Source organism: Myotis daubentonii, chromosome 4, assembly GCF_963259705.1.
Source record: "Myotis daubentonii chromosome 4, mMyoDau2.1, whole genome shotgun sequence".
Taxonomy (NCBI): domain Eukaryota; kingdom Metazoa; phylum Chordata; class Mammalia; order Chiroptera; family Vespertilionidae; genus Myotis; species Myotis daubentonii.
Window position 1 is genome coordinate 21,027,606 of NC_081843.1, and position 144,179 is coordinate 21,171,784.

At 42.5% G+C, this 144,179-nt stretch overlaps 1 protein-coding gene across 1 annotated transcript; it reads right to left on the bottom strand.

Annotated features, from left to right (window-relative positions):
• Window positions 1–15,924: 15,924 nt before the first annotated feature.
• Window positions 15,925–88,576, bottom strand: GRIN2A (glutamate ionotropic receptor NMDA type subunit 2A). Its single transcript, XM_059691954.1, has 7 exons — window positions 88,429–88,576; window positions 83,192–83,317; window positions 79,520–79,749; window positions 71,313–71,473; window positions 52,683–52,870; window positions 26,719–26,957; window positions 15,925–20,990 (listed from the first exon to the last, which is right to left on the bottom strand). The coding sequence occupies exons 1-7, from the start codon at window positions 88,559–88,561 to the stop codon at window positions 19,200–19,202; spliced, it is 2,868 nt and encodes a 955-aa protein (XP_059547937.1). The 5' UTR covers window positions 88,562–88,576; the 3' UTR covers window positions 15,925–19,199.
• Window positions 88,577–144,179: the final 55,603 nt, after the last annotated feature.

Here is a 144,179-nt window from a genome sequence, read left to right on the forward strand (position 1 = left end):
GCAATTGGGCCCCAAATACCCACTCTCCAAGAACATGGGAGGGATGTTATTGCTAATAAGAGCATGTGGCAGGGGGAGACCTTTGAGTCTGAATCAACTAGAAATATGGTATGAATCATCTGTGGGCACCAAAAAGACATACTATCTTGGGCTGTTCCCCCAGTAAAAGGGGACACATATCCTTCTCTCAGAAGACACCTGGAATATGATGCATGCAGTCCTGCACATCAGACATTTAAGGAATTGACAGAGCCCACCCTGACTTGATGGTGTCTGGGATACTGACAGGGAAACGTAAAACATTGTCTGAGCATTTATTTCACATCAAGAATTTGCTAGGCTCTTTACACACATAGCCTCTAATTCTTCTCCTGCCATAAGGAGAAGAATATGTTAACCTGTTGACAGGAGGATGGCAGCTCAGATATTCAAGTGACCTGTTGAAGGTGGTGTAACTCATAAGAGAAAGGAGAAATTTTGATTTGGGTCAGCCTGACCCAAATGGCCCTGCTTTTCCCACTATACTGCACTGTCTCTCAAGACGGAAGAGAAAGAGCTGATACAATGGGAAAATATTTAACCTTGAAAATAAAGACTTGGTGGAACTCGATGGTTACTTTCTGATAGTTGCCTCAAATTTCTCATTGGTAAAATTAATAATAGTACCTACCTCATAGGGTTATTTTAGGTACCTATGAAGGACATAATGTGAGTAAAACACTCAGTCCTATGTCTGATGCATAGTCCATAAAAAAATGTTTTATATCATCATCATCATTGTCGTCGTCGTCATCGTCACCATTGTTGTTGTTGAAAGGAAATCGAATTTATTCTAGGTGAGTCCAGAAGACAAGATGAGGACAAATGGGTAGAATTGATAGAGAATTTGTTTTGTCTCAATGGCGCTAGGGGTAGAGCTGACCCATAGTGCAAAGAACAGCCTCAGGAAGGGGTGAGCTCTTCATCACTGGAGCTGCCCAAATCTAGGCTAGACAACCACTTCTGAAAACGACATACGAAGGGCCTGCTCATCAAATTGAGTTATACAACCTCCAGTGGCCCTTTAAACTGAAAATCTGATTCTACCTCCTCCACCTGTTCTAAAGTGCCAATTTTTGTTGTGACATGGAGTAAATCTAGGGCACCTGTTCCAAAAATAGCCGCAGGGTAAGGCAGGAGGAGGAGCTGGGGTTGGTGTACGTCACCTTCCCTTTGACTCACTCCTCTTGTATGTCACAAGGCCAGAGAGGAGCAGGGAACTGACGAGAGTTCTTCTGACCCATCCTTTGACTTGGTCAGGTCCCACCGCTCCATCTGGCTCTGGTAGACCCAGCTTTGTGGCTGCCCCAAAGGGAGATGCACCCTAACTCTGGCAAAGCCATCACTCCAGGCACACTTGGCCCTTTCTCTTTAGGGCGCTGATTTAGAATTTCAAGAAATCATCACTATTGAAAGGAGGCTGGGCTTCTGCTCTTAAAAGCATAAGGCAAATTCATACTGGAGACCTCTGGAGGCCCTCTGTGAAGGATGAATTGATATGAAGCAAAATGAAAGCTCCTTTAAGACAGGGAATATATTTTATTCATCTTTGTGTGTCTCATAGTTTAATACAGGGCCTTGTACATAATGCTGGTACATGCTCAATAAATATAGGAGGTAAAGAGCAAATATCTGAATGATGGAATCTAATTATTTGACAAATATGGATCTACTCTCTTTCAATTCAGCTTGGTATTTACAGTATAGGGGGAATTTGATACAATGTTAGTGGGTGGCTATAGGTTCAAGAGATATATCTAGGCTAGGAATAGTTTCAAAATTTTGAGCAGTACAATTGATACTTACATTTCTATGGCCAGGGCTTAGATGGATGAAACATCTACCCACATGCAACAAAATATAAGAAACAGAAAAATAGCTGAACCACCTAAGATAAATAAGGTCAGCATGCTAGGTCCCCTCCTATAGTCAGCATTTTCTCTCCCTTTCTCTCTCTCCAGCAGTCCTAGGGAGGAGGGACCGAGCGGTGAGAAACTGAGGTCTCCTGCTCACAGTCATGTGAGTGAGCTTGGAGGAAATCCTCCAGGCCCTGTTAAATTTTCAGATGATTGAAGCCCTAGTTGCCACCTTGACTGCAACTCATGAGAGACCCTGAGTCAAAACCACCAGCTAAGCTTCTTTCAAATTCCTCACCTACTTGAATGTAGCATGTGTTAATTGTTTTGGGACAATTCGTTTTGTAGCAATAGATAACTAATGCAATTTTCATTCCCATTTTTGGTTCTAAATTCTGTATTAGTGAGGGTCCAATCAGATAAGAATCACTGGGAATAGATAGATAGATAGATTTATTACATGGATTTGACCTCATGTAATTGTGGGAGCTGATAAAACAGCATCTGTAAGGCTGTTGACTTCATGTCTAATGCTGAAGATTGGAGTCCACAGCAAGATCAGCAGGAAGGAAAGATTGATGTAAAGGGAATGAGAAGATCAAGGGCACCGTGGAACCCATGAGAATGAGGCTGGAACTTCTGATGAGGGATTGAAACCTGTGTCAATTCTCACTGCCTTCAACCAGACGAAATGATGTCCTGCTGGAGAAGCTGGCACCCTCTGCCATGGAGCCCAACACCCCCTGGTTTCAGAGCTGGAGAAGCTGAAAGGAGACCCAAGGAGAGGTGGAGCAGTTGACCCCACCCCAATGAGTGGGCCAGCAGGTAAATAGCAACATGTATATGCTACCCTGACCTTCCAAGCATAGAAACAATTGACTGCTTTCTCCCTCCAAAGCTCCCCCATATCTCTTGTGGTCCACCTTAAGCAGGAAGTTGACACAGCACAAACCCAGCATATTCTCTCAGGTGTTCTTATTTACATCCATGGTTTTAATTATAATCTCTGTCTTGGTGACTTCCAAATTATCTTTTTAAAAATATATATATATTATTGATTTTTTTACAGAGAGATTACAAAGGTTTACTTTTGCTGGATCAGCATCTGAGTGCAAGGAAGGAGTGGGAGGTGAGGTTAGAGAATCAGTGACAGCAAGAACAGACCAAAAAATCCTTGTCAGGCATGTCAAATATTTTGATCTTTACTGTAGGCAATGGGGAGCCATTAAAAGACTCTCAGTTGGGGATATCATGATCCAAATTTTACTTTAGCACAATGACTGGGGCAGGTATATGGAGAAAGAAAGGTCAGTCAATATCGGCTGTAGGGAGACATATCACTAGACTGTTAAAATAATCCATGTGGGAGGAGATGAGAGATGGCAATCCAGCAGTGGGGATGGAAAGCAGGAGGCACGTAGGAGGATTCAGACAGGGAAATTCACCAAAACTGGGGGAGGGAAGGAGAGAGAGGAGTCAAAAAGACTGAGGATTTTGGCCTGGTGGGTGGAAGCCTATGATGCTCTCCTCTGAGGTAGGAAAGAAGAGATGCAAGTGCTGGTAGCAGGGGGAGAAGGGTACATTTTGTTTTGAATATGTTGAGTTTGGAGTGCCTTCAAGATATGCAAGAAGCAGCTGAAAATGAGTTTCTGTGTTATTATTTTTACTTACCTTATCTTTGATGAATAAATGGGAGCTTGATGATCCTGAGCTTTATTTTTTATTGCCAAATATCAAAAATGCCCCAAATCAGTGAAATGCTTTCAAGGTCTGAAGGCAATACCAATACTCACATGTCCTCCGCTGCAGCTTTTGATGGAAGGTGAGTTGAGTTGTTAAGATGATGGGAGAGGATTCAGGAAGGTGTCAAATGTGGTTTAATCTATCATAGAGGATTATTATAAAGCCTCTTGTGAATATTGATTGCACTGAAATAGCTCCCTTGTCACCATATTTATTGTTCTGCTGGTGTTTGTACATCTTGAAGTCAGTCAAATATTCTATGGGTCCATGAGCCAGAATACACCCCGACTTCTCTGTATTCCTCTGAGCATGCTATAGGGGCCACAGATAATCACCTTCTTCAGCCACAGCATTTTAACTTTCCAGGTAGGAGTCCATGGGGTTGTTCTTCATTGTGCTCAGTGATGGGGGCAGAGAGTGGGATCCAGGTGCTGGTTAATAGGGGATAACCTTCTCTTCCTTCTTTTTATTGCTGCATATTCTTGTTCCTTGGATTCTGTTTTCATTAAAGGCCCCAAACAATCAAACTTAACAAAAGCAGTGAGCAAGGCTCATGCCACCAGGTCCTGGGGCCCAAGCCTCTGAAAGGATGACCAGAGTTTCTTATCTGCTTAGGAAGAAATGCAGGAGGAGGAGGCTGTCAGTTGGAACACAGGGCTGCCTGCAGTGCTGCTGAGTTAGGTAGGGCTGCTCTTTCTTTCTCAGAGACAGATTGAGAGGGAAGCAAGAGAAGGAGAAAACTTCTGAGACACCCTGGCATGTCAGCGGTGGGTGGGAAAGGGAAGAGAGTCGGACACTTCCTCGAGAGAAGATAAAGACTTTCAAATGGAAAGTCACAGCACAGTCGGCTCCTGGCTTCTGCCAGCACGCAGGCCGAATAGAAGTTTTTGCTGAACCAAGTGCATCAGTCTTTGCATATGCAGCCTCAGAAATTTTAGCATTTTGGATATTCTGGAGGCAAAAATGTAGACCTAATAAAAAAAAAAATGTGGACCTAGATTCTACCTCCTGTTTTAGGAGAGTAGTGAAGGCTTTGCACCTACTAGTACTTCCATGCAACTTTCAGCACCACAGAGAGCTCAGGAAAATAGTCCTGGGCAACTTTCTGTTTCTTTAGGGAAAGGCCTAAACCATGATCTCTAATTCATGGACCATTCACATCCAGGGAAAGACAGCCTCTGTTCCCTGCAAACCTGGGGGCAGATGTCATGAACTTCCAGCCATTTCATAAGGCAGTTGTTTTTCTTTGACTACTAGAGGCCTGGTGCACAAAAATTTGTGCACTCGGGGTGGGGGGGAGGTAAGAGGTCCCTCAGCCTGGCCTGTGCCCTCTCGCAGTCTGGGACTCCTCGGGGGATGACCACCTGTTGACTTAGGCCTGCTCCCTGGGGGATTGGGCTTAAGCTGGCAATCAGACATCCCTCTGGCAGCCCAGCAGCCCTTGGGGGATGTCCACTTGCCAGCAGGGAGCAGACCTAAGCTGCAGTCAGACATCCTTAGCACTGCTGAGGAGGCGGGAGAGGCTCCCACCACCACCACTGTACTGGCAGCCATCAGCCTGGCTTGTGGCTGAGCAGAGCTCCCCTTGTGGGAGCTCACTGACCACCAGAGGGCAACTCCTGCATTGAGCGTCTGCCCCCTGGTGGTCAGTGTGTGTCATAGTGACCAGTTATTCTCAGTCTTTCTGCTGTTAGGGTCAGTTTGCATATTACCCTTTTACTATGTAGGATAGAGGCCTGGTGCACGGGTGGGGGCCGGCTGGTTTGCCCTGAAGGGTGTCCCGAATCAGGGTGGGGGTCCCGCTAGGGTGCCTGGCCAGCCTGGGTGAGGGACTGATGGCTGTTTGTAACTGGTCATACCCCCTTCAGGGTGGGGGTCCCCACTGGGGTGCCTGGCCAGTCTGGGTGAGGGGCTGAGGGCCGTTTTCAGGCTGGCAGGCAACTGAAGCTCCCAGCCTCTCCTTTTTTTCTTTTTTCTTTTATTCTGGGATTTATTTACCTTCTATAATTGAAATTTTGTTGCTGCTCCAGCTCCGAGGCCACAGCAGGCTGAAAGCAGGTATCTGGGGTTTGTTTAACTTTTATAATTGCAACTTTGTTGCTTAGAGTGGAGCTCAGAGCCCGGCCACAGCAGGGAGGAAGCTTGGCATCCTCCATCACTGGAGCAAGCAAGCCTCCTGCTCGCTTCAGCTGCATGGCTGCCATCTTGGTTTGCGGGTAATTTGCATATCTCACTGATTAGCCAATGGGAAGCGTAGCGGAGGTATGGTTAATTTAATTTCAATCTTTGTCTATTATTAGATAGGATACCCTGAGTACAACTTCTACATTTTGGAACTAAAAAAAGTGCAAACAGAGTTATCTTTTGTATTGTATGGTCAACCATGCCTCTGCACAAGCCTATGAAGAGGGAAGAGTTGGAGCTGAAAATTCTCATTTTACAGATATGCATGGGAAGACTATGAGAAGGATCAGAGATTTGGAGAGACTAGCCAAAGTTCACAAAGCTAGGATGTGGTCAAGAACCTAAGACGTTCTGGCTCCTCTTTCTGCTACATGTTTATTTAAAAATATGAATGGAACATTTACAGTGGATAAGGGATTAGGGACACAGAGGACATACCTGCCTTACTATATTGCAGTGGTTCTCAACCTTCTGGCCCTTTAAATAGAGTTCCTCATGTTGTGACCCAACCATAAAGTTATTTTCGTTGCTACTTCATAACTGTAATGTTGCTACTGTTATGAATTGTAATGTAAATACCTGATATGCAGGATGGTCTTAGGTGACCTCTGTGAAAGGGTCGTTCGACCGCCAAAGGGGTCATGACCCACAGGTTGAGAACTGCTGCTCTATTGGAACCTAGGTAACACTGAACATAGAACTAGAGATAAAAGATCAAGGGATGTGGATTCCAGCTGACCCACGCTCACCCTGACTCCTGCTTCACAAGGACCTGGGTCACTTCAACTCTCTGACTCTTGGTTTCCAAATATATAAAAGGGAGATTATAATCCCTGCCACATAGAAGTGTTCTAAAGATTTCTAAAGGGCTCTTTACAAAAATGGGTTAATTTAATGAACTTTGACAAATTTCGTCAGTGCTCATAGAAAAGAAGGTAATTGATCCCAATCGGTCCATTTCTAGCAGAAGACTACAGTCTTCTAAGAGAAACATTTTTTTTTTGTTTTATCCTCAGAATTATAGCAAATTTGACTGGTAAGTCAGAGGCTTTCTCTCCCATGAGACCATAACTGCCTGTGAATTAAATTTGCTTGGCTGTCTGGCTATCTGGCTTCAGCCAGCAGAATCTTGGGGGAGCAAGAAAAATAAGTAAATAAAGTGAACTATTCTGGATAGCCATGTCACTGGCAGAAGCAAATGTCTCAAGTCCCAGCTACAAATAGCTCCTAATTAGGAAATAATTATGCCCCCCAAATGGGGCTACATGGATGTAAAAGCATCTCACAAATTGCCGATTAGTTTCTTAGCAGCGATGGTATTTAGTGCCACTTCAGTTAATAGAAAATGTGTTGGAAATGGCCCATCTTTAGGAGAGGGAGAGAGAGAGAGAGAGAGAGAGAGAGAGAGAGAGAGAGAGAGAGAGAGAGAGAGAGAGAAGGCTGGGGATGAGAAAAGGCTCAAAAGACAGGGAATGAGGCAAGAGAAAAGGGAAAATGTATCCTTTTTTCTTGGAGAGTGTACTGTAATATGAGTTAGGGACATGAAGTTAGAATGGGAAGAATTTTTATTTTATTTCAATTGTAATGGAAAGGCATTGAAAGCTTGAGAGAAGTTGATGGATATGATCTAATTAACATCTTGAAAAGATGACTCTGGCTTCTGTCTGGAGAATGGACAGACATGAAGACAAGCGGAAAAGCTAGGTGGAGGGTTAGAAAGCTATTGCAGTACAGATGGGAGGTCCGGGGCTGGGGTGACAGTGGTGGATACAATGAGAAGCAGATGGATCCTGGATGAATTTTAAAGATCATCCATACTAATCTGGCCATTGGATTGGATGTGAGTGGGAAAGAGGAGTGAAGGATGACCAATAGGTTTTTGGCCTGAGAAAGCATGTCAGTTGTAGAACCATTTCCTGAGACAGAGAACTCTCTGGCTTCTGTGTATGTTGTAGGGTGGTCCAGAGCACTTTTTAAGACATTTTAGGTTTTGGATGTCTTTAACATCTCTAGGTGGAGTTACAAAATATTAATATGTATGTGAGCTCACATATATGAGAGTCCAGAGTTTACAAGGGAGGTTAGACCCAAATAAAGAAATTAGGGGATAGTCAGTGGCATTTAAAGTCAAAGGACTGGATGAGATATTGTAGATATAGTAGAGAGTGAGGTAAATCAAGAACAGATTCCAAAGGACTTCTTCTATCTGCCCATCCAGCCATGCACCCACCCATCAGCTAGCCACTCTTCCAACTAGCCATCCTTCTACCCTTCCACAAATGTTTAGTAAGTGCCCTCGCTGTGTCAGATGCTGGGTGGGGTGCTGGGATTCAAATGTGAAATATGACATGGCCCTTGCCTGGAAAAGCTCACATTCCAAGGAGAGATAGCACACATGAAAAATATAGTAAAACCTGCCAACGCCTGGATCAGCCCGCTGTTAACTCTGCTGCGGGGGAGAGCTTGGAAAAACTAAGAAGGGGTTTCTACTGACAATACATCTTGGAGGAGGACTAACTTTGAAGAGGAGGGAGGAGAAGACCAGCATTCCTGGAGGGAAGAAGAGCGTGAGTGAAGCGCGGGAAAATGAGAGCAGATGGTGTCTTTCTTTGCAGAAGAGCAGAAAGGCCTCTGACACGGCATAAGGCACATGGCAGACAGGGGCATGGCAGGGGCTGGAACGTCTCTGTGTGCTGGGCCATGGAACTTGAACTTGGCCTGTGGGTCATTGTTTTAAGCCAAAGGCTTTAAGTGAAGGAGGGGTGGAGTAAACATGGTCATATTTTGGTTTTAGAAATGTCCTTTGATCTGGGGGCTGTCAAATAAAAATTAAATCTGGCTTTAGTAAGGTGTGAAGTTGTTCAGAAAATTTACCTCCAGGGGGGAGAAAGGGGCTACAGCAATAAGGGAGGAGGACTATTGGAAAAGGGAGAATGCTCTGAACATAGATCTGCAAGCGGCTTAAGGGTTAGGCGAGAAGAGTTTTTCTTTTATAGGGAGGAACAAACAGATAGAAAGAATAGGGTGTGAGGAAGTGAGATGAATGGGAGTAGCATGATTGGACAACAGATCAGAGACGCTGAAGCCAGCCCATCCCCAGGAGGGGCTGTTAGGGAGAGGTTGTGTGCCTGCTCAGGCTGAAGGTGGGCCAGAGTCAGGGACCCAGGAGAAGGACAGAAGCTTAACCAAAGTTCAGTCAACAAACATTCTGTTTCCAATCATCAGTGGGGACAAGAAGCTCAGCAAATCCTTTGTGAGGCAAAGGAAGGGCATTTGAGAGGGGTCTATGTGTGGCCTTGGTAAACAAGAGGGACATCCATGAGTCATATCTAAGTCACATAAAGAAGGGTGGTTCTCTGCAGTACACGTTGTTTCCTGGAACACAAAAAGGAGAAGTCTTTAACCATCACTTTTCCCACAATTCACAGTGCTTGGCAAAGTTCACCATTATCCAGAGTCGAGACTGCAAGTGTGGGGCCTGCACAGGAAGTTGAGGCCCTGATAAGGGACATTAGTAAAGAATGCAGCTAAAATCCTGAAGCCAAACCATAGATTCTTCCCAATTCCACACTTCCCCCTATACCCCTCCAGTGCACAAAGGCAGGAAATCAAGCTACTTCCCCTTTGCAATAATAATAAGCCTGCCTGCAACATCAGTGATGCCCATCAGGGCAGCAACGATGACAACAAAGACCACAAATCCGTTTCTCATTTTCATATCAATCGGCAGAAATTATCTTTATTAGAAAAATGAAATTTTCCTGTATTTACATTTTTACACCATAGGACCGGGCACTTTCATTGCCTTGTGAGTTATTTACAGATCAGTTTGCACACACATTTCAAACCCCATTCCTTAAAACAGGTTGATAACACATTGAACAAAAATAAAAGACATAACTACAAGAAGACAACCATAGTACATATATACTTCCTCTATCGTAGAAAGGTGTTAAGCAAACGTGTAATTTAGTAGCTATGCTTGGAAATATTTAATACAGTTAGTAGCACTTCCTCATGCAGTGGATTAAAATATGACAGGTAGAAGCTGCTGTGATTGGTACATGAACATCTATTCCCAAATGGAAACCACTGAGTAGAGCACACAGCTTGCTTTGGGCTCCGCCATACAAGAGATCGAGCCAGCTCTGATGTGGGGTTTGGACTGTGTTTGAATGTGGCTGTGAATGGAAACCCTCTCTATGGAGCTCAATCCCATGCATGTTGGGTTAAAATAGACTCAGATATGGACCTTCGAAGGTGCACCATTCAATTTCTCTCTTGTGTGTAATGACCAGCTTCTGTCTCACCCAGTAAGTCTTCTAACATGAGTGAACGATGAATAGTTTACCCTCTGCTTCTGCGTAAAAGGACATTATTTGTTATTTTAGTGACCTACTTCTCATTCAAGCCACCAAATTAACTTACCAAATTCTTTCTGAATATTCAGCTTGAAATATAAATTAAACACGTAAACACATACGCACAAACATTCCTTCATGATAAACAACATTGAATTGTCCTGACTAAATCATTTGGCAAATAAATGCTTTCCACTTTGTTTTAGCAGGGGGATGAACAAGATTAAGATTCATAGTTAAAAATAACTGATAAATCTTTGGGGACTCTCGGGCTTGGAAGGTGTCTGAGCCACATCTGGCCATGTAACTAGTTATATCGAGGAGTTTATTAAATTTTCTATGAAAATCTTATTCTTCATCTTATCTCTTATTTGGAAAAAAAAGAGGCAATTGACATCCTTTGCCAAGAATTTGGGAAATATGAGCGTTACAAGTGCCATGTTCATCTTCCCCAAATGCATCAGAATTTGACCCCAAATAGTTGTCTGAAGCTTTCATTTCTAAACATTTCCTTCATGGTCATGGCCTCAGAGAAACCCAATACACTTACAATTTTAAAAAATAAAACAGGGCTAAAAGTCAATACTGTTCATTTATTTGAATCAGGTTAACTGAGAATAGAAACAATTCAATGCCTCAGATGGCTAATGTAAAAACCTTAATTGAATTCAAAGGGCTAAAATTGTTTTTCCATGGAAAAACTGACCAAATCTGGACCTTCTCTATTTGTTCAGCTATCAATAGTCTTTGATTTGAGCCCTTTACAAGCTTAAAACAGCAAAATGTCAGATCAATGAGAAGTATTTAAAATGCCAAAGACAAACTTTTGTTTGCCAGAGAACAATTAATCTTATTAATTTAAAAGGCAGCTGTGGTATTGGTTACATGTCATGTTAATATCCTTTTGAAGGCTCATCTTAAATCCTTTCCAAAGGTGTGAGGGAGAATTAAATGGAAGAGGTTATGACTCAGGGTTATGGCTAATGAGGAATGTTCTGGAACTGCAACAATGCAAAGACATTGTTTCATGGATAAGGTGCATAAGAGGGATTTATGAGTGATAACCTCTTGCTTGTTTCTGCATACTGCTGACATCTTATTTGAGGAATGTAATCTGAGAAATGATTCCATTTTAAACAATTTGGTCTCTGCTCCCTGGAGAGCTGTGTGCTTTGAAATACGGCCCCGGTGAAGATATATCACTGGCCAAATTGTTCTTTTGAGCGTTCTGGATTCTACACAGCTCAACATCCCTAGGAGGATATGGTCTTGCACTGTAGACCAAACTGCAGGACCTCCAAATAGCTATTAAATTATATAATAACCTTTCTGTCCTGAGACTTTTTACTGCCAGTTTGAAACAGCTAGAGAATTTCTCAGGGATGAGGACAAGGGTGGTTACGTGAGGTTAATTGACCATCCTGAGGGATTGGTTCACAGAACCTTCTAGAAAAATATTCCTTCAGATCTCAGCTCAGTTTTCTCATCTATAAAATGGACCTGGTATGCTGCCCCTCACAGTAAATGTAAGTGCCAGGAGAGACAAGTGTGGTTGAAAACGTGGGAGGGGGCGTGCAAAAAAAGAATGAATGGGCTCAGTGTCATTGCCTACATGATACATTAAACACTACATCATTCGGGACTCCTAGAATGCCTAGTGAAAATATCCAAAGTCAACACTCTGTAAAGAGACAAACTGAACAAGCGTTCGCTAATTCAATAGTTATCGTGATGTCAGTTACTAGGAAAGTAACTTTAAGATTTTTGGGGGGGGAATAACAGACCAAGAAGGAAAAACAGTCTTACTAGTTGGCCTTCAGTCATTCTGACCACCAAGCTCTTAATCATTTATGCAAAACTCTATTTGCTATTCTCTGTCACACCTCAAACCTTATTCTGTCTGCTTGGTGAAAATAACCAAACATCTAGAGGAAACAGAAGGGCCAGTCCACTTGTAAATAATATGGCCTTTTTGAAAATGTGTCAAAATATTTAGTTATGAGAGCTTTAATGGGGCCACAAGGCAACGTGTGTGCGTGTGCACGTGCATATGTGTGTGTGTCCACACACGTGAAAGAATACTATTTGCATATGTTTAACGGAATTAGCCCTGATGTCTATTGAGAAAAAAAAAAAAAAGGAAGGGGATATTTAAGATTAGGCACATGCTAAGTAGAGAAAATAACTCTCCAGGAACCAGAAAAGTAAATGCTAAGCACAAGCATATAAGGGAGAGACACAAATGGCATTCAAGTCTCAGAAGGGACTGAGAACAGATCTGAGATCCCCAGGAGTTCTCAATGCACCCCAAACCAGGTGATGAGGGGTGGACACTGACTAACTTCCTCGCCACAGAGGCTGAAACTCAAGAGAGAGCTGTGGGGACCTCTGAACAGCATATCTCTCTTTCTGACTTCTATTCTGACCTCTCTGGAGGAGATCAGGCACTTCAAGAATATGCCGGACATTAGGGATTTATTAGCAAGCTTTTGTTACTGATGAGGCTGAGATTGCCCTGAGCCTTGGTTTCCTTATCTGTAAAGTGGGAGCAACCAGACTTCACCCTAAGGTTATTTTGAGAATCGCATCCTAGGATATGCCTGGAATATTGTCTGTACTCAACGTGGATATGTTTTAATATTTTCAAATTCAACTTCTGACTCAAGGCATGTACTTGGGATAAGCAAAGAAGCTAACATTCCAGTAATGCAAGAATAGGATGGACAGAGAAAAAAAGTAAGCTCCATATCCGCCCACCATCTTCCTGAAATTTCCTTGCCCCATTTTCTCTTGAGGGCACCTGGTGTGTTCTCTTCACCAGCCAAAACAGTAGGCACTTGGGACTCAACAAGGAATTCTCCCTACTCCCTTCCCTGATACATTTATACCCTGAACTATCAAAAATATTTTTCACAAGTCAAAAACAAAACCAGAGAAGAAAGCTTTCAGGAAATAGTCTTTTTTACATCATGATCTATTTTTTAATCCTTTGAGATTTTTTCCCCAACCTTTCCTTGAAGCACATGACAGAAAGCAGAGCTGGAAGGAGGCATGATTTGGCAAGGGCTTGAGCGCCGAGTGGAATCAGATCTAAGCCTGTCTGTGCAAAATGTGGAAGGGCAAGTCTATTCACCTGGTTAGATGCCCTTAGGTTTCCATCTTTGAAGATTAAAGTAATCAAGGCATCCCCAGGAGCACAAACTGTATCCTCCAAAGTTACTTACAGATCTCTGGGAGGGCTTCATTGTTTGTTTGATCATGGAATCAGATACATTTTGATTTCCTGGCAAGAATTTTTTTTACCATTTCTAGTTTCTACATCTACTCTGTGTTTGCATTTCATGGGTCCTTGGCTATCTTTTGTATTAAGAAACTGAATTTCTAGACCATAAGCTACTATTAGAAAAGACAATTTTCTTTTCCTTTGTGGCTCCTCAATCCCAAATTGGCCTTAAAGAGAGATTAGACACTCAGTCAAGTGCTATCAGCTGATCAGTGTCAGTCAAGTGCTATCAGCTGATTAGTGTCCTTTGCTCATCCTTGGCTCACAAGAAAGAGAACTCTATCATCTCAGCGATCACTGCCAGCTCTCATCTTTGGTTTGAGGTTTTAAACTATATCCTTCATTGACTCTTCCCAGGGGATAAGTCCCTGAAACAAGATATTCTCTTTTCCAGGACTCTGAGGCAGGGAGTGCTGGGGAGCTTGAAGGAAAACTAAAATTCAAAGAGGGATGTTGGGTCTGCATAAGGCAAGAGGCAAAGAAAGATGGGTCAGTTCTATAAGGTTCTCTGGCTCTTATCCCACAGGTACCCAGGAGAGCCCTCAAGAGAAACCTAGACATGAGTCAACTGGTCAAGAGGACCAAGATGGGAACTGGGCCATGAAGCCTTGGGTCCTAGACCTGGCTCCGATACTGTCAACTTGACAATCCTACAGATTACTGTCTCCTTGGGAACTTCATTTCCTCTTAGTTTTCTCACCTCCCATCCCCTTGCCTCAAATCTTGGTGACTTCTTTCAGTTATGTTTGTCTAAGGCCCTTCTGGGCAGGCACCTTTAGCTGATACTCTTCTGGCCACAGAAAGAGTTCAGGTGGGGGAAGAGAATAAGGAATTCAACAGAAAAAAAATGCCCTCTGATGACTTTACAGAAATCACATTCATGTCTTTATCAGCATTGTCTTCAGAAGCAAATGTGAGCAGAATATACTCCATGCCCCTAACTCTAGATACATTTTTTAAGAAGGGGTCAAGAACACCAGCATCCAAATCCCACTTGGCTCTGCCACCCCCCTAGAACTGAGATTTTTTTAAAAAAATAGTGCCCTGTCTACATAAACATGATCCCATCAATAACCAGAATGGGTTTTCCATGTGTTAATACCATCACCACCATTTAATTGTTAACATAAACTTTACAGTATGTACAATTTTATTTGGATAATACACTTACGTGTGAATTATAGAAATCAAGCATGTATAGTATATACATGTGTACACAAGCATTTGTATTCACAAGATAAGTGCATTTGATCATCTCCGATCTCGATCAAGTGGCAAGCTGGCCTCATCTGGTACAAGTAGGTATGAACACAGTACAATGAAAAGGGGGAAAATGGGCACAGGGCAACTGCATATTGGGAGACCTTTTCAAGTATAAGCCCCACCTCACCTCTCATGAAGCACTTTCAACCCTGTTCACCAAAAGAAGATGGGGGTATCCCGAAATGTCTCATTTTGTCTCCAGTGAAAATAAACACTGCTTTTGGAATGGAAATTGTCTTTATCGAGAACCCCTAGCTCACAGTAACTATCAACCAATGAGTTTAGTTTCCACCTACTCAGTTTTGTTTTGTGTTTTTACCTTGAAGTCCAATTACGTCTACGATAGCCAAGGGTAATACAAACAGGCTCTCTCGCAGAGACAGCTCGTGTCCCCCTTCCAAGGCCTCATGCACAACAGCAACGCACAAAGAAACAGTACGGGATGTGCATCCAGTTAACAAACACATTCAGCTCTTCTGAAAGATATTTAGGTTTCTCCCATTAGTATTTATTTAGGTCTCAAACTGCAAGGGATTTCAGTGTGAGGTATTTATTTATATGACAACTGATTATTACAGCTGCACTTTTTAGGTTTAAAGAAGATAAATTTTTAATCACCATTTAATTAACACCAACTTTTTTTTTTCCCTTTTTCATTAGCAATTCTATTTGCAAAGAATTCAGGGCATTTGTCATTTCCTGAGGAGGATGCAGAATATTAAATACACATCAGCGGTAAGAAATGTGAAATAGAGTAAACAGTGTGCGACTGTATGGTGGCCGTGGATCTTTTTACTAATTAGCTGCCTTGGCTAGAGTCCCACTTAAGTGAAGCTATTTCATTTGTAAACAAGGTGTAATTTTCTTTTTTTTTTTCCTCCCTTGAAAAGAAGCGTGAATTGATTTGACTGATTTTGCTGCAATGGGTGAATTTCAATGCCTTCATCAGAAAAGCTACGTATGAAGTATGAAACCTTCTCGGGCACCCTCTGAAACAGGGTTCCGGAGGAAACCAAGTATACTGCATGAGACACTCGGTCATGGTGCTGGCCAATCCTGCGGTGAGATTTGCATAGGATGGAAGAGTGATGCAATGTGTAGGGAGATTATCATCTCACACCTCTCATGGAAGCCCCACTGGCAGAAAAACAGACCCATCAGGAACTTGCCTTCTCAGAGCATTGCTACAGGAACTTGCCTTCTCAGAGCATTGCTACGGGAAGTGACCTCACAACCCCAGTGTGTGAGGATAAGGAGCACGCTTTTCCAGATGTGCACATGTTTCCCAGAGCAGAACTCATGCCCTAGATTAGAAGACTCTCTTCCTAACACAGAATATTTTAAGTTGGTTACATGTGGGCAGGAGCATGAGCATTTGCGTGCAGGTGTACCAGTTGGCTCCTCTCAAGTGCAGAAAATCACGTAGAACTAATGAAACATCATTACGATGCCAGCTCTGACTGCAGTCAGGTGAAACTTGGGCACAAAGTTGGATTCAGAGATTCTGGCTCCTTGGCATCAACAAATCTAAGATCACAGAACCCTTGGGGATGAATGCCTAAGTTCAAGGCTTCCTATTTCATTCTTGTCACCTCCTAAATTGTAGGCATCATTTACAGTTGGGTGTTATATTCTGATATTCTTTTTCCAAAGAACTGACTGGATGTGGATTATCTCTGAATAGCTCCACAACATGGCCTGTCACTTAAAAATTGACCATCTGATCCATGGCAATTTTCTTATGCTTGGGATCATCCCAATTAAGAGTCAGTGCATTAGTGGAGGAGGAAAATTAGGTATTTATTATATACTATCCAATTCTGATTGTCTTTTAGAGAAACTATGGATATAAAAGGAGGCATATTTTTTTCCAGCACACTACAGTACTGTTGGTTCTTCCAAAAGCCACACTTTCAGTTTCTTATCCAGAGAAGCATGGGATTAATAGCAGAAATAATGCTGTTATTAAAAGGTTTTAGGGGCCAGGGAATCCTTCCACGTGTAATTTGCACTCCCCCTAGAGATCTCTATCACAGTGGCAGCCCCATGCGTTTTGAGGACACCGGAGGAAGACAAAGCCTCTTTGGATTGATGACATACCACTTTTCTGTATTCTGGGGAGACTTTTTAATTCATGTCATGCAAAGACGTGACAAATTTGTGGGGAAATCCTGGCTGGGGGAAGACAGGTCTGGAATGCAATGGAAGGGCAAAGGCAGAATGTTCTAAAAGACAATCAATGGTATACCTAAGATTAGAAACTGGGGTGACTATTCAAGGTCCTTCAGTATACATTCCTCCATTGTTGGGTCTAGGGGCAGCAAAGGTGCAACATCCATGAATAAAATACAGTGTTCAAGTGCATTTGTCATCAGTGTCTAGTCAGCCCTTTCTTCCTTTCTACCGCAAGGTTGATGGGACATCTTCTCACCCATTGCCTTCCTCAGCCTCTCTACCACTGACTGAAATTTATTGCAACCAGCTTTCATCATTCTGGGAATATTGTAAATCGGGTACACATCCCCAAAGATGGAGCCATTCAGTGAATTCTCAAGCTCCAGGAGAGTTATTTCTGGCACCTGCCCACTCACAGGAAAACACTACCTACAAAACAGAACATACCATGAAGAAAGGAAACAGGATAACTTTTCAACCTGCCACTCTGTTCCCTTTTCCAAGAACCCAAAGCAAAATGCAGGAGGAAACAACTGTTAAGCTAGTCTACGTTAGCTTAGGGTTTCTGCAGCATGTCGCCAAAGCAGACTGAATTACTCTGAAAAAACCCGATGGCTAGTTCTCCCAAATATTTCAGGGATATTAATGTATTTAAAATACATTAATTATTAGATTAAAACTGTATAAAATATTTACTCTTGTTTGTGGTCCTTATAATATTTAATATTTAAATATTAAAATTCTGGTCTGATAAAGTATCATAACATAACAACTGTCTTTATTCACGTAGGCACTTTGCATGTGCCAGGCACGGTGCTAAGAGCTTCCCAGGCATAAAGATTCCCCTTTCTCCTCCAATCCTGCTAGATAAGTATCATTTCATATCACACATGCACAGGTTTGAGATTAAGAATGAGATACTGGAGGGGACTCAGAAATGACAAATGCTTTGAGAAATTTTTCATCTGTCTCTGTTGGTGCCAATGAAACAGTTAGCCTCCGACAGGGTGAATATTTCAGAAGAGAGAACTCGCTTGTCCCACTGATGTTTCCCCACAATTTGGAGGATGCTCAGGGTAGATGCAGGAGTGTCTCTCATGTTTTGAAGGCTTCTGATTTGAGGAGGCTGGGGTGGAAATGAGTGTCCAACTAAATTCCATGACGGTAAGAAACATAAACCGAAAACCACACTAGCCTTCTGCAGACAGATGGCATTGTACATCTTACAGATCACAGCGTACATATGGCTGTTGGTGCCTGCCACCACATTAACAACCCTGGAAACAGCAACACACAGTTGATTAGAGCCACCATGGCTGTTTGGGGACTGAACGAGCTATGGTTACTCTGGAAGGAAAGGGATAACAGATACTATACAACCCTGAGTCATCACCAGAAGGGGGGAAATGCAAACTTACGTACACAGGAGTCTTCAGGATAAACTATAAGGGCCGCTGTGTCATAGACAGAAGATCCACACTTAGATATCGAAGACATAAATGTCTTAATTTATGCAGTCCTGAACAAGACCAGAAGCCAAGGATGAGAGCACGTCTGTGAAACACACAAATGGACATCCAAAGAGATTCTTACAGCTCTCTGCCTGAGGGCCCTTCTGGCCTTTTACTCCAGATGTGTCTTGGAAATGGACTCTAATGAAGGTAGTAGCAGAGTTAGCATGAAACGCACTGATTTGCTATTCTTTGGGGGAGCCTGGAGTTCTGGGTTTGGGCCTGGACTGTGATGGAAGGCATGACAAAAAAGCTGAAATGGTTACAAAGCCAAACTTCCTAATCTCTTGCACATGTCAATCTCGCTACAATGCAGATGCATTCTTAACTGTTTTATTTGGTCTGTGTCGGATTTACATGCATACCATATTGCTTATTCTGTATTAGAGAAACCATTAGGTGTTTATGATGAGAAAATTGCATGGTGGACTGGCTTAATGGAATTTGGAATATAGGAAATCACAACATCACTTCTGGCATCCAAGGCATCATTATTGCCAACATACCTAGTGGGCATGTCCAGGAGACTTGCCCTTTGATTTATTATTTTTGGTTAAGGACTCATCTATCTGGTATCTGCCATTCTCAGCACACACCTCACAAGATTCCTTGAGTGGAAGACTATGGCATGGAGCCATGTGCAAAAGAACCAACAACAACAACAAAAAATACCTTCCTAAATCCTCTTCCTCTTTGCAGGGCACTATTGGACATCCAACATTTTCCCTCCAGAATGTTGGCCATTACATATGTTTCCCTATTGATAAAACATTAATGGAAGGTTTTAAACATCAGATTCAATACTAGGCATTTTCTTGTACACACGTCTATTGCTGCAGGAATTCAAAACCCTGGGGGTAGAGTACGTATTATTCTTATTTGCAGCATAAGGCATAACATGCTCGGAAATATACACATCGTTGTGGCCTCTACTGTCCCTGGAACAGTACGATGCCGTTGACCTCAAGGAGGATCGAAGATAGCTGTCATTCATTGTCTGGGATGGCAACGAGTGTTTATAGGAGTCCGAGGGGCATCTCCCAATGACTAAGCGTTGGTCATCCCCATAGGAGTGGAGGAAAGGGTTATTGGAGGTGTGGTCTGGCAAGAGAGACTTGCTCCGCTTGCCCTCCTCCAGACCCTGGGGGAAGAGGGAGCTTTTGTTCCCCAAGAGTTTGCTGGAGGGGACACTGACAAGACTCCCGTACAAATTTCCCTCCAGAAGCCGTTCCCTGTCCTTGAGGCTTATGCTCCGAGAGGGCCTGCTAAGGTCTATCTCCCTAGGCTTGTCGAGGATGTTATCATAGGAATGCTGACGGCTAATCCTTAGCTTGTTCTTTTGGAACTGGAGGGCGTTGTTCTGTGCCCAGTCCTGCTGGTAGACCTCCTCCTGGGTGGCTGGATTCGCTGTCTCCTGAAGCATCTGGTCTTCATCAATGTCGTAGAGGTTCCCCATCCGTAGGCAGGCATCACACTTGAACGGTGACCTCATGGTGAAATGGCCTGAATAGGTGGGCAGGTTGGAAAGGCAGCTCCTGCAGTGTGTGGAGTTCTGCCTGTAGCGGTCGCTGCCCTCGCTGAGAGGGGAACTCTTGTCCTTCAAGGTGAAGTGCTTGGAGTAGAGCTTATACTGTTCATTGTTGGGAAGCCCATCTTCATTGTGCAGAGGGTTCCTGTTCATGGGCAGCGTGGAGTCCCCCTTGCGAAAGTTCTCACTGTGGTCCTGGTAGGCATCTGGGAAGTCCATGTTCTCGGGGAGGGCCATGTTTTCAACAAACTGGGGGGGATCTAGGTGGAAACTGGGCTCCTTCTCACCATCAATGGTGTAAATCTTGTCCCTGGGGGAGCTCGCTTTGGTTTTCAAGTATGAGCGCTCGACCTCGCTGCAGTCCTTGGGATACTTGGAGGCCATTGACCTTTTGAAGTTGTCCTTGGTCTTGTGGCTCTTATTGTTGTCAGGTTCCCTGTGACACGTGGCCCGACTCGAAGTCTCTGAAATGTCTGAGTGGGCCACCTCTTCTGGAAGGTACCTGGGGCTCTTTAGGGAGTGGGTCCTATTCTCCAATGTTCCCTCCTCCCTCTGGGAGACTGGGTTCTGGGTCATTGAATCTTGGCGTAGAGAGTCCATGGATTTCTTCCAAAGCTGCCGGGGCCTGGAGTTCCCTTTGGATTCTGTGCTCACGGCCACCTCCACCGTGTTAGGGTTAGATTCGTTGAGAGTCAGAGGGTGCTGACCCTGGAACACATAGTTATTGAGGTTGTCCTTGTGCCTGTTGGCCACAAATGTTTGGAGTTCATTCATGTTGTCCCCAAAAATGCTGTCTTTCCCCTGAAAGGACCTGTTGTCTGAATATATCAAGTTTCCCTTGTCTGAAACCATGTCCATGATCAGGGAACCTCTTTGGATAAGGTCGGCAGCTCTTTTGGGAGAATCCATTCTTGAGGAGTTCATGTTGGACATGTTTTTGGCTGACCGAAGGAATTTTAACATGTTGCTCTGTGAGCCGGTCAGGTTGAAGTCTGGAGACTTCTTTTTTTCTTCAATGTGCACTCCGTGAATGCAGCTGTAAATGCCCTGTGGGAAGTGACATAACACACCATCAGCAGCAGCAAGGAAAGGAAACCACTCCACACCTGAACTCTATCTGCAAAGGGGAGATATGGCCTTCTTGTAGGAGCCCTGGAGAAATAGCAAAATCCAATACGAAGCCTGATCATGTTTCTTAATGGATGAGACCAGTGGCAAAGTATCAGGCTTATCTTTTCTCTCTGGCTCAAGGTTATTAAACACTTTTGCAAATAGTCATATATGAAGCTTGAGAAAAGGCATCAATGAATCTTCATATAACTATGAGGGTCTCAGTGCCTCCAAATTGACATGTATTTAATCAATCCTGTCAACACCCAGATCACCAACTCATGCTTTTTATTAAAATTTCTCAGCATCATCTTTGGAGTTTGGATACCAGAGAATCAGCTATTGACAGACAAACTAAGTTGGCATTAAAGGACAACCTATTATTAATTCTTTTGGGGAATTACCCCTACCCACACACTGAAGTTATCAGTCAACTCATGAGACCCAGGTAGGTCAGTCAGAAAATCCTTTCTGATTCAGTATAGGCATGAAATCAATTAGTATGTGAGATGAATCAGATTTTTTAAAATTTTTTTAGGAATAGACATAGATGCAAGGATACAAGCAGCAGTCACAGGGGACTAGTCTTGCCACCACGTGGGGACATTATCCTGAGAGTGAAGCCACCATAGAAAAAAGTAGAACCCAGGGGATAGAGAAACATGAAATAGGCCAAACCTTTTGGGCCACTCTCTCAAACTTTTCTCTTACTTCACTCGATATAGTCTTTGTGTGTTTGTTTGTGTGTGAATTTGCTCAACATAGAGTTGGGTTTTAGCTGCGAGGGACAGTGGAGAGTCCTGATGATACAGTGTGCTGCATTTAAATCCATGTAGGGACTTATGGACTCCTGGGGAGCTCAAATATAGGCATGTCCATCTATATGTCTCTTGTTTTCCACTACACTTTCTTCCATTCTTAAAAATAGCTGTTTACTTCTTCTTAATAGTAACTCCAGGGAAGATTCGGTTCATGTGCAATAGTAGGCAAGATGGCATCGGTGACATTGTGTTTTGCGGTCCTCCCTGCCCCACTCCTGCTCCCAAAGTTTTGGCAGCCAGACCTAAAAGGAACAATCATATCAAGCCTGCAGGATTTGACCTGGTCCTCCCAAGACTGATGAGGAGCCAGCCTGAGAAGGGGTTTGTAAAAGCGAACACAGCAGCTGCTGCTGACTTTGGCATGGACTTGTGCAAAGTACACGTGATTAACTGTGGACTGTGATAATAGTGGCTCCATCAGTTCCCCATGGTGGGGACGAGTTTCACCCGCAGAGATGCTCAAGGAACTGTGACAGCCGCGAGCCTGCTGTACTTTTCTTGTAGTTTTCTGGAGACTGTCTCCACTCCAGCCTTCTAAGAGAGGTCAACAGAAAAGCCTACCTATGGTTGTGCGTTTGAGCATCTCTTTCTCTGACACTCAACCCTGGGCCGCGTGGCCCTGGCATCGCTCCCTTTCCCCACCTTCCTGTAGCCTTGTCTTTAGTCTCCTTTTCTGTGTCCTGTGTGGCTGGCTGTTCACCTGCCAGGAGCTTCTCTCTCCTCCTTATTATAAATTTTTGAGCTGCTCTGTTCCCCCTGATCTGTGCTTCCTGTGTCACCACTCCTCTCCTTTCACACCAGCATGAACATGCACTGCCCATTTTGTGGGAGCGCCAAAGAAAGGCCTGCTACCCTTTCCTACCAAAGGTTTATTCTCCAAAGCCACTGTGGCTTCCTGCTTAGGTGAGCAGCCAAGCCCCTCCTCGGGAGCCAAATCCCTGGGCTTGTGTTTCTTTCCTTCCTGCAGAGTTCTCTCTTTCTGTTCTCCTCTCTGTTATTCATAACCCTGGTTGCATTTCATGGGTTGTGGAAATAGGGTGCCCTCTTGAACCCACAGTGAGCTTCTGGTCCCAGGTTTGGATGAGCCGGAAGCCTTTTTCACTATTTCCAGCTGCCCCATCTGAGCTCATCGGGAAGGTGCCTGGGTTCCTTCTCCCGGGTCCTTGGCTTTGCTGTGTCCCCCATTCCTTACATCTCAGGAGACAACCAAGGCAGTTCTTTATGCTGGTGACAGTGATGAGAGGGAAAGCATTTCAGAGAGAAAGCAAACGTTAAGGGCATCCTGCAGACAAGAGGGCACAGTTTGGAAAGTTGTTGGAGACAAAGGCCACAGCTGTGGGAGAAGCTTGGTTCTGATGTTAAGTAAATGGTTTCTTTGAGCTCTGGCCTTCTCCCTGAGCAGCTCCACACGTGCACGTATCTCAGGTTTGTATTGGTTCAAATTATCGGAGCTCCCCAAGGGACAAGCCCATAAGGAGGGTTGCATGTGTGTGTCTGTGTGTCGCAATAACTTTATGTCTATTGTCTGGCTAATCAATATGCTAAAAAGAGAAATGGTGATGGAGAGACCTGGCTTGTGTGCAGAAACCCTGCCTTGGGGTAGAAGTGAATTTTAGATGAAAAGGTGTCTGACACTGACAAAAACAGGAGACCCAACCCTACACACACAGACAAAAGTTCCTCTCTCATGCTTATTTTTCTGGCATGAGAGATGAAGTGAGAAGACCTCTGTTGTTTTAAGGAAACGTAACCGAACAGGAGGGTCCCATTCTAACCTGTTGGGACTTGGTTTCTCCATTCATAGGACAGGTGTGATCAACTCAACCTCATAGGATATGGTGAGGATTAGAGACAATGGCCCAGGCTCTCATTTACACACGAGGCATAATTCATTGTGTCCTTGTAATCTTCTATTTGTAGGAAAGTAGGTTCTTTGCTTGGGAATTCCCCACTGCAGGTTTTATTTCACAGGAAATTATGGTGTGTACACACTGAAGACACTTTTGCTTCTGTGTGTGTTCTCTGCACTGTATGCAAGCATATATGTAAGGTGGCATGTGTGTGAATATACACATCAGACCAGTTTAAAAAATGTGTGCTGGCCCTTGACCAGAATAGAAAGTGCACTTGTTAGCAACCCAGAAGTCCTTCTAGGCGCAGCATTGGGGGCTAAGCCCATTCTGAGTTTCCCTAATAAATGAGAGAGAGATTTATTAGGTAAACTTGGAATGAGAAAAGTACATTAAGGATGAGATCTTTTTATTCACACGTACCAGGCTGTGCTTATTTTAAAAGACAAATCTCATCTGGGGAGAAGGAGGGAGGGCAGTTGCTGTTGGAGGGCTCCCTGCAACCGTTGGGGGCACGAGTGAGGATTGCTGGGAGTTTCAAGGGGGCACACAAGTCCCTTCAGTGCTCCTATGGGATGAGGGGTCTACTCTGGCTTAGGGAAGGGAGGCTGATATTCAAATTCCAGCTCTTCCAGCCCGTCAATGCACAACACAACAACAGCTGCTCCTGTGGGCTCAGTCTCATCTCCCCCCCCCCCCCCCCCCCCCGCCCCACCAACACTCCCATTCTTCAAGATGCTTGGAACAGGAGTGAGGGATTTAGTTCATTTCTTATAATAATGATCCTATCAACTTGGCTTCCTTAATGGTATCTCAGACATCTCAGACAAAGGAAATGCTCTTCCAAACACAAGCAGGATTTATAAGTAAATGCAACAGTATGCATTTGCCCATAATAATCCCAGAATCTTTGGATATGGAAAGCCTTTAGTAATTGGCAGAGAGAATTAGCTTAAAGTTGGCATACCTAGCTATATGCACGCACACTGTTATTTTTAAGCAATCTGTGTGTTTAGATGCCATCAAGCTAATTAAGAAATACGTATTTGCACCAAACTCAAGTTTACAGTGCCATTGAATGGAGAAAATAAATCCTCCTCACTAAGCTAATGTGTACCTTCTGAATCTCCGAGGTTTTTAAAATCACTAAATGCTAAGGATACAAAAATTCCTTTTTAAACAATGATTTAGCTTCCTCAATAAAGCTTAGCATATAAAATTAGATGTTTTTAAAAAATATTTTTCACCATGTTTCAAATCCAAATTCATTAAACACATGTGAAAAAAAATTCCAAGGACAGTAAATGGGAGAAATAGGGAGATAAATAGATTGAATGGGATGGATGGATAGATGGGTGGATGAATGGATGAACAGACAGATGAATGAACAGACGGATGAATGAATAGATGGATGAATGGATAGATGGATGGATGCATGGATGGATGGATGCATGGATGCATGGATGGATGAACGAATGGGTGGAGAAAGAGATGGACAGACAGATGATTGATACAAAATCTATAATAATAAAAGCATAATATGCTAATTAGACTGGACAGCTGAACGACCTTCCGTACATCTTTCTGGACAACCTTCCAGATGAAGCCAGGGCTGCGAGGGCCGAGGCAAGCCACCAAGGCTGTGAGGACCGAGCCCCTTGCATGAATTTCGTGCATTGGGCCTCTAGTAGACAGATAATGTTCTACTATGTTAGATGATGAATAAACAATATGTATGTATATGCTTTTATTATGATGCAAGTAAATTACTAGATTGTGTTGAATATGTAAACACATTATGTGAGCTGCATGCACATATATATTGTATAGTATGATTTGTATCAAATCTCTCGTGTTGCTTGTATTTGCTATTTGTTGGATGTGTAAGAGTGTGGGCTCTGGATGGTACACTATTTAGATTCAAACCATGGCTCCACCACAACTGTGTGTCCTTGGGTAATACCCCTAATCTCATAACTCTGAGTTCCCCCATCTGTAATCTGGAGCTAATTACATAGAGTTGGTTTGTAGGTTACATGAAATAGAGGGTATAAAGTTCTTATAAGGTGCCTGGAACATATATGTGCTTCACAAATATAAGCATTTTCCATGATGGTTATCATTACTGGTGAATTATGTCACATGTGCTTTTTATGGCAACACCCACATGCCATGTTATACAGAATAAAAGGAGATTTTCTTGTATTGCATGGGAACTCCCATCGCCTGTGTACTCTGTGCTGTAGTTTGTGTTGGGCTGAATGTGTATTTTGTCTTGTTTGATGTGTGTGCATTTTGTCATGGGTCTTCACGTCTGGCTTCATTGCAGACACTATTGCACTGCTCATGCTTTCCGTGTTTTGTTGGGGTGCATACACAAAGCGTGGCTGTGTGTGCAGATTACGTTTTGTCCTGCACGTTCTGTTGGAATGCATGCGCACACTGTCACACCCTGCCTAGGGATGCTAGTAGTGTGGCATAGCATGCCTGGGTGCTAATAATGGAGGCCACAGACTGCTTTGTTTGGCCCACATGATGTTTTTTGTGTTTTTTAATGGAATTAGTTACTAATATTTAAAACAGAAAGGTTTCACACAAAATCAGACCACTATTTTCTCTTTTACAAATAAGACCTGATAATATTCGCTCTGCATTCCCATCCTCCACTGAGGAGGACTGCCCCTTCAGGCATGGTGAGCATTATGCACAGTTTGTCACAGGTCCTGGGATCCTCCATTGTTCCCTCACCCAGACACCCAATTTCAGAAGCCATTTTTCACATCATTGGTGCTGCCTTTCTCATGCCCAGCCTGCTTCCCCCATTCACCCTTCTTTTCTGGCTAATATAGTCATCTGGGTTTGCAAACCATGGCTTATAAACGCCCAAGATTCAGATCCTTTCCTGCAAAAAGTCAAGACCCCCTGATTCTCTGGACGCCCGATGCTTCCCTGGACCTGCTACTGCAAAAGGAAGCGGCTGCCAGGGGTACTGACCCTGCTGATGGAGAAGAGCAGCCCCGGCCGGTCAGAGCAAACGCCCGTGAAACAGAAGCGCAGCTTCCAGTAGAAGAGGTGCTCCCAGATGAAGGTGATGAGGCTGAGGGCCATGGCGGCCGCCAGCATGTAGAACACGCCTGCCATGTTGTCGATGTCCAGCTGACTGCTCATCACCTCGTTCTTCTCGTGGTGGCAGATCCCTGTGAGCCACAGCGTCTCCAGCTCCTCCATCTCACCTGCACAGAAGATACGACCCACAGGCAGTGAGGAGCGGGGCATGCACTCTGGGGCAAGCATCTTTGGGTTTGGGATACACATCCATGATCTGTGGCTGTGTAACCTGAAGGCAAATTACTGAGCTTTCCTGGTCTGCATCACTCACTTGTTGAGTGAAGGTAATGATAATAATACCTACTTACTGTCTGTTGTAGGAAGATGAAATGAGATAATGTATAGTTTGGCATAGTCCCTTTTTTGCCTTTTTCTATGTTTTTTTTGTTTGTTTGTTCATGTCATTATCATTATGTTCTGCCCATCCTATTTTTCTCTATCTCAACCTCAAACACACCCGATTCTGGAGCAGGACATGGGCTAAACTGGCAGCCAGCTACAGTGGAAAGACCTGCAGTCCAGTTATGACTTCATCACTCACTAGCTGTGACTTCGGAGCTACAGTTATCCTGCCTGTGAAATGGGTATAATAACACTGACTATTTCCCACATTTGTGGTGAGGATCCAACTCACATATGTAAAATTACAAAATGTAGTGCCTGAATCACAGGAACTCATTAAATTGCAGCCTTCGTGGTACTGTTGTGAAGAAAATGCCCAGCGCAATGCCTGGCACACCATCATCTTCAAATATATTAGTTTCTTCTTCCCTCTTGCTTTATTTTATTTTATTTTTTTTAAATATTTTTTTATTGATTTTAGAGAGGAAGGGAGAAGGAGAGAGGGATAGAAGCATCAATAATGAGAGAGAATCATTGATCGGCTGCCACCTGCACGCCCCCTACTGGAGATCGGGCATGCAACCCAGGCATGTGCCCTTGACAGGAATCAAACACGGGATCCTTCAGTCCACAGGCTGACGCTCTATCCACTGAGCCAAACCAGCCAGGGCTTCCCTCTTCCTTTAAAAGAACATCCAGGATTGTTCCAAATGGTCACCCACAAACTATGCACTTAGGCCTCAAAGCATTGATTGAAAGGAAACACCCCAACTGGCTCTGAATGGCCCCTGGTAAATTAAACACCTCCCGCTCCAGTCAGCACTTAAAGAAGCAAGTGGGGTTTTCAAAGAAATAAGGTAATAAGCATGCTTAGCGTTATTTTGTCTCTCTCTTATGTGCATTTTATCCAGTTGCCATTTAGGAGGAAATTTTCTGATCTGAATGCCTAGCAATCATACTAACTGTCCAGCAATTCACTCAACTATGGCACTTAGACTAGGATTCAGCCTTTACACACTACCCTTCAAGGGCAGTGACAATCAAGGAGTCTGCACATAATGCTAAATGGAAGCTAGAAGTGCGTGCGTGCGCGCGCGAGCACGTGTGTGTGTGTGTGTGTGTGTGTGTGTGTGTGTGTGTGATCTCTAAGATACAAGAGACATGCAGAGCAAAACAAAGGAAATAGTCCACCTGATTACTGGATCCCTCTCGAAGAACTTAATCAAATGACTGTTTACATACTGCTCTACTGTTCCCTTTTTATGTTTCGGGGAATCAGTGTGTATTGCTGGTGGTTTGTTCTAGCTCTTGACTGATTCGATGGGACACAGAAAGCTACGTCGGCAGTTATTGTTTCTTGACCTTTTGAAGATGTTATGAGTTTTCCTCTGATCTAGACTGCAGCTGTTATTAGAAGCCAGCCCGTAATTACTTGCTATGTAATTTCTATTTTCTCTCTACTCACTTTTGAGAATTTCATTTTGTCTGTGGTGTGGAATCTGGGTGTGGGTTTGTTTTATTTGCTCTGCTTTTCAACCTGGTGACTCATAACTTTAATTCTGGAAAAATCTCACCCATTGCTGCTTGGTGTATTAACTCTCGCCATCCTATCTTTTTTAAAAAAATTAATAGACTTTCATTTTTAGAGTAGAAAGTACAGAGAGTTTCCACATACTCATAGCCCCCATTTCTCTCACTTTCCCTTATTAACTTCCGACATTGATAGTGGCATTTTTTTTTTTTACAATTTATGAACCAATCTTGATACATTACTATTAACTAAAGTCCACAGTTTACATTGCGGTTCACTCTTTGCTTTGTAGGTCTGTGGGTATTGCTGAGTACTTAATGCTAAGCACCCACCATTGCAGTAACATAGTGTATTTTCACTGCCCTAGAAGTCCCATGCTCCAACTATTCATCTCTCCCTCCCTCCATCCCAACCCCTGGCAATCACTGGTCTTTGTCTTTTCCAGAACATCATATGGATGGAACCATGTAGTATGTAGCTTTTTCAGACAAGCTTCTTTCACTGAACAGAACATACTTAGGTTCTTTCATGTATTTCAATGACTTGATAGCTTGCTTCTTTTTATTGCGGAATAATATTCCATCACATACATGTATAGTCTGTTTGTCCATTCACCTGCCGACGGACATCTTGGCTGCTCCTTGGTTTAACCAGTTATGAATACAGCTGCTATAAACATTCTGTGCAGGTTTTGTCTGTGGATGCAAGTTTTCAATGCATTTGGGTAAATACCTAGGAACATATCGCTAGATTGCACAGTGAGACTACTAGTATGTCTAGCTTTGTAGGAAACCGCCAAACTGCCTTGCGAAGTGGCCGTGGCATCATGCATTCCCACCAGCAGTGAATAGGGGTTGCTCTGCATCCTCACCCACGTTGATTAATGTTCTCTGCGTTTTGGATTTTAGCCATTCTAATAAGGTGTGCAGTGAGTGGTAACACAATTCTCTAATGGCACATGATAATCCTGGCTTTTTTCGCTTCTGACAATTTTGTTTAAACTATTCTGGACCCTCTCATCATATCCTCTAGGTTATTAACTTTGTTTTAATACTTCCCATTCCTTTATCTCTCTGTCCTGCCGTTAGATGATTTGCACACTTTCCAGTTCATTTATTCCTTCATTAGTAATACTTAGCTTTCTGTTTTAATTTTCATCTATTTTAATTGTGACATTCATCTGCCTTTTTTTAAAGTTCTGCCAGTTTTTTTTTTTAAATTTTGTTTTATTGCTTAAAGTATTACAAAGAGTAGTACATTGTCTCCTTTCCCCCCCTTAACCTTCCCCCAGCCTCCCCTACTCCCCAGTGTCTTGTGTCCATTGGTTATGCTTATATGCATGCATACAAGTCCTTCGGTTGATCTCTTACCACCACCCCCCCACCCCACCCCCCAGCACAATTCACCGTAGCTAAGCTGTGGAAACAGCCTAAGTGCCCATCAACAGATGAATGGATTAGAAAACTGTGGTACATCTGCCAGTTCTTTTGATTGTACTGTCCTACTCCTCTGTTATTTTTTAAAACTTTTATATTTAATAATTCAACCCTACAGTCTTTGGGTTGTTCTCTGCCCTGCCTCCTCCCCGCCCCCTTGGTTCTTGGGGTTCCCACCTTATTGGTTGTGTGTGCTGCCTCTCATGGTGGCTTACTTCCCTGTGACATTAGTAACTTTTGATTATGAGCTCATCTTCAGCAACCTGAGGGCTCCCAAGCATCCTGGGCTGTAGAAGTGCCCCCGCTGCGGGGTTCTGGGTTTGCTTCCATCACGGTCCCAGGGACTTGCAATGCACCAGCTTTAGTATGAAATTTGTTTACTGTAATTACCACACCATTTCAGTAGCATACATTTAGACCTCCATACTCATTTTGGTGTTAATTTCTCAGAGCTTCAAACAGATGGCAAGCCTTCTTGTACTTTCTTCACTTTGATGGACAGTTTTTTCTAATCTCCTTTTCACAGGTGCGTTGACTCGCTGGAGGTCTCAGCCTCACGCAGTGGTATCATTTTTTACTCCCTTGCATGATCCAGGGCCCCAAGTGGATGTTAAAGGCCGTCTTCCCTTAGATGCCGCACCTCAGCTGAAAAGTGCCATGGGAACATCTGAGTCCCCTCTGTTTCTGGCGCCTAAAGAATTCCCCTTCTTTTTCACTTTGTGCACTGTGGGAGTGTGGGAGGGTGTGAATGTGCGTATGTGCAATTGCATGTAATCCTGAGTTCTGTGTTTGTAGCATGAAAGGGTACATGGGCCTTGGGTCTTCCATTGTCCCACAACCATATACGCATGTACAACTTTTGTAATCAGGATTTAAACCACGTATGTATTCATGGAAGGAGAAAATAGGAAATGTGCCTCTTTAGAAGTTCTTCTCAAGGAAGGGCGCTGGTTACTCAGTGGTGCAGGCAAAGTGATGGGAAGGGCTATCCTGATTTCCAGTCCTCTCCTCCCAGCAGCCCCCGGTGCTTCCACAGAGCTGCAAACGTCATGGGAGACACTGTCATGTTATCTCATTATCCACTCAACGCCGCGAGTTACAGTATGGGTTCGTCTTGTCAAAAAACTCTGAGGCCATCCCCTCAAAAATACTGTGTGCCGCCGACTTCCCACATTTTGGAGTCTGTGGGGACACAAAAATGGGTCTTTACCCCATGTTCTGTCACATTCCCAGCACATCTTCCTTTTGCTGTTGTCGCAGAGACAGCCAGGCTTGTGTGCCTGTAACAGGGTCAGTCTGGGTATAAGACACATCATCTTGATTCCTTTCCGAATGTGAATATGAAGACTTTCCCTTGCCCTCTGCCCCCAAACCGCCTCTCTCTTTGAATAAGTCCACTGGGTAAACCAGACCCACATCCAGAGAGGAGAACAAAACGCAGTTCTCAATGCCAATTGCAGCCTGTTCCCATGACTTTCCAGTTATTCATTTCCTGCCTCACAGCCTTCTGCTACGCGTGTACTGAACTGCAGTTCAAATGTTTTATTTCGTTTTTAATTTACTCAAGTATATTGTAATCTCCTTGAGGGAGACGAGGGACCATGTGTTATGATTTTGGTGTTTCTCGTGGCCTGCAGCACATAGCAAGCGCTGAACCCGTATTTTCCGTTTGTTTCTTTCCTTACAACCCCAGGCTTAAATGGGGCAGCACTGCAAAACGCGCAGGTTTGTGGGGTGAGTGTTTCTGCCATATAAATAGAGAAAATGCAGAGCAAGAGGGAACGTGCAGTGGGCCCCAGCGTAAGAAGCTGGGCGTTTGCATGTCGTCGGCTGGCAAAGCGGCAAGTGCCATTTTTCCGAGGAGCAGCGCTGTGATGTTCATTCGGCTGTCAGTTGCTCCGTTACAAAGAGGCCGTGATCCCTGTCGACGTGATCTTGTAAACTGGAGCTGGTAAATGGGACAATTAAATGTCTTTCCTGCAGCAGACTCATTCTCGCTGCAAAGACAAAAGCTAAGAGCTCTCCTGGGAGGAGAGGAAGCCTGAGCAGCGTTGAGTTTGCAGCCAGGCCTGTATTGTCTTGCTCTCTGCACCTGAGAGCCCAGAGCTTTCTCTCCCTCTATTTATACCTCTAATGACAGACAGGAAGCTCATGCGCACTTGAAGATGCCTTTGTATCCATGGAAGTTACACCTGTTCAGAGGACCTTCCTATATCTATCTTCAGGGAAGAAGGCATTGCCAGCACGGGTCTCTCTGCCAGCCTCGGAGTTCTGTGGCATCTTAGGAAGGCTGTGTGTCAAACCAGGTGTCACAGCCCTCTCTCTCTCTCTTTCCTAAAGCTGCCAGTTAAAAGGCAGCGTGGTGGGGCTTCCAGAAGCAGGAGCCAGAGAGATGTAAAATCTAGAAGGGAACAGGTGAGGATTTCAGAGACAGCTCTGTGCGCACGTATGTCTGAGACTTGCTGCCATTGGCACTTTGGGTGATGCTGCAAGAGGCTGCATGAAACATACAGAATTGGTCAGACTGAATCCTGTGCAGAAAGGACACAGACAGCGGGCCCACCCACCAGCATGGACTCTCATATCATCCATCCACTCACTCACAAGGCAGAAGTCATGGCTTTCAGATTTGCAAAAATTAATGAATAAAAATGTAAGTAGACACCATCCAGCACATCATAGGAAAGAAGGTTTCAGGTAGAAAACACTGGAATGAGCTACAAATGGTAGTGCCCTTTCCCGAGGGTTTGGGGAGCGTGTTGAATCATCCTGTAAGGGCTACATAGTCACGGGGGGAGTATGAGAACCAGACCGCCTGCATTCAACTCCCACCTTCAACAGGTGCTACCCACTTGATCTTGAGCCAGATACTCCTCTTATATATCCATCCCCACACCCATGCATTTATCAACTTTTCAATTCTTTTTATTTAACAAAGTCACATAAATTATCTTCTCTTCCAGGCCCCCTATAGAATTTTCTGAAATTAAGCCACAAGCCCTCATACCAACTTAATGTGGCTGGTGCCATTATCACACCCATTTTACAGATGGGGCCAGAGAGGCAAAGGAACCTGCTCAGTCTCTCTGAGCACCAGATCTAACACCTACCAAACGTAGGACAACAGCATCTACCACGTGGGAGTTTAGTTGGAATTCAATGAGGGTGCACACGTGCAGTGCCTGGAACACACTTGTTACACAATTAGTATTGCTGATGATCACATTATTTCCTGCCTCAAGCCAGGGAGGCTGGGGCACTGGGTAGATCACATTCTCCTTCCCGTGCCCTCCCGTGGAGCCTATGAGTCCAAGGATGCATGTCCAGAGAGAAGGCGTAGGCCTCCAAGAAGAATCTATGTTCAATGGTAAGAGAAATCAGTTCCTTATTTAGCCCTCAGACTCATTCTCCCCACCTCCCCAGGGACTGCAGTTGCTTTTCAGATTAGATTTCAGCCTGTTCTTAAGACTGTCCGAGCACTAAGGGCATTGCTTCCGGAAAGGATTTACAGCATGCAATGTGACCAGCCTTCAGACTTGCTGAGCCTTTCTCCTCCAGGTCAGTGGTGAAAAGTCAGTTGTGAACCTACCCTTTAGGCTTCATGCAAGGCCTGAGAATTTGCTGCAGTACATCTTCTAAAATCAGCCCACACATGTACCCTTGCAGGCACACATCTACATATTTTCTTCCCTTGGTCTCTGGCCAAAGCACCTGACCCTAGGCAGTGATCACATGGAAAGAAATAGTATGTGGTTTGTAGAAGCTGGGTTTAATATTTTGTATCATTTCTGGTCAAGGCAACTAATGCTTTTTGGTGTATGGGCCGACACTCCAACTGATTGACGTCATTTAGTTTTGACATACTCCTTCCCACATTCATTCACTCACTCATTTTCATCCATCCATCCATCCATCCATCCATCCATCCATCCATCCATTCATCCATCCATTCATTAAATTACTTAAGCACTCAGCACGGAGTCAGCATCTCTGTATTTGTACACAGAGATGGATAACACAGTCTTTGGCCCCTACAAGCTCAGAGTCCTGAGAGACAGACCTGCAGACCAGTGCTTATGGCAAGATAAGATGATTGAATTTGCATAAGGCCATAGGCAGGAAAACAACGTGGAGTGTTTTGAGATCAGAGATTTGGGGGAAGGAAGAAGTGATCAAAGAAGGAGCCTGAAGGGCAGGAGCTCATTGCAAAGGACTCAGCTTTCATGCTAAGAAGTCTGGGGTATCCTGGGAACAGCGGGGCCATTGGATGAGACCAGCTGTGTGCTTGGTGGACCCAAGATTCTTCAACTGTTGTCCACGGAAGCCCAGTGTCTCCTCACATATAACAGAAGGCAGGCGGTTACAGGTAGGTGAGGGATGAAAGATTTGAACAATGGCGCTATAGTGTGGAGGAAGGTCACCAGGAAATGTTACCCCAGTAACACAACCACTAGTAGAGTCGGGTCATGGCCTCAGAGGCAGGCAGAATGTACAGATTAAACTCTCCTGCTTCCAAGATATGTAACAACTGTCAGTATCACCAGCACCATAACAATTTATTATGGATATACCAGCTGCGTAGTATCATGCTGAAAACTTGGCAATGGCTATATGTGGAGTTCATAGCTCAGAGGTCTCCATCTCCAGGAAGTCTTCCCTGAATACACAGGGATGTTGGTAAGAGACCACAGTTTCTCCTGAGGCATCAGGATATCTTGTCAATAGAAAATCCGTCACACTCAAGTATAATTGTCAATTGCTTCTATGTCCTCCCCATTGGGAGGTGAGTTTATTCAGGGTGAAGATCTTTCCTTGTTCTTCCTGAATCTCCAGTCCCTGGCACAGATCTTGGCACATAGTTGGTGGGTCCATAAAAGTGTGTTGACTGAAGTCTTGGCTGAGAGATGCAATCAGTTGGAGTGTTGTCCCATACACCGAAAAGGCTGTGGGTTTGATTCCTGGTCAGGACACATACCTAGATTGCAGGCTTAATCCCTAATCTGGGTGCGTAAGGGAGGCAACTGATTTATGTTTCTCTCTCATGCCAATATTTCTCTCTCTCTCTCTCTCTCTCTCTCTCTCTCTCTCTCTCTCTCTCTCTCTCCCTCTCTCTCAAAAATCAATAAAAAACACAAATAATCTTGTTGAGGATTTTTAAAAAAACTGTGATGCCCTAGCTGGTTTGGCTCAGTGGATAGAGGGTCAGACTGTGGACTGAAGGGTCCTGGGTTCGATTCCCAGTTAGGACAAATACCCTGTTTTCAAGCTCAATCCCCAGTAGGGGGCGTGCAGGAGGCAGCTGATCAATGATTCTCTCTAATCATTGATGTTTCTATCTCTCTCTCCCTCTCCCTTCCTCTCTGAAATTAATAATAAAAAAATAGAAAAAAAAGGTGTACTGACTGTAGATGAGGCTTTCCTTCTTGTTTAGCTGGTGATTCACTGCTCTGAGAATCAGCAAGAGACCAAGAGAGGAAAGAATCTGTGAAGTCACAGGCAAAGGGGTCAGGAATAGTCTCTGGAACCCGGAAATCAAGGCTGACCCAGGGGGCAAGCACGTTCTAAGCAAAAGTCCCAGCAACAGAGTCCCATGGTTCCCCACGGGGAACTGACTTCTATCCACAGCCAAGACGTCAGAGTGACGTTGCTGCTGATTCCATTAGGGTTTGCTGTGAACACCAAGAGGGGAACTGACCCCATTTCAATCCTGTTTCATGTCTTGTCCAGGGATTGGGCAATTGGAGTTTCTCAGAAGCCTGAATGGAATTGGAAATGGCAAAGGAACAATTTTCTTTGTAGAAAATCTGGGGCACCATCAGCAGCAGCCTCCCGTTCTCCCGGAGAACAAATTCAGCCACTGTGAGCTCTGAACTGCGGTTGGGAGTGAGGACAGCTTGGGGTCTGCAGGTTTGAGGCCAACCCTGTTTCTTGCCTAGTTGCCCTGGAAGGAAGCCACTGGTCAGATCTGGGATTTAATATGTGACCTTGAAACAGCGTAAGGTCAGCCAGACCATCTTATCACTGACCTTGGGACTTTAGTTTCGTTAATTCTAAACTCTTGGGTTTAAGTCAGATGACTTGGATCTGGAAATAATAACATCTGGAGCCTAGAATCTCTGTATCCATAATCTCTGAGGGTCACTGAACAACTTGCTAAGGAGAAAAAAAATACCTTTGGTGTGGGCTGGGGAGCTGGGGAGAGGAAGAATACAAGATTCTGGACACAAATAGAATAACTTTGGAAGATAAATCTCCCTTATTTAAATGTCAGAATATTCCATTTCTGTATAATGCTGAGAAGTCACAAAACCAGAATAAAAATAGGCTTAAATATATCCAGTTATATGCAGAGACAGGCTGTCTTTGGCATAAATGTTCCACCTTCCAGTTGAGGTCTCTGCTCTGTGGATGGAGCTCGAGCACCGTGGAATTCATTGCGGGTTGTCGCCATCTGGCTGGGATTTCAGAAGGCCACGTGATCAACCGTGCAAGCTGGAGTTGGGGAATTTTGTGCACACAGGTCCTCAACCTGTGTCTCTTAAAGAAGAAAAGGAAAAATTGGAGCAAGAATTGGGCAACTCCATCAGACATCAAACGATGTACGTGGTCACAATTTTCCATTCGAGGGTAGAATTGGTGAGAAATAATTATCTGGAGTTATGACTGTAGAACATTTTCAAGAAGTCCAGGAAATTCTGTGTTTAACAAGCACTTCTGGAGTCTGCTTAACTAATTTGTCTCTTACACATAGAGATGGTCAAGTTGGTATGACTTAAAAGGCATATGCATTTGTGAGCACAAATGAATTCACAGTAACTTTTTGACATTGCACATTTTCTCAATCAATAGTCCTCTAATTCCTATGACTCACTGTGTAAGAGCATGAGGGCTTTTTAATATCACAAAGGGATCCTTGTGTTTTAAAAGGCTATAGATGTAAGAAGGAAAAAAAAAGGATAGCAAAAATTCCACATCCCATGCCAAAAAATATCTTTCTCTCAGCAAGTAAAATGACATCACTGCCTTTTAGCTCCCTTTCTATTGAAGAGCTCTTAATAAGCTTCCTGAGACTGCAAGGTCCTTAAGCAGAGGAGCTCATCCCCGTTTCATCTGCATTCCCCTTGCCTAGGACAGTGCGTGCTAGTTTAATGGGTATTCAAGACTTGGTTGTGGCATGAAGGAGAAAGAAGAGAAAGCAGAAAGAAAAGCAAAGGGAAGAAAGAGGAAGAAGGGGAAAGAGAGAAAAGAAGAAGGGTGAAGAACAGAAGGGGAAAAATGGGGGGGAGGCAGTTTTTATCTGGCTCTCGTCCCCCTTTTCATAGGTCAGAAGTACCGGATGGCAGAGAGACCAGAGCCAGGGATGAATGGGAGAGCATATGGGGATAGGGGAGTAGTTACATACAGATTCCAACTCAGGTAAGTATGTAGGGCAGACACTATTGACTTTTTGCCCCATTCTACAAATGATGCAGCTGAAGTCAAGTGAGAGGAATCAAGGTCATGAATTAAGGAAGCTGGGGAAGAAATCTGCATCTGTAAACTATTGGCTATTTGGGGCCACTGTTCATTATGATTGTACAATGATATCCACCCACACAGCCACCGAGGAACACACCCAGAGCTCAGTTATGCAAGCCTGCTTTACCTCTCTCCCAGAAGATAGAAACAGGGCGCGCAGAAATAGAGGAGCCACATGCATTACCGGTGGGAATGTAAATTTGTTGTACTTCTGAAAACTATCTACTGGGAGTATCTACGGAAGCAGAGTATATGTGCACTTATGACCCAGCAATTTCATTTCTACGTGTATTCCCAAACAGCTAAGTGCCTACGTGCACAAAAATGTGCAGAGATTTTCAAAGCAGACAAAAACAAAGACTACCATAGTGTCCATCAAAGCAGATGTACAACTAAACTGTAATACTATGGAATACTATGCAGTAATGAAAAATAATGAGCTGTAGTTAACTCATTAATATGGACTAATGCCACAAAAGATACACATGACATGAATACACGTTATATAATTCTACCATTTATTTGAAATTCAAGAAGCAAAAGCTGTCCATGATCACGGAGAACAGAGTGGTGTTACCTTTTGGGGGGATGTTGGCTGGGAGGGGCCATGAGAGAGCTTTCTGGGGTGCTGGCCATGTTCCAGATCTGGATCTGGGTGGTAATTACACAGTGGTATAAAAATGAATTGCACATTGAGCTTTGTGCCAGAGAGTGATTGTACATTACAGTTGATAGAAAGCAAAAATAGAATAAGAGTGGCACACTAAAGGTGAAGGTATTCTTGCATTTTGGGAGTCAAGAGGGGGCATAATAAGAAGAGTGAACAGAAACAATATTTCTATCCAGAAAAAGAAATACCTTTTCTAGAAATATGAACTGTTTACAAAGAAAATAAAAAGAGTCTTAAAGGATAAAAAGGTATGTACTATGTTAATTTCATCCAAATTGTTGGAATTATTTTAAAATAATTTTTAAAGAATACATTTTTTACTTTTGTAATTTAAGCCAGAGGTCAGCAATCTTTTTCTGTAAAGGGCCAATTGGTAAACTTTTGCAGCTTTATGGACCAGATGGTGACTGTCACAACTGCTCAACTCTGCTCCTGCCGCACAAAGGAAGCCACAGGCATGCGGAGTGCACGGATGATGCGTCTGTGTTCCAACAAAGCATCATTCACAAAGCTGGCAGTGGGCCACAGTTAGCAGATCATTATTTAAGTAATCAGTACAGGAAACAAAATTATTTTTTAAGAAAAACATATATGTGAATAAGAATAAACCCCAATTTACGATCTTCGCCATTGTTATCACCTATGGTACACACTGGGTAGTCTCATACCATTCAAGTTGGTGAGGTTGGTGTCATTAGAATCCCCAATTGAAAGAGGAGGAAACTGGCCATTAAAAAGGGTAACTTCCCCAAGGTCATGGAGCAAGTAAAAATCACTTCTTGCAACCCAAAGCCTTTGTTCTTAGCGACACCCCTCATGCTACATTTATGACTTTTTGTGTGTGAAATAATACAAGTCTTAACAAATGACTAAGAAATAGGAAATTCTCATTAAAATGCATATGTAAAATAGTTAAATGGTCAAAAACTAGATGAAAAGACGGCTCAGATCTCCCCCCTCCTGTCTTTCTCTAGAATTCAAAGGAATTCAAACGAAGGCAACCCTGAGGTAGCACATCATACCTTCTATAATAGCAAAAAGAACCACAATGCCCAGCGCTGCTACATTGTTCTGAACTTGGTACAGTGACTCATTATTAATAGTAAATTTATTTGGCAACAGCCTTTTGGGGCAGTAATATGACTAGAAATCAAGATTCCTAGGGATAGTTGTAGCCATTTGCCTTTCAAACTCCACATTTAAGAATTTGTTACACAGAGAATTAATAAAAAAAAACAGGTAGGAAGATGTTCCTTCCATCATCTATAATAATAAAAGCATAATATGCTAATTAGACCGGATGTCCTTCCAGGACGAAGCCTCTGCTGCAGCTGCAGGATCAGGGCAGCAGCCTCAGCTGCGATGGAGGGATCCAGGCAGCCGTGACCGCGAAGGCCTACACTTGCACAAATTTCATGCATCGGGCCTCTAGTTATCTATATGAGCAAAAAATGTTTAACATTAAGAAAATAAAGTAATGAAATATTATTTAATAATGAATATGATATTTTATGCAAAAATTAATTATGAGGACCAGATTATGTAACATGAAAAAAGGTTTAAAATATACTGGCAAGTGGAATAGTGGAATATAAAAGTGTACATAACCAATAATTATTTAAAGAAACATGTCTGCAAGTAGCAAGGACCAGAAGGTAATTATATATTGAAAACAATTATGTTGCGGTAGTGGATTGGGATGCTTTTCTATGTATATTATACTGCTTTGCCAAGTCAAAGTGTTTTTAAAAATGTAGACTGAGAGGGAGTTGGGGCCACTGTTTATTCATCCTGTCACTCCTACGTGAGGTCCTATGACATCAATGTTTGATTTACCAGCAAGTCCTTCGTTATGTTGTATTTCAACTTTAATGGTTCTCTTGACATTTGGTGTTCCTGATTTGAGCCATTCACTGATTGTCAGGAATAAGTTTGGCACTGCAGTCTTATTCCAATCCTGGTGTCAGATTGATAGTAAACACTGCAACTGCAGATCTCAAGGGACCTATTGGAAAATTCCCTGAGAACTTACACAGATAAATACCCTTGGCGCTTCAACTCAGAGGGGCAGTCAATGACTCTCTGGAATATTTATAGATTTTATCTGATTCTTAAGTAAGTACTGTTTCATTATTATTCCAACTATATCTCGAGTTAAAATTAAGAGGGAGATAAACAAGTCTAATTTTCATGGTACCATCTAAGTCACAGCCCAATGGCAAAGCAGGTAGGCCCTTCACTTCTACTTTATGCTTAAGATGGACACTTTCTTCTGTTGAAAAACTTCATTTCCAAATAAGTAGTTTGTTCTGAAATACTTTCTAGGTCATAGGAGGTGTCCACTGCTGGGGCATCAAAAGTGTCATTAATCACCACCACTTTGGGTTTATATCATCAAAGCTGCTATTTTGTGTATAAATGAGGTTCGGGTGCATGGAAAAAAATTAGACTCAGGCAACCCATCACCAGGAATGATCTCAAGCCACACCTCCCTGGTGGTTTCCAATGGGTCCACATTCACATGTGTACGGGATCAGGAGAGCCATCGGGTCCAATCTGGTTTCATGGTGAATTTAATCAATAAAAGCAGTGGGTCATTGTCTGCCCAAATGTGGGTCTTTCCGTCTTGCCTGCTGTATTTTTGACAGTTATTACATGAAAATGAAACCTTTGGAAGCAACAAACACTTTCATGTCTATGTTGTGTCTTTCTGAATGAGGAAGCTTGCCATTCAAGCCTATGTGACGACTTCCGCCATTCACACCCCACACCGTATCTCCTATGCTCCTTATTGTGGCCACTGTGCACACGGACACCTCCAAGTTCCACACCATTTGGTCTCAGGTTTTCACAATCGCCAAGGGCTCTGGATATGGAAACCCAGATAGGAGCCCAGAGAGAAGGAGGACGAATGAGACACAGGGCCAACACCCAGTTTCATGGACTTCAAACGGGTGAACTTTTGGCCAGGGGCATATGTACGCAGTACTTGCCGATCAGAGAAGAAGATGCTCCTAAATGCTAAACATTGTTAATCTAAAGAGTGGTTCTTAAATCTTTTTTAAAATATATATTTTTATTGATTTCAGAGAGGAAGAGAAAGGGAGAGAGCAATAGAAACATCAATGATGAGAGAGAATCATTGATTGGCTGTCTCCTGCACACCTTCTACTAGAGATTGAGCCCAAAACCTGGGCATGTGCCCTTGACCAGAATCAAACCCAGGACCTTTCAGTCCACAGGCTGATGCTCTATCCATTGAGCCAAATCAGCCAGGGCCTTAAATCTTATTGTGTATTAAAATACCCCTGAGTAGATGTAAAAATGCCCCATGGGGATAAAATGTCAGTTTCTGTGTTGTCCACAGGCTCCCTAACTGAGTCTGATGGACACAGAAGTGACACAAGCATCTTTATAGGTAAGGTTACTGTTAAGGGCAACAGGAGTCTTTAGTTATTTTTATATCCCGCCACCTTGAGCTTTGAAGCTTCTCAGTTATTCTCTGTTGAACACAGATCTACAGGGAGAAGGAACGAATGAGCAAATGGCTTTGTCAATGGCACCCGGTCTTTGCTAACTTGATTACACGTGATTTACAGATTAGCCTAGCTCAGCCCAAAATGTGATTTCTGCCTTTGAAGTCTCAATTTGATTAAAACATGTTTAGCAAGAAACCATAACTTTCTGAAATGCCAGGGATTATGCAGCTCCGAGGAGCTCTGTGGGAAGCAAGCAGTTTGGGCGACCAAGTCGGGTCTTTGTGAACCTGGAGAGGCTGCCTGTGCTGGGGCCGAGCCTCTGACTCCTCTTAATTACATTCTGTCCTTGTTTCATTCCTTCTCATCTCTTGCTTCTGGGCCCGGAGTTTTCCCCTAACTGCCAGGGTTGAATGATTTCAAAAATTAGGTTGAGCCTGTTCCCACGGTGCCGGGGCCCGGGGCATGGACAAGTCTCCTTCTCCGTGGAAAAATGGAACGAAGTGTAGGTCACTGTCTCTCCCACCCTCAACCTTTGTCACCAAGTCATTTTTCCCAGCATCCTCTGCAGGGGACAGATGCTGTTCCTTCAGGGAAGGAGAAGGACACGGAATCTGGATTCTGACTGGTGTGTGTTTCAATCACAGCTTTGCCCCTTTCCAGATGAGAAAGCCTGCCTTAGGGATGTCGATGAGGGTGACAGCAGAGAAAGAAGCAATATTACATAATGATTAAAGCAAGGCCCTGGGGCCCCCTTGCCTAGGTTCCAATAGCAGAGCTGCCATGTACGAGTAGCTCGACACCTTCCTTAACCTACCCGTGACTCAGTTTCCTCACCTGTACACAGGGACTAATAATCATAACTAATGCCATTTAATCATTTTGAAGACTGAATGCAATTAATAAATATAAGGATGGAGACGATTTTATGACCCTGGTTATCCCTCCGTAAGCGTACCTATTATTATAAATGTCTGTAAGGATAACAATGATAATGGTGGCTGTTGAAAGATTTCCACTTAGAGAATGGGAAACTGTTTCTTCCCCCCTAAGGCAGTTCTCAGAGTCTCAGAACTGCCTTTCCCCAAACCCCCATCCTTATTTTGGCATTTATCTCTTTAAATGGTTGCAATCAGGTGTTGCTGAGTCATCTGAGGACACAAGGACCTATGTCACGAAAACTGCTAGCCGGGGACGCCAGCGGGAGACCAATTAGACATCTCCGAGTCCGGAGTGAGGCAGCCAGTGGTCTGTGCCTTGCTGTACCTCGGAGCCGAGATGGGCCAGTAGACATTCTCAGATGTCTTCAGTTTCATCTGCAACATGGCTCAGTGCTCAGCTGAACAAATCCAGCGTGCCCTGCCGATCCCCAGGCTGAACACTGCTGGACTGGCCACCTACCACACCTCTCTGCTCTCTCTTCCCCACCCCTTCCTTTCTTTGTGTCTTCATCTCTCCTCTTCTTTTCCCCCTATTACTCTCCCTTTCCCTTTCTTTGCTTTCATCTATTCTTTTCCCCTTCATCATTTTCCTCTCCTCCAGTTTCCTTTCTTACCTTTTATTTCTTCCCCTCATGTATCTGTGTCGCTCTTGCCCTCCCTACCCTCCTTGCTCTCCATTCTTCCCTTAGGCACCTTAATCTTTTCCCTTCCTTGCAATTTTAAGTCTTTTCTGCCCTCTTGTCTTTCTCCAGGCAGTCTAAGACCAGGAGTTATCACACTTTTTCTAACAAGGGACAGATAGTAAATATTTCGGGATTTGCAGGTCATAGAGTTTTTGTTGCAACAACTCAACTCTGCCATTGAAAGCAGCCACAAACAACACCTGAATGAATGGATGTGGCTGTGTTTCAATAAAACGTTATTTTCAAGAATGGGCAGTGGCTGGATTTGGGCCATGCCCATAGTTTGGGCCATAGTATGCCACTCCCTATGGAGAATACTCTTCCTCTTGTTTACCAACTTGACCTCAAACCACAAACTCAGTAATAATTTATGATCCACTCCAGTGCTAAAACCCAGGAAATATGTCATCTTGCTGGTTATAGCCATCCCAGAGGATTTGTATTAAAAAGTATACGAAGAAAAAGAGGAATATTAATACTACTGCACACAAATTAGACAATGGAGGAATCTGCCTCTGTCTTACGATAATTACAGGCCTAGAGGATTGGGAAGACTAATTGGACAGTGACTTCCTCCCGTCTCTCTCCCTAGAGACAGATAGCTAATGTCCTTCCTAAAGAAAACTGCTACTGTGGTACATCTACACAATGGAATACTATGCTGCTGTAAAAAGGAAGGAACTCTTACTATTTGCAACAGCATGGATGGAACTGGAGAGCATTATGCTAAGTGAAATAAGCCAGTCAATGAAGGAAAAATACCACATGATCTCACTCATTCATGGATAATAGAGACCATTATAAACTTTTGAACAATAATAGATACAGAGGCAGAGCTGCCTCAAACAGATTGTCAAACTGCAGCGGGAAGGCCGGGGAGGGTTGGGGGGCAGGAGGGAAGGGGGTAAGAGATCAACCGAAGGACTTGTATGCATGCATATAAGCAAAACCAATGGACATAAGACACTGGGGGATAGGGGAGGCTAGGGGACTGTCAAGGGCGGGGGGGAAAAAAGGACACATATGTAATACCCTTTGTAATACTTTAAGCAATAAGAAAAAAAAATTCAAAAAAAAAATAAAACCATGAAGAAAAAAAAAAGAAAACAGCATCCTCTTCATCAGAAAATGTATTTAATTGAAGAAATAAGCCCTGCAAAAGCATATCTGTAATGTCACCAAATCTATTCATTTGTTCATTCAACTAATTTTATTTGAGCACCTACTGTGTGTCAGGCCCACTAGTGAGCCCTGAGGGGAGAAAGAGGCAACAAAAATGGACATGACAGGGTGTGCCCTCGAGGACTTACAATGCAGTGTACTGCAACCGGCCAGGGTCATGGACAGATCAGCAATGAGTAGGCACCTAATGCGTGTCAAGCACTGGGTTAGTTTCTTTATGTTTGTTCACACACTAATCTTTAAACGACTCTCATTTAAAGATGAGAAAACGGGAACTCAGAAATTAATGTGCCCAAAGTCACACAGCTAGGAACTTATAGAACCTTCTTGCTTACCCCTTCACTTGCTTTGCTAAATGCCACAAGAATGCTACAAGTATGGAGCTAAAGGGCATCTAGGTCAGAGCTGTGGGCTCTAAGGAAGTCTTTCTGGAGGCCCTGAAGGATGGGCCAAATGTCAAATCAAGAAGCACAGTTAGGAGAAGAGGGAAGGAATTCCACTGAGAAAGGAATTCCATTTCTTAAAGGTGGTAGAATTTCAGACATGGTAGAGAGTTCATGGGAAAATATTTAGGAGTGAGTGGGCCTTCGCCAATTTCCGTACCCACACTACCAGGCCATTCCTAAGCCAGCCCTAAGAAGACGGGCCATAGAGGTTGCTCACAAATGTGTCCATCCGGAGAACAGAGGCACCGGCGCTCATCGCCACCCACGCTGCGGGGCATCCAGCTCTCCCAACCCCAAGCTCAGACGGCAGCTCAGAGATATTAAGCTGGGAAGCTGGACAACGGCAGGGCTGAGACTATTAGCGACCCATCCAGTGGCTCAGAGCAATTTATGAGAATGCTAATTAGATACACAAAGAGCTCCTGTAATCACACAAACGCTCTGTACCCTGGCTGGCAGCATGGGTCCCAGCCATCAAAAGCCAATCCTGACCGCTTCAGTGGAAGAACAGCCGACAAAGACAGGAACTAGGCATGTTGACTGACTGACTCCCCGGAAGCAGGGAGTGGGCTTCTCCACGGGCTCCACTCCACCACTCCCCACTCCCAGATATGAGCATCTCTATCCTGGAGGGGTGCTTCCCAAAGCTCTGGATTTGTGGGCAGCCTGGCTCCTTACTAATACAAGAGCAGAGTGTGTGGTCCCTTCTAATTTGTTATCAATCTGGATGAGACTTTAAAATGACTGCTTACACACTTTCAGTACAAAAGGGATAAGGGGAATGGATAGGTACCCAATGTACCTATCCAACTGAAATCATAGATGTGGTGTATTTCAACTATCTCATATAGATCTATCTTATGTGTCCCAATAAGCTATACCTGGGGTCACTAGCTAGGTTTAAAACTGGGAGAGTCCCACAAAATGGGTTGTTGGTCACCTATTTAACACAATATATTAATACAAGAGGTGCATATGTCATATCTTTCACATGTTTCACATTTGATATCAGTCACATATACCTAAATATGGTCTAAGTACAATGGGATATACCATATAAAAAATTTATACAAATATATGGTGATCACTGGCAATTAGGAAAATGCAAATCAAAACTACAATGAGATATCACCTCAAATCAAAACTACAATGAGACATCACACCTATGAGAGTGGCCATTATCAACAAGACAAGCAATAACAAGTGATGGAGAGGTTGTGGGAGAAAGGGAACCCTCGTCCACTGCTGGTGGGAATGTGGACTGGTATAACCACCATGGAGAGCAGTCTGGCAATTCCTCCAAAAATTGAGAATAGAGCTACCATATGACCCAGCAATTCCTCCCCTTGGAATAGACCCAAAAACCTCAAAATACATGTATTTGCAAAGATATACGCACCCCTATGTTCACTGCAGCATTATTCATGGTGGACAAGATATGGAAACAATCAAACTGTCCTGAAATAGAGGACTGGATAAGATGTGATACATATACACAATGGAATACTACTCAGCCATAAGAAAGGATGAACTAGTACCATTTGAAACAACATGGATGGACCTATGCTAAGTGAAATAAGTCAATCAGAAAAAGCTAAGAACCATATGATTTTACTCATATGTGAGATATAAAACTGAAACTCATGAACACAAACATCAGTGTGGTAGTTGCCAGAGAGAAGGGATTCGGGGGGAGAATGGGGTCCTAATATATGGTGACAGGAGAAAATTTGACTTTGGGTGGTGGGCACATGGTGCAATGTACAGATCTTGTAACATAGAAACCCACACCTGAAACCCATATGTTCATGTTGATCAATGTCACCCCAATCAATTTAATAAAAAATATATATAGGGTGAATACATATATTTAATTTTATTTGTTCAATACATTCAGACTAGTAATGTCTCAGACACAGACTAGTCATTCAATTTTGAGTTTAAAAATAAACCTACGGCCCTAACTGGTTTGGCTCAGTGGATAGAGCATCGGCTGGCGGACTGAAAGGTCCCAGGTTCAATTCCCATCAAGGGCATGTACCTTGGTTGCTGGCACATCCCCAGTAGGAGGTGTGCAGGAGGCAGCTGATTGATGTTTCTCTCCCACTGATGTTCTAACTCTCTAACCCTCTCCCCTCCTCTCTGTAAAAAATCAATGAAATATATATTTTTTTTAGAATAAACCTATGCTATAAAAATTTAGCAAAGTACAAAATGGAAGATTAAGTGTTTGTCAGTGCTAAAGCACACTCTTGAAACTAAGGTGATCTGGCTACTCATGACCAAGATTTCTCCCAGCAGCCTGGTTTAATGGAAAGATGATCAGAACTGAAGTCACATGAACTTGGTGCAATTTTTATGACAATCTAGACAGAGGGTTGTCCATAGACCAGCAGCATCAGCATCACCTGGGAGCTTGTTAGAAATGCAGAACCCCAGGCTCTCCTCCCCAGACCCACTGAAATCATAATTGCCAGGTGGTTTCCATTCACGCTCAAGTTTGAGAAGCTCTGCTGTAGCTCACTTAACCTAACTGAGCCTCATTTTCCTGGTCTGTAAAACAGAGATAATAAGATCAACTCTAGAATGTTGTATGAAGAGTTACTAAAACTATTTGTGATGTACTTAGCATAGAGCTGGACCATTGAGTGGGAGCTCAAAAACAATCATTATCTTCCTTTTTCTCAGCATTACTTGCTTCTGAGCAATATTATTATACAGTCTGTTCTCAATATCTTTTTCCTGGCTCTATACATCAAAAGGGCTTTAACCCCTCTTATCTTCCTTCTTTCTGTCTCTTCAAATCCAAGAATAACATAAAAAATTTACAAAATCCATGAGATTGGTGGGAACTATGAGATCACCTGTTCAACACCACCGCCCCCAAAGAAGAAATGCCATTTTTAGGTCCCAGATTTACTCATTATCTACGTTCTCACTCAAGTGTTACCTTTTAGGTGCCAGAGAGATACCAGGCACTCAACAGATATTTGCTCAGTGCTGAATGAGCCAATTCTATTCTTTATCTAAATCTCATTACACTTATTTTTTGTATGACCTTTTCAGTCCTTTCATTATTCCATTAAAAAAACCTAGTTTATCTCATATCTCACCTTGACTACTTTCTAACCTACCCAAGACACCTAAGAATATATATATATTACTTCATATACATGAATTATTGTAAATATGTTCATATTTTGAGATTAGAATTTTAAGTTTATATATTACCCACCAACTAGACTATAAGTTTATAAGTTCCTGGGAGAAAAGAAAAAAAGACTGTGACATTCCCTTCTTGAAACATTTGTGCCTAGAAAGGTATACTTCCTTTTGTTTTTAGATCCTCATTCACCCAAGGATATGTCCATTAATTTTAAAGAGCAGAAAGGAAAGAGAGAAAAACATCAATTGTGCTGATGTTTCTCTCATACATGCCCCAATGGGGGACTGGACCCAAAACCTACGTATATGGCCTGACCAGGAATTGAACCCATGACCCTTCAGTGCACAAGACAACACTCCAACCAACTAAGCCACACCTGCCAGGTGGAAGGTATATTTCTCAGTAAATGATAGATAGTCATGATCAAAGCTGAAAAGAACCCATGATTGTTATTAGTAAACTACTGAGAGCAAAGATCCCCACAGTGCATTCCACTATTTCAGAAAAGACACAATGATCATACAAGAAAAAGGAAGGTAAGAACTTGTTGGGATCCTGTGTATCTCTTAAGGCAGACCAGTGGCCTTTTTCCTAGGGAAATGCTTGGTGGGCTTCATGTAAGAAGTCCCCCCAGTAACCTAACACTCCTTCAAAGGTTATATTTATACAGCTCATTAAGAAAAAATTTTTAAAACATTTTTGAAATTCATTACACTCGTAATTGTCTGCCAAAGCTACTCTATAACAAGAGATAAACACTCCCTTCTAGAGGATGAATAATAATTAGGTACTGCTAGGCGCTGCTCTTTACAGGTCTAACTTCAGAGCATAATTAATCCTGTTGAAGCTGCATACGATAAGTGAAATATTTATGCAGCTGTGTTAATTTATGTATTTACTCCTAGAGAGGCATTCAGAATTGGACACGTGGCTTTCCGGGAAGATTATGCTAAGACGCCCCCTGGAGCAACGTCATTTCTCTCCAATGTCTTTGCCTCCAGATGGTCTCTGAAGATGAAGCTGAGGAGACACATTTCCCAACCCCGACAGTCTGACCAGGAAAGCAATGAGCCAGAACATATTTATAAGAATCTAGACACTGCTAGTACAGGGAACATGCCTCTGGCCTATCTGAATGCCTTTACTTTTTATTTTTTATTTTCCAAAAAGAGGACATTTTCTGTTGTTTCCATGATACCAATTGGACCATATTCTCACCAATACAACACTGAATAAGGTGTGTTGAATATTGGAATTGCGGATGGACAGTGATGATGAGAAGGAGGAAGAGGAGGAGGAGGAGGATGGTAATGGTGGTAATAATGGTGTTAATGGTGGTTATGATGACGGTGATGATAATGGTGTTGGTGATGCTGATTATGATGGTGACGGTGATGGTGATGTTGATGGTGACAATGATGACAGTGGTGGTGTTGGTGATGATGATGGTGATGGTGATAATAATAGTGTTGGTGATGATGATGGTAACAGTTACCATTTATTAAACCATTTCTATATTCAGGTGCTGTGCTAGCTAAGTTCTTTACGTGCATTGTCTCATTTCATCCTCACACCAACCTTATCAGGTAAATACTTTTATACTCATTCACAGATAAGGCTAAGAAAATCACCTCTTTCGCAGAAGTATTTATAAATGGGACAAAAGATTTAGTTCAGTTATGCATTCAATAACTCCTTCCTAAAGGTGTCTACAAATCTTAAGTGTCTAATTAGCCAATTTTGAAAGCCATCTTAGAGAATTAAATGTATCAGGAGTCGTACATAATTGACCCCCTTCTGGATTAGGGGCCCTTGAGGAGAGGGTTTTCCCCTTACTAGGTAGGGGGCTCATAAGTCCTCTGAGCTTCAGTTTTTCCTCTGTGAAATGGGTAAAAGCAATATTTCACTTCATAAGGTTGTTATCAATATTAAATTAAAGAACACATGTAATGCATCCCGTATGATAATTGACATATCTTAGTCCCTAAATATGTTGCTGTTTCATAGCAGATTCTGATGAGTGACAGCAATGGTGGGTAGGAGCAGAGTTAGAACTCATTATTTGACAGCTACCCTCCATATTTAAAAGTTTCCTGTCAAATGAAACACATCCCAACACTAATCATTCATCCATGTGCGTATTTATTCATGAAATCCTTCATTGGCCAGTTATCTGTCATGTTCAGAATTTTGTGTGCTTACTGTTATAAATAATACTCTTGTTTGTTGAGTAGTTCACTCCATGTAAGGTTGCTTAGGCAACCACAGCGGTAGAAGGAACCATCAGTCCTAATCTTTCATCCCTGTTTGTGTCTATATACCTTGTCCTATAACATCAAACTCCTCTCATAAAAGGTAGAGCATGCCTCCAATCCTTTGACCTTGGGCTTGGCCAGAAGTTGGTTAGTAGATATGAATGTGACAAGGCAGCCAGCTGAAATGTGCATGTGCAGTTTAGGTGTTCCTTTCTGTGCCTGACACAGCCAACACAAGAGCTTCTCCTAGGTGGCTGCTGACCTTTCAACCTGAGCCCCAGAATAGACACACGTGGAACACAGACCACACAGCTGACCAGGGACTTGCGGAGAGAGTACAGTCACCGGAGCCATCACAGCCTGCGGTGAGGCTCCTCCACTCCACCTGCACTCCCATGAGCACAATGAATGTGTATGCCTCTCGCAGCGGTTCTCAACCTGTGGGTCGCGACCCCTGAAAATACATCCTGCATATCAGATATTTACATTACGATTCATAACAGTAGCAAAATTACAGTTATGAAGTAGCAACGAAAATAATTTTATGGTTGGGGGTCACCACAACATGAGAAACTGTATTAAAGGGTCACGGCATTAGAAAGGTTGAGAACCGCTGGTAGGTTTCACAGCCGTAGCTGGCCCACACAGCCCAAAGCACTGTTACACAGCGGAGAACGTGGCTCACGATCTGAGGAAGGCACAAATGCTCCATAGGGAAGTAAGAGAATCAGATGTCTATTTAGGAGTTAAATATAAAACATATTTAGATTTCTTGATGGCACTGTGAGAATCGGGGTTCAATTCTGAAAGAAGAAAGGAGCTGCAAGGGATGATGTACTTGGTTCCAATTCACACCAACCCTATGCACTAACCTCTGCCCATTTCAATGTATTGGCCACAGGAGTCACCAGATTTTCCTGTCCCAGCTCTAGGCAGGCACAGCATATTCCGTAACCAGTCTGACCAGAGCCTCCCCTCGTTCTTGAATACAGCTGCTGCCCTGTGTCCTGTGTGTCTGTACCCTACTCACACTCACTCGTGTTTTCACTGTTAATCTGCCATCTCTGCTGGCTTTGTCTTTCCTATCTCAGTGCTGGCAGTTGAGAGGGGAACCAGCCTGCCATCTGAGCCACGGCAGAACTGTAAAAATGATGTCATGGCAAAGGTTATGGTGAGATCACCGACTAGGAAACAGAGGACAGACAGAAGGGAATGCTGCTAGAAAGAGTTGACCCAATTAGCTTCCATGAATGCCATAATCCCTAAGAGGGTGGAAACTTTTCTTTTTTTGCATGATAGAAAGTCAAGAAGTGAACTGTAATGAAAGCCCACGAGATTTCTGCTCACGATTCCTTTTCTAGAAATTGCTTCTGTTTCATTCCTTCCTTGGATAATAGCAAGAGCTGTTGTGTTGGTACAACATAACCCTGCCCTTTTTTTTTTCAGTCCTGATGGGCCCTTGACCCCAAATGCTCCAGGAATCCTTCCTCTGGGACTTGGAATTGAGAATTGAGAGGCTCGAGATTGGGACGTATTATGAGCTGGTTATATAATGTCACTGCTCCAGGGCAGACTTTCTCAGCTCCAGTCCTACTAACATCTGGGCTCAGATAATTCTGTGTTCTGAGATATGGGGGTGGGGATGTCTTGAGCATGGTAAGATGTTTGCCAGCATCCCTCATCCCTGACTTCTACCCTCTAGATGCCAGTGGCAAACAGGCTCCAGAGTCATGACAATCAAAAATGTCTCCAGACATAGCCAAGTGCTCCTGGGGGGTCAAAGTTGTCCCCCCTCTTGAAAACCACTGCTGGAGAGAGAAAGAGAAAGAGAGAGAGAGAGAGAGAGAGAGAGAGAGAGAGAGAGAGAGAGAGAACTTGTGAATTTGTGCCGTTGAGTCCCCAGGACTGCCCCAGTTGCTGTTCTTCCTCTAAATCTATGTGCTCAACTCTTTTCTAAATTCACTGAGATGGATACTTCTGCATCCCCCAAATAAATGTCTTTTAAAACCATGGCTATCTATAATTGGTTTCCATTATAAGCAACCCAAAGAACAGTGGTATCATGTGATAACCATTCAATAAATAATTTTAGTGTGCAAGTTCATCACATAAAAATCCATTGGAAAGCCAGTAAAGGGGGGGGAGGGGAACCAAAGTGCAAGGGCCTCAAGTCCCCCAAAGTAGGGGGTCACCCACAGTCTTACCATCACCCACAAACTGGAGCAGGGCCAGGTCTATCTGCCTCTTCCAAGGTGAGCCCTTCTGGAGGGCAATTCCATAACCAGTGGTAGCAAAGATGTACCCACTCCCGATGGTCACCAGCTTGCAGCCTTCATCCCGCCCAGCCTTGTAATTCAAGACCGCCGCATCGTAGATGAAAGCGTCCAGTTTCCTGCAATGACAAGAAACCAGGGAGTCATGGGAATGGCGGGGTACCATCTCAGGGCCCAGCTCCCAGCCCACTCCAGCATCACACACTTTCTTTCCCATGGGAGACGATAGCTCAGGGCCGCTCCATCCTCTCATCATAAAAGGATCTATTTTTAATGAAGAGATAAAAGCCAGAACTTTTTCTCCAAGTTACAAGAGGCAGCTAAATAAAGACGTGAAGAATCCTTATGCCCAAGTGAGTAAACAGTTGAGTTTGCTGGTTTAAGTGTTGCCCTTAGTACTCCCAACAGCGGAGGACAGCGGCCTATTTAGAAAGGCTGCGTCAGAATGAAGTAAACTATTAAGGGGCAGGACGATTCGGGAGTAGCAGGCAGGCAGGCAAGGGACTCAGTAAGAATAAGGTCTCTTCCTCCCAAAAGAAACATGCTTACTGTGTATTCATATTACAAAAATATGATGTAATAATATTTAGAAACCCAAATAATGTAGAAAATACTAACAATACAAGCACAATTAAAATTGCCCATAATTCCATAACTCAGAAGCAATCGTATTGATGAACAACCTTCCAAATTAAAAAAAAAAATTTTTTTGATTGAAAGAGAGAAAGAAAGAGAGGAAGAAAGAGAGGGAAAGAGAAACACTGATTTTTTGTTCCACTTATTTATGCATTTATTGGTTGATTCTTGTATATGCCCTGAATGGGGATCGAACCCACCTTGGTGTATTGGGACAATGCTCTAACCAACTGAGCTACCTGGCCCAGGCCCAATCTTCCAAACTTTTTGTGCATGTGCACACACATGCACAGAGGCACACACATGCACAGAGTCACACACATACACACATCTTTTTTAAAACAGGGTTGGTAACTTTTCTGAAAAGACAAGATAATAACTAGTTTAGGCTTTGTGGGCCATAGGGTCTCTGTTGCAACGACTCAACTCTGCCGTTGTGACATGTTATGGGCCGAGTTGTGTCCCCCTCCCCCCAAATTCATATGTTGAAGTCCTAACCCCCAGCACCTCACAATATGATCTTACTTGGAGATGGGGTCATTGCAGATGTTATTGTTAAGATGAGGTCATCCTGGAATAGGGAGGGCCCCTCCTCTATTATGACTGGTGCCCTCGTGGAAGGGGAGGTGTGGGCACAGACGCACAGGGAGACGCCCTGGGGAGGTGGGAGTGATGCTGCCACAGGGCCAGGAACCACCAGAGGCTGGGGGAGAGGCGGAGCAGCTCCTTCCCCGATGCCCTCAGAGAAGGCACGGCCCTGTCAACACCTTGACCTCGGACTTCCAGGCTCCAGGACTAGGAGACAAATAACCATGTTGTTTAACCCTCACCGTTTGTGGGATGTGTTATGGCAGCACTAGGAACTACGCGCAGCGTGGAAGCAGCCACAGATAATATATAAACGAATGGACTCAGCTCTGTTCCAGTAAAACAAGAGATTGGCCCATGGGCCATTGTTTGTCAACCCTTGTTTTAACCCCTCCCCCCCCCGCCCCAAATAGAATTTTACCAGGCAAACTATTTCACAAATTGTGTTCTCTTTTCATTTCACACCACACACAGTGAACATGTTTCATGTCAACAAATGTAGCACTTTCCTGGGATACATTTATTGTTATGGAGGTATGATGTATATAAAATAAAGTGCTAGATAAAAATTGACATATGCACTCATACTTGAAATCATCATGCAGATCAAGGTATAGGACATTTTCATCATCTCAGAAGTCCTCTATGCCCCTCCCAGTCATGTCCCCTCCAAAAGGCTAGCGCCATAATTCCCCTCCATGGCATGGCTGTAACTCATTCATTCCCTAGGTCTCTATTAGCTGGTGTGCATATTGTTTCCAAATTTTTAAGTTATTTAACGAGGCAGGAATGACCACCATTGAACATGGAGATGGATACTTAATTCTAAAGTAGGTAGGAAAATGAAATTGGAGATAACTCCCCTTCTTTGGCAACTTTTCAACATCACTGCCTTTCTTTCTTTAACAAGAAAACATAAAACAGTGAAGCAAAGAAAAATAAAAGTGGCAGGGAGAGGACGTAAAATGTTGCCTCCTTTCAGAGACAGCTGCTGAAGGATGCCCTATGGGAATGAAAGTATTTGGAAGGTTTATGGCTGCGTTCTTCGTTTTAATTTTTTGTTTCTGTAATGGTGAGAGTTGGAGTGAGCCTACAAGGCTTATCTCACCAACAGAAAGACCCTGAAGCTTGTATCCAAAGCTGCAGGATTGGAGACGTGGTTTTATACTCTGAGCGCATTAAAAGGGGATCAGAGCATCCAAGCAGAAGAGGAAGAAAGCTGGGCTTTGTCAATGGTGATGGTGATCCGGAGCTGACAACCCCCGAGGAAGCAGCCTCTCTGGAGAGCCGGCAAACTGAGACCCGGGGAAACAGGGGCTGGGGAGATTGCAAAGGTCGGTTTGTATGTGGTGGCTGTAGGGGTGTGAGGGGAGCAGTGGACGAGCAGGTAGAAGAGATCTGGGTTCTAGTCCAGCTTTGGCTGATGGCGCGTCCTCAGGAAAGTCACTTTCTTCTTTTGTGTGGCTGGTGGTCCTGCTGAGATGCCCATCGGCTCTGGGATTCTATCATTTCACAAGCCAGCAGTCACCTTCTGTCACTCTTCATAGGGCGGTTGAGACTGGATAACGTGTGTTTCCTGAAGACGTCAGTCATGGACGGCATTTGTCCTCTTGATGGAGAGGGTGCTTGCAACGCCCATACTTCACATATCAAGGTTTCCATGGAGATGCTGAGAACCTGGGTTTTAATAAGACATTCCAAGCCTCACCCAAATCTTTACTCTCAGTTCCTCCAAAAATAAACAGAAGCACACACCTATGCGTGCACAGGGGCATTCAAGTGTCAAGGCCATAAGCTGGTATTCATGGGGTGAAAGTTTTCCCCCTCCTATTAGCCCACCACACGCTGATGCATTTCTGGGGTGGAAATCTAAAACTGTACCCATCAACGAGACGTGTCCAACGGTGGTTTAAACCGTTAAGCACAGATTTCAGCAAATCAATACTGTATTTCATGACAAATCTTTTTCTTCAACTGAAAGAAACATATTCCCATTGTCAGAAAAGAAGTTAAAAATCGCTGACATCCTCAAGAGTGGGCTTTGTGGTCAAAGTCTTTGCGCACGGAGTGGACAGTATCTGACCTTTGTGGGCTGCTGGGAATAAGTGGTCATATAAATAAAGTGTGTGTGCAGTAACCGGCACATAGCAAATGCTCAGGACACACAGGTGCATCCAATCAAATTCAGATTTTACAAAGGCGCTCACAAGTTTTATGCTCTCTATGTGACAAATCCAGTCCTAAATATTTTATATCTCATTTACTCCTTCTCACTATGCACAGGTTTACGTCTATTGCCATCCCCACTGTGAGATGAGAAACTGAGTCATGGAGAAGTGACTCTTCACCACTGCCCAGCTTAGAAGTGTCAGAACAGCCTTTGGATTTACACAGTCTGATACCCAAGGCCACAGAATAATCACCATGACCACGTGATCCATATGACTTGTGACATTAACTAGGGCAGCTCTGTCTACTGCTTATGAAACTCAGACTGGGGGCTACAGCTACACATCAAGCCCAAGGATATGAAAAAGGAAGCCAGGATGAGATTAGAATAGAGTTTGAAAAGATTTGGTGGGTTGTTCGGCTTCATTGTGTCTCTTTCCCAGCACATGCGTAGTTGTGGATGGTCTGGAGTTATCCCCACAGAAGACGTGTCTGGCCCATTTGTTCGGGAGACGTTTAGGCGTGGATGGCCAAGGCTTCATGTTGAAGGTAAAGGTAAGGAAGAGGAAAAGGCTGCCTGAAATTGAAGCCAAATTTAGACCAGAAGCACCTGGGCGCTGGAGTTGGGATGCTGAGATGGCGATACATTAGGCTGCCATGTGGCTACTGGCAGCTCTGGGTTTGAAGCATCACAGAGATGAAAGGTTGGCGTGAAAGAGGCCTCAGAACCCAGAGTAGTCAGCTGGATGCTTGAGGACTCACAGGTGAGGAGCCCAGTGTGCTTCTCTGTTCCGAGTTTTCTCTTCCTGCTTTTCAAGAGGAAATCGCCTTTGTCCCCACCTTCCCAGCTCTTGCTGAGGTCACATAGCTGCCACCGGCTAAGTGCTTCTCCCACTGGGCGGAGGAGGCTCAAAGATCAGGACAGGGCCCCTAGCCAGCCAACTCCATCCAGCCAACTCTACTCCCTACAGAGGGCTGATCATTTCTTCAAACATTGGTGACAAATGAAACGACACCTGGGCTCCCCAGCACGAGGGCTGAAACAGAAGCGAATGAGTGCCATGCTGGTGTCGTGACATGCCCACCTCCCTGCCAGGCCTGATAGAGGCTGTGTGGGTGCTGTCACCCTCGCCTGTCACCGGCAGTCCTCAAGGGAAGCAAATGATTAACAATGACAGTGATTCAGAATGAGAGGGGGAAATAAAGCCTCCCTTCTGCAAATTTGCAAAGAACAAAGTAAGGACGACTGTCACATGTGCCCCTGCGACTTTAACCCAGCAGCTTCCTGCCAGGTTTTTCGACGGCTTTGGAGAGATGCTACAGCTCGCTGGAGCTTGTAGACAGGACCCTGCTACCTCAGTCAGCCTTTCTTGTACCTGCACGATGGCCTGAAAGTTCACTCCAGACCCAAGACTGTTTGTGGGCAAATCTGATTCCCCCAACACAAAGGGAGACCATGGCCCTTTTGAGAATGAGAGCTTGCCTTGTCATGTGACTTGACATTTCCTAATCAAAAGTTTCCGGTTTTAGCTCTTCATCTCCTCATGCATGTTTTCAGATGCTCTCGGGGGGGTCATATTTAGCATATTTAAAGGCTAATTATATAGCTAAAGCTAATTATCCATTCATTAACATTCAAGAAGCCTTGAACAAGACATTGACTTGTTCTGATGAATTAATGAAATCTGTGTGTGTGTGTGTGTGTGTGTGTGTGTGTGTGTGCTGGAGGTCTCAAGTATTACTGAAAGTTAAACATCTCTTTGATGATAACTGCATGTATTTTTTTAGGTCACCTCGAGCCCTTTCAGGAAGGAAACTCATCACCCAGCCATTTAGGCCAGTCATGTCTGGGCAAGTGTGGAACATGGATAGGGTTCAGATCCACCTCTGCCAGCTGTATGGGACCGCTTGGAGCTTCTTATCTGCAAGATGGGGAATAACAGCTCTCCCCCAGGGCTGGCTGTTGGATGGATGAAACAGAAATGAAGGTGTTCTGGAAACTACAGATCCTAATGCACAACCAGGAGCTGTAGTGGCAGTAATGGCTGCTTTGGGCAGGAAGCAATGGGGATGCAGACCCTCTTCAAGCACCCACACACGGTGCTACTCATGGGTGAAGGGTACTCGTGGGTCCAAGAATTGGTATACTGAGGCATGACTACTTTTGCAAGTACCTGCTCAGGCAAGAGCCACTCAACATGCACAGAAACTATACTGCCATCAGCAAAGGATGGTCTAAAACTGGCTTTAGGGAAGTGGCTTAGAATCAATCACATTTTGACTTTAAGTTTGTGAACACAAAATTTAATGCATTTTCAATAAAGAAGCATTTTTCAGAGCAAACTCCATTAAGCTAATTTAATTCCTAGATTGATGTCTTGCATAGCATAGTTAAATTGTTTCCATTTTTTTTGTAAACTATTTTCACTGTGATCAATTCTTTGCTGTTTAAATTTTATAAGGCTTTGATTCATTGATCAGCATTCGAACCATAACAAATTTTACTGATTTATAACTTCTGCTCTTCTGACGTTTCTTTTGTGGTTATTATTTCCACAAGTCCAGTGCATCTGGGTCAAATGGTGCAGAGATCCAAAACTGGCCAAGAAGACTGGAGTCATCTATGGATTCTTAGTCAATTACAAATTTCACCCTGTGTGCTTTCAGCTGTTGTGAGTTTAATTTGTGTTAATTATTTCTACCAGTAATAGTCACTGTGAATTGGATTTTAAAAAGACTGATGGCTAATATTTACTTTTTGACTGAGACAATGCCTAGCAATTTTGTAAACAGAGACAGAGAGAGGCAGAGATAGAGGGAGGAAGCAAGGGAGGGAGAGGGAGAGGGTGGGAATGATACAGATGGAGGTAAGCACCCAGTAAAACAAAGACAGGGAGAGAGAAAGAGAGATCGAAGGGAAAGAACAAGGAAGAGAGTGAGGAAAATACATAGTACGACTCAGAGAGGGAGAGAATAGGAGGGAGATGGACTGATGGGGATAGAATAAGAGACAAAGAGGGAGGGAAGGATGGAGCCACACAGGGTGAGGAGACAGAGAGGGAGAGGGAGAGAGGAGAAAGGAGAAAGGAGAGAGAGAGAGAGAGAGAGAGAGAGAGAGAGAGAGAGAGAGAGAGAGAGAGAAAACACACACTTGACCTATTGACTAAGGAGCTCAAAAATAAGAAAGAGTTAAAATGATAAGCCAATCTCCTGCTTTGTTTCTGTTAGATTTCACATTAGACCCACACTAACTATGTCCAAGGAGTTGGTAGAGTATGTAATCTAGTCTTTTTAATTTTGGGGAAGCCTTGCTAAAGGGCTTTCCAAATCCGAGGGCAAGTCCTCGGCTGGCATGTAGAGTCAGAGGAACAACACACAGGAAGGTGGGCAAGTCTGTGTACTTCTCTAAGCCTTGAATTCCCCATCTGACCAGAAGGAAAACAATCTCTCCCACATGATTGTACACCGGTTAAAGGGATTTGCCATGAATCTGCCACACATTTGCTATGAATATGCTGGGTGAATTATAAAGCACTATGCAAATGCTATGCTCTGCTCATGCTACAACTCGTGTTCTGTCTGACACAGAAAAAGTATTGATTCCTCCTGGAATGTAAACATTTTATAGAGCTCCTTAGAATATATTCCTCAAGAGTTGGGATCAGAGCTGACCATTTACTGCAAATCCCAAGGTGCACAGTAGACAATAAAGAATCCTAAAACTGTTTTCTTTGTTCAGACTTTTCTTAAATGTTTACCATGGGCCAGACAGTGCGCTCTTTGCTTGCATAACGCACCTAATCCATACAACGGACTCCTAACGTGGAGGAACCAAAATTAGCGCCATTTTATAAAAGGGAAATGGGGTTTAAGAGGTTCATTTGTCCAAGGTCCCAAAACTGGTCATTAGCAGGGAGAGAATTCGAATTTTGAGCATTATACTGGTAGCGGTAAGTGATGCTGCAGAGCTTGTCGTACACGAGGGCTACTAGACAGGGACCAGAAAACATGAAAATGAAAGAGATAATGGAAAAAGAATCAATATTTGATAAAAACCTTATGTGTCAGACACAGTGCTGGGGACTTTCCCTCAGTCAATTCATCCAATTGTCAAATGAATTCCAGAAGCCAGGCTCAGGGAGGTTACTGCTCTGCCAAAGGTCACACAGCTGGTAATTATCAGAGTCAGGGTAGGAAGCTAGGTATTTCTCGCTCCAAAGTCTGTGTTCTGCACGAGGAGGCCACTCAGAAAACAAGGCAATCAATCAATCAATTGGCAGAACAGAACTACAATTTTCAAGACAGTTTGAATATTCTGGCCCAGAAATTCTACTTCTTGTGGTCATTCCTAGAGGACTATGTGTGGAAGTGTACAAAGGACTCATCCAGGTTTTTAACACAGACACCTGACTAATATCCCCCAGAGGGAAATGGTTAAGTAAACTGTGGTGCATGCATTCCGTGGAATTGTTTCCAGCAGTCAGAGAGAAGGAAGGCAAAGACACCTACAGATATGGAGAGCTCTTCAGAACATATGATTAATTGGAAACCAAAATGCAACATATTGCAAGTTTGATAGCATCCCATAGAATGAAGTTTTATAAGTATGCGTAGACATGTGAATATATGCCAATATGTAACAAAGGTCTAGGACAGTGATGGCGAACCTATGACACGTGTGTCAGAGGTGACACGCGAACTCATTTTTTTGGTTGATTTTTCTTTGTTAAATGGCATTTAAATATATAAAATAAATATCAAAAATATAAGTCTTTGTTTTACTATGGTTGCAAAGATCAAAAAATTTCTATATGTGACACGGCACCAGAGTTAAGTTAGGGTTTTTCAAAATGCTGACACGCCGAGCTCAAATGGTTCGCCATCACTGGTCTAGGAGAAAGGACATGAAAGCAGAGAGTAGTGCTTACCTGGTGGTGGGGGTGGTTTGGGATTGGGACATGTCCAGGAGATGCTTATATTTGTATTTTTCATTTTTTACATGAGAATATATTTTTAATGGGAAGCAATACAGCACAGTGGTTAAGGGCGCAGATGCTAGAGCCAGTTCAAATCCCAGCTCTGAAGCTAACCAGCACTTGCCTGGACAAGTGACTTACCTCCTCTGCATGACAGATTAGATATGTATTTCAGAGAGGAAGGGAGAGGGAGAGAGAGGTAGAAACATCAATGATGCAAGAATCATTGTTTGGCTGCCTCCTGCATGCCTCCTACTGGAGATCAAGCCCGCAACCCGGGCATGTGCCCTTGACCAGAATCGAACCCGGGACCCTTTAGTCAGCAGGCTGACGTTCTATCCACTGAGCAAAACCAGCTGGGCTGTGTGACAGTTTCTGTTAGATTTCACCTTAGACCCAAATCACCATGTCCAAGGAGTTGACAGATCATGTAATTTTTCAGATGAGGGAACTGAGGCCCAGAGATGTGCCTAATGGAGATGTTGGGCCTCCCATCCTCAGGGGTCCGCTGTGAAAATTGAATGAGAAATAGATAAAGTGCTTATAACAGCGCCTGACACAGAGTGAGGATCACCAAACAACTGAGATGAAGAGGCTGGGATGGAGAAGGCACAGAAAACCAGCCAGCACAGTGGTCACATCCCTCGATGGTGAGGGGTTCATGCGCAAGAGCTGTATTGCATATGTGTGCACTGAGCAGCCAGTGTGTATGGCGTCACTCCCAGCAGCACCTGTTCTGTGAATCCTGAACACTGAGGCCTCGCCCCACCCAGACATCAGAGGAGAGCCTTCTCTGCCTGTGCTGAGGTCGGACACCTGTCAGAGATGGTGCTGGGAAAACCACACTGTAACCTAGGTGACTGTTGAGGTTGAAGGTCCCCTGCAAAATTCACGTCCACCTGAGAGCTCAGAATGTGACCTTATTCAGAAATTGGGTCTTTGCAGATGTCATTAGTTAAGGATCTTGAAATGAAATCATTTAGGAGGGTCCTCGATCCAATGACTTAGAAGAATCGTTTACAAGAAGAAGAGACACCCAGGACAGAAGGCCATATAGAGACAAATGCCGAGGCCAGAGGGATGCGGCCACAAGCCAAGGGAAGCTGGGAGCCCCCAGAAGCTGGACCAGGCAAGGAAGGATCCTCCCCTAGAGCCTTCAGAGGGAGCATGGCCCCGCGACACGTTGAGTGTGGGCTTCTGGGAGAACTGTGAGAGAATACATTTCTATTGCTTTAAACCCCCAAGTTTGTGGGAACTTGTTATGGCAGCTTCAGGAAACAACTGCATGGGGGTCACCAGAAGGGGCGGGACCTGAGTTTCTATCACTTCTCCACGTGCATCTCTCTCTATAGAAGGAGACTGGAGTTGCCAGGGCAAGCACAGCTATTCAGGGTTGGCCCTGGGCACCTATTAGGGGCTGTAAACTGGGTCTCCCAACCCGTGCTGTGGCCTTGCACAGCCTCAGCTAGCCCAGCCCCAGGAAAACTCACTCCTCTGCCTGCTGCCAGATCAAGACATGGCAAGAGAACACAGGCGGAGGCTGTAGCCCCTGGACCATTTCAGCACCGGGTCTGTGGGAGCCTGTTTGCAATTTCCACAATAAAGAAAGGCAGCACAGCACTGAGATTTTCCGAATCTGAGATGCGGGTGGGCAAAAGCAGCCACGTCCCTGGTCCTAGTTCTGCCACTTCCTAACGAAAGTGCCTCACCCTCCCCTTCCAGGTTGGCGCTTGCCTGCAGGAGCAGAGTTAGCCCACCGTGGGTAGAAAGAGAAGCTGGGTCGAGTTTGAATGCTGGCTCTGCCACTCACTTAACCTTTGAACGAATTGTTTCTGCTCTCTGAGCCTCGGTTTCCTCTTCGGTGAAATGGAGAGAATTCTCTTTTTCATCCTGAGCTGAGTCGGGATGAAATGAGATCGTGTATCTGAAGTCCTCTGAAATGCTCAGCCATAAAAAAGAAGAGGCGGTCCCTAAGCAGAGGGAATCCCCAGGGAGCTCAGCTTCCTCAGTTTCCCCAGGAGGACCTTCCTGACCAGGTGGGTCCCAATATCAAGGCCCTTCTTTTGGCTTATTTCCCCCTGCGAGTTCATTTCTTTTCTCCATCTCAATGGGAGGAGAAATACTGCCCCCTTTTAAAGCAGTTTAAGGCTTTCAAAGAAAAAGGAGACGTTTTCAAGTAAGAACAGAATTGGTTCTGGGGATTGTATAATAGCAGGCGATTGGAAACAGGCTAACTGTGCAATGTTCCAGGAACACACACATTTCCTATTTTAAGATGTGACTCCAAGCATGGGCTCTGGAGCAGGTGTGACCTCAGACGCACTATTGAATCTCTCTATGCCTATTTCCTCCGTTGTAAGTGGGCAGCATGCTAGTCATTGTCTCCTAGGGTTGTTATGAGGTTTAAACAAGATAATGCAGGCCAAACATTCAGAACAAATGCTATCAATTCATTAGAGATACCTCATGTTGTTCCCAAAACAACTCAGATAGCTTATGCAAATTGCAGTAGAAAAGGTTTTAAACCTATGGATAAAGCCATTGGAATTGAGTGAGATCAGAGGTGGAAAGTCCAAACGCAGATCTTCAGGACATAAGCTTTTCCCAGTTGCTAACAGAGAGGATCATAAATAAAGCTCTGAATTATGTAGTAGCCCAAGCAAAAGGAAAACTGTAAGTAGGTTCAGGAATTATGTTGTCCACAAGATAAAAGCCCGCCTTATAGTGAAGAAAAACAATGCCGTTCACAGCACAGAAGTCTGAGAAATGATGTCGGGTGAGGATGACACTCTCAACAAATTGGTCTACAATAATGGTAACAGCAAAGCTTGCAAAAAAGATCTGCCTCTTGTAGGGCCCTCCAGTTCAGTCCAGGTATGATGAAAATGCAGAGCAGCAAACGTTAATGAATATTCCCCCAGCTCAACGAAATATCACCTAGTCATTAAATGTGAAAACTGTCCAACAAAATGGTACAGAGTTAACTGAGGAAAGCAAAACACAGACTTGCACGCATACTGATTCAACGTGTGTAAACATGTGGACAAATACCCAAAGGCAACGCAGGAAGAAATGAAGAATTATGTTCAGAACAAACATTTTTTCCTGATTATTAGGAAAATGTGTTAAATATAAAAATATATGAAAAGGACCATGATCCTAACCATCTAGCAAAATTTCTGCTGTTTTTATGTATTTCATTTTAGCCTCCTCTCTTCTCCTCCCTCTTTTTCATCTCCAAGTTTACAGAATTGAGATCCCCCTTTATTTAATCCACCATTTTTTCTATTTTTAATGCGTTATGGGTGGCTTTGAAATTCTGTTACTATAATTTTAATAGAATTTAACAAGAAATAATTCTAAGTACAAAAAAAAGGTGTTTGTGCTTTCCTGAGCTTTTATTAAGGAAAAGAATTCCTAAGTCTATGAAGTGGTAGCAATTATTTTGGAGCTTTAGTTGCAGTGTGGGGGTGGATCTCAGAAACCAGGTCATTGTCGATCTGATTTTCTCTGGAGATGATGCTATCCCATTTAGGAGAACAGCTCACTGAACCCTGATGCCTATGCCTGCTTTCGAACTCAGCCGCTGAAAATGAACCTTCTGAGTTTGATTCTGCTTGACTGATAAAATACAGCTAATAAAACCTGCTCAAACAGTATCCTTGAGAGAACTTCCTCTGCATAACAACTAACTTCACTGAGGATCCTTCTGCCTTCATAGTCTACCTTTGCCTTGGAAATTTCTACATCCCTGCATCAGTTTCTTTTGAGGATGGAAATGAGGATTCTGTGATCTTGTCAACTCTCAGGTCATCAATTAATACATATATATTATGTAATATATGTATATTGTATACAATATTAAGCGTGCATGTGTCTGGTTATATTAAATACATATCCTCAGTTTCCAATTCTCCCCTAAACTCAAATCTCACATATCTAATTGCTTATAGGCATTGCCAAGTGAGGAGGCAAGCCTACCTCCTACACTTAATCGTGCTACAATGTAGTTACTCAGTTAAACAGCCTGTTTGTTGGGTAATGAGTTAACCCTGTGGAACCTCAGGTTCTTCATCTCTTAAAGGAGATAAGAGTGGTACCCAGCTCATAGGAGTGCTCTGAGGATTTACTGAGATTATGCATGTGAAGCGCTCAGGGCTTCATGTCACAAATTGGTAGGTTCCAATAAATGCAAAAATGATGAGGAAATATGATGTGGTCCCAAAGGCGCCTCCAACTTAACATGCTCAGACCTAAACTCATGTTCCTCTACGCCCCTGCTTCTCCTGAAATGCCCTTTCTCTTTCTTGTTCTGCCCACTCCACTGAGAACACCATGTCTCAGTATTTACCTAACAAACCTCTCAAAGCCCTGTACCTGAGTCACTAGAAGTGCTCATCAAAACATGGATCCCCGGACCCTGCAGGCTTTCAGAATCTGTGCTCTCAAACAGGAGCTCCAGGCCCACCTTTGCTATGAAGACAGGCCTAACACTCACAGGTAGATGTGACCACCCCCTCCTTTTAATGATGTATAAATACATCATTGCGTACAATTTGAACCTTGCAAAACAATGCTTATTGGTCAAAAGACAACCCTGCCTTCTAATTCTCTCAAAGGAATCAATGTAAAAAAATAAATCCAAAGACGCTTGTCTTTGAGCTGGAAATAATATCAGATAGAAAACTGAGGGGCCGGAGGGCTATAGATTGATGCTTCTGAAAGAAATGGGGACTTTTTCAGAAATATTTATACAAATGATTGTACATAAAATCAATTAAAATTAAAAAGTCATCCCACTGCGTCTTGAAATATGAGGCTCCTTGGAGTCCTAGGGATGTTGATAGTTTCATTTAAATCTGGCATGAGTGCTATGCTTGCAGTTTTGCCCACTTGCCAAAACTTCTTGGAGAACATTGGCTCCTGATGACTGAGCATTTGTAAATCTAAATCTGTCGCCGCTCATTTCAGCTTCAGCTCCCTCTTCTAGAGCAGATGTTCCCAAATCTGATTAGTGCACAGCAGAATCAACTGAGGAGCATGCAGATTCCCAGGCTATGCCCCCCCAAATCTAAATCTGTGGGGTTCAGTATCAACATTTTTTAAAATATATTTTTATTGATATCAGAGAGGAAGGGAGAGGAAGAGAGAGAGAGAAACATCAATGATGAGAGCATTGATCAGCTTCCTCTTGCACGCCCCCTACTGGCGATTGATCCGGCAACCCTGGCATGTGCCCTGACTGGCAATCGAACCGTGACCTTCTGCTGCATAGGTCGATGCTCAATCACTGAGCCACACCAGCTGGGTCAGGATCAACGCTTTTACTAGCACCCCCACTGCTTCAGATTCAGGCTACGACTTGAGAAACACTGGTCTAGAAGCCTGGGGTCATGAAATGCTCAACCCCATTGGTTCACGAGCGCCCCCCCAGGTCACAACAGGTCTATTCCTTAAAAATCCCATTTCTGTTGATGTTGGCACACCAGATCCTATTTTCTCACTGATTTCCCTGGTAATTTCTGTAACTGAACGCTTTAACTGGAATGCATTTCATTGTTAATTGAAATTTATTATACATTTAAATTAGCAATGAAACTGAACTGCTTAGCTTCAATTTTCTTGCTGCCTATGTTCTTCTTAAAAGCAATTTTGGATCCCATTGATAAACATTTGGTTGACTTAATCTTTATGTGCTATCTCAATAAAATGTGATTATTGAGCCCCTTTAGAACCTTTTGAATTTTAGCAAGCATCAAAATCACCCATAGCAGGGGGCGGGGGATGCTTGTTACAAATGCAGGTTTGTGGCTCCATCCCTGGAGAGAAGGTTCTGTGTTGGGCCCAAATGTTAACAGTGATGAAGGGAGGGTTAATCCACTGGCCAGGTTTGAAGATGATCAACTTTCCAGCTTTGATCTAAATCCTCTCTGCAAAACCGACAGCCGTTTATATATATAGTATGTCTGGATTTTGAATTTGTAAGAGCTTAAATAAGTGTTCAAGTGTTCAACAGAAATAAAAGAATCTTAGACCTATTTTCAGAGGATGAAGAGTCCAGTCCGCTCACTATTTAGATGGGGAAACTGAGGCTCAGAGAGGTAACACTTGTCCAAAGCCACAGCTTGCTAATGAGAGAGCCAAGACTCAAACCAAGCTGGGACTCTCATTCCAAAGCCCCTCTTGTGTTCTAGACTCTTCCAAGAAGTTACAATCTATGAAGGCGCCGTCCCATCTTACTGATCCTGGTGCACATGTGCACAAGTAACAGGTGGGTGTCACTGAGACTTGTGGGTGGAGGGGCGGGACCCAACAGCTGGGATATGTGCTCTAGGATGTCGAACTCAAGGCTTACTGGATTTTAGGCTATTAGGGGAATGAACAATTCAGGAGCATATGGGCACCTACCTCTACCTTCCAGAGGGATGGAACCTTCCAGAGCTGCTGCATGTGGTGAAGGAGGCAAATGGCTATTTCTAAAAGTTGTTGTTGAGTCCATGAGGGGTTCATTTTATTAATCATTATTCCTCATTATACTTACTCTTGCAAAATTATTTTATCATACATCTCATATTTAAAATAATATATTTCCTAATGAAAAATGTAAAAAGGAAACAAGATGTGAGAGGGAAGACAAAGACCTCCAAGTGTGGCCAAGTAGACACTTGAGGGACAGAAGTGGAGATGAGCAGACGTGGTCGGCACGGTCTGTCTGATCTTGTGCTGTTCTGTGGTGGCCGTTCTCAGGATGGGGTTCTCGTTGTCATATGAGGAGATGGAGTCCTATGTCACACTCTACACCCAGAAAAATTCTAAACAGAAATGCAACCAAAATAGAAAGAAACAGGAGAAAACTATTTTGTAGCCTCAGAGTGAAGAGGGTTTTTGAATTTCGACCTAAAATCTAGAGGCCATAAAAAAGGACTGGGAAATGTGACCACAAAATATAATAGTCTGCTCAGAAAAAATATACCATCCGCAAGCTCAAAAGACAAACAAAACAACTGGGGAAAAACATTTGTAATCATACCACAAATTTCTACTATAGAAATTACTAGTAAGGGGGAGAAAAACAACAAACCAATAGGAAAAAATAATGTTCATGAAAAGACCATCGTGGAAACAAATAAAAACCATTCCCATGGCTAAGAAGGAAAGGGCTATAAAATGTGTCTTTTTGATATCTACTAAAATTGAACATATATTTTATAGCTTAGCAATTCCAGTCTTAGGTACATACCAAGATAAATGCACTCACTTGTGCAACAAAAGACATGCGAGAATGTCTTTCGAAACATCACTCATAATAGCCTCAGATGGGACACTACGCAAATGTTCATCAAGATTTGAAGAAATAGATGAATTTGTGGTGTATCCCCACAATGACATTCTTTACAGCAATGAGAATGAGAGAACTGGAGTGATATGCAACCATCTCATAAACAGAATGTTGAGCTAAAAGAAGACAAACAAATAAAAAAAAAAACATATGGTATGCTTTTATTTATATGTTAGAATCACAGAGGAAAGAATCTATTTTAGAAGAGACGATGGTCCATGGAAAATAGTGACTGGAAAAGGCCATGGTTGGCTGGGTGGGGTGTGGGAGAGTTCTGGGGTTTGATGATGTCTTGTTAATTGACCTTGATGGTCAGTTTGTACAAAGCCATCAAACATATTTCCTGCATTTTTTGGTTAATCCTCACCCACAGATATTTTTTCCATTGATTTTTTTTTAGAGAGTGGAAAGGAGAGGGAGAGACCGAGAGAGAGAAACATTGATGTCAGAGAGACATATTGAATGGTTGCCTCCCAGACATGCTCCAACGGGGGCTGGGGATGGAGCCTGCAACTGAGGTCCGTGCCCTTGACTGGAATCAAACCCGAGACCCTTCAGTCTGAGGGCCAACGCTCTAACCACTGAGCCACCGTCTAAGGCTATTTTCTGCCCTTTTTTTTTTTTTTTAGCTCTATAAAACATTTTTAAAATCCCCTGCAAGCCAGAATGAGCAGTATGTCCGTGAGTTTTGGGTAAGGAATGGACTCGAAATCCAAACACATGCTGTCCTAGCCCCTGTCAGGATACCAAAGAGATTCTGAGACTGAAAGGACAAACTGCTAACAGCCCAAGGTCCTGGGGAATTACGCAGAGACCTGGCCTTGGTGGTTCAGAGGAGGCCCCTCTGCCCCACCAGACACAGGGAGCACCGAGGCCTTTGCAGAGGGCTGCGAACAGCCCGAGGAGGGGCTGTGGACTCAGGAGAATGCACTGTAGTCACATTTCACTCAACAGGAATCCCTGTGACTGGGACACTCCATGCAATTTAATTTTCTGGAGAGGCAAACCTTTCCTCATTAAACGGCTCCTTCATTTAAAACAGAATCATTTTTAGTGACACCCTTTCAAAAATGTATTCTGCATGTCCCTGATATTTTGGTAAGTCCACAGAATAGGGTGGAACCTTTACACCAAGCTACAACACTAACAATCAAGTCAACTTTTTGTGCCAGGCGATTTCTGAAATGCTTGCCGGCACATTTTCTCACCGAACCCCTATCAATGAGTTCCGAGTAGTATTCCCATTTTATATATGAGGCTGAGGGCCATTGAAACACTGTCCAAGTTCACACAACAAGTAACAGCAGGGAGGAGAAGTGTGCTCCAGCTCCACAGCCTAAACTCCTAACCACTGTTCTGTCTTCTCTTACAGCCTCAGGCATTTTGCATCTGCTACACGCTGCTGCCACAGGTACACAAGAATATTAGGTTGAGTCCTCATTGCTTTTCTCTCCATATTACCTTTCTCCTTCATCAATGTTATACTGTTAGTTTTCACATAAAGCTACATCAAAAGCTTCTACCTAAAATCAGATAAAAATCTATAGCTCTATGTTTTCAAATAAACTCTCAATCTCCTTAGATCTTTCTGTGAAAGAAAGAAAGAAAGAAAGAAAGAAAGAAAGAAAGAAAGAAAGAAAGAAAGAAAGAAAGAAAGAAACCAAAAAGGAGTCACTTATGCTAAGTCCCACATCAGCAAAACAAGACTTAATCGTGGTTTCAGCTTCTCCTAAGAATGTGACCTTTAATCAGTTGATCTGGAATTACCTGGTCTGCACTAGTGAGGTAATCTGCCTGACTACCTGCCCTTCCCCAAAGGAAAGTGACCTTGCATGAAATGATCCACTTTTTGCTAGAAACTTCTTTTCCTGCCCCCTTCTGCCTATTAAAGCCTTCCATTTTGCACAGCTCCTCAGAACTCCTTTCTAGTTGTTAGATGGGACACTGCCCAATTTATGAATCACTGAATAAAGCCAATTAGATCTTTAACTAAACAGTGGGGGTTCAAAACGAATCACCCCAAGATGTGCCACTCTGGCGTGCAGATTATTTTAAACTGAATACAATGGAGGCCCAAGAGGCTCCAACAGAAACCTTTCCTCGCCCCTTTACTGCCTAAAAGAACCTGCTCTGAGGAAGGGGGTGTCAGCATAGGTAACTTTAGTTAAGGAGACCAGGTGCAGTAGACAGGGAGGAACCTACCAAAGCCCATTTGATCAAAGTCCTCCATGTCCCACTGTTTCAAGGTGGCCCAGCAAACCTTTGTTTACTAAATATTCACTTTTTTCATCCCCTTGTAAAGTGCCTTAACTTCCTTTTGAAGTCCTGGCCCCTTCTTGGCCCCACCCCCACCCCCCTTAGTCCAGAATGACACATATACCTCATTTTACCTGACTGTCCTTGGAATTTGCATGCTTATGTGACTTTCCCGTGTGCATGTATTAAACTTGATTTTCTCCTCTTAATCTGCCCATGTCCTTTTAATTATTCTACCAGTCAGAAGAACTAAAAGGAGCAGGAGAAGGTATTCAGTTGAATTCTGTTTTTTCACATTTCTATTTGGGTAAAATAGCCCATAGAGTTGGGCCAACTTCTTTATCAGTTTAAGAAACCCCACTGGCTCTCTGCATTTCAAAGTGTCCTGGATTTGCTTTTCCTTAACACAACTCAGAAGGAAACCTGTGGTGCTCATCAGATTAACAAAAGCAGCCCTTAACTGGGGTGCATCTGGCTGTCCAGCTCTCCAGAAAATATGCAGTGGGGGCAGATAAGGACCAAGGCGTGCAGAGAGTCATTTTCTGTGAGGCTTATCAGCTAGCAGGCCTGTGGAGAAGAAGAAGCCACCATCCTTACCCTGTTTTCAAGCTGACCAAGGCGTCCTCTACTCCCTTCTGATTGAATTTGGTCATGTACTGATGCATGTAGGGGTAGTTATTCCGAATGTTTCTTTCCGTACTGCCATTGGGCACCGTGCCAAATCGAAAAGGTGGGGAATAGTCGTGAGGTCTCTGAAACTGGAGAGAGAGAGAAAGGAGAAGGAAGAGGAGAAGGAAAAGAAGTCAGCCACCACTTTGCCTTGTGTCAGGAGTTAAACATATGCATGCTTTAGCACAGCAAAAACACATTCAGTTTTGTGCTTCTTAATCACATCTCCCACTGGTCTGTGAGCTCCAGTGTCTGTCTTGTTCCATGCTCTTCCCCAGTACATACTGGCTGGGTACACAATAGATAACTTGTTGGACTGAACTTCTTGGTGCCATTGTAGACAGTAGCCTAGTGGTGAGCACTGGGGACCTGGCAGAGCTCAGGAAATGTTGGCTGAGCAGGGATGAGGGTATTATTTTCATTTGGTTAATTTATCCATCTTATGATAAAACTAGAGGCCTGGTGCACAAAATTCATGCATGGGTAGGGTCCCTAGGCCTGGCCGGCAATCAGGGCCAATCAGGGCCTTCCAGCTGCTGGCTGGGGCCTTCCTTCCCCTGGCTGCCGCCCCCTGGTGGACAGCACACATCATAGTGAGCAGTTGAACTCCTGAGGGGATAATTTGCATATTAGCCTTTTATTATATAGGATTTTCTGTGCTCCCCACCAATCACTCTGAACTCTGAACAAGACTTTCACCTCACCCAGAAAATGATGAAGGGAAGCTGATTTTGCCACCCCAAAATATGTTTCTTTGCCATAAGGATTACTTGGGGCTGATTTTTTTTTTTTTTTTAAATCAGCAGACACAGTAGAAGCTCTGAAAACCACGTAGAAGTTACCCTCCTGAGAGAGACATTTACATTTTTGAGGAAAATCTCCATTTGTAAGGGTGTCTTTCTTGCTGTACCTGGAAGAGGAAGATGACTAAGTCTCTAGGAACTCTTACCAATGGAAAAGGCAACTGACTTAAGTCTACATAACAAACATACCCTTGTTAACTGTGCTTTTCCTGGTAACCTCGGGTAATTGGTCTCCCCCTGAACATCTTTTGTCTTTATTTAGCTGGAAATGGTATTTAAGGTGGTAGCTTGGGCTATTTAAGGGAGTTACTCCATTTTCTTGGGTATCTTCTATGCATACAGGAGTTACACTTGTTATTAAATTTTTTTGTTTTTTTCTCCTGTTAACCTGTCTCTTATTATTGGGGAGGAGAGGGGCATTCTCAACCAGGAACCTAGAAGAATAGAGGAAAAATTATTTTTCTTTGCCTACAATAACTATATGTCATCACTGACTCATTCTCTACTCACTCGTTCATCCATACATGCAATACTTATTGGAGGCCTAACATACTCTAGGCATAATGGCAGGCTCATGAACATTTGTTAAGCTGATGTCCCTACTAAGCATTCGTTTCTTAGGGGCTCCCATGTTGTGAATGGAACCTCCAGCCTTCATGAAAGCTCACTGTCCATGCCCCACTAGTCTTCCATGATTGGCTGATACTGTCCACTTACAACTTCAGCATTTGGGGCAACCAACTAGATTAGGAGTCCAGAGAACTGGGTCTGAGTCCCCAAAACACAATGAAAATCTAGAGGCAACACAGGCCAATGGCTACAATTCTGAGCTCGGGTCCACAGATTGTAAAATCAGGTTCTATCACTTACAAACTGTGGGACCTTAGATAAGGCACTTTCTTCACATTTATTTTCCACCTGTAGAGTGGGAAACATATCAGTATCTCTCCATTAGGGTCAATGGGAAGGTCTAAAATTATAACATTTGTCAAGTAATTAGAATAGTGCCTGAAACAGAGTAAGCACTCAAAAAATAAAACTATTACTCTTTTCATTTTTACTGTCATTATGGGCAAAAAAAGGAAGGTGGGCCTCCGTTTTTTGTAAAATATATAACTCTGAAAGTAGAAACTGATGTAATGAGACAACGGGCTAAGGTCTATCTTCCATTGTTCCTCAGAGATCATGCTAGTAGCCCCTCCTCTTTCAGGGGTGAGGACCTTGAGACCCAGAGAGGAAAAAGACACCCAGCAATTCCATGGCAGGACCAGGGCTAGAATCCAGAAGCCTCTTGGACTTCCAGGCCAGCATGCCCTCCACGGAGCTGAGAACTGCCAGAGAAAGTGTGCAAGTTTACCTAAGAGTCCGGCCAACCAGATACATTATTCTTTTTTTCAGACTTCATTTCACTGTTAAAATTTCCAGTTAAAAACCATTTCCCCTAAATTAAGCTGCCACAATAGGATTTGAGGGAAGTGGCCATACATTGTCCAAAGGAGAGCCTCCTGAGTGTCGTGGCAGGGAGTGTGGGTGTGAGTGAGTGTGAGTGTGTGTGTGTGTGTGTGTGTGTGTGTGTGTGTGTGTGTGTGAAAAATAAAAAGCTCTTTGCACTCAACCCAGCCAACAGCAACTCAACTCATCACTGAAAGAGGAGGCTGAGCCCAGGCTCGCTCTGGGAGACAGAGACAACAGTGGCAGTTCATGAATCCAGGTGTTGTAGCAGCCGCTCCCAACCTCCAGAGACATCCAGAGAGAGCCAATTTGACTCACTGCCTCCACTCCCCTCCCCACCTGCTGCAGAGGAGCCGAGGAGCTCTGTTAGAGTCCCTTTCATCCCTGCCTCTGGTTTGCACAGTGACAGGCAGGTCATCAGCCTCTGTGATGAATTCCCATTCTCCACTGGCCTTGACTGTACCGCTATCCACACAGAAGTCAGCCCAGCACCGGGATCCAGGAACCTTTCCCACTGGACTCATGGCTATCAAAGCTTTTACAGCATGACTCACAATGCATCTCCCACTGCCACTTTACACACACACACACACACACACACACACACACGCCACTTCACAGTGCTCACTCTTTCTACATGTGGTATACTCGATGGCATTCATTAGGCTCTGTTTTTTGAATGGTCACACCCCTTACATTAATTTCACGGTTAAGAAGCTACTGGTCTACAGTGTGAAAAAGAGGGGCAAGCATGACTCATCTCCTGAGTCCCAGGCCCTCGCGTCAAGGACACATTCTGTGTTTCTTGGGGGGAATAGTTTCTGGTGCCACTTTCTCCCAGGGAGTTCCCCGTGCAAGTAGAAAGAGACCAATGTGCGCATTAGCATAGGAACGGGGGATGCAGAACAATGCAATCACGATCCCCAGAGCCAGTGGAACCCTCATGGCTTCTTTCCCCAGGCTGCCCTCACTGTTCCTGTTTACTGGCTTCCCTTGAACTTGGGCTCAGAGCGTTCAGCTTCTCATGTGCCATTTAGGAACGCAGTCATTGCGAGCAGCTGCGTAAGTTCTCTGCGCCTCAGTTTCTCTGTCTGTAAATTGGGGGTTGCTTTTGCAATTAATCACAGAGAGCTTGCAACACTTCCTGGCATCCGCATGCTTGATACGCATCACCTGTTGTTGCTGAGCTTGCCTTTAGCCACAGAGTGAGCCAGTGTAACCTTCCGCTGTGGAGAACAGGGGATTAGAAGGGTATAATATTCTAATTATTTTCCTCATCCAGCATGTGGCCAGGTCTGAAAGTCGTCCAAGTGATTGAGACGCGGCAAGCAACTTATGATGGAGGAAGTAGAGATGCTGGTCTGGGAAATAAATTGTGCAGGAAGAATGTGGCACTTGACCAGGACCTTTCTCTGTTCCTCTTATGAACCAACACTACACATTTATTAGAAATATCTGTCTTCTGTGGCTGTAAATCAGGAACACTGGCAACTAGAGGCCCTATTTCTAGTGCAGTCTTCTCCCCTGGTGGAGTTCCACGGGCTTCCTGATGTCAGCATCGAACAGCTATGGCCCTTAAGAGGCTCAGAGGCCTCCATTCAACCAGTAAGTATGGAGGGCCAGGGCCTCCGGCAGCACGACCGCAGTGCCCAGAGGCAGCACGACTCCACAAGAACCAGGGCACTTCCCCCAATTCCCTCCATTGCTGTCACAAAGGCCACCTCAGTGCAATACCACTTTAGACTCCAGAAGTGAGGAATGGTTGAATCAGTCAGGGATGATGACAACGAGGAAGAGGAGGGTGATGAAGAGAAGGGCAGGGTAGAAGCAGTAGGTTACTTCTAATCCTCACACCAACCTTGCCAGATGATACTAATACCACCCTCCCCCCCCCCATCTTTTATTAGGATACTAAGCCTTGGTGATACTGACATACTGAAGGCCATATAACCATTATATGGCAAGGCCAGGACTTGAATCCAGGGCCATTTGATCCCAAATATGACACTGCTCTTCCCACTATGTTAAGCTGCCTCTCAAAGATGGGTTTTCCCTACCATAGTGAGTCCCAACAGTTTGGATTTCCAACTTTCCTTTAATAATTCCTGGGGGAGTATCTACCAGCAAATCCGCCCACTTGTTATTTAAACCCAAGCTCATCTGATCACACCATGGACCCCAAAGGTGCCTCTGCACAGCAAGCACTAATCCTGCAAACGGCTTCACGTATTGTAAACCTGAGTTGTTACACAGGTATTCGTGTTTTAAAAAGGGAGAGAGAGAAACCCACTGTGAACAGTATTAAAACAAATTGATTCAATATAGATTTGTATTGTGCAAACTTTCTCGGTGTATCTGCTATTAATCTTCTGGGAGCACTTAGCTTATTTACTCCAAGAACGTTGCTGTTTATCTAATTGTATCAAACATTTAATTAAAAGAGCTCTCTGCTTGCCGCCGACGCTCTGAGGTTGCATCTGAGCTGTGTCCCACGAGGACGCAGTATCTGTTACTAGGTGTTTCCAAATGAGAGAAGGTCAGTCAAATTATTAGTGGTTCTAATTAGTTTTCCCACAAGCGGCCATATTATGTAGAACCAAAACTATGTAGCAGGGGATTTTTTCCCCTCGTCTTTGAAAATAGCAACAAAAAGCAGAGTAGACTGCCAATGATTTTCTTAAAATATCCTCGCATCCAGGACATGGCTCCCTAGTGCTTCCCCTGCACCTCCGGTCACTTCTTCTAGAAACTGTACCTTTGCTCCCATAATGTGATAGAGTTGGGTCACGGGGCACGGTGCCTGTAGGGGACTTATAGGCTCCAAGGCACGTGCATGCCTGCAGTCTCCTTTCATCCTCCTCCAACTAGGATTCCCAACTGACAGGGAGGGGTAAGAAGACCCGACAGGCTACATGCCAGGAAAGCATCTCGGAGACCGTATGCGGCAGAGAGGCAATGGGACCCAGCCTTCCATCTCTGAGTGAGGGGCTTTCTTTATCTGCTGCCTCACAGATGCCCTACGCTTTAGGCGGGAGTCAGCCAGAAGTCGACCCTGAGCCAAGGACTTGGGTGAACTTGACTTATTAAGGAAGGGAGCCAGGAGAAACCAGGGAGGGAGTGGGGGACAGAGGTCAGGGGAGGGAGGAAGCCAACCCAGGGTGTAATTTTAGGCAAAGTCTCAGCCTCTGCCTGATCTAGCAGGGGGCTCTGGACAGGAAACTGCTTCGAGTTTGCCCTGCCTGGAAGCAACAGAGCAGCTGGGCGTTTGTACCCTCACACCGGTTGGTTACAGGCAACTGAAAAGATTGGGAGAATGTTCAATCCCAGTTCCTATGCCCAAAGGTAACTGTCCTGTGAAGATCCCTTGTAGGAGCCTTAACAGTAAAGGTGAGCCTGGGCACACAGCTGGAAAAGGGATCTCAGGACACCTTGGTGGCGGGGGGGGGGGGGGGGGGGGAATATGCCGACAGTGTCCAACACCATGATTTCTTCATTCATCAGCAAGTATGAACTGAGCACCTACTCAGTGCCAGATAACTCTTTCATATGCACTCTCCTGAGATCCCCTTCCCCAAGTCAATTTTAAATTTTTAAAATTTGATTTATTGGGGTGACACTGGTTAATAAAATTACATAGGTTTCAGGTGTACAATTCTATAAGACATCATCTGTATATTGTATGGTGCGTTCACCACCTCAAGTCAAGTCTCCTTCCATCACCAATTATCTCCCCTTTACCCTCTTCTATCTCCCTGCACCCCACTTTCCCTCTGGTAATCAGTATACTGTGGTTTGTGTCTATGAGTTTTTCGCTGTGTGTGGGGTTTTTGTTTGTTTGTTTGTTTGTTTTTGGGTTTGTTTTTTTGCTCTCAGTCTGTTCTCTGTATCTATGAGTCTGTTTCTATTTTGTTTGTCACTTTATTTTGTTCATTAGATTCCACATATAAGTGAAATCATATGGCACTTATCTTTCTCTGACTGGCTTATCTCACTTAGTATAACACTCTCCAGGCTCAACCATGTTGTCACCAAAGGTAAGAGTTCCTTCTTTTTTATGGCCGAGTAGTGTCCCATTGTGTAAATGTACCACAGCTTTCTTATCCGCTCATCTGCTGATGGGCACCTGAGCTCCCAAGTCAATTTTAATCTCATTAGTTTTATCTCCTTTATATCACTCATTTCTGCCTGGGATAGTCTCCATTTACATTTACTGGTTTGCTGTTTATTTCTTCCTTCTGCAATGCGAGTTTCACAGGAGCACCAGCTCAGGCTACCAAGTTCACCACAGTGAAGACCAGTCCCAAGAGGTGAATGTCATGGGGGAACCAGCGGTGAGAATGGGAAGACACTGGAGGCAGAGGACACAGTGCAAGGGCACTGGGTTGGAAATGAACTTGGAGTTTTTAAGGAACGGAGAGGGGGCCTTGGTGATGGAGAGGGAGGGGATATATGGCGTCAGCCAAAAAATAAAGGGCTTTGTCGCCATGGTATGTAGGATGGCATTTACTCAAGCTACAGTAGGAAGCCATCAGAGAGAGGCCACACACTACCTAGGGTCATGGCACTTTTGTGAGGATGACTCACTCCAACCCCTTTCATCTCTCTGATGACAGGCTCCTCAGTACCTCTTTCAACCACAGCAGATAACACGGAAAAGCTGTGAGGGCTTTTTCTGGACTGATTTTCTATTCAGCAACTTATTGATGAATGCCAAAAGCGTATATGTAGACTTATGTCAACAAGATGTGATAGTGAGATTTTATAGAGACAAATTATCCACACACACGAGACAGAAAATCTTTGCAGCGCTGCAATCCTCATATTGCTGAGCTTAGCAAGTTGGGATTTGTTTTTGGAAGCTAGGATTTCAATAGCAGGATGCACCCGTTTACCTCCTTTCTTCCTCTCTGTGCATTTCTGAATAGCCACGCATACCCCGCAAACCTCCTACATTTCAGCGGAGAATGAGAGCAGGTGTGATCACTCCCGTCTCAATGCAGTAAGCACAGCCCCATCAGGGAGGATTGGAGAGGTGGTGGAGTAAAAGAACTGGTGGGAAATGAAAAACTGATCCTTTCAAGTCCTTTGAAGACATTTCAGGTGAGTCAGGTGTGCTGAAAATGAGGCTGATTGGCCACAGAGTAAAAAGCAGCTGTCAGGCTTGGCCAGCATGGCTCAGTGGTTGAGCGTCGACCCATGAACCAGGAGGTCACAGTTCGATTCCCAGTCAGAGCACATGCTCGGGTTGTGGGCATGCAGGAGGCAACCGATCAATGATTCTCTCTCATCATTGATGTTTCTCTCTCTCTCCCTCTCCCTTCCTCTATGAAATCAATAAAAAATCTATGTTTTTAAAAAAGCAGTTGTCAGCTTCCTGTCTGGGTAGGGCTTAGAGATGATTTTTTTTTCATGTCATAGATGAGGACTCCAAGGCATAGAGTCTTTAAGAGACTCCTCCAAGATCACAGAATCAGGAGGTACCTTTAGCCTAGAGCACCCCACTTCACCCCAAGTTTGTCCCTGTCCAGGCTCAGGATCTTCCTCGACATCACACTCTCCCAGAAAGGAGGGCTGCAACCAGAGCTGGAACCCTGAGCCACAGGGCCTCATCACCGGCAAGAGCATCTAAATAGAAGGACTGACCACGTGGGGAAACTGCTCCCAAATTAGATCTGGAACCTTTCAGACCTGGGAGAGTGAAGCTTATGGTTCTGTTCCTAGCATTTTTAGAAATATGCCCATTTAAACCGAGAAGGGAAAAAATCCTCTGGCTTTGTGCTTGAGTGGTGGATCTGGATGACAATGCCTGAATCGCTCCCTTCCGAGGGAAGAGCATTTGTGATCCGCCCTCAGGCAGGGAGGATAGCAAGGTCACCTTACCTTTTTGTCACTGAGGCCCGTCACTTGGTCCACAAATTCCTCCTGGATCATGAAGGCAGCCAGATTGGCTGTGTAGCTGGCCAGAAATATGACGGCAAAGAAGGCCCACACGGACACCATGATCTTGCTGGTGGTGCCTTTAGGATTCTGGACAGGCACGGAGTTGTTGAACACCAGGCCCCAAAGGAGCCATATAGCTTTTCCAATCGTAAAAGAAGGCCCGTGGGGTGCTGCAAACGACAGAAAGGACATTCTCAGCAGCTTCCCAAAATGCGAGTGTTTAATAACTACTCGATGGCCGCTGACAGTTGCTAGAAGATGGAATTACGTCACAGTTGTGTTCCTTCATTGCCTCAGAACCACAGCCACCATATCTCCTTTTTTTTCTTTAAAAATTAGAATTCTCCCTATATTTCTATCTAGCTGGGTTTTGCCACATTTCTTAAAAGAAAATAAAAGAAGAACAAAAAAGGAAGAAGAAATGATTATGCAAAATGTGGATTTGAGTGACAAGTACTGTTATGACCAGTTTTAAATTTCGATTTGATTTCCATTGGGAGGGCAAGCTCCTCGATACACGTAAAGAAAGCTTTACAGAAACGTGGGGTGGGGAGGGGCTATTCACCCCATGTGCTATCGCATAAGAACCATGCGATTCCGTGGGACTGGTGTTTGGTATTCTAATGCGATTGCCCCTAGCACTTGCTCCTATTCAAACTCAGATGTAAAGTGTTCACAATATAGGAATAAAACTCTCTCCAAATGGAGACATGAAGGAACAGAACTACAAGGGCTTAATTCTTCAAACACTTCACAGGTGGGAGATGCTTGGTTGCAGGGTCATGGAAAACGAACTGTGCTATCAGGCACTCTTCCTCTCCATGTACCCTGACACAGTGTGTCCCCAAGATTCTCAGATGTTCCCTGCAGCAGCCTTAACTCAAGAGGCAGAACCACATGTTGAAATGTATTGGGGAGAGGATGGTGCAGACCAGAAAAAGTGCAGGTTAGGGCTTTCAGGTCTGTTTTGCACAAGAGGGAAAAAAATCAATGTATGCCCTCATTTCATTGTAGGAAAGGTCTTCCTTTAACAGAAGGTTAATTTTTATGCCATTTAAGTAAATGAAGATGTAAAAAAATGATCTGCTCAGACTTCAGCTGGAGAGGCAGGCAGAGTGGGCAATAAATCAAGTGGCAGAAGTGAATGCAGATTGATGGAAGTGATGAAGTTCTGGGCAGGGAGCCTAGGAGACACAGGCTTTTCCCACACTGGAGGCCAAATGCAGGCTACAGCGATACTTATAATATCCATACACAACGCATAAAAGAAAAGGCAATTAATTGTATTCTTTCCGACCTCAGTCTCTTCTGTTTCTCTTTGCCCAGTTTTATGATCTTCTGGGCTCGTTCCCAACAGGCCGAGAACTCAAGAAAAAAAATAATGAGAGTCAATCCACTTAACTTCATGAACCACTTCATTTTATTAAGAGCGCATGTTGATCAGAAGTGACAGCTCTTTGGGAGTCAGGAATGGGCAGTTGCAAAGGATCTGTCCAAGACTTTTGGGATTTCCTGATTCATGAATACTATTACCAGGCTATATAATTTTGCCATGAAGTGCAGTGAAATGGAAGCAAAAGCCATTTTGCACAAAGAAACAAGTAGCTGCTATTTCCTGAGTTTCCACATGCAGTTGAGCAGGAAATCGAAAGCCCTGATGTAATAGAAAGGCTGGAGAGTTCGCATGCTAGGTTCTTTACAATGATCTTCTCACGAGTGCTTTGGCCAAAGGAGAAATTATTGCACATGATGGCCTCTGAATGATTTTTTTTATTCTCTGAGATATATCTCAAATTTATCCACTTACCTCCATCTCCATTACCCCATCCAAGTCCAAACCACTGATCTTTTCTCTTGGGGATCATACACCTTCCTACCTAGTCCTCTCCTTCCAATGCTGCCACCCTTCTCATTGTCTTGACAGAGTGGCCCCAGGGACCTCCCACACCGGCCGTGTTTCATTCCCTCTCTTCCCTTCCATTATATATTGAGGAAAACCTGAAATGCTTACCACAGTCAGCAGCCTATCTTTCTAACTTCATCTTATACCATCGTCCACCTCTCTCACTCACATCTTCTCTGTTTCTTAAGCATATCAAGATCTATCCCATGCCAAGGCCTTTGTATTTGCTGTTCCCTCTGCATGGAATGCCTTTCCCTCCATTTTTCTCATGACTGAACTCTTCTCATTCTTCAGGTCTCAGCTCCAATGTCATCTCTTCCTAAAGTCCTTCCTTGTTCAACCATCTTATTTAAGTAGCATCTCCATTCCATCAATTCACTTTGTTTCCCCCTTCTTTTTGAGAGTTATTACAATCTGTGATTATTAATTCGTGTATTTACATGTTGTCTCCACAACTAAACTCCCAGCTCCCTGAGGGTCAGGAAGTGTCTATCCAACTTACCATGTTATCCCCCTGTACCAGTACAGTGCCTGGCACATAGCACCTACTCAACAAATAGTCACCAAATAAGTGCACAAATTCATAAATTGCACAGACGCTCATTCTGCACATGTGAAGACCTACTCTACTCTATTGATCACCCACAGAAAATTGTCTCAGGTTCCATTCTATCAGAAAGCTCCATACTTGCTCGTTGCATCATCCTGTTTGTGAAGACCTGGGTGATGCTCCCATTCAAATTCAACAGATTTTTATGGTATTTTTACTACGTTTGGTTGACTGGAGATGGTTTATGTAGTAATCACCACTCTTCAATGGTGAAGAAGAAGTGGGAGGAGGACAATAAAACAAAGTTCCTAATAGATTCCCAGGACTTGTTGGCTGTTTCTAACATTGGATCTTCCGCATGAAAAGTATATATCCGAATTAAAGCATCTTGTTTTTAAATAACTGTACCTTGAAGATCTGCTGTCTTCTACAACCTCAAGTCATTTTTCAGGAAGGAGAGTTGGTCCTGGCACCTTTCTAATATACCATCCACTTAGAATTTATTGTGCACTGAGGAAAATTCACTCAAAATGATGTAATGTGTTTATATACATTACATGAATATTGGCTTGTGTGGGAGCCTCTTAATAAGTTATAGCCAATGAATGCCTCCCAATTCAATTTCCTATCTACTGATTGCCACTTTGTCAAATACATTGCACTAAGGTCAGGCACTGTCAAGAGGAAAATATAACTCTTTGGGAGAAAATACCATTTTATAATTACATTTATTGTTGAACGAGTATAATTATGATGCAATACTTTGGATGATATCCTTAAACTAGATTCTGTAAAGCCATTTTCTTACACAGACTAAAGTTGAGACTCCCTTCAATTTTAATATTTCTTTTGACACAGATATTTTAAATTAATTGCCAAAAAATATTCATCAAATCTGCTTACTCAACAAATGGAATACCAGTTTCCATTTAACTATGAACTCCAAGTTATAACAAGACAAAATGCTTCATTTTGTTTTATCTTTTTTTTTTTCAGTTGAAGTGAATAAGCAATACTTGTATGGGATTGAAAGTCATATCAATGACCATTTGTACAATGGTTTAGCACAGCAAATAGAGGATCCTGTGTTCTAAATATGAAATGTTAATGGACAGTAAATAGCACTAATGTTGAATCATGTTTATGAAGGGGTTCTCACCTTTCCCTTTGGCTAAGTTCCTGTTGTATCCAACAGGACTGAAGTATTCAAAGACAAACACAGCGATGGCGGACACGATGAGCAGCATCACAAACATCATCACCCAGACGGAGGCGCTGAATGGTTCTGCAGAGAAACAGGCCAGAGGGAGGGAGACATGATCAGTTTGCTGTTCCTCGCAGCCAGGGCCAGCAGGAAGCCCAGAGGTCCATTTTCAGGCTCACCGAGAAACTTTCTCTAATGTGCATCTGATCGTTCAAAGGGAGCTAGTCATTTTTTATTCATACATTTGAACCATTCTTTATTCTACAAAATATTTGAGGCACTTTATAAGACTGCACAGACTAGGATAAAAATAGAGAAGAGCATATGACATTTTGCAAATCAGGTCAAGGATAATAAAAACAAAATAGAATGATAATACCAGGGGAGGAAGCTAGAATGCAAATAAAGAGGCCACAGGAGCCTATATAATCAGAGAATCATCCAGGGAACCAAACCAAGGCTAGACTCCAATAGTCAACCATCAGGCTCCTGCCAATTACCATGAGTTTTATTGTTGTTTCAATTTTTATTTTTACATGCCAGAGGGATGATATGCAGGGGATTCTAGAAGTAATCGGGGGAGTTACAACCTGTTAGAAAAGGGTCATAATGCGTGGGGTTGATAGGAATATTGGAAGGCTGTGTCTGCACCACTGCTCACACACTCTCCCTCTCACCTCCTGCTAAGACAGGTGAGATCTCTACAATTTCAGTACCTGGTTGATGTTGGTAATGGGCTTCAATGCAATTGGAAAGTCATTTGATGGCATTCCCATGACAATTCAATCAAAGGGCAGAGGAAGTGAAGTAGTAGATGGATAGATGACTATTGCCCCTGAAAGTAGTTGCCACAAGTTCATTTTTATGTGGAGGTCACAGGAGGGCAGGCCAACTCACAAGGTTCTAAATCTTAGGACACTCTAAAAAGTAAGAGATAGTCTATAAAATAAATGAACATTTCTATTCAATCTGATTGAGGATATGAAAATGAGCTGAATAGAGGCATTTTATCTGTGTATGACATAGATTTACTAGAAAATCAGCAGACTAAAATATTAAAAATGAATATACAGCACTGGGCAAAATAATAGTACAATACTTAATAAGTAATAATATAAGAATAAACTCTGTGTTTCACATACTCACAACTGTACACCTACTTTTGGCCCACCCTGGATCCTCACCGGAATGCATCATTGAAAAGAAACTGCCTTTGAAACTGCCTTCCAATATTCCTATCAACCCCACGCATTGAACTTATAATCCTTTTCATCATAAGCAAACATTTTCTGAGGGTAAAATGTAAGAAGCCCAATAATACCTTTTGGACAGTAGACATTTTATTATTTTTAAATTGTTTTTCTGATGGAGCTAGTAATACTCATAAAGAACTAGGCTGATAGCAAACCGCCATCTTATTAAAGTCTGTGACTACCTAACAGAGCTAGAGGTCACCACAAATTCCCACTTAATGAACTTAATATATAACAAGAAACTAATATGTCTGAAGCTTTAACCGTATTGGATACTTCTAAAATTTTGTGATGCCGTTTTTTAATGTGTTTTTTTTTTTATTGTTTGATCCTGAGAGAGACAGGGAGAGGGAGGGAGGGAGAGAGAGAGAGAGAAAGAGAGATCGATCTGTTGCTCCATCCATTTATGCAGTCACTGGTTGACTCCCACCCTGGCCAGGGACTGAACCTGGAACCTCAGTGCATCAGGATGTTGGTTAGAACCCCAGTTCTAACCAACAGAGCTACCCGGTCAGGGCTATATTTGACTTGAGGAATTTCCAAACTTCCCTATAGCAGCTGTACTATTTGCAATGCAGTTTTGAAAGTGTAAATATGTTAAAAAGCAACAGATAACAACAGAAATCACTTGACTTGTATAACACAAGATGAGCCTGAAGAAATCGTTGATACAACTGAAATTTATCTTGGTTAAATTTAGCTTGAGTAACAAACAATATTAGGTCCCCGAAATAACAGAATTTGGTAATGAGGTGTATCCAAAAAAGGGGGAGAAATAAATGAATAATGAAGAGATTAAAATTACTTAATATTAAGAATAGAGATGTTAAATTAATTCTCCAGGTTTGGTATACTAATGGGATAGTGTGTCTTAACAGAGAGGATCATTGTGATGAGCAAATGAACATGTGCATGGGAAACATTTGGTAGTATGTGCTGCACACTGTATACATGTAACAGATTGGATGAAATGGCTGTTTGATTCTACAGCGAAAGCAAGACTTGGTGGTGCAGGGTGCTGTTCAGGGTCCTGAAAATGCATCCTGGTGTTTAAAACATGCCCACTTAATTGCTCTGATAGCTCCCTCTTCTCTGCAGGTTGCCATCATATTATAAAACATCAGAGGAAACCCTTCCTGAATTCTATTCACATGTCAGAATCTGTGAATCCGCAGTGGGCTTCATTTGGCAATTGATTCATCCTAGTCACTGACTGGTCAGAAAATGAGGTGGAAGCTGAGAAAGTAACTGATGCCAGATGATTTCCAACTTGGAAGGGACAACATCTATCCCTTGACTTGTGCGCATGGCACAGAAATATAAGTGTTCTGCTGCAGGATTCTGATTTTAGTAAGTTTAAATTAAGTTCCTGTTAATGCCCTGAAGGGTTGCTATTGTCAGATAGCACACATGCACGCACTCGCGCACCCCCCCACCCCCCTCCTCCACACACACACACCACAACAACAAAGAAAAGCACTAGAACAGTGGTGAAGCACTATCTATAATGTCTAAGGAGTGACCCAGAAATATGTTTAGATAACTCTGGATGACATCCTCTACTGGCTTAAAACAGATTCAACATTTATCCATGAGGGAACTTCAATCTATGAGACTCCAGGTCAGCATTTCTTTGGATCAAAGAATCCAACCTGCTTAGAAAGTCTTTAGAATTAAATGAATGGAAATATTGTAAGAGATGTCATCTCTGTCCTTGAAGAGCCGCTGGTTACATTTTTACACAAAAGCTTAGAGGCATTACCTGCAAGGGTTTCAGATGTGAGCTAATGGGGCTTGCGGAGGAGAGAGAATAGGAAATAATGAAGAGCCATGCAATCAGATTTTGAATGTTTTGGCTCTTCCAGATGACTGAGCCAGCGAATGGAAAAAAATGTAGCTTAGCATGCTTCATTATGGCTTTGAAAACCTGCAGATAATGACCGTAAATAAAGAGGTGCACAGTCGATCGAATAGGGATGTAATTTAGTGACTAGGAAAAATATTAAGCCTACTGGGTAAAAACAGCTTGGAAAATAGTGTCCTCCAGCTACAATTTATTTTGTTTTATTTTATTTTAAAAATGCAGTAGGAAGAGTAAGGGAAAAAGAAAGTTTGACTAAATTTAGCAAAAATACTTGACTTTTTATGGAAATGTTCTACTAATGCAGATAAGATAAAAACCTAGGGAAACTGGGTTGAAGCCAGATTCAATATCAGCGACCCATTTTTATGAAACAAGCCAATTGATATTTTTGTCTCTCTGATTGAACTGGAAAGAAACCTCTGTCTAGCTCACTAAAGAGATATGTGGACAATTTGTGAAAAGAAAGAGATCTCTTTCCATGAATTCACCTCCTCCAACCCTTTCCTAATCTCCAGGGCCAAAGATCCTTATTAAAGGGTCTGATAGGAAACTGGGGGTTGGAGGGATGACTAAGAGTGACTAATGAGTGAGAGTCTATCCAATAATTATTAAGATTCTGTACATGTTGCATGTATGGATCAATGGTTTGAAATATGGATCATATTTCATGGTACAGTGAGGCTCCCTTCTTAAGACATGGGCATTGTTATCCATATCAGACAAAGGCACAAAAGGAACACAGTGAGGTGTATATTTGTAAAGGCCTACCATATGCCAACAAAGGCTATGACATTTGAAGCAACGGTGCAAAATCGTAATCCAGTGAGTGGGATGGATTTCAACAGCTTAAATGGATTATAAAAAAATGAAAATAGTAAATCCATGTTTCTGTGAGTAAGGCAGTATCCAAAATCCTGCTCGTCAACATTTCACTCAGGAGAATAAAGACTAAAAGTGTTGTTGGGTGCTGACATTACAAGTAAATGAAGACAGTGGAGGAATAAGGCAATGGGCTGGGAGATGGTGTCCACAAACTGGCTCTAGTCTGCAATCTTAATTCTCTAAGAGACACAGGGTGCTGTGATTGTTGTTTTTATCTTTTAAAAAAGTGATAATTTAGTTGAACTTAATCGAACTATTTTTCACCCTCATACTGTTTTCTTCTAGGAGAAAATGTTCATCTTAACCTTCCCAAATTTAGGACAAAAACACTAAGAGGGGAATGTCAAGGGCAAGTTCATCTGAATTCCATGGTCTTCAAGATAGCCACTATCAAAAAATATTCATGCTAACCACTCAACTTAACCTTTCTCTTTAAAGAAAAAATAAATAATGCTTGGCTATGTTCTGTGCAGTTTCAATTATTCTAGTCAGGCTACCTATAGCATATATATTTATAGTGCTAAAAAAACCAGCTGACAGAAAATACAAATCTACTTGGCCTTAAAACAATCTTATGTTAAAACATGAATTTATGAAATAGTTAAAAGGAGCGTAAATAGAATTTCCTCCTTCATACGCCATTCAGCTTAAAGGATAGTCATTTACTAGTAAAATATGACTGTTAATTTTAAATCAGTGTTTACTCTTCAGACTACTCCCATGTTGTTGATTAGGGTAGTGGTATAAATCACTGTGCAGTCACCATTATTTTCACTCCTATATCCAGAAATAAGTGCCTCTCATTCTAGTGAGGGATGGAGGATAGGGATGTAGATGCTCAATAATGGTCTATGGGATGACTTAAATTCACTGGGGACAGACAGGTTTATACTTTAAATGTCTTCAAGACTTTAAGAAATATGTCTACTGATCTACATTCTACACAATCAACTTCAGTATCTAAATATGTGATTGTGTTTTCAGCAGATTTTTCCAAGTTCAAGGTAAATGAAAGATGTTCACTGAGGAAGAAAATGAATTGGGATCATTCAAATGTGACATGTTTTGGAATATGTTCATGTAGTTAAAATGGAACTGAACCAGTTCCTACCTGGTTCCATCCTTGGAGCAAACAAGACAAAATACCCAAAGTTCACTGTAGGAAAACAAGAGAGACTATGAAGGTCAGATACCTAGAAAAGCAGAAGGGGACACGGTGCCATTGCTTCTTGAAACCATGACACTGATTCCCGTCTCCACAAAGGGCACAGAGAAGTCCACCACTTCCGAACGCTCCTCATTGATGGTGAGTGAGCCGACTGCCATGACCGCCCGCTGATTGACCACCTGGGTACAAGGCGAAAAAGCAGAGCACCTTTATTTATCGTCCCCCCAACCCCGAGGGCCTCAGGCCCTAAGTCTGAAGGGGAACCCGTGGGATGAGAAGAGAACTTACTTCCCCGATCATGCCATTCCACACATTGTTCACTTTTTTGCCATGCTTCCCATTCGTCACCAGGTAGAGGTCATAGGTAAACTTCACAGTTCTGGAAAGCTTCTTTAGGATGTCAATGCAGAACCCCTTGCAGCATTTTTTCACATTCACTCCCTCATTGGTGGAATTACTGTAGAGGAAAATCCCAAGACCACAGACTGTTAGTACTGGAAAATTTGTTCATAATCATTAGCTACGCTCTTCCGCTACTTTTCACATGGGAAATTGCGGCTCAAAGTGAGGAAGTGGCTTTTCCAAGGACGTGCGGTGAGTTTATAACAGCAAAAGTGGAAAAGTGCTCTTAATTATGAGATAATCATGACAACGGCTAACAGTTATTGAGTAATTACTACTGGCTATGCACTGTGCTAAATGACATTTCTCTTAATTAGGTAGTATTTGTATCCCGATTACACAGTGAGAGTGATTGCCTCTTATTTTTAAAAGTTTATAGCACATGTACCCTTTTCAGACCAGATCTGGTCTAAGCTGACTTATAAAAACTTCCTGGAAAATGGAAGAGGATGTGAAATCGCAGGGGAAGGAGAGTTTGCGGGACCCTATCACTGCAGATTGAGGTGCGCATCCAGAGGGACAAAGGAAGGGTGACTGGATTAGGAAATGCCTTTCCTTATTGAGAAAAAAACCCGCCTCAGCTAAGAATCAGGAGACTTGAGGTTTACCCGCCACCCGAGTCCATAGATTCATGTCTCATGATTGAGTCATCTGTCTAACCAGGGCACCTTCATTCTTAACGTTTTCCCTCCCTACCTACATGGCAAGGAGTGTAAAAGGTGACACTATTAAATAGCAATGCCCTTAATCAGAAAACCAAACTTTGTTAAAATACAGATTTTTTTAAAATTGTCTTAAAAGCTATCATAATCTACCAGGGTTTTAGTCACTGCTCTGTGCCTGCCACCTTGCTTTATTTACCTGACGAAGTCATACTCAAAGGACACCCACAAAAATCACCCACAAAAATGCCTTAAAAAATAAGGAAGCAGGGGCCTTGACAATTGTTAGCCAAAAGCAACTCGTGTAGGAAGATTGGGACCTCTCTGAGCAGCACGGTGATTCTACCTTGCACTTGGCGATTCTATTAGCTCGACTCTCTGCCTTTGAGTCACGCATGCCATGAGATATGTGCTCTGCTTGAATATCCCATTGTTGGCACATCTACACTCAAACTATTACCTGAGCACAGAAATGATGCTTACAGAAACCCAACCTCATAATAAGAAAATACCTACGTTTCCACATCATATGAAAAAGTAGGCTATATAGTGCTATCTACAGAATGATCACAACTACATAAAAACAGATGAGCTTAGGAAATATCTGAATGGAAAAACAATAAAATATGAAGCCTAGCTATTTTTGAATGGTGAAAAGTGTTTTTTTTCATATTTAGACCCCTTACAGTATCCATGATGAGTGCATACTACAAACATAAATGCATATAAACACACATCAAGCACCATTAGTGTAGATCTGCATCTACACCCATGAGTATAAAGAGATTTGATCAAATAACTGTGAGATGTGAAATTGGGTTGCCAAATGAAATCTTTATTTCAATGTTTTGCTTATCTCAGAATCCCAGATCACCTATTCTGAATGGCTGTTTCACCATTGCCTCCTTCCTATCCTGTCCCCAATCTCTGCTCAACCAACTTGCTTCTCTCAGCCAGGACCACCGTGGAGACCTAATTTCTAGCCTAGAGGCTGGATAACCTGCTCTGACCCTGCCACCCTCAGCTTAGGGGTCATGGGAGGTTACATCTGTGTACAGTTACATATAATGACTGGTGGACGCAACTCCACAGTGTAACAGGAAGTAGGTATCTTGCCTATCCCCACAAGTTCCCAGAGCAGAAGGGGGCCAGGCTGGAATTACAACTGCTATAAGTATATTAAGTTAATGGCATGTCCAGATATGACTTCCTTCTTGGTATCTGTGACTCTGAAAAATGTGTCAAAATCAAATTATCTTTCTTCCTGGCCGCTATAGGCCGTGCATCGATGCCTCTTGTCCATCTCTTCCCGTTTGTGTCTCCCTCACTCTCTGCTGCTTTATTTCTTTTATCTTCCTTCCCCTGGTCAAGATTCCTGGAAGAGTTTGGACAAGAATTACAGATGCCCCAGGTTTAAGATTCAGGGTCACAGGCATATGATGACTTACATGATTCTTTGGCCTCCCTGGGCACCTTAACCAGTTTATGAGTTAATTATACCCCCACACTCCTTAATACTAAGTTATTTCTAGATATGAAGTCATGGAATCATTTTCACCCAGCAAGCACCACTGAGTACTACTCTGTGCATGACATAGAACTAGGCCCTGGGGACATGGGACGAAGAAGACATGCAGCAAATGCAATAGTTTAATTTATCATGGGGGTTATGGAAACACAACCAGCTTATAATGAGGAGCTTGTAGTTGATTCCTATAACAGCCTGTGTGTGTGTGTATGTGTGTGTGTGTGTGTGTATGACTTAATTACATTGACATCTGAGAAATGCTGCCCCTGCACTCTCTCTCAGCTCTCTCCCATCACCCAAAATTAAAGGGTGACTCATCAAAACAAATACAGGGAAAGGGATCCAATAAATCCAATTCTTTGGCTCTACAGTTTCCCAGTGTGGCCCCTGGATGTGAACATGGCCGTGCCAGTCAGACAGAGCTGCTTTCAGATGCCAGGCCTGCTACTAACAACCACAAACACTCAGAGAGTCTGTTCACTCACAGCCTCAGTTTGCTCTTTTGTAAATTGAGAAGGCTAACACTTACCTTGCAGGATAGCGGAGGAGATAAAGTACCTAAGCACCTCTCACACAAGCACTTAAAACTATATCTCCTCTCCTCTCACCAATGACTTAACAGTTTGGGGGATTAATTGATAGTATGGCCACATTTCTTTCTATGCAGCAAGGCCAGATAATTTTTCCTTAACATTCAACTAGCAGGCTAGAAGAATACTCTGATTTCTCAGCTCATTTCCTATTGCCTGTGATTTTAGAAGACTTATGGGTGCCCTCAAGACCCTACCATTTACTAGAAGTGAGAGACAAAGAGTTTTTCTCTGGGAGAACAGCATCAAGAAAACAAACACAATCATGTTATCTAATAAGAATCCTTTTTAGAATCAATTGGCCTGCCTCATGTTACCTTTAAGAAATGCAATGGATCCAATCTGTGTTAATGTTGGGATTAGTGGAACCTAGTAATTTTCCATTGCTTTCAGGTAAAACAAAGACTAACGCTATCTAGATGCACAGTAAACATTTTATGTCCCCAAGTGAGAAAAAGAAAGCTGCAAGTCTTCACCTCCCACGGGAACTAAACATGTGAATCTGAACCTGTTAATGTGTTTATATTCTTCAGGGAAAAGTCAATTCTTTCAGAGAGAGTAATTTATTTGGGGGTTCATTTTCTCCATACAAATGTGACTCAGGACTTGGTGATCTATTGCTTTTGGCTCCAGGGCTTTTGCTTTTAAGAATTTAAACCCTATTATTGATTGTAAAGCGCAAGAGGTCCTACTTACTGGCCATACTGAATAGAAAAGGCATTGTTATCATGCCAGCCACTTCTTTTTCTTCATCTGACCAAGTTCTGCTCAGAGAACACCCATTCAAATCAAAACATTGACACCTTTCCCATTGTTTCCCCAGCTCATCACTCTATAGCACTGCCCTAGCCTTCATTCTGTTTCCCAAACTCGGTAATCTCTTTCCTGCCTCAGGGCCTTTGCAACTGCTGCTCCCGCTTCCTGGAAGGCACTTCCCCACATTTGGCTCCTTTTCATCCTTTATATATGACCTTAATTCTTACCTGTGTGAGCTAAAGAAGTCCCACATCCATCGAGCTACCATCCTCTCACACCACCTTCTTTACATCCTTCCCAAAGTTTATCATAACGTGGAACTGCCCTGGTCCTTCATTGGTTGAGTTGATTTTTACCTGGTGCCTGCTTAATGACTGCAAGACTTTTGTCTTTTGCCTTTCCTATCCATTGATGCATCCCCTGTGTCCAGAACTTTGCCTCACTCATAAAGTGTGCTTAATGTGTATTTATTTATTGATCAACTCATTCAAAATTTCAGTGCCAAAGAGGCTGACAATTCCAAAAAGGCTGATCATTATCTTTTGAATAATCTCAGAATTTCAATTCCAAATTGGCTGAGTATTGATAACAAAGTGTTCTCCGAACTGAAGTGTACCTTCAAAATATATTTAGCAATCATATTTTTAAAAAATTATCTCTATCCCAAGAGCTGAGCTCTGGGGATTTGCATCTTGTATAATGTGGGAAAAAATATCCTTTTCCCCGTGATTTCAAGCATCATCAATATCAGTATGTCATGTTTTGTGCTTGTCACTGGGGGTACCAAATTAATAAATCACATTTCAAATTTGGGCAATTAGCAATCCAAGAGGAAATACAGACAAACTATAAGCCAAACAAAAAAAATGGTAACAAAGAAAGAGATAGAGTTGTAGGGACTGGATGTTTGTGTTCCTTCAAATTCATATGTTGCAATCTGATCCCCAATGTGATGATATTTGGAGGGGGGACCTTGAAGGTAATTTGGTCATGAGGGTGAGGCTCTCATGAATGGAGTTAGTGCCCTTATAAGAAGAGCAAGAGAACGTGTTTCCTCTCCTCTGCAATGTGAAGATAGGACGATAAGCAGAGGACCCTCATCAGACAATGAATCTGCCAGCACCTTGATCTTGGATTTCCAGCCTCCAGAATTGTGAGAAATAAATGTCTGTTTTTCAAGCCATGCAGATTATGCTAATTTATAGCAGCCTGACCTGACTAAGACATGGACACATATCCAGAGTACTGCTGAAGTATGGAGAACTAACCCAACTTGGGGAGGGAGTAGTTAAGACTTACAGGACAAGCAAGAACTAGTGAGGTGAAAGGAGGCGATCAGAAAATACTCTGAACAAAAAAAGTAGATTTCCATCCAACCCTAGGCCTTTTCCTTAGGTGACTCCACCACAAGGGTGGTATTTTTGTTTGTGTCTGCCATAGCAAAGACTATAATCAGGGCCTTGGACTTGGCCATGAAGACTTGTGCTTCTCCAACAGGTTTATATGTTAGGGAGAAGCCTTCACCAGAGGCTCTGATACAAAAGTCCATTCCTCTTTCAATTGTAATGAAAGAGGAAGTGACATAGGTGCCATGCTTGGATTCTGCCAGGAGATCAGGTCCCCTTGATCACACCAGAAAGTCCTTTGTAAGGTGTGTGTTGATCCCCAAATGGAGAGAACTTTTGAAAAGTTTTGAAAAGTTTGGATCTAGAAAATATAAAAGAGATGGAAGGAAGTGAAAGAGGTGAGGTTGGGGGCGGGGGGGGGGGCAGCCAGAAAAATACAAAGAAATTAATTGTTTAAGGAAAGATTGAAAGAAAGGGTTGATTCAGCATAATGGCTAGATACAGCCGTGGGCAAACTACAGCCCACGGGCCGGATGCGGCCCGTTTGAAATGAATAAAACTATAAAAAAAAAAGACCGTACCCTTTTATGTAATGATGTTTACTTTGAATTTATATTAGTTCACACAAACACTCCATCCATGCTTTTGTTCAGGCCCTCCGGTCCAGTTTAAGAACCCATTGTGGCTCTCCAGTCAAAAAGTTTGCCCACCCCTGGGCTAGAACATGGACCAGCCTTTGAGTCCTGCCCCTTCCATTTACCAGCTGAATGGCTTTAAATGCGTTTCTTAATTTTTTCCATAACTCCATTGTTATCATGTCTAAAATGTCAAAATCGCTTACCTTGCATTGCGGTTGTTGAAATTAAATAAGGCAAACCACTTGGAGTAGTTCCAGTTTAAGTATTTTTAAAAATCTATCATTATATTATACTTATTATAACAGGGCCTATTTTACATTACACACACTGTATTCTTTTATAGATTTTGTTATGATCAAAGACACATGCCATTGAAAGGATTGGGCACATTCAACGTGACAGGGTCCCCGACTCACTTGATTTTGACGAACTTCCGACAGGGTACAGTGTTCCTCACACACGACTCGGTCAGCGGGTCTATGTCTTCCACGATGACAAAGGGGGCCTCCTCGAGGGTGACAATGCTCAGATGGTTGTCGTCTGGCTCACAGTCCGAAAAGGACTTGTACCTCGGCCACACGGCGTGCCTCAGGCTCAGGGTCTGGTTCTCCCACTTGCCCACCTGCACCATAAAGACAAAGACAGGCCTGTGCTTTCTAGCACAACTGGTTTCTGGAAAGGTGAGTCTTTCCCCGTGAGAGGAGCAGGAGAAAAATCCATCCCTCTTAAGGGTTTTTCTGCTACTTGCCTCAACGTACGCATCTTCTTTACATGCTGAGAAAAATGGGGACAGACGGAGAGCAGAATATTGGGCACAGACTCACCCCAGACTAATGACATTACGGGGGTTTTGCCTAAGCACTAACACAGTGGTTCTCAACCTTGGTTGCGCATTAGAATCACCGGGGAATCTTTTTAAAATTCTGATTTCTGGGCCTCATCCTCTGTTTCTTTGTTATGGGGTGGGGCCACAACGTTAGTAACAAAGAAACACAATTTCCGGAGGATGAGACCAAAAATCAGGATTTTAAAAAGATTCCCTGGTGATTCTAACGTGCAGCCAAGGCCGAGAACCACTGCCCTAACACTTTTGGAGCTCCCCAGGTGATTCCCGAGTCCTGCCAGAGTTCAGGATCACTGATGTCATGAAAATAGCACGAATTTTTAGAATCAGAGAGACCTGGGCTTGAATCCGCAACTCTGCCACTCATTAGCTGTACAACATCCAGGCAAGCTCTTAATCACTATGAGCATCTGTTTCTCATCTGAAACTATTCCACCTGCTTTAAAGGTGCCTAAAGTTGGCATAATTCCAACTACTTTATAAAGATGTTGTGAGAATTTTTTATTGATTTGAGAGAAACATCAATTTGTTCCACTTAGTTACGCATTCATTGGTTGATTCTTATATGTGCCCTGACCCGGAATCGAACCCACAACCTTGGCGTATCGGGATGATGCTCTAACCAACTGAGCTACCCGACCAGGGCAGGATGTGTGGGAATTAAATAAGGCAATTTATGAAAAACTTACAGCACAGGGCCCGGCACAGAGTTAAGGACCACATACTTTTCCTTTTAAGTATAGAAGAGAGACAATGAAAAGGAGGAAGGTTTTTTAGTGCTATAAAAAAAAGAGGAAAAAGGAAAGGAAGATGAAGTAGAGGGAAGATTAGGGGGAGAGACAACACCAGGGACAGAGCAGGTGAGGAAACAGAAGCAACACTTCACGCTCAGATATGGTTCTCTTTAAGTTGCAGATTGAGGTGAGCTTTTATGAATCCAGCACCGAGTGGAGACTTCTGCTTAGCACACATCAAGACCTGTCAAAACAGAATCGATGTGTTCCCTCTGAGCAGCAGCCGGCATCTTAGTGAAATCAAATTAAAGGCTGTGTGTTTTGAACTTTAATTTTATTTGACAGCTTGTTGGCACTGTTCGCATGCACGTGGGAGAAAGCTGCCCCCAGCATCGCACTTTCTCTTTCTTTGCCCTCCTCCCACGTGCAATTGCTTGACACCACAGGTCAGCCTTTTATTTGTAATATCAGCCTCAAGAAAAAGGCCTCGTCTGAAATGCTAAGTGCCAAGTCCAGGCTCGCCTGTGTCGACATGACCCACCGGCCTCTCCCCGTGGAATGTAAGTGTCGCCAAAAATGAATCGCAGGTCCTTTGAGAGAATTCAGACTCTCTGGACACCAGGAGAGGTGAAGGGGTGGGAGGGGGTGGATAAGGCAGCCAATGTTCTCTAAGATGACCTCATCCTTTGGACTGGAAAATCTTTGCTTCTTGTAGAGAAATATCCCATGTGGCTAATTAAAAAATTGTCCAGCTTCACACGGGTACCTTTCTTTTTAAGATAGGAAGGGGAGCAGAGTAGTTTGGTCCAACTTGTTCATCTACCCATGCTGTGATATGTAACACTAGCTGGAGAGAATGTTGAGCTCATCAAATTCTTCATTCATTCAACACGGATTTATTGAACACCAACTCTGAGCTGGCACCAGCCCGGGAACACTGATAGATAAAAACAGAACAATTGCTTCCTTCTTGGAACTATCAGTTGGCTGCAGGTCAAAGATAAAACCTTTAATAATAAATAGATTAAAGACACATCCAAACTTTTCCTTTTGGGGAATGTTATACCAACTCCCCCCTTGTTTTTTTTCCCCAGAAGCCTGGTAGTTCAGTGGGCAAGCAAATGGCTTTTGGAGTCAAACAGAGCTAAGTATTAATCTACACATACTCACTACACATACATATACACAATTTCTCATTGGCTGAGTAGCCTTGGGAAAGTCACTCAACCTCTCTGAGATTCGCTTTCTCTATCTGTAAAATTCAGATAATAACAGGATACACCTTTCAGGACTATATGAGCCAAAAATATACAAGAAACATTGAGCATAGAACTTAGCACTAGTTAAGTACCTACTAGTACCATACATGGTAGCTGCTATTATTTTATTATTGTTGTAGTAGGCATTTAAGATGTAGCTCAGATATCACATAATCTTTAAAGGAATTCCTGTCTTCCCTAGTAATACAGAACTTCACGCCTATCTCCACCATAGCATTTGATGTTATAATTGTAACAATGCCACTTTGGGGCCAGGAAATGTGGCAATATCACCCAAAATCCTATTATTATCCTATTATTATCCCCACCAATAATTCCATGGTGAGGATTATTATTCCAACTTCACAATTCAGACAACAAAAGCACAGCTAATAAATGGTGGAACCAGAGCAATAGTATGGGGCTATCTGGATCTAAAGATGCTTTCCTACTAGTGCACCTATTAATTGATCTGCATTCATCATATTATAGCTCCAGTACCCTTTCTTCCTTCAGAGACAAGCACTGAAGTCCCCAAAATACCTAAATAGAGGCAAAGACTGTTTAGCTAGCAGATCTATGGTGATGTCATTGACCACATCTCATACCCTACACAGTGGGAGGAAGGCAAAAGCTCCATCCAGCTCAAGGCTGACTCATGGAGAGAGAGGTTGCAAAGGTTTATGAGTTCCCAGAGTGCAATCACTTCCTAAATCTTCTCTCTCTCCGTTCCCAACATGTCTAAGAAAGCACCCATGAGTCGGCCAAGGAGGGTGGAAGTGAGTGGTGGGTGGAAAAACTTGACCAGAAGCTGAAGTTGCTGTGTAAACAATGCCCTAGATCCTCAGAGCTCTTGTCTACTTCTCTGAGTCTCACAGGCTCCCATTCCAGACACCAAATATCTCAACTTCAAGATTTTATATACCAGACTTGGGAGAACAGACATCCTTATCTTTCCCCTCTGATATCCTTATTTCAAAGGACTATAAATGAGTCCAGTGTTTATAAACATAAGTATTTATTGAGTGGCTACTAGGTACCAAGAACTGTGCTAGACACTAAGGATACTATAGAGAAAACAACAAATTTCTTGCATGGAATTCTTACGCTAATTGGGAAGACACACATGGGTCAAATAATCACACAAAAGTATATATCATGCAAACCAGGAGGAAGAAAAAAAAAGTGAGTAGGTATATGAGAGAAGAGAGGGGAGAAGAAATCACAGGAGGCTTCCCAGAGGAGGTGACACAAACTGAGATTACAAATCTAAGATGAGAGGGTGGGGAGTAAGAGGGAGTGGAGGAAGGAAGAGTACTCCAAGAAGGCATGGGCCAGATGATGCAAAGCCTTGTAGGTCCTGTCAAGGAGTTGAAATTTACCCTAAGAGTTAATTTAGTCTGTTTAGCCAAAATGGAAAATGCTATATGGAAGTCATCATGAACATATTTCTGTATATTACCTGTCCAAAAGTGAAGGTTCTTTGCTTCCTCAATCCAAATTCTTCCTTTTTTATGAAAAAAAATTAACTCATACAAAAGAGAGTAGTAAAATGAATCTCTATATTCCCATTATTTCGCTTCATTAGTTACTAACTCATGCCAGTCTTGTTTCATTTATACTCCGCCACTTTTTCAATGCTATATTGAAGAAAGTCCCAACTATCACGTAATTTCATTCACAAATTCTTACTTTGATTTAAATATCTAACCTCCATTTGCTTAATAATAGTATACCTCAACAATCTATATATTTATGTATTTGCTACACTTGTTAGATTATGATTCCCCAGTCTAGCAGAGATTGGTTTCTATGTCCCCAGCTTCTAACTCATGCTCTAGCACAAGGAGGGACTTAATGGATAGTTGTTAATGGAATGAATGAACACACAGCTTGATTTAAAAAAAAATGTTCATGAGACAGAATATGCTAGTAGATTGATCAGTGTATCCTTATATGCCTCAGCTATGGAATCTTGTAACCTAAGGAATGATGTAGGCTGAGCCAATGGGAATTTTCCCTGGGACTTTTGCTGGGACTAGTAAAATAGGGTGGGCATGACAAAAGAACCAATCAGAGATTAAACATGGAGCTAAAAAATAAAGCAGAGATTAATAAAATCTTGATGGTATTGCCTGAGCTCTTATAACAATAAAAGTTGACAATCACTAAACACTTATGTATTAGGTACCATTCTTAGCACTAGCTTAACTCTTATAAACACTTTATACACAAGAAAAAAAGTGAGGGCAGATGATTTTTATCTCTATCATGAATTTTTTTTGTACTTAAAAACATTCCCAAACTCACCCAAATAGACTGTGTGAGAGAAGAAAAAAATTTTTTACCTTCAAAATAAACTGCATTTTGGTGATAAACCTTTGAGTGTTTTCAGCAAATATACTGAAGTTTTGAGGACAAAGAAAACTAATTGACCTCTGATGGAGAAAAGTTATTTTGTTAAAAGAAATATGAAAAGGGGAAATTAACTTTGTAATGATTTTTTATCCATTCTTATTAATAAAATTTAAATTCGCTTTTAGAAAGCGAATTGCTCTTAAGGTCCTAAAAAGCATTTTGTGAAAGGGCAGTGATTACTTCTTGAAAAGTTCAGCCAATACTTTCCCAGAACAGAGTCTCTTAAGTTAATATTTACCCCTTCGTGTCTGGGTAAATTCAGAGACATGTCATCTAGGCTGCAAGAAAGTAGGTTAATAGATGTGTGTGGCTCTCCTTTCAGGGATATGAGTGTTGGATCTTATTTGATCTATTCACAAAATGCTTACAAGAGACAATTAAAATCTCTTTATTACTGGCATCCTGGTTTTCCAAACCATCCCCTAAAACATATATCTAAACACCTCTACTCAACTCCTTCCATGATGCATTCTGCCTACAGAATCCAAACCAGACTCCCCTTTACGTTAAAGGACCCTGTGATATAGGTCCAACTAACCTTGTTACACTCTCATTGATCTCTCTCTTCCCCATTCTTGTACACCCTATACATACTCTCACACTAAAACATGTGCACCTTCAAAACACACATACTCACTATGCATACCTACACATACTCACTACATATACATATAAATGTCCATGTGTGTATTTGTGTATAAATGTCACATACCTATACATCATACATAAACCTATAAACACACACCTGCATGCATACATGCATACCTACCCATACACAATACACACATATATACACTCACACACATGCACAACTACACAAACACACATACCTAGCCCGTACCTAAACACACTTCTACACACACACACACACACACACACACACACACACACACACACACACACTACTAAGCCACAATGATGTATCTAGTTTTCAGTTCTCACCACACACACCTTAAACAACACCCACTTCCCTACTTTGCCTGGACTATTTCTTTTACCTGAAATTCCTCACCTTATTATTGCCACAGTTTGAAATTCTACCCATTCTTTCCAGGTCCAGCTCAAATACCACTTCTCCCATGGAGCCTAATTCTCTAGCTGGATTTCACTTTGCATCTTCTGCGCCTCCAGAACATTTTCTTTTTGAATTCTCCCACTTGTCCATTCATGCCCTCAATACACATGCATCCGGTGCTATACCCTGTGCCAGGCACTGCAGGAGGCTCTGGGACTACAACTGTGAACAGGCCCAGGCCCGGTCCCCACCCTCAGTTTCCAGTCTGGCTGGAGAGAAGTTAAAGCTCAAGGGCAATAAAGCGAGATGACCGCCTGCTGGGGTAAGCACAGGATGCTACTGAAGCAGACAGCCACCTGCTCTGGAAGGAACCCAAAGATGCTTCCTGTAGGAAGTGGCTTCCAACTATGAGCCAGACCAGAAGAGTTGTGGTGTGGCTAGTTAAAGGTTTTATCATTATCCTCGGGGCAACTGAGGGGTATGGAGGGGTGGGGTGGGGTGACTGAAGACTTTTAATCAGGGGAGGGCTAAATCAATCTGGTGTATTAGAAAACCTCTTACCAAAACTTCTTACCAGAGACAGGGCTTGTGGCTAAAAAATTGTGAATTCAGACAGATGGGTTAGGAGGCAGTTGCATTAATCTGGTTGAGGCTCACATAGTACCATATCGGTGAGGCTGGCATAACTCATGAGATCTCAAAGTGGTAGAATCAATAGAACTTGGAGACCAATTGTATAACTGTATGTAAGTGGGGAGTGATGACCCAGGCTGCACTGAATTACAGTTCTGTTGAGTATCCGGCCTGGCCAGCTTCCACAACCATATGACACCCCCCCCCCCCATCGGATATGCTATGGCATTCACCCACAAGCCAGTTCAATAAATATTTGCTAAACTGAGCTCAACTCAGACTGCAGCATACCATCCATTTTTACTTGGAATTCAAAGTTAAAAGAGGAAAATGACCTGTTTACTCAGCTCCTCTCCTTGGAGATAAGACAATAGGGATTACAAAATTAAACATCAGAAAGGAAATTTATTAAAACTGATGACGGAAGCAGAGTTCACACTGCCTGGGGTCTAGCTTGCCTGTCCCCGGTTAGCTCGTTGGGTGATTTCATAACCAAGGTGGAAAGAGGCCTTAAAACAAACACCCCGTGTGTGCAAAACATCGGAAAACATTTCACTTTGGATAATAAGCAATGATTTACTCCCAAGCTGGAGAAAATGAGTAATTAACTCCTCAGAAAGATAAATTTAAGGAGAAAAACAAGGCAAACAGGAGGCCAATTTCTCTCCACCTGAAATATAAAGTCTTCCAAAGGACATGAGATAAATGGCCGTGAAGGAAATTTAAAATGATTTAATGTCCATATTTAGCATAACTAACATCATCGATTAGCATCACTTCCATGCCTCTGCATGCAAATCTAATACTGTAAGCAAGCTGATAGCAGGGTTACACACAAGTAAGTTTGTCTTGGGTTGCTGCTTGAGACCCGACACAGATTTCAATTTGATTGATCAGGAAACTAGAGCACAGATGTGTAAGCCATGGCCTGATATGAAGTTGAAATGTACTCTATCTGGAGAACCTTGCAATTGAGTCCAATGGTATCTTTTTTTTTAACCAAATCCCAAGTGAAATTTCATCCAAAACAGCTAGAGTCTGCTGAAACAAAACGTCTTATCGGAACCCAACTTTTCCCTTCATGGTATATTCAGTTTCTGTTACAAAGAAACTGTTGCCCGCGGCGGTTGGCTCAGGTGTTTGGGTGTCGTCCTGAGCACCAAAAGGTTGCTGGTTGATTCCTGGTCAGGGCATGTACCCAGGTTGTGGGTTTGTTCCCCGGTCGAGGTGCATGCAGGAGGTAACCAATCTATGTTTCTCTCTCATATCAATCTTTCTCTCTCTCTCTCCTTCCCTCTCTCTCTAAAATCAATTTAAAAACAGATATTTTTAAAAAGAAACTGCTGGAAAGCAGATGTGGGTCAAACCTATTTTGTCTTCAATGCCCTGGGGCCACAGATGCCACTGGCAGAGTGACACTAGGAATTGCTTTCCAGATACAGAGGGGACAATGTCTGCTACCTTTGAATGCACTGTCTTAAATGGGACTATGAGGCTTCAGCATGAATCAGAACCTCTCATTGGGGGCTAATTAAGAAGGCAGACTCCTAGCTCTCAGGAGTGCCTGCCTCAGTAGGTCTGGGAGGAGGCCTGGGAACCTGGCTTTTCAACCAAGGTCTCAGTCATTCTGTTCCAGGTGGTCTAAGCACCTGAAGGACTGTGCCTGTGGGTCCCAGCAGGATTGAATACGGCATAAGAAAAGATGGAAATCTTTCTTCTTGGGTTACTTATGTAACCAGTAGCAATTGCCAGCAGATCTAAATGAGTTTAATCAGCTATTAGAGCCTTAATTAAATTCCTCTCAGTTGAAATTTCAGAATTGCCTAATTGTTACACAGCTCACATTGGAGCAGTTGATTTTTTTCTCCTATAATAACCGCTCTCAGGATAATCTAATATCTTCATGGATAACCGTGTCAGCTATTTTAGAACCCAGCACTGAGATGGAAATTCATGGAGATGTGTTTTGATCATTGTTATTTCCATACAACAACTTGCCTATTTGCTTCTCTTCTCCTCTTGATGTTCCGCCTACAGCGGAAGAGCTCAATGCTTGTTCGACCTCAGATTTGGTGAAAGTCTCTGGGACCATGAGCCACCATTTCCTTTAGAAGTTCATGTATAATCTTCCATCCTCCGGAGTTCCGCTGTTCCCCAAGTTCTATTTCTCTGGTTTTCTTTTAATTCTTTGTGTGCTCTCAAAAGTGATGTGTCTGGTAATTAGCTAAACAGTTAATAGTAGGGTTTTTTTTTTTTTTTATCTTCTTTGGTTCCACACTGGAATGATATAACATGAGAGGCTTGAAAATTCAGCAGAACATAAAAAAGAAGCTCTTTCACAATTACTAATTAATTTTTGTAACATGTTCTTGGGAGGCCTTTATTGAGCAACTTCCATATCAATCAATCTACTGCAGGCTGTAATAATGACTATTAAATAATTAATAAGTATAATAACTGGCAATTCTTGAGGGACCACCCCACCATGCCTTTTTTTCTCTTTACCCTCACAGACCTGTAAAGAAAAGGCCATTATAACCTTTAATTTCCTGATTAGGAAATGGGGGGGGGGGTTAAGTGACTTGCCCAAGAGCAAACAGTGACTGAGAGCTTCTGGAATCTGAGCTCAGACTACCTGATTTGAGAGCCTGGGACCATTATCAGCCTTTGATGTCCCCAAGACTGCCATCAGACTTGCTTTGCGAAATATTAAGGCAAACAGGAGCAGTTGGCTTTGTTGTTGGAATGTTCCATGGATCTGCTGCAGAAAGTGGTGGCCTGGGGGCCTGGAGCACCTGAGTTCTGCCTCGCACTGTGCAGAGTCTCCCCACTTCGTGGAGGGGCAATGTCTTCCTTTTCTGTGAGGTACAGCCAGAGGTGGTCATCTCGCACTTTTTTTTCGTGTTCACCAGTTTTATTTCCTCACTTTACCCATGAATTGATTCTTCTAAGGACCTTCAATTCCACCATGAAAATGCCTCTACTAGCAGGGCCGCAGTGAGCCCTTGTCGGCTGGAGGTTGCATTCTACTGCTATTAACACTGACATCCAAGAAACGATTAGAATAAGAGATCAGGGGGAAAAATCCACCGCTCAAATGTGACCTGAGTGACAATTAGTTAATTTGGGGATTTCAACCAAGCGGAATGTAATTAAGTCTCTAACAGCTGATTAGCCTTTTTCTTCGCCTCTGTAATCATCCCCATTCCTTACATAAGGGGCCTTAGAAGACAGGATTCCATCTTCCCTTTGTGTCATGCTGTACTTGAGATGCTGACGGCCAAGGCCTCGCAAGTCTGTTTATAGTGCTGCATCTGTGATTATCAAAACTCAAACATAAACTTGGTTGAACTGCTTAAAGGGCTGCTGCCTTGGAGAAGAAAACCAGAATGCACATAGATCTGCATCTCCAGGAGGAGATGTGGGGGTGGGGGAGATGGGGATGGGACAATCACAGAAACTGCAAAGGGGGAGGGGGAGGATAAGGATGTAATATTGGATCAGACCTTGACCCAAGGTCAGTCCTCTTTAACAGTAATAGTGATAACCATTATTCTTACTTGTGACACCTTCACAAAGACAATTTAGAAAAAATGTCAAGGTTTCTCTTTGACCTTCTAATGTACTTTTTTGGGTAAATTTCAAAGATCAGTGTCATTTCTACTTGTAAGAGAAATGAAATGCCGTTTGCAATCTGGCAGAGTAAATAGCCCTTTTTTGGGAGTATTTACCTGAATGACATTTAGCAGCTCTTATTCCCTCGATAGAGTTGCCAGTAAGAGTTAGGATGCAGTCAAGAGATGCATCCTCTGATGCTGGGCTAATTGCTGAAACACCTTGCATTTATTGGGATTATTAAGTCATTCTTACTAGCCTAGAAATTATGACAAGGTTGGGTATGAATACAGATGTGACTTTTCATCTTACTACTGGGCAACTTTTAAAAATAAAAACCTTGAAAGGTAGCAAACTTTTGGACTGCCCAACAGTTCATGAAAGGAGGTAAGTTCTAGGTAATTAACTTGCAGACCAGGGAAGCAGGAGACTTCAATGCATCAAGCCTGACTTAGGCGATGGAATAGGCCCAAAGCTGATGGATTTCCTCACACAGTATTATGTAAAACGGCCAACTTCATTTGGATCTTGGCCCTGAGCTTTCAAAGTTAACCTCATTGACCATGTCTGCAGAGTTTTAAAATAAGGTTATAAGACCCGGGGGTATCGATCAGCTGCAAAGCATTTTATCCCCTCATCCGTGAAAAGTTACTGGATTGTGAAAGTTGAAGTGTTTGGAACTTGATGTTGGGTCTCTGATGGGCATTTGTGTTTGTTTGTTTTCATATCTGGGGAAAAACAATAAATTTATATTTTTGAGATGGACATTTTCCTCCTTCCATATGAAAGGGTGAGCCAGGGGTTGGTGCCTGAGGCCCTGCTGGTTATTAGGAAGATGCTAACCAAAGCCCTTGTGCATGGGTGGAATCCATCACTGTGATAAACGCACACGGATCAGAATTTCAATTCTCTGTAGATGAGATGGTATTTTGACAATCATTTTTCTTTGCTCAGTTCTGGCCCCAAACTATTTGCTCCAGGCTTGTCTGAGCCCTAAAGTATTCCAGGGAGAGGATCCTCTGCAATACTAAAGCCAGCAGAAGATTTAATGGTGAGGAAACAGTAATAAGCTTAACCACAGCTTTGCCCACTGTTAAGAATATGATTAGAAGGCAGTGGTGGAGACCAGGATCCCCTTGGGATGGGCCAGATTAAGTCTTGGTATTTCAAAAATAAAGCCTAAGGAACCCTCTACTGTCTGGCCCAATTTCATCCAAACCTATTAACCTTATCTTGGACACCAATGAACAATTCCAGAGCCCTGTAGAGTTACTGGGAGGAAATGACAATCATGGTGACTAACCAGGCAAGCATTGTTTTCTCTGTTGAATTATACCAGCAAACTCAGTAGGGTAAAATCTCTAGAAATGGAGTCAGAAGACCCAAGTTCAAGTTCAACTATAATGCTTATAAGCAACGTCACCTTAGTTAAATTAAAAAAAAAATTCAGATTCACACAAACTGTAGCCTAGGCTAGCACCCCAAGGTTCCTAATTATTCTGACTGTTACAACCAGTAAGTGAAGCTATTTCCAGGAGTTCGGTTACTTAGGGTTGGATGACATTGATTTATTGGTCAATTCATTCAGCAAATGTTTACCTAGTGCCTAGTATGCGTCATAAACTGTTCTATCACTGGTGATGCAGCAGTAAATAGGCTCTAAGCTGGGGATTACCAAACTTCAGCCCAAGGGCCAACTATTTTTGTACAGCCCATGAGCTAAGATGAATGTTGCATTTTCAAATGGTTGAAAAAGATGAAATAATATTTTTTGACAGGGAAAAATTATATGAGATTTTAAGTTCAGTGTCCATAAATAAAGTTTGATTGGAACACAACCATGCTCATTTTCTTATATGTTATTTATGGTTGCTTTCACACTAAAACAGAAAATTGAATACTTGCCATACACCCAGTATGGCCCACATACAAAACTAATATTTATTAGCTGCCCTTTACATAAAATATTTGCAAACCCCTGATTTAAGTCCCTGTTCATAAGAGACCCACCCAACAGGAGAGAAAGTAAAATAAAATGCCCTCAGAATTAATTATAATATAAAACAGAAAATGATAAGTCCCAAAGGAGGAAAGGTAAAATAAATGCAGAGGGCACCAGAAATAAGAGAGAAAATCTGATGAGAGAGGAAATAAATTATGAAAGGAGTGGCACCTGAGGGGAGCTGTGGAGTAGGCAAAGGAGTTGAAAAATCAGAATAGAGAGAAGGTGTGACAGTGGGGAATTGTGATCAACCCCACCATTCTTTTGACATTGTTTCTGGAAATACTGACTCTGACTAATATGTAGCTTGTAGATATGCAGCATGTTTGTATAAGAACCCTAGGAGCTAACTTCAGAAGGTACATACTCTGACCTTCAGGCATCCCAGTTCAAGGAGATTTGCTGACCTTCAACCATAGAACCAAGATGATGCACACTAGACCATCACTTGACCAGTTTTAAGATCCTTAACAGAATGGGCTGTGCTGGCCTGCACATAGGAAACTTGTCAACACTCTCCGCTTTATTTCTTTATTCTGCTTTCTCTCTCCCTCTTAAATAAAAATCTCTGCCTGCACTGAAGTGAGAAGGTGGGCTTTGCAACAAGAGTCCTCCATCTCTTCAGGTGACCAGCACTTGAATAAATCTCTTTCCTTTTCACCAGAACCTGTCTCATGAATTTGTCTTTCATGGTGGCAGGCAGTTGAAACTTGGACTTCTGGGTTGAATGAATAATGTGAAAGCACAGAAATTGAGTTTAAGGGACATGTTTGTGCACTAGGAAGTTGTTAGTGTGGCTCAGTGGTTGAGTGTCAACCTATGGGCCAGGAGGTCACAGTTCAATTCCCAGTCAGGGCACATGCCCAGGTTGTGGGCTCAATCCCCAGTAAGAGATGCGCAGGAGGTGGCCCATCAATGATTCTCTCTCATCATTGATATTTCTCTCACTCTCCCTCTCTTTTCCTCTCTGAAATTAATAAATATATTTTTTAAAAGTTGTCTAAATTGGATGAAATACACAATATACAAGGAGATTGGAAAAGAAAGAGGAATAGAGGAAACATTGAGATAATATCACAGAAGCCCCGTTGGGGTAAAATCCTTATGTGCACGTTGGAATTTGGTGGCATTTGAGTTCAACTTGGCAAATGGCCTTGGGATCCCTTAATGACTTACTCAACATCTGAGGATAATATTGGTGATTTCATCCATGTAGGGCTGATATTTATCACCATCCACATCTTTTGGGATTTTCATATAATTGTATAATTTATTTTATAAATCCATTCATATTTGTCAGATTATTTTGATAAAATTAGAGGTCAGTGTTTTGTTTTGTTTTGTTTTACCTTCCCTTTATTGATCACCTTCAGTTCACTTTAACTGCCCATTTCTATAAAGTGGAAATTCACTTAGAATTGCTTGATTTCAAAGTTTCTAAATTTAGATAATTCACAGCACTCTCACTCAGCTATCCTCATGTCTCTTCTCCAATATTATTTTGGCCATTGGCCCTACTTTCTCCCAATTGATCTACTCACTATGCCTCCATGTCCTCCCAGTTCCAACCTAGACTTCTTCATCTATCAAATCAATAGTTGTTGTAGCTTTTTATGCCATACCCACAATTATCTTGCTCCCGCTTTGTCCTCCTGTCATACCCACCTGGCACTATTACCCTCCCCAAACTCTGAGTCAGTCCAACCACTTCTTCACCTGTAAACCACAGGCATAAAATCTTACAAAACCACTTTAAATGTAAGGACTCCCTCTCTGGCTGGAAATCCTTCTCCCTTTTCCTGATTGGCTATCTCCCATTCTCTATAAACTATTTCAAGCCTTCACACCTGCCCACAAGACTGCAATTTCGCCAGCTCCGTCCTCACTCCTAGCTGATGAATCTGTTTCTTATTTCACAGGGTCTGTAGACAACCCACACACCCCAGAAACTTACCTGCCTCTGCCCATATCTTCCTTCTCCAGTCCTTTAATAATGAAAGAGGCATCTCTCCTCTAGCCAAACACTAATCCCATTATTTTTGCTCTGGACACAGTCCTCTTGAGTACCAAGCTCTTCTCTAAATCTGGCCTCACCAAGATCAGCAGTCACTTATTCATCACTAAATCCAACATCTGACATTGAAGCTACTCCTGCCTTCCTTGAGTCTCCCTGCCATTGACAGTCATGATCCTGCCCTTTCTAGGCTATTCCCCACCTCTTTGCCATCTCCAACTCTGCCAAAATGTGAGCTCCTCTTTCTCTGCACATATTTTAAGTGTCCTTCCCCTCCCTCGTGCATCCAGATATCTATGCTCAGGCCTCTGCTACTGTCCACTCTTCACTAATCATCTCTATGTCGATGACCCTCACACCTTACTGTCTTTCATCAGCTCCTCTCTAATGCCTCCAAGAAACCTCAAACTTAGTGAGCGTAGAGTAGAACTTATCATTTCACCTTCAACAGTTTTTTAAAAAGCACAATTTCTCTTCCATGTGCCAAATATGAGTTATTGAAACCCCAACCCTGGAAATATTCATTTCTCTCCCTACACCCCTATATATATATTAAATCAATTGCCAAGGCTTGGTAGCTATAATATTTGAATATTTTCCCTTGTTTGTGTCTTTTCTGTGACCACCACCCTGGTCTTGACCTCTGATTGGTGTCCCTGGCCCAGATAGTGTTCCTCTCAGCGGATTCTCCAAGCAGCAGCCTAAGCCATCACTCTAAATAGCTCTGCGTATGTGATCGTTCCACTCTGCTCCTTAAACCCTTTTGATGGTTTTGGAATCGAGTGAAAATGCCTGACCACAGTCCATATGACCAGCCCATTTCCAAGGCTCTCTAGGTCTCTGCACTCATGCGAACCTCATTTCGGACAACCACCTCCCCATTCCACAGCTGTCCCATCCACATTGACTCATGAATCCCACAGAACTAATCACAGGCTTCTGAATACAACGAACTTCTCTCAGTGCCAGGTTTGAACAGATGCTACTCACCCTGCGCAGAAAGACCTATCCTACTCTCTGCCTTGCACCCTTTTCCTTGACCTTCAGAACTCTACATGGAGGACAGCTCTTCTGGGAAGCAGACCCTGAGCCTGTAAAACTGGTCAGGTGATCTCCTCTTTGTTTATCTCATCAAGTATTACAAGTAGTCATATGCTAACCTGTCTGCCCTCGCTGACTCACTGACGGGGCTGGGACACTGTATTCTCTCTGTTGGCCTTAGAATCCCTTATACCCAGCTCAGGGCCTCTTATATAGCAGATGCATAAAATTTTATTATGTAAACCACTGAATAAGTACATGTACCAACATGACCACCATAACCCTGACCTTCCTGTAATCAACTATCAACTTTGTTGGTCTCTTCTGGTAATTAAAATGTACTAAAAATAATGTGGATTTGGAGTCAGCTGGAACTGAGTCTGAATATCAGTTTCTTTGCTTATGAGCTGTGTGACCTTGGCTAAGTTTATTTCCCAGGCCTTCCTCTCCTCCTCTGTCAAGTCGGGATAATAGGAGTAATCATATCATATGATTGCTGTGAGAATTAATAAAATAATGCCTACAAAGCACTTACCCCGTTCGCTACAGTCTGGCCCATAGTAGGTATTCAGACAAGGTTAGTTCCATCCCATCTACAATGTGCGTGTCTCATGACGTTGACGTGAACCCCTGGGTGCGGGACGCCGGCTGTAACTCCAGAACAGGGGAGGCAAGGCATTGATTTTATCAATACTCCAGGCCCAGGGCTTGTATATCAAAATGACACTTAGGAAATGCATTTGCTTTTTGTGCCCTAAGGGGAGACAGATATGTTATTCACTTATGGCTCCCTACTGTAGACAGAACGGGTTTGCCTATTAATATAATTCTGTGCACAGAGAAGGAGGTTCTGCCAAGAGCAGCCTGGCATTACTTTAGCTCTATCAATAAGTCCAAAGACCTGATGCTTATTTCTAATTCCATTTGCTGGTTTGAGGTTCTGCACAATTAAGGCATAGCATTAATTTCATACCCCTAGCTTTCTTGGATCCTTATTCCAAGAAGTGTGACCTATGGATATACTTTTTAGAGCTCACTGGCTAAGAAGCTGTAAGAGGAGCAAAAGAAAGAAATAGAAAAAGGAAACTTCAGATGATAGACACACTTGGAAGAGGCACCCTGACCAGAGTGCTGTGTCATTACATGGGTAATAATATTAAATTCCCAGGGTTTAGATAGCCCAGTTGCTGTCTATTGTCTCATTTCATTTGACCTTCATGGTGGAGAGTCACAAAAAGGTGAAGAAGATATTATTACAATATTTCAGAGCCGTAAACTAATGTGCACTCAAGTAAGTTGGACCAAAAAGTACAGCAAATAGAGAAAATAATTACTTTTCTGACTGCTGGCTGAGGACTTGCTTAATCATGTATGTGTCAGCATTCACCTCCTTGTGTGGGACTCAAAGAGAAAACAAAGGGACGATGATTCTTGAGTGTGTTCATCTTAAATTTTGGCCCAGCTCCTCTGAAAAAAGAGAATGCCAGCAGCAGGCTTCTAAAAATCCTCCAAGTATAAAGCAAAACAAAAGCCCCATCAAAAACCACCCTAATAACTATCATTTAAAAATCCATATTGCACTTTACATAATAGTTCCCATTTATTAAGTTTTAGCTATTATGTGCCGTGCCCTATGCTAGATGTTTTACATACATTATTTATAATCCCTGCAAGTTATGAAGTGCCTGGGTGACTATGTTCTAATTAATTCACTTCTCTGGTCCTCAATTTCCTCATCTGCAAAACAAAAATAATTATACTTTCTACTGATTAGGGTTGTGGTGAACTAAAAATGTGATTTGTGTATATAATATGTTTGGCTCAGGGCCTATGCCAGAGTCAATGTTCAGAAAATAGTTAGGCTTTTTGTTTTCGTTATCTGAATTGCAATTACATAGGAAACACAAACCCCATGCTTTCTTTTCCCACTTGAATCCTGTGTTTCCCACAACACTGGGTGATGTCACCTGCATCCTGGACTTTGACTGAGGAAGATAATAGAATTTAGTGATCAAAAGCCTGGGTTTCAGAATCAGACAAATGGGGGCGCAAGATCCAGCTCAGATTCTTGGAAATTAACTTGTTTGCTGTATTATTTCGTTTTCTCACTTGTACAAATGGGGATAATAATAGTCACCACATAGGGGTTCTGTGTGAATTGAGAGAGATCATGTTTCTAAAGCTCTTTGTGACCCACAGCGAGCATTTAATAAATGGTAGAAGTAATATCTTCACAGAAACCCATTTTTACTGAGGGAAACGCTGGTTATCTGAGAAATAACAAGGAATGACAGCTTTTCAGAGTAGGTGTGGGTCCCAGAACTAAGTGTTGTCCATGGCCGACTCAAACCTATAAAATTGATCAAACCCCATTTCTCCCCTAAATGTCTCAGCTACTAGCCCCCTATGAGAGCTTCAGACCATTTCCTCTGACCACGGTGCTGACCTCTCTTTGTCAGCAGGAACCTATCCCTAATCTTTTTTATTTTAATTCAATCTTTGTATTGTATAAACCTACAGTGAAGTGTTTGAATGCTCTTTTTAAAAATTTTCTTGTTGACACTATTACAGATGTTCTCCCCCAGTCCCTCCACCTTTACCCACCTCTATCCAGGTGCCACCCCCACCCTCTGGCCATCACCACACTGTTGTCTGTGTCCATGGACTATGCACATATGTTCTTTGGCCAAGCTCTCCACTTTCTTTTATCCAGTCTCCCCCATCCTCTTCCCCTCTGACTTCTGTCAGTCTGCTCTATGTATCCACATCTCTGGTTCTAGTTTGTTCACCAGTTTATTTTGTTCATTAGATTCCACATTAGTGAGATCATATGGTATTTGTCTTTGCCTGGCTTATTTTGCTTAGCATAATAATATCTAGGTCCACCCATGCTGTTGCAAAAGGTCAGAGTTCCTTCTTTTTTATAGCTGCATAGTATTCCATTATGTAAACATACCACAGCTTTTTGATCCACTCATATACTATGAGCACTTGGGCTGCTTCCAGATCTTGACTATTGTGAGTAACACTCTATTATCATAAGGGTGCATATATTCTTACTGATTGTGTTTGGAGGTTCTTAGGATATATTTCCAGAAGTGGGTTGCACTACCAGTTATCAAACTATACTACAAGACCACTGTAATCAAAACAGCCTGGTACTGCCATAAAAACATCACATAGATCAGTGAAACAGAACAGAGTCCAGAAGTCAATCCATCTCTCTATCGTCAATTAATTTTGACAAAGGAGGCAAGAGGATACATGGAGTAAAGACAGTCTCTTAAATAAATGGTGTTGGGAACAGTGGACAGACACATGCAAAAATAATAATAATAATAATAAAACTGGACCACCAACTTACACCATATATAAGAATAAACTAAAAATGAATAAAAGACTTAAATGCAAGTCACAAAACCATAAAAATCCTACAAGAAAACTTAGGCAGTAAAATCTCAGACATTTCTCATAGCAATATTTTTGCTGATATGTCTCCCAGAGAAAGGGAAACAAAGAAAAAAAATAAAGAAATGGGAATACATCAAACTAAAAAGCTTCTGCACAGCAAAAGAAACCATCAACAAAAACCCACTATATGAGAGAACATATTTGCTAGTTAAACATATGATAAGGGGTTAATTTCCAAATGATATAAAGCACTTACACAGCTCAACACCAGGAAGACAAACAATCCAATTAAAAAATGGGCAAAGGACCTGAATAGACACTTCCTCAAAGAGGACATACAGATGGTCAATAAACATGCAAAAATTGCTCAACATCACTAATCATCATAGAGATGCAAATTAAAACCACAAGGAGATATCACCTCACACCTGTCAGAATGGCTACCACTGATAAATCAACAAACAAGTACAGGCGAAGACGGTGAGAAAAGGGAACTCTGGTGCCCTGTTGGTGAGAATGCAGATTGGTGCAGCCACTATAGAAAACAGTATGGAGGTTCCTCAAAAAATTACAACTGCCACCCCCTTATCGTTTGGCATTGTTTCGGAATTGGGAACTTTGCATTAGACACATCCTTGTCTCCAACCTCTGTCCTGGTTGATTGATTGTATAACTTGATAAGTGTCCCATATTTTTTCATCTTTACCCAGTTTCAAAGCATTGACAATTCCCAAATGAAAAACTAGGGTATCATTTTAGCAACAAAACTCAAGAAGTCTTTCTGTGTTGATTCAAGTGACCAACTCAAATGCTATCTGGAGAGAGAGTGTGTATGGTCCTAGCTGAGGAACCTTGAAGAAGTCACCCATCCTCTCCCAATCTCAGTGTCCTCCCCGTTAAATGGAGGTTAATATCCCTGCTGCCCCTACAGAAAGAGTGGTTGTCAGGATCCAATATCCAAATCTGATTCTTGCCCTCCTTTCCTACCTTACATCTGCCTGTCCTATTTACTTCAAGCACATTTTAATCAGGAAAGAAAAAAAAAATGCCATTAGCTATAATCTGCTGGCAGACTTAGAGATCAGCGCGGTGGGGGACGATATGAAAAATCAGGATTCTTCCAACCCAGATGGTATGTTTTAAACTTAAAAGTTAGACACAACATAAGAAAGAGGCCATCGTTTTCTTCAAGTCATTCTACAAATCCCTTCAAGGGAATAAAAGTTGATTCCCTTGTCTTTTCTCAGCTTCGGATTTTTCCTTCATATGCATTTCCAATAGACTTCATTTGCACACTGAGAGAAATCAGTTGGTTCAGTCCCTACCCGCTTCCATCTCAAACAGGCCCATTCAGTCTTTCAAATTTGCAAAATTATAATTCAAATGGAAGGAAAATAGACTCCAAGAACTATAGATCTGATTGTGATGTGCTTTAAAACACGTTTTCAAAAGACAATGGCTACAGATAAGGAACCATATGGTGGAGTAATAAAGAATGAACAAGCAGCTTACTGCAAGGGGTGGGGGGGGGAGGGTGATTTATACTTTCAGGTTCCAAGAAGAACACTGATTGGCTTTGCCCAAAGATGCAAGAGGCTGATTATGTGGCAGATTTGTGTGCAGCTCAGTGGGATGCTCTGAGCTCAGCTCAGGAAGAGGAGCCTCATTAGTGAGGGCATTGTGCACCTGTAATAGCCCTTCCTGCACACAGGGGGACATGTCCCCATACAGGGATGAGGGGCTCCCAATGTAGTTTTCATAATTAATGCAATGACAGCCTTCGCTACTGATTGATACAAAGAACCCCCGCTTCTACCAAATGGTGTCATAGAAAGAAAATGGACTTTAGTATCTGGCAGGCTTGAGTTGGAATTTAGACAGCGTCACGTGCTCTTTAACCTTGAGAAAGGTCATCAATCCTCTCAGAGCCTCAGTTTCTTTATATATAAACTGGGGGGATAGGGGATCTTACTTAGGCTGAATGTCTGTTAAGAGGGGATGAAAGTAATGCATATACAGTCCCTAGGCTATAACCAGGGCACAGCAATTATTATTTTTATTATTAATTATGTTATAAAAGGTGGGGAGTTATCTCAAGGTATCAGGTGGCCAATGTTTTGATCTTGGCAGTCTAGAAAGTACAGTAAGTCTTCCACAGCTTAGAGATCAATGCTGGGAATATTCAATCCCTCTCTATCTCTGCCTCTCCCTCTGGCCCAAGCCAGGCTCCAATGCCAAACACACACAAAAAAAAACAGCATAGTGGGGTGCATAGCTACTGCTGCCAATAGCACAGCTGAGAAAACCAAACTGCAGCTCCAGAAGGCAGCCTGACCCAGCCACCTGTAGCCAGAAGCAGACTGCTGGGCTAGAGCGCTTCACTATTCTGTCTCTTTTCTTACAGACAAATGTCATTCCTGTCTGCACCAGCAGCCTGCAGATGGGAAAATAACAAACTGACAGAGACAATGCCGAGAAAGTAGGAAGCAGGTCCAAACGACAGGCCACTGAGGTCTGGTCATTGTAGGTGGAGTGGGAAGTAACTCAGCTGCTGCTAACCAGGTGAGTTATGAAACGAAGAAAAATAATGAGGACCTCACATGTTTGTAATTGAGTCAATACAGTGGGTCAGATGACCTTCACTCTTCGAATAAAGATTTATTCATCCTTGAGGACAAGGGCATGCATTAGCTTTTCTCATTCCTTTCATAGCACCCAGGTTGGGTAGGGAGCTCAGTGCTCAAGGCTTAATGAACTACACTATCAGCACTCCTCCTACTTACTATGTTGTAATTGAAAGTCCATTTCTCTGTCTCTGCCACCAGACTGTGAGCTTTCTGAGGGCATGGGCATTGTATTTTTCACCTCTGCTTCACCCATACCTACCACAGGTCTGGCACAGAGTAGGTAATTGGTAAATACTTGCTAGGCAGATTAGTAGTGGGTGAGTGGGTGGGTTCAAGAGTGGATGACCAGATGATAGAGAAAAGACAGTTGTTCAGATGGGTTGATTGATGGGTTGATGAATGGATACATGGATGGATGGATGGATGGATGGATGGATGGATGGATGGCCAGACAGATGGTTTATTAGATGACTGATCAGTGGATGACTGGCTTGGTGGATGGGTGAATAAATGGATGGAAAGGTAGTTTAATCACATCAGACATTCATAGTAGTGCTTTATCCTAAAGGGTAAGATTTGAGTCTATTTAAAGGGCTAGTTATTGTCATTTTTCCCCTCCACTGAACTTAAAAGGTAAATACTATCCACAAGAATCTCTAACTCTTTTATGAAAATTTCCATCATTTATCTTAGAAACTGTGCAAGTGGTGCAATGAGCATTAGACTTGGAGACCCACAAGAGCTAAATTTGAATCTTTTCTCAGCTATTGATAAGAAATGTTTCTGATTATCTCTAAGTTTCCCTACTCACAAATCAGAGAATACCACCTGCTTCACGGGGTTATCATGTAGCTAAAGTGAAATAATAAATATGAAAACCAATATTATAAGCTTTGGCATATCATAGGTACTCAACCAATTTGAGCTAATTAAGAAGCTCACTAAAGTCAACCCCTTTACTTGACTCATTTTCAAAATTATTTTAGAAATATTATATCTTTCCCCCCAAATAAACCTCACTCAGAGCACCAATATAGCCACCACATAAAGCGTTACCATCTCTGGTTAAAGCTGGATCCTGTCTTGGCAACCCCTGCTGGCTCAGAGACCCCTGTGGCACTCTGAAAGAATCCAGCATTCCAGGGAGCATAGAAAACAGCTTTCTCTCACAGAACACATGGAAGTTTCCGTCTCCATTCTGCAGTGCTGGGCCTAAAGGCTTCTGTTCTCAATCTCCCTGCCTCCCTCCCACTCTCCTTGGCCTCCTCCTTCTGTCAGAGGAGCTCAGGGCTCTGCATTCATCTGCAACACAGAAGAGTTGATGGCCCTGTCAGCAAAATAAAAATGGTTTTTCACTGAGTTCAGGAGTTTCTAGAAATAAGCCTTCTGAGAGGCTTTTTGAATAATTTACTCATCTGAGATCATTTAAATAATCTATTCACTCATTTTCATAATTGATGGCAATGGAAAACTATCAAGGGTGCAGCTTTTGTCTTACATTCATACCATCTGTCAGCTTAATCATGCCCCATAACCCTCGGATAGCTTCCTCACCAACTGGGTTTGGGAGTTAGGTAGCGATGGATACTGTAGGCAACATAGTTGTTGACTCTGGCTCTATTATAGTGCTGCTTGGCCTCAATTCTGCCTTCATCACTCTCACCTTGGGCAAGCCATTTATCCCATGTAGCTTCCAATTTCTCTCCTATAACCTGGAGCTCCAATTATAATTGGGCTGGCATTTATTGATAATCTATTGTGCCGTCAGTGTTCTAAGCACTTGATATATTATTTTATTTAATTTTCCCAACAACCTCCCTTTTAGATATGAGAAAATGCAGAGAATATTATGATATTTAAGAGAAATAATGCATTCAAACATTCTGCACAGGAGCTGAGCTAATGACTTCTGCTAACATCATGATTATCACATCCATCACCAACATCACCACCACCATCATCATCAGTCATCTTTATCATTAACATTCCCATCAATGTATGTTTCTATATAGAGATGTCTTTTCTATGAATTGCTTTTATTACATTTTGGAAGTCTAGAAAAATTTTTGCAGAATGTTGCCTCGCAGGAGAGCACTGGTTCAATTGCTATTCTTTTTGAAGTTGGGCTGATGTTATAACTGAAAACAAAATAAACAAACAGTACAAGACAGAAACACACACACACACACACACACACACAGAAATAACATCACTTATTTTAGTTTGATGTGTTAATTTGTTAGAGACTTAACTATATTTTCCCCACTGTGACCTAACATACTGTACTGTGTGGTTATTTAAAATAGTCACTAAGCATGATGCTAGATGATAATTTCAAATCTTTTGTAATGGCTTAACTTTCCCTCTCTATGGCTCACATAATTTGAGAAACTTAATGATCATTATATAAGAAAACAAATTAAATTTCACACAGACTCTGCTAAGGTAGTGATATTACCAAACCTATTTACAGAAGGGCACTTAACTTTGAATGTGGATTGGGAGGGGAGACAGGGAAGGAAGAGGGGGAGAGGGAGGAAAGAGAGTTGAGCCATGTTATTTACAGGAATGGCAAATTTCTTCCAAAATGCCTAACTATAGGCCCATGCCTAAAAAAATTGTTTTAATCTGACTGATTCCTCTCTGCCACAAATCTCTCAGCAAACATCCAGTCCATGCCATGTGCTTTCAAGTCTGGTTTTGACATTTCTCTCAGATCCCACTGCCTCTTTTCTTGCTTACACCTACATCCTCTTCAACCGGAGCTACTTAAATAGCCCCTTAGAAAAATTTCCTAAAGATTTATGCCAATCACCATTTTATTTCTAAAGAAGAGACTAGTTTATGAGCTTCATATATCCTGGCTTTACGACTTACTAGCTCTGTGACCCCGAGCGAGTTATTGAATTTTGCTGGGCCTCATTGCCTACATTTGTAAAACAGAGTAATAGTAGTATCCATATTACAGTGTTCATGTGAGGATGAGATGAGTTTATGTATTTGAATGCTTAGCACCCTGTGTGGTATATTATCAATACCAAAGAAATGTTAGCTATTACTATTATTATTTTTATGTTTTACTCTCATAATCATTTTTATAGTGCCCAAAAGATTACTGAATCGAGTCCTGTAGTCTGTAATTTCGATTCCAGCATGGTCCTTCATGCCCACAATTTCCCTTAGAACAATCTGTATTCATTTTCTATTGCCATATAACAAATTACCTCAAACTGAGCTACTTGAAACAACACCCCGTTATGATTTCATGGTTCAGCAGGCTCAGCTGGGTTTTCTCTTCAGAGTCTCAAAAGGCTGAAATTAAGGTGTCAACTAGGATGGGCTCATAGTTTGGAAGAATCAACTTCCAAACTCATTCAGGTTGTGAGCTGAGTTCAGTTCCTCGAGGCTGTAGGACTGAAGTCCTTGTTTCGTTGCTGGTTATTGGCCAGAAATTAAATTCAGCTGCTAGTGGCTACCCACATTCCTGGTCATGTGGCCCTCTCAATGCTCAAATCCCGCAGTCATTCAAATCTTTCTCATGCTCAAATCTCACTGACTTCCTTTTCTATCAGTAGTTGCAAAAAAGTCTCTTGTTTAAAAGTATCATCTGATTAGGTTAGGCCCACCCTGATAATCTTCCTTTTAATTAATGAGAAGTCAACTGAAAATACCCTTTTGCTATCTAACATAATTACTGAAGGTATATCTCATCATATTCATGGTCCCACTCACGCTCCAAGTGGAGAGAATTATAGGAAGGTGAGGGTTATTCAAAACACACAGCTATGTTTCTAACACACTGAACTCTTCCTCAGATGGGTCATGGGCACTCTTGCCTCTGGACTTTGACCTTCAATGTTACCCTTAAATGGAATGGCCTTCCCACACATGTTCAGAAGTCCACATCATACTTATTCTCTGAGAACTTGTTCAAATGAGGAGTCCTCTGTATAGATGCCCGTGCCCCTCCTCCCTACATTTAACAAAGCTATTCTCTAAATACCAGAGAGTTTTGTCAGAAAATCTTTTGTGGCACATTTCACATTATCTCATAGTTATGAGCATTTCCTAGTGCCTTAATAGACTTTAGTTATCTTTTTTTAAAAATATATTTTTATTGATTTTTTCACAGAGAGGAAGGGAGAGGGATAGAGAGTTAGAAACATCAATGAGAGAGAAACATCGATCAGCTGCCTCCTGCACACCTCCTACTGGGGATGTGCCCGCAACCAAGGTACATGCCCTTGGCCAGAATCGAATGTGGGACCTTTCAGTCCGCAGGCCAACGTTCTATCCACTGAGCCAAACCAGTTAGGGCGACTTCAATTATCTTAAAAGCTGGTCCATGTCTTATTGCCGCCCTCTACAGTGATTTGCACATAGTAGGTACTCAGGAAATTTTGTTGAATGGAATAAATGTGTGAATAAATAAGGGTTATATATCCAAAATTCGACATACTCTATTTATGGGAGACAGATTTAACTGGAAAAAAAATTTAATAACTCAATACTTATTGAGGACTCACCAGGTGACAGGATCTAAACTATATCCATAAACAACCCTTTATTTGACATTGCTACTGTCTCATTCATCAGAGATTACTCAAGGCAAACCGAGACTCCAGTTTCCTTATTTGCTTGTCTCCCATATCATTTCTCTTAAGCATTGCCATTAAACAGTGTATTGCAAAGGAATAAAGAGGCATAAAGACTAAAAAGCAAGAACTCTTGATAAGTAGATGAAACCATTTTTGTCAGGGTTACAAGGAATAAATCTGTGCCCTAAAGCAGTGGCTCTATATCTTTAATGGACATGAGAATCACTAGGGGAGCTTATGAAAAAGCAGAGACAGAAATGATTATTCTCTAGGTTTGAGATAGGGCTAAGGCTTTCCCATCTTTCCCATGGCGATTCTGATCTAGGAAGCCCAATCGAGCACACTTAAAGAATGATCACACTAAATGATGTTCCTCATATAGGGGAGTTCATTAAAAAATGTTTTCATTCCTTCTCATGTTCTTTCTACAAACTTTTATTGAGTCTCAGCTATTGAGCACCAGAGATTTAATGGCAAAGAAAAAAGTGAAAACCTGAAAGCCAACAAATAGTATTCTCTCAGTCACAGCTAGAGTTTATGGCCTCATCAACAGGCTGCACTGTTTTCTCAGCTAAGTGAGCACATAGTAGAAGCCATAATATGTTTCTGTCCACTTGTAGAGTATGTAAACAATGCATTTCATTGTCAGCAATCCACACAAGTGTTCTACCAATTGTCATTTACGGGTCTCAATTATGATTTTCCTCCATTTTTCTTTTACATCATTATTGGAATGTGTGTGTGGAAGCAAGGTACAATGTTTGCATAAATACTTCAATCCTTTTCAGGGTGAACGTTTCTGCAGGTTATTGATATCACACACCAACACACACACACACACACACACACACACATGCACGAAATCTGTGCACATTTCTTATATTCTCACGTGTTCTGGGCCATTCTGGATTAAATGTGGCAGGAGAGTCATGGAGGGGTAGTTAAAATACAGTGATGTAGAAGGGAGGGAGTTAGAGCATTCTATAATTGGAAATCACTTCACCCCACGCACACAACATTGTTGATGAAAGTCTCACTAGATCCGATAACACATTGCTATGTCACAGTCAAAACTATACACTTCATAGACCAACCTTAGCTTTTTCTAAGATGCCCTTTATCATATCTGTTCTAGGAATTCTTTAACTGGCGTCTACTTCATAAGGGACAGGTACAATCCCCTTCTTTAATGAGACAAATTGGAAGTTGGAATGGCTCTGTCCACCACAAAAGACAGGGCCTAGGACATGTGATAAATACTTATACCCCAAGCTCCAATGAGCTGATTTGGGTGGAATCTGCTCTACCCAGTGAGAAAAAGGAGGTGGATTTCATTTTAAGGGTAGGAGGAACTCCCTTAATTCCTCCTTTTCCTACTACCAGAATGATGTCGCAATTAGGAATGCAGCCTTTGGGATTCAGGCAGACCTCTTTTCACATTTACTCCCATCACATATTAACTGAGGGATCTGAAGCTGGTCATTAGCCTCTACAAACCTGAATTTCCATTTCTGAGGCAAGGATAAGAATGCTGACTTTAGATGTTGACATAACAGAATGGGATTATGGATGTAAAATTCTCCGTATACTTCTCGGTTCAGTGTAGCTCTTAATAAATTACCAGAAGTTGTCTAGAGGTCCTTCTTTGCACCAAAAAACAAAGCCTTGAGGTAGAGCCAAAGAAATATGAAAGCAACAGACCTATTCCTGATGGGTCTCCTCCATTCTAAGCTGAAAATAACATGCAAGCAAACAATTACAGTGCAAGCTGTTTCCACTCTTGGGAGGTCTGTAGAAATGAAGTAGAAAGAACTGAACCCTCTTTGGATTATGCAGATGTAGAATCAATGGATAGAATGTCCTTGGCAAAGAGGGTGAAATGTTCAAAGGGACATGAACATCAGGACATGCTATGCATGAGCAGATGACAACTGAATACGAGGGCCTGGGGGATATTGAGAGGTTAATAATAAAGCTTTCTGTGCTGGGGCACAGGAAAATAATCATATTCATGAGAGAAAGATGATGGCTTTGACTTTAGATAAGATGGAGTTGGAGGTCAGTGGACAGTCCATGTGGGCATGTTCTGCAGCCCAGTCTGGAGATCGGGGGATCTGGGCTGCAGGAAGGGACCACAGTGTGGAAGGCAGCTGAAATCAAAGGCACCAGTGAGAATGCAGAGTGGTGAGAGTGAAGACGGAGTAGACACATCAGAGCAAAGAGAATGGGACACTTTGTTCAGGAAGACATAATTATGGATCTACCTTATGTCTTCTGGGGCATCTTTGTCATCATTAATTAGCACTTGTCTAAAAAACAAGAGGGTTGTTTTTCTTTGCTATTTAAGGTTTTGCCCTATTTATTCTTGAAATCAAAAAACTGCTTTTAAAAATCTTTCTTTACATACATCTTTTTGTCTCTAACTGTATATTCCTTTTAAAGCTAGTCTGTATGTATATACAAGCATTTACAGCATATATACTTTTTTTTTTTAATTTCAAACAAGTATAACTCTAAAATGGCAAATAGGATTATTTCCAAAGCCTTTTTTTAGGTAGTTAATAAATTGATTTGGCTTGGAAAAATCCAATCTATCACTCAAGGACCAACACCAATGTCCCTACCCTTATGAAGATTTCCCCAACTGACCTGGTCAAGTTCATCCCTCTTTCCCCAGAGATGGCTCAATTATGAGCTATGTGAGGAGAGGGATGGTTTCCTACTCATCCTTGCAGCAGCCCTGGTGCCTGATGGAAAGTTGGTCATAGAGTTGGCACGGAGGGGATATTTGTTGTCCTGGCCTCGGTTGACAACTGGCTTGCATCCAGAGTATTGTTTTCAAGCATCTCTGGGAAGTGTTGGACCACCAAGCTCCGAGGCAGAGCAAAACCACTGAAGAGAAGGTGAGGCAAGAGGCACAAAAGCCCTGGTTTGCAAGAGAAATCCTGCTCAAACCAGAGTGCTGTGTCTGCTGAACACAGGCAAGCATTGTGCATAGCGCTGGATTAATCCACAGCAGCCGCACACAAAAGGCTCAGCAGAAAGCAAATCCCCTTCTAAGGGCTTGTCACCTTTAGCAAGACACACTCATTCCATGCTGCTACCTCCAGTGACGGCACTGGGTGACCTCAGCGATGAAAAGACCCTCTCAGTCCCAGAATAACAGATCTCCGCTTCTGCGGGCCTTGCCCTCGGCTGACCTGCCGTACCAGGGCGTGCTGCAAGGGGGCGTATTTGAAGGAAAACATGACTGGTATTTTCCTGCTCCACTGGCTTGGTCTGTCTTCGAGCTGGAAGCACAAGGAGTTATGTCTGAAACACTGGATCTCCTGAGAACCAAGAGAATAGACCAGCTACAGGAAGCATTTGTACATTCTAAGCTCAACTCAGCAGCAACTCCCCGAGCTGCCTCTTTGAGAAATTGCTGTATTTCAACAGAAATTTGAAAGAGGACACACAAAATATTAAAAGGGCATTTTCTATATCTAGTAATGGAGGATATCAACAGTAGCCTTCTTTTATGTGATGTTATCACTTACCCTGCAGTGGCCTCCCTATAAACAGGCTCCCTGGCAAATAAGCTAGGTCCAAAGGCAAGACGAAAAATTTATAGGCGTGAGTCAAGTCTGACCTGACCCGGGACTGGTTATAGCCAACCAGGGAGAATGGTTTTACAGCTTTAAAAGGGATCCTCAGATTGTGTAACTTCACAAAGTTGAAAAATAACCTCAAACTCAACATCACAGGCAGAAGGGCTCAAGTGCTGTACCTCCTATTAAGGGTAAGAAAAAACAGTAATAACCTGTGTTTTGGCTCTGCATGTGTAAGATGAAGGAAAAACCAGAATCTGAAAGATGAGTGAAAAAAAGTGAGGATAACCCTAGCCGATTTGGCTCAGTGGATAAGAGTGTCAGCCTGCGGACCAAAGGGTCCCGGGTTCCATCAAAGGGTTCCGGTCAAGGGCATGTACCTGGGTTGCAGGTTCCTCCCTGGCCCGGGCCCTGGTTAGGGCTCATGCAGGAGACAACCAATGTGTTTCTCTCACATTGATGTTTCTCTCTGTCTTTCCCTCTCTCTTCCACTCTCCCTAAAAATAAATAGAAAAATATCCTCCGGTGAAGATTAAAAAACAAAACAAACAAAAAAAGTGAGGATAAGGAAAGCATTCCAAGCAATAATAATAATAAGGATAATAATACTCCAAGTCCCAGAAGCATAAAGGCACCCACTTAGTATGGTGGTAGGGTGGCCACAGGGCACAGTAGAGGTAAGAGAGGAGGTGACAACTAGGGACATTAACTAGAACCCAGTGCTTCCCTCAAACATCACAAATGTACACAGAATTCCACCCCACCTCCCTCCACACACACTAGAATCTAACTTCCATGAGTACAGAAATTAATTTTTTGTCTTTCTTGCTCACAGATTTCGAACCTCAAGAATAGTGCCTACATAGTAGGCACTGACTAAATATTTGTTGAATGACTGAATAATCAAAGTTGTCACTCAGTACTTTGGTGTACCACCTGAAAGAAAAATAAGAGTAGGCGTTCACTAAGCAATGGCTAATGTTGTTATAATTAGTATTCATGTCTGGGAGTTAAACAGGAAATTCAGTAAACATTGGTAGTTAAATGTACTGAGTATCACAATTTGAAAGGTTTAAAAATTTCTTTTAATTAAGGTACAATTACATACAATAAAATAAACGTATCTTGTGTGTTAGTTTGATGCATTTTGATAAATGTTCAAGATAGAGAACACTGTCATAAATCTAGAAAGTTTCCTGTGCCCCTTCCTGTTAATGACCCTCCTCCACAAAAGCAACTATTTTTTAAAAATATATTTTTATTGATTTCAGAGAGGAAGGGAGAGGGAGAGATAGAAACGTCAATGATGAGAGAAAATCATTGATAGGCTGCCTTCTGCAACACCCCATACTGGGGATCAAGCCTGTAACCTAGGCATGTGCCCTGACTGGGAATTGAACCGTGACCTCCTGGTTCATAGGCTGATGTTCAACCACTGAACCACCCTGGCCAGGCAAAAGCAACCATTATTTTGCTATCTAATCCCATAGATGCGTTTTCTCTCTTCCTGACCTTCACAGAAGTGGAATCATACAGTATAATCTTCCGTGTCTGGCTTCTTTTGTTCAACATAATGTTTTTGAAATTCATCCACTCTGTTGTGGGAATTACTAGTTCATTCCTTATTAATGAGCAGCATTCCATTTTATGAATACACCATAATTTATTTATCCGTTTCCTTGCTGATGGACATCTGAGGTCTTTTTGATGTTTTGCCATTATGAATAAAGTTGCAATAAATATTCTTATACAAATATTACTTTGGGGTATATGTTTACATTTCTTTGCAGCAAATACCTAGGAGTGAAATGGCTGGATCAAAAGGTTTGTCTACATTTTACTTTGTAAGAAACTGCTAAATACTTTTCCACTGTCGTTGAAAGTTTACATTGCCCCCAGCAATATATAAGATATTCAGTAGCTCCCTATCCTTACCAACACTTGTCATTCTTCTTCATTTTAGCCATTCAGGGTGTGTTAAGTGCTATCTCACTGATGTCAAAGATGTTAAGCATGTTTTCATGCTTAAATCAATTTCCACATTTAATTTCTTTTTGTTCTTTTCATTATTGACTTAAGTTCTTTATATATTCTGGATATGAGTCTTTGTTTAATATCTATATATATAAAACCCTAATATGCAAATAGACCGAATGGTGGAACAATTGAACAACTGAACAACCAGTCCCTGTGACGTGCGCTGACCACCCGGGGGGGCACACGTGGAACATGGCAGGCATCAGCAGCAGGCAGCAGAGCACGGAACATGGCGAGCATTGGCCGCGGCAAGATGGTGGAGCAGATGAGCAGGGGCACCAAACCAAGGCAGGGCTCTAGTTTCTATCATCGGGGCGAGCCTCTGGTGGTTACTGAAAATTCTTTGCTCCCATGCACTGCGGTCCCGCCAGGCGCTTGCACCTGTTGCTGGTGCTGGCCCTGCTCACACCCACTTTCAGCGCTGGAGCTGCCACTCGCACCCACTACCGATGCCTGGCGCTGGCCCTGATCACTCGGTGCTGTCAGAAGGTGTGAGTGGCGGCTGCCGGCCCTGATCGCCCCTGAGGGCGTCTCCACCTCCCCCTGATCCTGAGGGATGATTGGGGCAGCAGCGCTGCTCGCACCCACTGCTGGTGTCAGTCCCAATTGCTCTGCGCTGGCTGCAGGTGCAAGCAGGGCTGGCGCCATCAGCTCATGGGAGCGGCAACAACAGGAGTGGGGCTGCCAGCAGACAGGGGATAGTAGCTGTAGCGGGAGGGGCTGGGTGGGGGTTCAGAGGATGGGCCGAGACCCGCCCCTGTGCCCACAGCAACCTCGCAACCCACAGTTCCTTTCAAGGTGCATGAATTCATGCACTGGGCCCCTAGTATATTATCAAATATATATCCTATATAATGAAAGCCTAATATGCAAATTGTCCCCTCAACCAGGAGTTCGACTGGGAGTTTGACTGCTCACTATGATGTGCACTGACCACTAGGGGGAGGCGCGGAACACAGCGGGCGACAGCAACACAGCACTGGCAGTGGGCTGCAGTGGAGGTGCTGCCAGCACCAATGGGCCCCAACGAGAGCGGGACTGCGGCGGGATGGTGGAGCAGGTGGGGGGGTGGCACCATGCCAAGGTATGTGCGAGTGAGGTCCAATCGCTCCACTGATCGCCCTACAGATGGAGACCAGCAGCAGCGGCAGGGGGTGGGGCTGCTCCCCAGCTCCCAGGCACTGAGTGAGCCAGGCGGGGGGCCCGATGACTCAGGTGGAGGGGGGCGGGTAGGGGCCCTGAGGCCCAGAGCCCAGAGGTCAGCTGGGACCTGCCCTTATACTCCAGATGCTCACGCTTCAATTGCCAGCCAGGCCTAGGGACTGCACCCGTGCATGAATTTTGTGCACCGGGCCTCTAGTGTGTGTGTGTGTGTGTGTGTGTGTATATATATATATATATATATATATATATATATATATATATATATATATATATGGTTCAATGTCTGTGATGATATATATATATATTCCCCAGTTTGTGGCTTACCTTTTTCATTTTTAACATGAAAGTTTTAAATTTTGACGGAGGCCAATTTATTACTTTTACTGTATGTATATTGCCTTTTGCATTCTGCTTTCTCAGATTACAAAAATATCCTCACATATTTTCTTCTACAAACTTTATACCTTTAGCTCTTACATTTCAGTTTGAAATTTTCAACGTATTTTTATGTATAGTGTGAGGTCAATGTTTATTATTTTTTTCATTATGGATATCCTGTTGATCTAGTACCATTTATTAAAAAGACTTTCCTATCCCCCACTGTCATAATTATTCACCAAACAATTTGAATGTATATTTGTAGATCTATTTTCATTATTTCATCATTAGACAATATGTTAGTTATATGGTTTTCATAACCTTTATCAGATCAAGAGATCTACCTTCTTTATTGTGAATGGACATTGAATTTTGCCTAATGCTTTTGCTGCATCTTTGAGATTACCATATAAGTTTCTGCTTTACCAAGCTTGCATTCTTAAGGTAAATTTCACTTATCCACGATAAGTATCCTTTTTAATATATTGCTGCATTATGACTACTAATATGTTGAAAAACTGTGTAATTTGGTGTTATTCCTTTTTAAAATCTTGGTAGAATTCACAGTGAAGCCATCTAGGCCAGGGTTTGTTTGTTTTTCTTGTTGTTTAAATGGGCTGGTCTTTAGTTATGAATTAAATTTCTTAGCAAATTTAGAGCTATTCAGATTGTCCATTTCTTTTTGTGTCTATATTGGAAAATTATGGGTTTTTCAAGTAATTTGCCCATTTATCTACATTGAAATATTTGTTGGCATAACATTTTCATAATTTTAATGTTGCCTGGCCAGTGTTGCTCAGTGGTTGACCATTGACCTATGAACAAGGATATCAGGGTTCAATTCCCAGTAAGGGCACATGCCCAGGTTGCAGGCTCAATCCCAGTAGTGGGTGTGCAGGAGGCAGCCAATCAATGATTCTTTCTCATCATTGATGTTTCTCTCTCTCTCTCCCTTTCTCTCTCTGAAATAAATATAAATATATTTTTTAAAAAGTAAAAATAATTTTAATGTCTGTGGGATATGTAATGTCTGTGATGATATCCCCTCTTGCATTTTTAGTATTGGTTTTTAGTACTTATGTTTTCCCTTTTTTGTATGATCATTCTTGCTAGGAATTATGAATTTTCTTAATCTTTTCAAAGAACTCATTTTTGGCTTTGTTAGATTATGTCTCCATATTGTGCTCTACTTTGTCAATTTTTACTCTTATGTTTATTATTTCCTTCCTTCTACTTCATTAGTGTTTACTCTTGTTTTTCTAGCTTCTTAATGAAGAAGTTTAAATCACTGACTTTTCATTTTCCTTTTTTTATTATAAACATTTAAAGCTATGAATTTCTCTCTTAGCACATCATCAATTTTATTGTTCAAATTTTGATATGTTGTATTTTCATTGTCATTCCATCAAAAATACTTTCTAATGTCTTTTTGAATTCTTCTTTGATGGGTGGATTATTTAGAAGTGTGTTCCCTAATTTCCAAACATCTATTGATTTTCTAGATATATTTTTGTTATTAATTTTTATTTTAATGCTGTGGTGGTCAAAAATATGCATTCTGGATTATTTCAATCTTTTAAAATATATTTAAACTTGTCTTATGTAGGATTGGTCTAGTTGGTGAATTTTCCAAGTGCACTAGCAGGAATGTGTGTTTTATAGCTGCCCTATGTAGTCGTCAAAGTTTTCCAAAGTTTCATCATTTCCTTCTGGGAATCTGTCCTTAACCCCTACCCCACCCCGCCAAGGTCAGTGCTATGGTTGTACAGTATTTTCTTCTGACCTTGTTAACTATAGCATGGTACCCACACTACACCCGGTATCGTCCTGCTCCCCTAGACTCTCTCAGGTCTCCATCTGATGAGCAAATCGGAGATAAAGCTGCTGAAGTAATTTGGGGTCATGCATTGCTTGTCAAAAAAGACGAGATAACAATATAGGCTTCCCTTTCAGTCTCTTTTATTTCATTCTTCATATGATATTGTGGTGACTAATTTAAGGGTTCAATTAGGGGGAAGGAGAGAGTGCAACCGGGACAGATACTGTCATTGTATGCATGACATCAACTGTAAGTCCCTGTGAAGTCCCCCCTCTCTGACTCAGGACGTGGTTTAGACGGTATGTGAGATGATTGTTTCTCTGCACAGTGATTTTTTTATAGTTAATATATATGTACTAGAAAATGTGCTTTACAAACAATATAACCTTCTTTTTCAACCTATGCTTTATAGACGCGGCACACTTAAATTTTGGAAATTAGTTGATTTAAAATAAAAGACTAAGTAAGTGAAAATATAGGGGTTTCATCCAGATGCTTAAATGTGTCAACATGAAACACAATTATGAGATTTAGGCAAACTGGTGTGATCACTGCTCTAGAGTCAACATCTGCTACTGCAATGATGTGAACAAAATCTCGCCGCCTTGAAATTATCCTAAGTCCTTCAAGGACTCTTGCTCCTGAGGGCTGAGACCCCGCAGAGAGAGCAGCACACCATTAACAGTGCAGCCAGAGGAAGCAAACATTGCATCTTACAATATTTGGCTGCCTTGTTCCAAATGCAGCTGCTTGGGATGGGACCTGGAGCAGCTCAACCGGAAGTGATTTGGGAAAAGAAGTAATTTGAGCCCTTGGTTTCCCAGGCTCTCTTCCCTCCCCCGCGTTCAGCACACAGGACACTCACCTTTTCCCACTCTCGGTCCTTGTTCAGCACAATCACCACCAGCCTGGGGTGCACCTGGTAGCCCTCCTCAGTGAAGGACAGGTCTTTGCCATCCCATGTCACATTGACCATAAATCTAGAAAGAGGAAGAGAGAAAGAATGTTTTTAAGGGAAGAAGAAGACAGGTGTGAAACCAATGAGTGGATGCCACCATCAGGGTAACAGTGAAAAAGTGTACACTCACGACGCCATCCCCATCTCAAGCAGGCTCTATGTGTGGAAGGATTAGTACGCATGCCGGCACTGCCCCCTGGCCAGGCGCTTTTCCATGAGCCTATACTCACTCTCGGAATGCCCACTCCTGTACAGGCTTTAGTGACTGACTAATTAGCACATTAATGGAGTCTTTCTGTCCTGCCAGATCCATATACCTTGTTCAAATGACCTTAAAAAAGGATCCAAAAGCATGTTCTATCGTGTTTTAACAGCTTCCCTAAAAGAAACTCATAAACCACATGACCCACAACTTCAAAGACGTAATTTCCCTTCCATTCATTATTCATTCAACTAATATTTATTAAACATTTGCTACATGCTAGGACTTAGCTAATTGGCTGGGAATAAATAAGGAAACAGACATGATCACTCTCCTCATGAAGCTGATAGTCTAAGGCCGTGGTCGGCAAACTGCGGCTCGCTAGCCACATGCAGCTCTTTGGCCCCTTGAATGTGGCTCTTCCTAAGCCTTAGGAGTACCCTAATTAAGTTAATAACAATGTACCTACCTATATAGTTTAAGTTTAAAAAATTTGGCTCTCAAAAGAAATTTCAATCATTGTACTGTTGATATTTGGCTCTGTTGACTAATGAGTTTGCCAACCACTGGTCTAAGGGAAAGTATAGGCATTAATTGAGTAATTACAGATCTATGTCAGCGTTACAATGGCAAGGTGGGCGTGCTAGGTGAAAGTGAAACAAGTCATCAGACAAGACTTCTGTAAGGAAGAGCAGCTGGCCCTGAAGGATGAGCAGCATTAACTGGAAAAGATGTAAGCATGTTCCAGGCAAAGGGAACATCGTGTGCAAGAGCCCTGTGGTAGTGCGTACGAGGGACTGAATGTAAACCTGTGAGGATGGAGCTGAGAGAGACAGGAAAATGCAGGATGTGGGGTGGCTGAGATGATGCAAACAATGCAAAGCTTTTCAGGCCATGTTAAGGCGTTCCATCTGGTTTTAAAATAATGGAAGACAATGAAAGTTTTAATTAGGAAGGTGATATAATCAGACTGTGCTTGTATAACATGACTCGAAGGCTGTGTACAGAATGGATGTGAAGGGACCAGAGTGCATGTAGAGGGCTTGGTTACTATGTACTTATTAGCCACGTTAGATTTGATGTTGGCTTTGGTCCCGTTGTGGCCCTAAAGAAAAAGAAGGGAGAGTAGGAGCAGCAACCAATAGGACCAAGTGGAGGTATTTGGTGATGGATTAGATGTGAGGGCAAGGGAAATAGGTTATTAAGGACAACGCCTCAGTATCTTTCTTATATAATACCTCTGCAGTCAGCTTTTGGCATAGGTATTTGCATTGCAGGTGGCATCTGTCTGTCTTACAACACTCTTATCGCCACCACTCCTCAAAGCCACCTCACCTGCAGTAAGGTTGACGCAGGTGGGGAAGCAAGGCAGGGCTCCTCTCCCAGCCTTTGGGTTGGGAGTCCCCAAAGGTGCACATTTCTTGCAACCTGAGAAAAATGTGATGTTGGCAAAGACTTCCACAAAAACACGCCACTAAGCAGACACTCAATGAATAAAGTATGTTGGATTGAAGCATTCAAAGACTTCCCAGACAGGCACAGTATCTCAAAGTCATAGCATTCTCTTGGTCTATATTCTTTTGACACTAAAAGTAGATAAAGTCGTAAAATATTAAAGAGGAATACTAGACTACAGAAAAATTCCAAAAAGACACATCGACCTAACTGTCCGCCCTAGGCCGTCCTGCTGAGGAAGATCTGGCTGTGTTGTGTGTGGCGGGGGAGAATCAGTTCTCCAATGGCAAGATGAAGGAACTGGGCAAAGTCAAAGAACAAGGACTGTGTATCCATTCAATGCACTAGAAGGGTCATGGGAGGGGGGGGAGGGAGGGCGGTGCGGGGTGTAGGAGATCAGGAAAAAAGGGTGAACATCTGTAATACTTTCAACAATAAGGACAAATTTTAAATAAATAAAAAGAAAAAATCATGTTTTTAAAGATAAGTTAATGGCATGGGAAAATGCGCAGTATTTAACGTTAATCAAGCAGAAAAGAGGATAAAGATAGGGCTTGTCTGTGCATGGAAATTTTATAGGTACTTTTTATTTTCTTTTGTGTATCTTTGTAGTCTCCAAAGTTATGCAAATACTTTCTATTTTTAACAAAAATACTGTTTTTAGTATGAAGCACTGCTATTTTAGAAGCAGCAGCAGAGTAATCACTATTTTATTTGGTACATTTGAGGTATCTCAGATCATTTTCTAGTAAGAACATTTATTGATTCAACAACTATTTACTGAATGTCTACTATGTGTCAGGCCTTATGGTGAGTCCTATAGATAAGAAATAAAAAACACAGTGCCCGTCTGCCCTCTTACCCACACTCTTATAATTCAGTGCACAAATACATAAACAATAATCGCACTAGAATGTCGCTTGTGTACTGATGGACAGTAAGTGTGAGAAGTTGTGAGAATATGGAGAATGACCCCTAACTCAACCTCAGGGATTTAAGGAAAGATTCTTGGGGAATCATGAGGAGTGAAGGGATTGAGGAAAGTCAGGATAAAAGAATTCTGAGCAGGGGAATAATCTTAAGTAAAGAAAAATCAACACAGGGAGTGACATATGCGAGAGGAAGTAGAGACTAGCTTAGGAAGGCTGACGGGCAGTGGGATTTGTCTGGAGAGAATCTCTGAAGCCAGATCGTAAGGGACCTTGGATGACACCCTGAGGGATTTTGTTCAGAAGGCTGTGGGGATTCATGAAAGGTTTTAAGGGGAGGTATGATGCACTCAGATGTGTTGCCAATAGAAGCAGAAGTAAAAATGCTTCTTTGCATTTAAAGACAACTTCAACATTTTTGTTTATGGTTAAAAAAACATTCATTATCTCGATAATCAGAGCTGGGGTTTTGTTGTTGTCATCGTTTTATCCTTTGCTGCTTCCTGGCTGTATTTGATGAACTGAATGGATGCGGTCCAGGCAGCACATTTAAGGAGTGTTCCACTTCACACTCCCTAACTGAGACCCTTGAGAAGACAATTTGCATGGATTGGGAATTTGGTCAAGTTCCTCATTATCAGCCAGCTTTCAAAGTACTAACTGGGGTCTAAATTAAGCTATTTACAAGTTAACTATTTTGGTTTTGTTCCTCATGGTTATTTTTGGCTCTATCACATTTTCTGGCACACCAATGAGTGAAATGAATGTTTGGTGGTAGAGTGTGTTGATAGATATTCACCAGAAGTGCCATCCATCCATCCACCCATCCATGACCATCAATCCCTCAATACATTCATCCACCCATCTAACAGACATTTTGAATACCTACTATTTATCACACCCCATTACCAAAAACCATGCTATGAAAATAGTCCAAAAATAAGCAAATATACAGTGTCCCAAAAACATGTATACACACTTTAACAGCTGATAGCTCAATTAATGTTTCTTTCTTTTCAGCCAGACTAAGCTTTGAACAAAGGAAATCCTATATAATAAAAGCCTAATATGCTAAGTGTCCGGTCATCCATTCAGCCAATCAAAGCGTAATAAGCTGATGATATGCTAAGGCTGCTCAACCACTGGCTGACATGCACTGACCACCAGGGGGCAGACAGTTGACTGGTCAACCAGTTGCTATGATGTGCACTGACCACCAGGGGGCAGACGTTCCAACCAGTAGGTTAGCTTGATGCTGTTGGGAGCGAGATGGGCAGAACATGCCCTGGAGTCCTCCCAGGAGCCAGCTCCTCCCCCCGGCGAGACCCCACTCTTGCACGAATTCATGCACCAGGCCTCTAGTTCATCATAAAATGCTACTGGAAGTTTGAAACTCAGTTGAAGTACAAACACTGCCTTTATAATTATTCAAAGCTGATAACTCACTTAATTTCATTCCTTTTAAGTTCAACTGATTTGAAATAATGGGTGAAGCCAGACGAAGTTTTGAACAAAGGAAATTTGTCCACTAGACTTTTTTATGGGGATACATACAACATAAAGTTTACATTATAAAACTGGAAGCAGTTAACAAATTAAGGGCACACAAATACCAAATGCAATGATTCTTGACATTTGTGATTCCATTGCTTTGTGTTATCAGCAGTGCCTGAACCAGAATGGCCATGGTTTTAAAAACAGGTGTTGACAAAAATAATTATTCATTTCTGTAGATTCTTTTAAATTTTGAAAATGAACTGTATGTTAATAAACACTAACTTTATCATCATTCAAAGTGTGTACACATTTTTAGGAACACCCTATATATCTGCAACAAATAACTGCAATATAGAACAGGAAGTGCAGCCCGTGTGGCTCAGTTGGTTGGAGCATCATCCTATGCACCAAAAGGTGGTGGGCTCAATTCCTGGTCAGGCAGGGCACATACCTAGATTTTGGGTTGGTTGGACCGTGTGCAGAAAGCAACTGATTGATGTCTCTCTCTTACCTCTCTCTCTCTCTCTCACACACACACACACACACACACACACACACACACACACACACACACACTTTCTTTCTCTCTCCTTCTTCTGTCTAAAATCAAGTTTAAAAAGAGCAATAAGTATAAAATTAGAGCTATGTACTAAGTAGGCTGGTGAAGCACATAAGGAATAGATGGCCAATTCTATTGTGGAGGCCGGGCTGAAATGAGGAAACAGAGAGGCAGATGCTTGGGTTGTGTCAGGAAGAAGAGCAAGGGCTGGCCAGGTGAACGGCAAGGGGAGGGAAAGGAGATGCACTGCAGGGAGAAAACTGCAAAGTCAAAGGCATAGAACCAGGAAACAGGACAGAACTCTGTTCATGGAATTTCAGCATAAATATTCAAAGACCACCAGTGTCCTTTCAAAGGCCACAGAGCCATGAAACAGGATGGAACTCTGTTCACGGAATTTCAACATAAAGACTCAGAGGAAGACCACCAGTGTCCCTTACCTGGGCTAGAGAAAATCTGTTACCAAGCCACTTTGTAGCTGTTCCCAAACTCATAGTTAGGCCAGCTAATTCACTGAATTTTATTTTTATTTTAATTGAATCCAATGAGCTCCAAGCCAGGTGTTGCTTATCCAACACTTTGAGATAAATAGAGTTCAGGTTGGATCTACCTAATGCCCTATATTTGGGTGAAACTGGAAAACTTTTTGATTATCAAGAGGTTTGCAAATACTCTATATGTTATCTGTTTGGAAAAGGCAGACCAGAGAACAAATGTTTCTGGTTGGACCTAGGCATGTGTCTTGGAGAGAGTCATTCACAGCGCTATGTTGTATGAACTAAAGGTCACAGTCACCACTTTTATCAAGGAGCCAGCATGTGCTGTTGAGTACCCAGGTACCCAGTTGAATTTATTTATTTAATTCCCCATCTCTGTTTCCTCCACTCATTCCCTTTTCTCCCATTTGTAGTGCAATTAGATGGAATTAGCAGGGTGATTATTTAGATGCAATCACTCTTCTTCAGATTTTATGGGAATGATTATTCAGTGGTTCTCAGCCTTGGCTGCACATTAGAATCACCTGGGAATCTTTTTTAAAATCCTGATTTCTGGGCCTCATCCTCTGGAAATTCTGTTTCTTTGTTATGGGGTGGGGCCACAACATTAGTAACAAAGAAACAGAATGTCCGGAGGATGAGGCCCAGAAATCAGGATTTTAAAAGGATTCCCAGGTGATTCTAATGTGCAGCCAAGGTTGAGAACCACTGGATTATATGGAAAGTCTCATGCTTCAGATTTTCCTCTGTTCCTTTAAAATTCAATATTCTGGATCAATGAGTCCATATACTCAGTGTTAATATTGTCTTCTTCCTTCTCTTTCTTTTTTATTAGGATCTTCAGTCCCTCGGGAGGAAAAAAACAACAACTCTAACACAGATTTTTGCTGAATGGTAATTTCATTATAAAGTTGGCAGGGAGCAAGTACCTATTACCTTCCATTCCCCCATCCAATTTCTAGGAAGGACAATCCATATTTCCTTGGGCTTTCTTCCCATTTAAACTTGTTCCAGAGCAAAATTCTTTACTAGGGAAATATCATTGCACACCCCATTGCTTAGTTCCCATTAACACCTGCTGGGCACTTGTATTAAACAATAAAGTTTTATCACTGGTTTGTTTACTTCTCAAAAATTGATAATAAATATTTAGTGACCAGATAAAATATGAGAAATTCTGGCTGCTGCTAAGCTTCAAATTACACTTTTAAAATTTCTATCAGGAGCAATAAATACATGAAAGAAAGCTGGGAAAATGTAAGGGGGGCGGGGAGGACTCTGATGGTTTGCAGAGGGTCCGCTTCTATGTCATCATCACCCATTGATGGTAAGTGTCAAGTTCTGTTTTATTGTTAGTGATATACCCAACACTAAACCAAAAAGTGTGCAAACCTACAGGTTCAGGCAAAAGTAGGTTTACAGTTGTTTGTATGGAAAATAAGATAATTAATCACTAATAATACAAGAATAAACTCTGTGTCTTGCATACCTACTTTTGCCCAGCCTGTATATGACTTACATACAAGTTTCCTTTGGTGTCTAGTCTTAGGGTTATGAAGCTAAAGTCCAAGTGAAGGTAACATTACTTGCTTGCAATTCGTGCCCTATGATGTTGTGTGTGGGGATCAGAAAAAACGCTGAGAAACAGGTAGGCAATTTTTCCTGTATAATTATGACGACCAAAACTTGGGCCAGAATGTCATGTTCTGTCTAGAACTGCACTGTCTAATTTGGTAGCCACCAACTACTGAGCACTTGAAAACATTGTTAGTCTGAATAGAGATGTGCCATAAGGGCATGATACACACTAGACTTGGAAGACTTTGTATTAAAAAATTGTGTAAAAGAGTTTTTGAGTAATTTGGTATTGATTTCATGTCAAATAGTTTAGACCTATTGGGTACAATAAAATCTATTACTAAAATTAGCTTTTCCTTGTTTAAAGTGCTGCCAGAAAATGTGAGATGACTTCTGGCTCTTGGGAACTGTCTATTGGACAGCTGCTCTAGACTGGCTTTGGTGAATGTGGTTCTTATGAAACCAATAGACAGTATGCAGGCAGCCACTGCATCTGCCCTGCTTAGTGCTGCAGTGTCTGGCACATAGCTGGTGCTGACGAACATACTCAGGATGGATGAAAGAACGAACTGCTATTTCTACATCGTGGATGACAAACCGGCTCCACTACTGCCCAGATACGTCATTCTGGACAGTGTATTTAACATCCTCCTAGCTTCCATTTCCTTCTTTGTAAAAACACATCAGGTTAAACCAGTGGTCGGCAAACTCATTAGTCAACAGAGCCAAGTATCAACAGTACAACGATTGAAATTTCTTTTGAGAGTCAAATTTTTTAAACTTAAACTATATAGGTAGGTACATTGTTATTAACTTAATTAGGGTACTCCTAAGGCTTAGGAAGAGCCACACTCAAGGGGCCAAAGAGCCGCATGTGGCTCGCGAACCACAGTTTGCCGACCACTGGGTTAAACCATATGAACTAGCCATGACATTTCATGTGGTTTAATATAACACATACCTACCTCCCAGGTTTGGCGTGGGATTAGCGATAGTGCATGTAAAATGCTCAGCACACTGCCTAGTGCGCAGCTGCTGCCTAATAAATAGCAGCTAACATTTGGATAAATTTTCAGTGCATTTTTGTTACTGTTTTTTTACTTTGCCATGTTTTCGAACACTCCACCCCAAATGCAAGCTGATCTTTCTAAAACCACGCTTACCACTGCCACTCAGTACACTCATGTCCAGGGTCCCTCTGTCCTTTCATCAATAGCCAACTGCATGTGGGCCCCATCAGCTCCTTCAGCTTTACTTAAAATGTCTCATTCCTCCAGATTTCTGTTTTCTCTCTTTTGCCTTACAGTGGTAAGTCTCCTTTAACTTCCAAAATCTGATTATTTGGAATGTTCTCTAGACATATTTATTATTCGCCATTTCCCTTCAGACTTTAATTCTCTTACTGTTTCATAAATGCCACCATAACCCATTTAGTGTTTCTCAATTTTGGGTTAATTTTCCATCTGCTTTGCCATTTGCCACATTCTCCGGGGCCTTTTCCCAAATCACACTATCCCTTAAATACCTCTTTGAAGTGCTTTGGGTGTCACCATTTTTCCTTTGTCATTTAATTTACATGTGTGTTTTGTGTGTGTGTGTGTGTGTGTGTGTGTTTGTGTTTTTTTTTTTTTTCAAAAGAGTCACTGGTTTCTTAACCTCTTTTAAGTTCTCAAGATACTATCATTTTTTCCCATGGTTTTGCTCTTCCCAGTTTTCTCTTGTTGGTTTGAAATCCCCTCGCCTTTGCTGTCTCACTTAGCACCCTTGCATCTGCATTTCCTTATGGACATGAACCCTCCCCTCTCTTTAGAACAGAGTCATGGAGCTATCACCCTTCAGTTCCCAACTCCTGCACTGCCCCTTCCCCGGACACACCCTTGCACATTTCTTTTCAGCAAGTTTCTGAACAAATGCACTTTCTTTTTTGCCCAGGGCTCAGTTTCTTATATTCCTTGGTGGTTTCCCATTTCTTCTGAACAATTATTGAAGGCATGACCACAGAGCTGAGACTTAAATGTCAGGATAGAAATGTAATAACTTGAACACACAGACCTGCATTTTCTAGCCCAGCGTCATCCAAAACAGACCCAGGAATGACATCATAAAGGAAAAGAAAGAACTGGGCTTTAAAAAAGAGGGGAGTATTTATTCTTTCAACTCCAACCTTACTGTGGCCAAGGAAAACAAAATAATGTTAATTGTCCTGGCTGAGCAATACTGAATTTTTTAAAAATAATTAGAACAGGAGATGGTATGATCCATAAGGCAGGGATCCTTGTTTGATCGCTGCGATTCTAAAACACCTTAGAGAATGTGTATCTTGCAAGAAGCTCTGAAAAGTATTTGTTGACTAAATGAATGAGCAGACAGAGGCCTCCAGGAAATTGCTCATCCAATGCTTATTTCCTGTGCAGCAACTTCAGACAGGCAATTCTGCAAGATGTTGGCTTTGGAATCTGAGGGCCTGGGTTAGACTTCATCTCTGTGGCTTTCAATCTCAGGCAAGTATAAGTTCTCAGAGCATCCGTTTCCTCTTCTGTAAAAGTGAGGTTATAATAGCCACATCACTGTGTAATTATAGGGATAAATCAGATGGCATTTAATGAGATAAGGTATGTAATGTGGCTGGCAAAGTGTTTGTCACATAACAAATGATGGTAGCAGTTGCCATGGTTTTACATACTTATCTTTTCTCCTCCTGAAATTTGAGATTAAAGACTTTCTTTTAGCTGTTGGAGGGTTGTTGTGGCTGCTGATTCCAATCCCCCAAGGGAGACAATGAGCCCCCTAGGCCACCGCCCCCAAGGAAAGAGGAGGAGCTAATCTGATAGCTCAGAGCCCTCAGTACCCCCAGACCAGGCTATGGCGCAAGGGTGCCAGCCTGCCCTGCACCTCTCCTGGTTTCTCGTCTCTATTCGGTGAGCACACCTCAGACAAAGGTGACTTTTGGGGACATGTTCCACATGCTGTCTTTTGTAATGCAACTTCTAAGTCTGAAACTTGTAGTAAGTTAGGACAAAGCTTACTCTGTAAATATGACCCTTTCCCCTCTCAGGCCCTTCCCCAGAAGACAGCACACCTGAACCATGTGGCCAAAGGTTTACACGGGGAGCAGGACATACAGAGTAGGGTCTAAGATGCATGCCCTAACTCTACCTCATCAGGAGTTGTTGGAAGCCTGAGTGTCCATTACTAAAGTGGCTCTCAGAACCTCACTTTCCTCTCGTTCCTTATGTGTGTGGTTCTTTCAGGAACCTGGTTGGGGGTCTGGACAATCTTGAAGTTCTGGATAGTATTTTGTAACACTCTCAAAATAGCTCCAAATATATCACCATTCACCTCTAACACCTGCCTCCTCTAATCATTTGGAACTGAGATCAATGGAACCATCCTTGTAATGAGCATCTATTCCAAGAGAGCCAAAAAAATGAGGTAATGTGAAAAGCAGTTTCTGTGAGCTCACCTGCGTCTATGCTTCCACATTAATTGGGATCGCAAACAGGCAGTTGTGCATAAATGTTGCCTCCCTACCCCACAGTAGTTTATAGAATGGGATGATATGGGTCAATTCAAGGTGTGATTTTATCCAAGCATTTCTGGGCATCCCACCCTGGAATATAGGCTCCATGAGAACAGGGCAATTGTCTATTTTGTTCTCGGTTGTATCAACATTCCAGAACCTGGAACAGTGCCTGGTGAAGAGGAGATGTTCAATGCATGTTCACTGAAGGGATAAAAAGTCTCCGTTCTTTGTCATGTTCTCTTGCCCTCTGCCAATGAGTCCTATTTTATCCCTCCATCCAGTGGGTGTCAGTCTGTGTTCCGTGGATCACTGGGGATCTGATGTGGTAACTCAAAGACAGAGGAGATGTTGGGGTGAAGGCACTAGGCTTCTAGGATTTCTACCTCTGCTTGAATCTTTAATATATTGCCCTTCCTTTAAGTTATTATTTGGGAAAAAATCTACTGCTTGTATCAGTTATTTAAACAAATAAGCCAGAAAACAATTAAGAAACTTGCCCCCCCCACCATGCTGATGCACAGGAGGGATTCTGGTCTTCAAATAATGAGACCTAGGATCTTGTCCCACCTCCCTGTATATGTGACTAATAGCAACTTCTTAAAGAAAGGGACTAAACTGTATTTGGCACCTAAGACGTGCTAAGTGTTGTACCACATATTTTCCATATGTTCATGAACTTTTTCACCCTAAGTGTGGACTTTCCTATTTTACAGAGAAAGAACAAAGGCTCAGAGGCTTTTAGGTTGCTGCCAAAGGCTACAGAGGGTGTCAGACACTTGTTTGTCCATCAATATCCTCTCTCTCCTCTTCTGCTTTAGGAATAGAAACCCCCACATTTAGCTGGCACATAGCCTTTTATCATAAACTTTACATTTCCCAGCCTTCCTTGGAGTGGGGCATGACCATGTGACTATGTTCTGTCCAATAGAAGAGAGAAGATAGGACATGTGTAACTTATAGGAAGTATCTCATGGGGAGGGAATGGGCCCTTCTCTGTTCCTTCCTCCTTCCTGCTGGCTGCAAGGCACAGACATGAGTGCTGGAGCCCAAGCAGCCACATCTTGGTCACTGTTAGGCAAAGCCACCAACTGAGGTGGCAGAGTCACAAGGCAGAAGCAGCCGGGGTCCCTGACACCATGGAGCACCACACAAGCGCTGGGCCACCTTTGAACTTCTTTTGCAGGAAAGAGAACTCAATGCCTATCTTGTTTAAGCCGCTTTTATGTTTGGGGTTTTGTGTCACTTAAAAACAACATTAATCCTTGCTGGAGTAAGAGGTCGATTGACTATCTGAACCAAAATGGATTCAAAGACTTTGAATTAAGCTGTGCCAGCTATTTGGCTTCTCTGCACCTCAGTTAACCTTGTCTGAAAACTATGGGCATGGCACTACATATTCTTCGTTTCCTTCCAGCTCTGCAATATTTGATCCTAGCTCCTGTTCTCCCTCCCAATATATAACCCTATATTTGGTCCTACCCCCGTCTCCTGGTATACGCTGTTCCTCTCACTGAGAATGCCTTCCCTCCTCATTATGTTCAATCTAAACCTAATCCTTCTTTTTTTTTTTTTTTTTTTTGAAATTCTAATTTCAAGCTCCATTTCTGCCACATGGCGTTTCCTGATAATCTTACCTTTTAATCCATACCTCATGTTATAGCCCTTAGCAATACGTCATCCCCTACTGTTCTTCTAAGGATTTCCCATCCACACATTTGGTCTCACCAGAAGCAAAGATCGGATCTTGGCTTTAGTCGTTCATATTTCTCTAACACCATGCTGTCGGGCACAGCATGCTCAACATTTATTGACTCAATTCGAAACGCAGTTCATTAATCTTCACCTCAGGACTAGGTTTTGCCCACTTAACACCAAACACAGGACTGAGTGAGGATGATAAGCCGGGCCACGTGTCTTTGCGTACATTATGTTCTGTAAATATAAATCCTTTCCATCCTCGTCATCAGGGGTGGGGAATGAAGGCCCCAGAAATCATTTGTCTGGCCCTGCCAAGGCATTAGAAGTGAGTTAATTACATGTGTGACCAAATAAAGCAGGCTAAGTTTTAAGTTGATAATTCTGTATGGCCGGCAAATGATGTTGTAACTATCCAAATGGCACTTGCAGAAAAAAGGTTCCCCACCCCTGCTCTACATCATGTTTATTGGCCACCCCTCATGATCATTTCAAAGCCTGCCCACCAAGTCTTACCCAATTCCTCCAAATTAGATATGTTCTCTCCCAATTCTCAGCCTTTACACCGTATGTGGTATGTTCCTCTCTTAGAATACACCTTCATTGTTCATGTATAGTCCCATCCAGTTGGAGAGAATTTTTAAAAGCACCTTTTTTTGAAGACCTTTGTGGTGGTGAATTTTATGTGATTGGGCTAAGGCCATGGTTGGCAAACTGCAGCTCTCGAGCCACATGCGGCTCTTTGGCCCCTTGAGTGTGGCTCTTCCTAAGCCTTAGGAGTACCCTAATTAAGTTAATAACAATGTACCTACCTATATACTTTAAGTTTTAAAAATTTGGCTCTCAAGAGAAATTTCAATCATTGTACTATTGATATTTGGCTCTATTGACTCATGAGTTTGCCGACCACTGGCACTAAGGGATGCCTGGATAACTTGTAAAATGTTATTTTTAGGTGTGTCAGTGAGAGTGTGTGGAAGAGATTAGTGTTTGAATTGGTAGAGTGAGTAAAGAAGATAACTCGCCCTGGTCAGGTGGCTCAGTTGGCAGGGGCATCATCCCATAACCAAAAGGTGTGGGTTTATTCCTGGTCAGGGCATATACCTAGTTGTGGGTTGATTCCCTATCAGGGTGAGTATGGGAGGCAACTGATCGATGTTTCGCTCTCACATTGATGTTTCTCTTTCTCTCTCCCCCTTCCTCTCTCTCTAAAATCAATTTAAAAATCATCGAGTGAGGATTTTTTTTAAAAAAAGAAGATAATTCTAATCAATGTGGGTGAGCACCATCTGATCCCTTGAGGATCCAAATAGAACAGAAGGCAGAGAAATATGAATTTCTTTTCTCTGCATGAGCTCAGATGTCCATTTGCTCCTGGCCTTGACTCATTGCTCCTGGTTCTCTGACTTTTTGACTTGGACTGGGACTTACACCACTGGCCCTGGTTCTCAGGCCTTCAGGTTTGGACTAGATCTACATCTCCAGCTTGAAGATGTCAGATCGAGGGACTTCTCATCTCCCATAATCATATGAGCCAATCCTTCATAATAAATCTCTTTATCTATATCTATATCTATATCTATATCTATATCTATATCTATATCTATATGTAATCTTATTAGCTCTGTTTCTGTGGAGGACCCTGCCAAATACAACCAGATACTGCCAGAGTTGTGAATATAAAACATAAATCTTTGGTGAATACGATGCAAAGGGAGACTCCTAGACTTGTATTATTCATAGCCTGCACAACTTTATCACT

Excerpts from the sequence above, each read along its gene's own strand:
- GRIN2A (XM_059691954.1), bottom strand. The coding sequence starts at position 88,561 with ATGGCAGTCGGCTCACTCACCATCAATGAGGAGCGTTCGGAAGTGGTG. Across the intron at positions 83,318-88,428 it reads GTCCCCTTCTGCTTTTCTAG|AACCATTCAGCGCCTCCGTC; the intron begins GTATCTGACCTT and ends GTTTCTCTGCAG. Across the intron at positions 52,871-71,312 it reads TTGGTCAGCTTGAAAACAGG|GAAACTGGACGCTTTCATCT; the intron begins GTAAGGATGGTG and ends TTGTCATTGCAG.